Source organism: Ascidia mentula, chromosome 7 (assembly GCF_947561715.1).
Source record: "Ascidia mentula chromosome 7, kaAscMent1.1, whole genome shotgun sequence".
Taxonomy (NCBI): Eukaryota; Metazoa; Chordata; class Ascidiacea; order Phlebobranchia; family Ascidiidae; genus Ascidia; species Ascidia mentula.
This window is the reverse complement of record NC_138572.1, coordinates 7877264-7986106: the sequence shown is the minus strand read 5'-3', so window position 1 is coordinate 7986106 and position 108843 is coordinate 7877264. Positions and strand designations below refer to the sequence as shown.

Sequence of the window (108843 nt, the reverse complement as noted above, 5' to 3'; positions counted from 1 at the left end):
ATACTCAAGGTGAAGAATACATCCTTAATGGTTTTGGTGGAGGCAACTGACCCGCATGAAAGGATAAAATATATGACATTGATTCAGACTTTTGTGTTAGTTGACAGAGTCAAAAGGCGACCTGTTCCTTTTCCAAATGCATTCAAATCGTTTGTCAACAGCTTTTCCATCCAGAGTTACAGCATTGCAGAGGAACCAGTACGAGCTGCGCCCGGCGCGAACGTCTCAGTGTTCATTTGGAAAAAAACTGTCTGTCTTCTTGATGTGGATTACAACGCACACGCCAATAATTCCGTTTATCCAAAAGCAGCATGGGAATGCATTGGCCATGCAACTGACAAGGCATATAAGATAAATTTGCCCGGTGAAATTGACTCTTGTGAGATTAAGAAATATTCGGTGATAATAGCAGGCGAATCAAGACTGGGACAAGACATAAATGTTAAAATGTGGCAGAGTGAAGATGGATTATTTCATTTTATCATGTCTCTCGGCGATAAAAACATAGCGTATGTTACTTTGGCGCTCCGCTGTTAACAACGCTTTGCTGTGTATACATGCTGGTGAAAATCCACGACGTAACTTTGTCTCCGTTAATTTTAATTATTCTTGGCATGCTCATAACCAATCGAGCTGATGATCAGCAAAAAGAAAAGTCATTTCCAGTCATTGGGGATTTGAATTGTGTGTCTGCTTGCTAACAAAAGTGAACGTTTTGTTTTGGTAAACATTTGACATTGTACATGATTTGGTTAACTTTTCTTCGGACTGGTGGATTTTGTTCTGCAACTGGATTTGATTATGCTGCGTCATGTATTTTCAGGCGGTCGTGCCTTATATTTTCTGTAAATGTGATACAATGCGGATATTGATCAGTTTCAATTGTAATCATGGAAAAGTTGCCTGATAATAAATATATCTATGATGGCTGATCCAGGAAAAAGTGGCTGATCCAGCTAGGCTGCAGTGCCTGGGCTGCAAAGCCTGAAAACCTCATGATCGCGATACGTTAGCTGTGATCGCCAAGCAAGGACCTGCGCAGTGGGGCGATCCTGCCTATCATGCCATTGCATGAAATATTACTGCGTTATCTGATACGGTGGTAGAGATCCCCTACGTATATGTGAAGGATGCCTGGCAAGTTGTGCGCTTGCGCACCAGTGTATCTTGGCCACAATATACACCGTGAAACCACTTTGCTCCTGTAGCTCAGTTGGTAGAGCGTTGGGCCTGGTTAGCCCAGGGTCGTGAGTTCAAACCTCACCGGGAGCTTGATTTTTCAAATCTTGCTCCGACTTGAAAAAGTGGTTGATCCAGAGGCTGCATTGCCTGGGGTGCAAAGCCTGAAAACCTCATGATCGCGATACGTTAGCTGTGATCGCCAAGCAAGGACCTGCGCAGTTGGGCGATCCTGCCTATCGTGCCATTGCATGAAATATTACTGCGTATATCTATGATGTTATAACATTTATTAAAATAATTTCTCCCAACAAACTAGCAAACACCACCAGCTAATAACTTTTACTCTCAGTGCAATGTCACGTGATCTTTGTACTGCAATGCATTTGCGTTTCGAAATCTATGTAAAACATGTTTTGTTCGATTTAATATCATCGCTGTGGCAAGACACTATAAACTTCACTAAAACTTACAAATATATTCGCCGACTTGGGATTTTCTTCCACGTGTCTAATAGTGAACGGTTCATTCGGATTTAACCTACAGAGTGGCAGATAGACATTCCAGTAATTATCCAATAGGCCTTTGGCCATGCTTAAGACTTATTGTGTCTGTGTCATCAGGGCCTTTGCCAGTATTGGCAACCACTAATGACTGCATTTGGTAACTACGCAGAATTTTGTACCGATCCACACATGTTAATATTTGTCATGTTTTTTTTTAATATGTCCATTGTCTCTCTCTCTGGTAGTGTTATGTATTGTATCTTACTGAGCAGGTCCTTACTTGGCGATCACAGCTTGTTACTATCAATCATTAACCAAGTGAAAAACAAACTGCCGCGGTGTTCATCAGCATGTTTGCAGTGGACAAGGCAGTTCTGCTGTAAGTTTGAAAACAGTTTAACTTGGCCTAAGTCATGAAAAGCCATTATGGAGGTGGGGTAACAGGATACATAGAGGTCAACAACTTTGGAATCCATCCACTTGGAAACAAACGTAAGATTGTTTGCCTAACTATATTGCAACTATAATGTCACATAATAGCATACTTTGCCTTTAGGTAGATTTGACCCTTTGCCTTGGCTTAAGATGACTGAACTGTGTTGGGCTAATTTGAGCAACCAAATCTTCTGCAAAGTCCACAATCAAACCTTCTTGACAGCAAATAAAACATTTTTTGTTGTACGCCAGGATTTCGAGTTTACTGAAGAAGCCTATAAATACATAAACCAAATAGTAAAACCTGGGGAATGTCAAAGATCTGTTCGCTTTGTTCATACCACTGCCCAAGTTGGCAACACGTCTTCTGTGTATCTATGCGATGTTGTTGACCCGATCAATGGCACAAAGTACATGAGAATGACTATGAAGATGGTATTGGTGAATAGGGCTACTCGAAAACCAATTGATTTCTCAAAAGAAATTAGAGATTTGGTTAACGCCCATCCAACTCTAAACTACTATTTTCCTAAAGAACCGGAAAGGGTGGTACCAGCAGGCGTGCAGTTATTCAACTGGAAACGAAAAGTCGGCACCTTCGATGTTAGCCGCAACAACCACACAAACTATTGCGTGTACACAGTTATGGCCCTTGAATGTATTGGAGAAGGCATCCAGAAGATGCGGCAGTTTCGGTTGCCTGGAAATTATGACGACTGCATGATCAAACATTGCTCTCTGGTGATTGCAAGCGAGTCGGTATTGGGACAAGAGATTACCATCCAAATGTGGCAAAGTGCAGATGAGACCTTTCATTTCGTAATATCGGCTTCTGGAAAGCAAGTTTCGTTTATTTCAATGTCTCTTATACGTTGTTGACGCAGTGAATGTTGACCGAATGTGAATCCAACTGCTGTGGTGTACATAATCATGTTTGCAAGACCAGGTAGACGTAAGTTGAAAAGGTAGGACTAAACTACATCGTTACCTCAAACGCAATGAAAATTTATCATGATCATACAGTCACAGAATCCATGCAGATCAGCAAGCTTGAAAACATAGAAATATTAGCATTTATGCTTAATGATAGCTTGGGAATACAATCCCATATTTTTGATAAAAAACATGAAGATAGTTTAGTTTCAATCATGCGCGACAAATGGAATATTTCATTTTATCATGTCTGCTTCCGGCAAAAACATAGCATTTGCTTCCACGATATTTTTGATAAAAAACATGAAGATAGTTTAATTAATCAGAATTGCTCTTCTGGCACTTAGTTTCCAAAAATCCGCCGGCGCAAAGTGGGAGTGTGGACCCGGCCTTAGAGCACAAAACAGCGCTGATCAAAAATACTTGACTTTATTTGTTTTTCTTGTGTATGTATTTGAAATAAAGTACACACATTTTCATTGTGGTTTTTGCTTGCAAATTTGAAACTTTCAGATTTTGCAAATCCTTTTATTTTTTTGTGGTTGGTTAAGTTTTCATGAATCGGGGAATTTCCCTTTTTGTAACTGGATTTGTTTATGCTGCGTCATGTATTTTTGTTATGGTAGATTATTTTTTATCGTAGTTTTAAAACTTTGTAGCTATAGTTAGAATGTGTAACATTCAGAGTGTGAATTGACAATGCCTGAATTTATTTTTGAGGTTAATTTACCCAATCACAGCATGCCATTCATTCCAATCATAATCATGATCTCAAATAATTATTACTTGCATGTTGCATCTTGCATGATGCATATAACGACAGTTTATAGTCATTTGGCTAAAAACTCTGCAAAACTGCTTTTTTTACAACACACTACACATCACTTGTTATAGACTTTATTTTTTTGCAAAACTGTGTTGATAATTCATTTTCATTTTTATTTAAAATTAATATTTTTTTTACTGAATTGATAAAAACAGAAACAAATATGTAAAGAACCTTGACCATTAACTGGTCTTATCTGGACAAAAATAATTATGACAAGATATGAACCTTACAAGGATGGTGTATTTAGAAAGTGATTAACACATTTATACAGTATATCATTTGTATAGTTCCTTTTGTTAAAGCTTAGAGTTATGGCTGCATGAGTAATGTTTATTCCTAATAGTGTTGAGTTCAAAGTTATGTTTTTAAAAATACTTTATTATTTTATGTGGTGACTAAAACATGGATACAGAGAAAATCTTTATGACTATCAATCATTAACCTATCTAAAACCAAACAAATATTGTGTTCATAACCATGTTTGCCACCAGATGCCCCTGTTAGTTTAAAAACAGTTTAACTAGAGCTCGAAAGCCATGAAAAGCTATTACGGAGGTGGGGTAACAGGATACATAGAGGTCAACAACCTTGGAATTCATCAACTTGGAAACAAACGTAAGATTGCTTGCTTAAATATGCAGCAAATAAGGTCAAATATTGGTTTACTTTGCCTTTTAGGTAGAAATGACCCCTTACCTTGGCTCAAGTTGACTGAGTTGTGTCGAGCTTATTCTACCAATCGAATCTACCACAAAATCCACAAACAAAACTTCTTATCAGCTAACAGAACAGTTTTTGTTGTGTGCCAGGATTTCGAGTTTACTGAAGAAGCCTGTAAATATGTAAACCAGATAGTAAAACCTGGGGATTTTCAAAGACCTCTTCGATTCATTCACACTACTGCCCAAGTTGGGAACACGTCTTCTGTATATCTATGCGATGTTGTTGACCCGATCAATGGCACAAAGTACATGAGAATGACCCTGAAAATGGTGTTGGTGAACATGGCTTCTCGAAAGCCAATTGCTTTTTCGGAAGAAGTAAGAGCCTTTGTCAACGCCCATCCAACTCCAAGCTACTATTTTCCTGGAGAACCGTCAAGGGTCGTACCTAAAGATGTGCTGGTATTCAAATGGAAGAGAACTGTTGACTTGTATTTTGTTGATCGGAACAACCACGCAAACAATAGTTCTTACACAATCATGGCCTTTGAATGCATTGGAGAAGCCATCCAGAAAATGCAGCAATTTCGGTTGCCTGGAAATTTTGACGACTGCATGATCAAACACTGCTCTCTGGTGATTGCAAGCGAGTCGATATTGGGACAAGTGATTACCATCCAAATGTGGCAAAGTGCAGATCAGACATTCCATTTTGTAATGTCGGTTTTGGAAAAGCAAGTTTCATTTATTTCAATGTCTCTTCGTTGTTAGGGTTGTAGCCTAGAGGGCAAACCAGCCATACATAGTTATGATGTTATACATGTATGTACTCTGAAAGTTGCTTGCTTGCCCATACTCTAAACTAAACGAACATTTAAAAGGAAGTCACGATGCTATGCCTTCCATGCAATGCGACCGTTTTGGCATATTCCATCAGACAAATGTTCGAAAAAAAAAATCTTGTCATTACCCAGGAAACGTCGTTTTGTGTTTTTTCTGCAATATAGGGTGAACAATGACAGTTTTCTTGTTTCTATATCAAGTTGATAAATGTGTGGAAATCATGAATTCCTTAAAGCATGCGATTATGCTTTTATGTTTTTGCGTACAAAACTCAATTTATGCAACGTTGTGTAGAAATAAATCGTACGCTAGGTGTATCCATTTTCAACAAGTAGGCCTAGCTAGGTACCTAAAAACTTTCCGATTAACGCAGCAAAACATTAATTGTTGACGAATTCGAAATTCGAAAAACAGACAACGTTCGTGTTCCTTTCTGTGTTCTTAGGAAATGAATCAGGTCACATCAGTGATTAGGCGTAGGCCTATGTTGATAAACGTGCGCTATACGCTCACTTCTGTGTTTTGGCCAATTTTTCTAAGAGCATCGCCATTTAGTATGTTTTAGTTGGCTGCCACGAGTCGTTCAAAAGAATTAAATCACATATTAAGAAATATTTATTAGTTCCGCACAAGAGAGCAGAAATACCTTTCAAATGTATCCTTAGGTGCTGTAGTTTTTTTGTTGCAAAGAGTAGTTGAGTTGCCAAATAATGATAGTGATTAATGGCCAGCAAACGGCCCCATAATCTCTGCATGCTTTAGGCCTATTCGTTCTTCTTTGTGTCGAAGCCATAAATGCCTGACTTTCCAGTCAGATTTCCAGACAATCTTGACTAAGTAGTGGTTAAACGTAGGTAAAAGGACTGTGGTAGAGGCTGGTGTTGGATGAACAGAAAAATTCCAATCAAAGTAATTTTTTAATTGGAAAGTGCGGATGTGTTCTTAGGAAATGAATCAGGTCACAGTGATTCAGCGTATGTTGATAAACGTGGGCTATACGCTCACTTCTGTGTTTTAACCAATTTTTCTAAGAGCATCGCCATTTAGTATGTTTTGGTTGAAAGTCACAAAGTCGTTCAAAATAATTATAGGGCCTAAATCACATATTAAGAAATATTGAATAGTTCCGCTCAAGAGAGCTAAAATACCTTCCAAAGATGTATCCTTAGGTACTGTAGTTTTTTCGTTGCAAAGAGTAGTTGAGTTGCCAAATAATAATAGTGATTATAATGGCCAACGGCCGCGCCATAATCTCTGCACACTTTATTCGTTCTTGTTTTAGTGAAATTTTAGAGTCTGACGACTAACGTCGATTTGTGTTCAACTTCTCCATGTAAGGATCTTCGCATTGGGGCCACTACCACAAATATGAGCAAAAAAAGCTGAGCAATTGCATTTTAAAACCATCATGACGAGTTTGCGCTGCTTGCTATTGGGGATTCCCCTTTGATTTGCAAACTTTTGTCGCGCAAAGCCCGAGCCGTATTTATTGAAGCAATTGTGGCATATGTAGTATAACATAAATGTGATTTTGCATAGTCTTTGAATATCTGATTGCCCCAGAAATGGCATTCACAAGATCTAAAGATGAAAATCATGCATATCTTCAAATTCCAAACATGGGATTGCAAGGACTCAATGGAACAGGTTTTATACAATCACAATTCTAAATTTATTAGGCATAATTTCAAGGCATAGCTTAACACCAGTGACAATAGTGTGTGTTTAAGAGCAGAGTTTTTTTTTTAATAGTATAATAGAAAAATGTTGTGTCTTTATGAAGGGTCATTGTTTGCTTGGATAAAAGGTGTGGAGATGTGCCGCCTCAACGCACTTGGGATTGCCTTCCACAATTCATGCAACGAACCACCAGTCACTGACAATAGAACTATTTTTATTCTCCGTAAGGAGTATGACTTTACCCCAGCTACCATCTCTTACTTGCAGGCAGCAAACAGCAGCAGAAATGTCTTTCTTCCTGTTCGATTTGTTTCTGCTTTCGGCCCAGTAAAAAACACATCAGCTGTGATGAAAGTTGAAACTTATGACATCACCACCAATACTCTTTTAATGACCAACACCACAATGCTTGTGTCAGTTGATCCTCATACAAGAAAGTCCATTCCGTTTCCAAATAAGCTCAAAGCTTTCATTAACAAGAACAGTATTCCATCACATGCATGGATGGAACCCCCACAGCATAGCATTCCTATAAGTGCAAATGTGTTTTCATGGCAAAGAAAACCGACTTGTCTTGAGACTGATCTCAATGGTCATCTCAATCACTCCGCGTTTCTGTTGTTTCCATTAGAATGTCTGGGGGAGGCTTTAGCCCAGGGATTTCCTTTAAAAAATCTGTCAACAGACATAAAGAAAAATATGCTACAAAAATGCACATTAGTTTTGTTGGGTGAAGTAAGAATAACTGATGTTTTGATAGCGAAAATGTGGCAAAAACAGTCTAAGCAATGTTGTTTTATTTTGTATGTGGGTGACAAAAAAGTTGCATGTCTCACTATGCTGTTTTTTGTTTCAGATCAGAATAAAAAAAATATAAAATAGTTTTTACATAACATTCATCAGCGGCATTAGCAACATTAGCTGCATTAGCTGCATTAGCTACATTAGCGGCATTAGCGGCATTAGCGGCATTAGCGACTTTAGCGACATTGTGCATTTTAGAAACACCGGTTTATAGTCATTTTGCTAAAAACTCTGCAAAACTGCTTTTTTTCTACTACACATCACTTGTTATATGGACTTTATTTTTTTTGCAAAACTGTGTTGATAATTCATTTATACATTTTTTTCAAAATTAATATTTTTTTACAGAATTGATACAAAACCCCCAAAAAACATGTAAAGAACCTTGACCATTAAGTGGTCTTACCTGTACAAAAATAATTATGACAAGATATGAACCTTACAAGGATGGTGTATTTAGAAAGTGATTAACACATATAAACAGTATATCATTTGTATAGTTCCTTTTGTTAAAGCTTAGATGTATGGCTACATGAGAAATATATCTTCTTAAATTGTGTTGGGTTCAAAATTATGTTTTTAAAAATGCTTTATTATTTTATGTGGTGACTAAAACATGGATACAGAGAAAATGTTTATGACTATCAATCATTAACCTATCTAAAATCAAACAATTTGAATAAGAAACTGAAGATGCCCATGGGGTGAAATATATATTCCTGATTTATAAGCCAGGCTGATCCTGTATAAAAAGCTACTGCTTTTTTTAGTAAAATCAAACAAATATTGTTTTCATAACCATGTTTACCACCAGATGCCCATGTTAGTTTAAAAACAGTTTAACTAGAGCTTGCCATGAAAAGCTATTACGGAGGTGGGGTAACAGGATACATAGAGGTCAACAACCTTGGAATTCATCGACTTGGAAACAAACGTAAGATTACTTGCTTAAATATGCAGCAAATAAGGTCAAATATTGGTTTACTTTGCCTTTTAGGTAGAAATGACCCCTTACCTTGGCTCAAGTTGACTGAGTTGTGTCGAGCTGATTCTACTAATCGAATCTTCCACAAAATTCACAAACAAAACTTCTTATCAGCTAACAGAACAGTTTTTGTTGTGCGCCAGGATTTTGAGTTTACTGAAGAAGCCTGTAAATATGTAAACCAGATAGTAAAACCTGGGGAATTTCAAAGACCTCTTCGATTCATTCACACTACTGCCCAAGTTGGGAACACGTCTTCTGTGTATCTATGCGATGTTGTTGACCCGATCAATGGCACAAAGTACATGAGAATGACCCTGAAAATGGTGTTGGTGAACATGGCTTCTCGAAAGCCAATTGCTTTTTCGGAAGAAGTAAGAGCCTTCGTCAATGCCCATCCAACTCCAAGCTACTATTTTCCTGGAGAACCGTCAAGGGTCGTACCTAAAGATGTGCTGGTATTCAAAAGGAAGAGAACTGTTGACTTGTATTTTGTTGATCGGAACAACCACGCAAACAATAGTTCTTACACAATCATGGCCTTTGAATGCATTGGAGAAGCCATCCAGAAAATGCAGCAATTTCGGTTGCCTGGAAATTTTGACGACTGCATGATCAAACACTGCTCTCTGGTGATTGCAAGCGAGTCGATATTGGGACAAGTGATTACCATCCAAATGTGGCAAAGTGCAGATCAGACATTCCATTTCGTAATGTCGGTTTTGGAAAAGCAAGTTTCATTTATTTCAATGTCTCTCCGTTGTTAGGGTTGTAGTCCGGAAGGCAAACCAGTCATACATAGTTATGATGTTATACATGTATATACTCTGAAAGTTGCTTGCCTGCCCATACCCTAAACTAAAGGAACATTTAAAAGGAAGTCACGATGCTACGCCTTCCATGCAATGCGACCGTTTTGGCATATTCCATCAGACAAATGTTCGATAAAAATAAGAGTAATCTTTGTCATTACCCAGGAAACGTCGTTTTGTGTTTTTTCTGCAATATAGGGTGAACAATGACAGTTTTCTTGTTTCTATATCAAGTTGATAAATGTGTGGAAATCATGAACCCCTAAATGCATGCGATTATATTTTTGCGTTCAAAAACTTAATTTATGCAACGTTGTGTGGAAATAAATCGTACGCTCGGTGTATCAATTTTAAACAAGTAGGTACATAAAAATTTTCCGATTAACGCAGCAAAACATGAATTGTTGACGAATTCGACATCAGACAACGTTCGTGTTCCTTTCTGTGTTCTTAGGAAGTGAATCAGGTCACAGTGATTCAGCGTATGTTGATAAACGTGGGCTATACGCTCACTTCTGTGTTTTGGCCAATTTTTCTCAGAGCATCGCCATTTACTATGTTTTAGTTGACAGCCACAAGTCGTTCAAAAGAATTATAGGGCCTAAATCACATATTAACAAATATTAATTAGTTCCGCTCAAGAGAGCAGAAATACCTTCCAAAGATGTATCCTTAGGTACTGTAGTTTTTTCGTTGTAAAGAGTAGTTGAGTTGCCGCATAATGATAGTGATTGATGGCCAATAACGGCTGCGCCATAATCTCTGCATGCTTTAGGCCTATTCGTTCTTCTTTGTGTCGAAGCCATAAATGCCTGACTTTCCAGTCAGATTTCCAGACAGTCTTGACTAGGTAGTGGTTAAACATAAGTAAAAGGATTGTGGAAGAGGCTGGCGTTGGATGAACAGAAAAATTCCAATCAAAAGTAGTTGGAAAGTGCGGAGAGAATGTGTTCACTTACTCGATGCTCTCCTATTTTTAATTTTCTGCCAAATTTTGAGACGAACCAATTTCTTTTCTCACAATATCTTCCTTTTAACCCGAATGTATTGTGTCTTATTATCGTGTTGTTCAGATGATATTTTTGCATTGGAAACGTTTTTGTGGGAGACCACATTACTTTTTTCTATTTAAGGCCCGTTTTAGTGAAATTTTGGAGCCTGACGACAAACGTCGATTTGTTTTCAACTTCGCCATGTAAGGATCTTCGCATTGGGGCCACTACCACAAATACGTGCACAAAAAGCTGAGCAATTGCATTTTAAAACCATCATGACGAGTTTGCGCTGCTAGCCATTGGGGATTCCCCTTTGATTTGCAAACTTTTGTCGCGCAAAGCCGAGCCGCATTTATTGAAGCAATTGTGTTATATATAGTATAATATAAATGTGATTTTGCATAGTCTTTGAATATCTGATTGCCCCAGAAATGGCATTCACAAGATCTAAAGATGAAAATCATGCATATCTTCAAATTCCAAACATGGGATTGCAAGGACTCGATGGAACAGGTTTTGTACAGTTATAATTCTAAATTTATTAGGCATAATTTCAAGGCATGGCTTAACACCAGTGACAATAGTGTGTGTTTAAGAGCAGAGTTTTTTTTGTAATAGTATAATAGAAAAATGTTGTGTCTTTATGAAGGGTCATTGTTCGCTTGGATAAAAGGTATGGAGATGTGCCGCTTCAACGCACTTGGGATTGCCTTCCACAATTCATGCAACGAACCACCAGTCACTGACAATAGAACTATTTTTATTCTCCGTAAGGAGTATGACTTTACCCCAGCTACCATCTCTTACTTACATGCAGCAAACAGCAGCAGAAATGTCTATCTTCCTGTTCGTTTTGTTTCCGCTTTCGGCCCAGTAAAAAACACATCAGCTGTGATGAAAGTTGAAACTTATGACATCACCACCAATACTCTTTTAATGACCAACACCACAATGCTTGTGTCAGTTGATCCTCACACAAGAAAGTCCATTCCGTTTCCAAATAAGCTCAAAGCTTTCATTAACAAGAACAGTATTCCATCACATGCATGGATGGAATCCCCACAGCAGAGCATTCCTATAAGTGCAAATGTGTTTTCATGGCAAAGAAAACCGACTTGTCTTGAGACTGATCTTAATGGTCATCTCAATCACTCCGCGTTTCTGTTGTTTCCATTAGAATGTCTGGGGGAGGCTTTAGCCCAGGGATTTCCTTTAAAAAATCTGTCAACAGACATAAAGAAAAATATGCTACAAAAATGCACATTAGTTTTGTTGGGTGAAGTAAGAATAACTGATGTTTTGATAGCGAAAATGTGGCAAAAACAGTCTAGGCAATGTTGTTTTATTTTGTATGTGGGTGACAAAAAAGTTGCATGTCTCACTATGCTGTTTTTTGTTTCAGATCAGAATAAAAAAAATATAAAATAGTTTTTACATAACATTCATCAGCGGCATTAGCAACATTAGCTGCATTAGCTGCATTAGCTACATTAGCGGCATTAGCGACATTGTGCTATTTAGAAACACCGGTTTATAGTCATTTTGCTAAAAACTCTGCAAAACTGCTTTTTTTCTACTACACATCACTTGTTATATGGACTTTATTTTTTTTGCAAAACTGTGTTGATAATTCATTTATACATTTTTTTCAAAATTAATATTTTTTTACAGAATTGATACAAAACCCCCAAAAAACATGTAAAGAACCTTGACCATTAAGTGGTCTTACCTGTACAAAAATAATTATGACAAGATATGAACCTTACAAGGATGGTGTATTTAGAAAGTGATTAACACATATAAACAGTATATCATTTGTATAGTTCCTTTTGTTAAAGCTTAGATGTATGGCTACATGAGAAATGTGTCTTCTTAAATTGTGTTGAGTTCAAAATTATGTTTTTTAAAAATGCTTTATAATATTAAGTGGTGACTGAAACATGAATACAGAGGAAATCTTTATGACTATCAATTATTAACCAATCTAAAATCAAACAACTGTTGTGTTCATAACCATGTTTACCACCAGATCCCATGTTAGTTTAAAAACAGTTTAACTAGAGCTCGAAAGCCATGAAAAGCTATTACGGAGGTGGGGTAACAGGATACATACAGGTCAACAACCTTGGAATTCATCGACTTGGAAACAAACGTAAGATTGCTTGCTTAAATATGCAGCAAATAAGGTCAAATATTGGTTTACTTTGCCTTTTAGGTAGAAATGACCCCTTACCTTGGCTCAAGTTGACTGAGTTGTGTCGAGCTGATTCTACCAATCGAATCTACCACAAAATCCACAAACAAAACTTCTTATCAGCTAACAGAACAGTTTTTGTTGTGCGCCAGGATTTTGAGTTTACTGAAGATGCCTGTAAATATGTAAACCAGATAGTAAAACCTGGGGAATTTCAAAGACCTCTTCGCTTCATTCACACTACTGCCCAAGTTGGGAACACGTCTTCTGTGTATCTATGCGATGTTGTTGACCCGATCAATGGCACAAAGTACATGAGAATGACCCTGAAAATGGTGTTGGTGAACATGGCTTCTCGAAAGCCAATTGCTTTTTCGGAAGAAGTAAGAGCCTTTGTCAATGCCCATCCAACTCTAAGCTACTATTTTCCTGGAGAACCGTCAAGGGTCGTACCTAAAGATGTGCTGGTATTCAAATGGAAGAGAACTGTTGACTTGTATTTTGTTGATCGGAACAACCACGCAAACAATAGTTCTTACACAATCATGGCCTTTGAATGCATTGGAGAAGCCATCCAGAAAATGCAGCAATTTCGGTTGCCTGGAAATTTTGACGACTGCATGATCAAACACTGCTCTCTGGTGATTGCAAGCGAGTCGATATTGGGACAAGTGATTACCATCCAAATGTGGCAAAGTGCAGATCAGACATTCCATTTTGTAATGTCGGTTTTGGAAAAGCAAGTTTCATTTCTTTCAATGTCTCTTCGTTGTTAGGGTTGTAGTCCGGAGGGCAAACCAGTCATACATAGTTATGATGTTATACATGTATATACTCTGAAAGTTGCTTGCCTGCCCATACCCTAAACTAAACGAACATTTAAAAGTCACGATGCTACGCCTTCCATGCAATGCGACCGTTTTGGCATATTCCATCAGAAAAAATGTTCGAAAAAATTTGAGTAATCTTGTCATTACCCAGGAAACGTCGTTTTGCGTTTTTTCTGCAATATAGGGTGAACAATGACAGTTTTCTTGTTTCCATAGCAAGTTGATAAATGTGTGGAAATCATGAACCCCTAAATGCATGCGATTATGTTTTTGCGTTCAAAAACTCAATTTATGCAACGTTGTGTGGAAATAAATCGTACGCTCGGTGTATCAATTTTAAACAAGTAGGTACATAAAAATTTTCCGATTAACGCAGCAAAACATGAATTGTTGACGAATTCGACATCAGACAACGTTCGTGTTCCTTTCTGTGTTCTTAGGAAGTGAATCAGGTCACAGTGATTCAGCGTATGTTGATAAACGTGGGCTATACGCTCACTTCTGTGTTTTGGCCAATTTTTCTCAGAGCATCGCCATTTAGTATGTTTTAGTTGACTGCCACAAAAGTCGTTCAAAAGAATTATAGGGCCTAAATCACATATTAACAAATATTAATTAGTTCCGCTCAAGAGAGCAGAAATACCTTCCAAAGATGTATCCTTAGGTACTGTAGTTTTTTCGTTGTAAAGAGTAGTTGAGTTGCCAAATAATGATAGTGATTGATGGCCAATAACGGCTGCGCCATAATCTCTGCATGCTTTAGGCCTATTCGTTCTTCTTTGTGTCGAAGCCATAAATGCCTGACTTTCCAGTCAGATTTCCAGACAGTCTTGACTAGGTAGTGGTTAAACATAAGTAAAAGGATTGTGGAAGAGGCTGGCGTTGGATGAACAGAAAAATTCCAATCAAAAGTAGTTGGAAAGTGAGGAGAGAATGTGTTCACTTACTCGATGCTCTCCTATTTTTAATTTTCTGCCAAATTTTGAGACGAACCAATTTCTTTTCTCACAATATCTTCCTTTAAACCCGAATGTATTGTGTCTTATTATCGTGTTGTTCAGATGATATTTTTGCATTGGAAACGTTTTTGTGGGAGACCACATTACTTTTTTTCTATTTAAGGCCCGTTTTAGTGAAATTTTAGAGCCTGACGACAAACGTCGATTTGTTTTCAACTTCGCCATGTAAGGATCTTCGCATTGGGGCCACTACCACAAATACGTGCACAAAAAGCTGAGCAATTGCATTTTGAAATCATGACGAGTTTGCGCTGCTTGCCATTGGGGATTCCCCTTTGATTTGCAAACTTTTGTCGCGCAAAGCCGAGCCGCATTTATTGAAGCAATTGTGGTATATATAGTATAATATAAATGTGATTTTGCATAGTCTTTGAATATCTGATTGCCCCAGAAATGGCATTCACAAGATCTAAAGATGAAAATCATGCATATCTTCAAATTCCAAACATGGGATTGCAAGGACTCAATGGAACAGGTTTTGTACAGTTACAATTCTAAATTTATTAGGCATAATTTCAAGGCATGGCTTAACACCAGTGACAATAGTGTGTGTTTAAGAGCAGAGTTTTTTTTTTAATAGTATAATAGAAAAATGTTGTGTCTTTATGAAGGGTCATTGTTTGCTTGGATAAAAGGTATGGAGATGTGCCGCTTCAACGCACTTGGGATTGCCTTCCACAATTCATGCAACGAACCACCAGTCACTGACAATAGAACTATTTTTATTCTCCGTAAGGAGTATGACTTTACCCCAGCTACCATCTCTTACTTGCAGGCAGCAAACAGCAGCAGAAATGTCTTTCTTCCTGTTCGATTTGTTTCTGCTTTCGGCCCAGTAAAAAACACATCAGCTGTGATGAAAGTTGAAACTTATGACAATTCAATTCAATTCAATTCAATTCATTTTATTTCTCGCAAACGTCATCGAATACGCACAACAACTTGCAGCAATCATTTCGACTGGTGACGTGACGAAGGACCGGTGGAACCATTCTTGGTCATATGACCGGCCCTATGGAAGGTACGGGCGTTGCAAAAAGACAAACACATATCGGCAACTGGAAGAAAAACTTTTTATTTTTTTTTCCTTTTATATCAACTAGTTTTATATTTTTTTGTTTTTTTTGAAAAAAAAACAAAACAACAACAACAAAAGATGTGTTACGTATCTATCATTAATAAGCTTGGCAGAACACATTAGACGGTGTGAAGATATATCTAGGCACGTCTGTGGAGTGTGGACTTATGTTGAGGCACGTGATGGCGGCACGTGCTGGCGGCAGGTTTGCGATAATTATTTGATTAATTGGTGTCGTGTCTGATTGAATTATAACATTCCTGGGGGTGTTTACCTCGCCCACGTGTTGTTGTTTAGATTTTTGTCAAGCGATTCGATGAGGAATGCGTGCAGTGCTTTGTGGAATCCGACCAAACTGAACTTTTTTATGTTTTCAGGAATGTTGTTCCAAATTTCTACGCCTTTGTAATTTAAGTTTTTTTTGCCCAATTCCGTTGATGCACGTGGAAGAAAATATTTGAGGTTGGTATGACTTCTGGTTGTGTGGGCATGAACTCTAGCAACTGGTGTGAAATAATTTTTGAAAACTGGTGGCAAACGTTGATTTTTGTACTTGTGTACGAACCTTCCAATTTGTAAATTATGCATTAAGTGAATCGGCAGAATTTTGGTGTTTAAATGTAGTTGCCAGGTGTGGGTGCGAAAAGGACTATTGGTAACTAAGCGCAGTGCCCGATTCTGCATAACCACTAGAGAATGTAGCAGTGATGGACTAGCAAAACCCCATGTTAGAAGACCATATCTTAGGTGAGAGTGTACTAGTGCATGATACACAATTCGAAGTGTGTCTTGGCCTAAGTGGTGCTTGAGCTTGTACATGATAGCGATGGTTTTGGCTATTTTTTTGCAGAGCATGCTGATGTGCGGACCCCATAAAAGTTGGCTATCGAACTCAATGCCAAGATATTTAGCTGTTTCAACTTGTTCAAGTGTGACGCCATTGATTTTCAGGTGAAATGACTTATTGTTTAATTTTTTACATCTGGAGAAGAGCATGAACTTGGTTTTCTGGCAATTAACTGTTAGTTTGTTGGACTGCATCCATGTATTGACCTTGTCAATTTCAATATTGGTATATTTCTCCAAATCCTCTATGTTTTTATGTGACATGATTAGACATGTGTCATCTGCAAATAATGTTGTGTGGAATGTGGAGGCGCAAGGCAAGTCATTGATGTATATAAGGAAGAGGAGGGGTCCTAAAGGCGATCCCTGAGGTACGCCGCAAACCACATTGGAAACATTGGAGTGTGAATTGGCAATTTTTGTATATTGCTGTCGGCCTGTTAGGTAGCTCTTAAGGAAGGTTATAATTTTACCCCGAAAACCATGAAATTCTAGTTTTTGTAGTATGATGTCATGATTGACTGTGTCGAACGCTTTTTGGAGGTCAAGGAATATTGCGCATGTTTTCTGTTGGTGGTCTAACAAATTGGCTATGTGATCATAGATGTGTGCTATGGCTAAGTCGGTTGAATGTCCAGGTCTAAATCCATTTTGAAATTTGGTGAGTAGGTCAAATTTTAGTAAATAGTCCATCATCCTTTTATGTATAATTGTTTCAAATATTTTGGCAAAGATTGGTATTAATGATATTGGTCTGTAATTACTTAAGTTTTCAGAGTCCCCTCCCTTGAATAGTGGTATCACTTTAGATATTTTTAAGCATTTAGGATATGTTGCTGTTTGGATGCAGCGGTTTAGCAATTGGCAAAGGATTGGTGAAATAACTGGTGCTGCTAATTTAACTAGTTTAATGGGAATGTCATGAGGGCCTGTTGATTTATTTATGTCTAATTGTGCAATGGTGTTAAATACTTCGTTTATTTCCACAGTGTGGAAAAAGAAGGATGCTGATGGACTGTTTGTGAGGTAGTCTATTGGTTTTGTGAGAGTTGGAGGAACAAGTAGTGCCATATTTTTCCCAATGTTGGTGAAAAAATTGTTAAATTCACTTGCAATGTGCGTTGGATCTTTAACTGTGCCATTGGGTGTGGTAATTTGTGATATGGGTGTTTTCTTTGTGGCGTTATTTGTGGTTATTTTGTTAATAAGTTTCCAGGTTTGCTTTGGGTTTGCCTTGTTAACATTAAATAAGTTTTTGTAGTGATTTTGCTTGGCTGCTCTTATAACTGATTTTAGTTTATTGGAATATAATTTGAAGTTGGGTGTGAGATTTCCTTTTTGAATGAGTTTCCTATAAAGTTTGTTTTTATGTTTTATAGATTTTAGGATACCCTTGGTGATCCAAGGCTTTGCCTTGCGCCTTCTGTGTTGTAGTGTGTATGGAGCATGCTCTTCTACAGTGTTTTGAAAAATGTGGATGAAGGTTGCAAATTGATCCTGAACATCTGATTCATTCCAAATAATGCCGGCTCTGTTTTCAATCATAAGTAGGAAACTGTCTGTGTCAAATTTGAAATAATTTCTAGTAAGTGTAGGGTATTCCATGATTTGGGGTTCGGACTTGTGAATAATGGCAAAAATAGGCAAGTGGTCTGATATGTTGAATGTAATGAGACCAGGTGTAATAGCATTTGAAAAATTGTTTGTGTAGATATGGTCTATAGTGGATTGTCTCTGTGATGGGGCTGTGTGGGATGCTTTGTCTATTATAATTTTGGTGTTCAGGCTCTCTATCATCAGTTTGTATTCTTGTACATGAGGTGTTTTTCTTGAAATGTCGATGTTAAAGTCACCAAGAATGTAAAAGGTTTTGTTTTTTTTGTTTAAAGTATGGATAGTGTGTTCTAAATGTGAAGCGAAAATTGTTATGTTGTGATCTGGGTGTCGGTAGATTATTCCAATTACCATTGATTTCTGTTTGTTTTTTTGTTTCAGGTCAACTTCAATCCACAAATTTTCGCAACGAGGTATATGAATTTTATACTGGTCGCTTCTACGGTAAACCAGTGGTCTTTTAACATATATGCCCACACCACCAGCATGTGTTGGGGAGTTTTCTCCAAGGAAGTCATATCCATCTAAAGATATGTTGGTTGCTGTGTTTTTTTTAAGTTTTGTTTCGGAGATTCCAATTATATGAGGTAGTACACTGCACGCATTAGCAAAAGCTTCTAGAATAGGTAGATTATGAGGCAAACTTCTTACATTAAAATGAGTCATAACGAAATTTTGTTGGTGTGGTTGTTTGGTTGCAGCATCAAATTCTTGCATACTATAATATTAATGACCAACACTACAATGCTTGTGTCAGTTGATCCTCACACAAGAAAGTCCATTCCGTTTCCAAATAAGCTCAAAGCGTTCATTAACAAGAACAACATTCCATCACATGCATGGATGGAATCCCCACAGCAGAGCATTCCTATAAGTGCAAATGTGTTTTCATGGCAAAGAAAACCGACTTTTCTTGAGACTGATCTTAATGGTCATCTCAATCACTCCGCGTTTCTGTTGTTTCCATTGGAATGTCTGGGGGAGGCTTTAGCCCAGGGATTTCCTTTAAAAAATCTGTCAACAGACATAAAGAAAAATATGCTACAAAAATGTACATTAGTTTTGTTGGGTGAAGTAAGAATAACTGATGTTTTGATAGCGAAAATGTGGCAAAAACAGTCTGAGCAATGTTGTTTTATTTTGTATGTGGGTGAAAAAAAAGTTGCATGTCTCACTATGCTGTTTTTTGTTTCAGATCAGAATGAAAAACTATAAAGTATTTTTTAAATAACATTCATATTCAAGTTTATAAAGTTGCTATGTATTTTGTTGTGTGCTTATTTTGTTTTGACTGTGATTGATCAAACAGTTATAATTTTTCATATATGCAAATCCTTGTTTGAAGGTATAATATAGTTGTAGGGCAAGTGGTGAATGATGCCAGTCTTTTACAGAGATGGGTGCTCTGGCCATGCAAAGGTGGATCATATGGAAATGCATCACCTGGGAAACTTTGGTACTTGCAACATTGTGATGATTTGAAGTTAATGATTTACCGTTTCTCAGTTTGGCATATATGTTTGTACTTGCACAATTGTTTTTGCAGCTGCATACCACCCAAGACTCTGGCTGGCCTACAATGAAATGTGCAATAATAGATTCATCAATTCCATTTTTCTGGAAACATGTGGCGAAGACCTGGTAACTGAAAGCAGGACTGTTTTTATTTTGCGTGTAGACGTTGAATTTACGTCAGATATTTTTGGTTATTTCAATGATGTAATGACCAGCAACACAGAGAAGACTAAACTACCCATAAAATTTTACCATTCATTAACTTCTGCTAAAACCACTTCCATGATACTCACAAACCAAGTAGTTGATGTCAACAAAGGCTTATTACTCATGAAGGCCAATGTTTATGCCGTCATGGTTGATAAGAAGTACAGGAGGCCTGTGCCACTACCGTCCCAACTAAAACCCTATGTGCTACAGCATATGAGTAAAACACACAGCTTAAATGCATTAGAGTGCCAAAAAACTATTCAGGATAAATACCAGTTATTTGTTTGGCAACGCAAGGTGATTTGTTTTGATACTGATTTCAATAGCCACACAAGTAACTTGGGATATTTTTCGATGTCCTTTGAATGCCTGCATGCAGCCTCAAATGCTAACTTTCCATTAAATGTATCTGGATGCCTGAAAGGTACAATGATAAAACAAGGGGGTTATTTGATTATTGGGGAATCGCAACAAGGTGATGTTATTGATTTTCAAATGTGGCAAGACAAAGATAAAGTGTTTCACTTCATATTGTCTGTCAACCAAAAAAATATTGCATTCATTACTTTCAGATTGTTTTCATAATCCTCTAGTTTTGTTGCAACTACCGTTTTTGCACTTCCATCCAAAATACAGTTTGAAATTTACCTTTGTTTTTGCATTATTGTTTATACCATGTTGTACGTTGTGATGCAAAACTTTGTGCAATATTGTTTTTTTTGCACTATTTTGTGAACTACAATGTGTAAATTTATTCAGTACCTGTCAATGTTTCGTCTTTTAATGGGATTTTTGAGTGTTGCAATATATCATGATATCAATCTGTTTTACCCAATGATTTGATATGTATTATATTATTGGATGTATCCTCTGCACTTAAGGTTTTATGTTAGCGTTTCATATGCAATTATTTACCTTGAACTTGAAACTAGCACCACTGAATGGCATATGTACAGTCACTGTATGAAAAAAAACCTCTTTAATGCGTTACAATCCAAGCTTGTGAACTGTGTTATGTAGTATTTGAAATGTTGTTATTAAACTAGAAGTTTCGACAAGAAACATGATACCAACTTAAATATAACCAAGCACCGTCTGGTCTCATTTAACCAACTTAACTGTTGTTTCCAAGTTAAGCCACCACATTAGCTGGTAGCAATATAACGGTAAAGGTGAAAAGGGCCTTATTTTATGCAGTTAACATAATAGGCAGCAACGATATATAAATAAAAAGGGGTAGTAAAAAAAGATTATTGTTTCATCCCGCCGATGTGGATGTTGGAAACAGAAATTTAGGAGGATCGTGATAACCTCCCCCCTCCAAAAAAAAGTAGGTTGATGGAATTCTCATTTCAAAAAAGTTTGGTATTGTTGAACCAATATTTGCATGCATAAGCCCAACAAATAAAACGGGCTGCAAAAAAAACTGTATATAATTGAATACAATCACACGAACATCCGGAAACCTCACCACCCGACACAAAAATTCCATTACGGATTTCTTTCCATTCGTTGGCCCTATGATATTATATTTTAATTTCGTCAATTCAGATATCCCGGTACGTCGACAATATTCAATGAATCAAATTAGCTCAATCTGACCATATAGTCGTCGATTCTTTACCCATTTCCTTGCAAAAAACGTCCGTTCCGAAAGGTTCCGAAGACATCCGAAATCTCAGCTGGTTGATCAAACAATAAAAAGAAAAAATGGCCGTTCGTTCGATCGCTCGCTCTCTCTTTGCCAACAGTTTGGTGACGTACAAAGAACTAGGTGAGCAACCAGCCAGTCAGCTGCGTGGATTCCGTGACCGGCGTTACGCTAGATAACAAAGAGCCTACATTATTGTCCATTACGGTCGTACATTATCGAAATTGTCGTAATGTTCTCGCAGCGATCTCGTTTCTATGAAATGTGCACTGAGACCAGAAACGATGCGCTTAACACAGATACTGTTATACTTTTGCTGTGTCTTTACTTCAGCCTGGCTTGAGCAGTTTCTCAGTTGTGAACTATAAAATTGCTAAATGTCGTACACATATACGCACATTATGCGACTACACTCACTTCATATATAAAGTGTTCATTAAGGACATAAATTAGAATTAAATAGTGTTTATGAAAGCTGTATGTAGTTGTGGCAGAGCAATAAGGCTTTAAGTCTTTCAGAACACTAACAATGTAATGTGGCATGTTAAATATTGAAAGGGACTTGAAAGTATCTTTTGCTTATTAGATCACCAGTTCACAAACATTTCTGGACAACTTTGGGGGCAATGTTTTACAGATACTAGATGTTCTTGTAGTATATATATACTAATTTTGTAATTAATTTGGAAACTTGGAAATATTGTGAAAACATACAACTAAAATTATATCCACTGAGCATTGTGCTCATACTTGAAGGTAAGAGTTTATTGTTGTCGACAGTTTGAAGCCAGTTACGGTTAAGTTGATGTTTTCAGACATATGCAGGATCCTTTGTGGATGAGCAGAGTGTCAATTAGCTGTTGCTTGGATAATGGCAAACTGGGAACCAAATCCAGAGGGTAATTAATGTGAAATGCTGACATGCTGTATGTTAACATGTAACAGATTATCCAAAAGTTTTGTGTTAATCCATTACATACATGCAACAAATTTTAATTGTCAGTTGTACTGTATCAAGTCAAATTGACCAGATGAACATGCATGATATAAGTGTACTACATTGTCAAGATGTTTGATCTCTGATAAATATGTTTAAATTAATTTACTTCGGTAAATGCACATATTACAGCAGTTGGTGGTGAGGAAGGTTTTTCATTTGAGGACAGTGACCGTTTCGACGAGGAGTCCTTGTGTTCATGGATGAGTGAACCTGAAAGTGTGTGCACGAACTGGAGAGGATGGAGAAAACAAAATACTTCTCTTGTTCTCAGCGGCTCAAGTCAAACAGATGGTAAGCATTGCCCACCTTGCTGTTCATATGCATTTGTAATGGATATTTCTCAGATGACTTCCACTTTGTAAAGCTATTTTATGTAGTTATCCTTTGTAGCGCGTGGCAGTTATTTCACATTATTTGTCATTTACCCATTGAGGAAGGAAAATACATTACCCATGTATTTTCCTTCACTTTTCCCTATATACCTTGTCTTTAAATTTGTATTAAGCCTTCTCCTTGGGTGTTTTTGTTTAAATTCTCTTATAATCCTGTAACTAACAGCTTAACGTGTGTATTAAATATAAACTGAAAAGTTACTTCACTTTTTGTTCTTCTCCATTTCCCCCCCTGAGTAACACAATTTAAAAAATGAGGCCAAATACTTCCTGGAAATTCTAAGTAGGCATTATGCTTTAAATCTCACAATGGATTCACCCTTTAGCCCAATAGTATTGTTGAGCAGCTTGGTTTTCCTTTAAGTTAGAACTCAGCAAGATAAATGCAATGATACAGTTTCTTTTTTTTGTGCAATGTAATTTCCCCTGACAGAAAATGGATCTTATTGAATAATGACATCAGAAAGCATCAGAAGTGCTGTAATGTAGCCTTTGTTTGTGTTGCTATAAGGATGTGACATCACACCCTTCCTGTCAAATCTACCTGCAGGCTTGTCAGCTGGAAATGATCAAATATAAATGACTTTGTCAAAGCACGAAAATTGACACCTGCCCTTTAATTCCATAAGCTGATAGGAAAGCTGCCACATCCAACATAATTTTAAAGCGATGCATAAATATATGACCAGGTAGTTAAAAATCCTTGACCTTGACATGGCTTTCTATGCTTTCATGGGTTTACCGGGACTATGCAGATTTTTGTTTCTAACTGAATTCGTTTCCATTTCAGTGGGTCAAGTTACACCGCTTATGGAGTTGTGTGCCCAGTCAGTTGCACTTCACATTCCATTTGAGCAAGTGGAGAAGATGTTTTCTCCAGTTCCAGAAAATGTACAGCTTCGTATTGCCTACTGGAGTTTTCCTGACAACGAGGAAGACATACGGTAATTAATTGTCCCACTCTCAATGGTTCCCTATCCATTTGGGTTGTGGTTCTGCACTCAGTTGTGCCAATATATGCACATACATGCCTGATACCAGGTTTGAAACCAGGCAAAGCCAATTACCAAATGCCAAAGTTCTTTAGGTGTTGGGGATTACGAAGGTCAGGATGTAACTGAATGTGTCACTGTTTTTCAGTAGACACCTTTACATTGTAAACTGACTTGTTGGCCAATATATGTAAAATAAAAAATGCTACTTGTTTGTGAATTATTTTTGTAAGCTGTTTTGTAAGTCATTGTGTTCTGCCTCAATAGGATTGTGATTTATTATAAAAATATCTTTTTTGATCTTAACTACAGACAACAAACGGCATGTGTACATAATTTACATTTCCTGCAACTCCCATGTTTGCGAAATCATGGTGAGTTCCATTTTTTTTCTCAGACTCTATTCCTGTCTTGCAAATGGAAGTCCCGATGAATTTCAAAGAGGGGAACATCTAGTTCGAGCTCGCTGTGTGCGTAATGTCCTTCAAATCGGCTTCCATCTATGTGCCAATGTTACGCCTCCTTCCAACGCCATCAACAAGGTTTGTGGCCAGTGAGGATGTGCCGTTATGGGAAGTGCTGATGGGTTGCCATATTTGCCCACTCGATTTCCACAACTGCATTTGTACATGTTCAAAAGTTCAATGCGCTGTAGTTGAGCAACTCTTGAGGCAACTAGAAAATCTTGTGCCACATTTTGCACACTTTGTATATACAAATTTGTATAAACATTCTATATGCCAACAATATGCAGCTGTACTTTAGTTTTTGTCAAAAGTTTTATTGGTTCCTGATATAATATACTGATATAATATACTCCTGCATTGTTTTGACAGAGCACTTGTTCTGTGGCTGTGACCTTTGATCGATGCAGAATTACCTCATGTAGCTGCAATTGTGGATCCCATGCCAAGTGGTGTGCCCATGTTGTTGCGCTTTGCTTGGTTAGAATACAACAGGTATAGTAATTGTTATCAAGTGATTACCTCTCACCAAATGCCCATGATTAAAGCAGGCAACAATTAATCCGAACTTTCTGAAAAATCATGCTGTTAAAAGCTAATGCAATTGTCTTGAAGGCTTATTTTATGTTAGCTAACCCTTCTCTATGTATATATACATTTAAAATATTATAATGTGTGACAAATATGAATTGAAATTGTTCAAAACCAAGATATATATTTTCAGCCTGTATCCGTTTGCCTTCGAGCTCCAGTGTCTGAATCCCTTTCCAGACTAAGAAGAGAGCAGCTGCAAAAATTTGCCCAGTACTTAATTAGTGAGCTACCCCAGCAGATTTTGCCGACAGCCCAGCGGCTTCTTGACGAGCTTCTGTCATCTCAATCAACAGAGATCAATACGTTGCCCGGTGCCCCAGGTTGGTAAAGCACAAAAGATGTTTTTATCAAAAATACTTACTAAACTCACATGCATTCACTATGAAAGATTTTGAACATTTATATTTAATTAAATTTGTTCTTTTTTGAAGAGTTTTATTGAAACCAAACTTTTCAAAGAGTTTTTTGATCAATTTCTTGTTCCATTGAAAGTGTATCCCCCATTGGGAGTCCCATTCTGATCATCCGAATTGGATTTTTAATTAGGATTTTTGTTAACTTATTTTTTAAACCTTTTGATGTTGCTTAATATTTGCTCTCCTAATTAGCCCCACATTCTTGTTTCACTACAAGAAAATGAAATGTAATTTTTTGTGACATTTTCAAAAAACTATGCAGTTTTATTGATTTTCTTTTATGCCGACAGACCCAACAGCGGGACCAAGCATGTCCGACAGAAGCTTGTGGTATTTGGATGAAAGCGCATTGAATGATAACATTAAGAAGACATTGGTTAAGTTTTGCGGTCCGTCACCAATTGTCTACAGTGATGTAAATTCTCTTTATTTATCATCGACCGAACCACCTGCTGCAGCAGAGTACTCCAGTCTCTTGAGGCCACTTCGGTAAGACGGATGAATGCTGTTTTAAGTATTTTAAGTAATGTTTGGCAGTCGTTACCTTCTAATACTTCTAGTTTCTTTTGTTTGTTCCAACGACTTTCTGTAATATTTTAATAATATGTCGTTCTGGCACAACAGATTATTAAAATATAATATGCCTGACAGCAACAGCAACATGATATTCTGTAAATAAGTGTATATTTCACTGTTCGATGTCTTCAATATTAAAAAGTTTCTTGAAAAAAGAATGGTGAAAAATTTCATGTGTGGCTTAAATTGAGTTCTTCGAAGGTAATTGTTGCCATACAGTAGGTATGCAGTAGGCCTTATTGTTTTATCAACTGTTTTCCATTGCTGGACGCAATGATACTCATAAAAGCAGTTTTAGGCTAACATTTTTTGTTGGCACAGTGGCAGAGAACCGGAGGGAATTTGGAATTTGCTGAGCATTGTGAGGGAAATGTTAAAACGTCGAGATTCTAATGCAGTTCCACTGTTGGATATTGTCACCGAACAATGTCTGACATTCGAACAGGTAAAAATGTAGCATTTCAAAAAAGTTGACAACCACTTTCAGCTGACATTAATAGTGGTAATACTCATTCTGCCTAAGGTAATAACTTGTTAATACCTTGGTTAATGCCATTCCTATGCATCATTTGACACCATTTATGCTTAGTAACAAGAAATGTTGGAATTTTATTAACATACCCAGTATGACTTTAAGTGAATGATTTACCATTATCTATGAAGGGAATAAATATATTGTTGCCTATCCAATGCTGTAACATAAAATCTTGCTTGCATGTATCCTTTTTAAATCTTCTGGCCATATTGTATGCTTGTTGGTTAGTTGTGTAAACCTGTAGTGTTGATTCATAATACTAATATCCTGTTTCGGTGTACAGGGGAATGTCGTAAGTCTAATAGATTATCAACACTTCCAAAGGTTGATGCTAATACCCTGTTTGTTTATGAATGCCCGTTTACCACAAGAAACTTAACGTTTACTGTACACTGGTTTTGTTGTAAGGTTTCAGAAACATCTTCTTGTACTTGTTTTTTAATGATTTCACTCCCATTTAAAGTGTGCTATAAGTCCAACTCCAGACTTAATTGGTAAATTTAGTTTACCATTTGAACATAAGTCAACATGTTACATGTTTATGAGACCAACAAACATTTCCACATTGCTTAGAAACAAGTTTTTCAATTTACCTTTACATTTTTAGTTGAATCCAGACAATCACTGGACCTACGAACATAATCTAATCATATTTTCTGACTACTAGGTGGCAGTGTGGTGGTACAACACTAGGACATCATCTGCGTACTTGCAATGTGGCAGCTGGGGTCATTCCAGTTCACATCGACCTTCGAATAACATTAGCTCCGAAATAGCCCAGCATGCAGCAGCTAGTATGTGCGATGAGGTGAATTGCAAATTTTTTTGTGAAATTGGTTACGTGTTTAAGTGAAATTGAGGGAACACAGATTTCATATTAATGACACGTAAACCCTCTAATACTGATGAAATAGGCCTTTTTATGCTTGGGTACTTCAAACTTCACTGATAAATAGAGGGAAGCACTGATTGATGTTACATTGTTCACAATCAAATCCTTAGTGTCATACAGATGAAATACAATTTTTTTGTGTAAAAAAGCCATAATATTGGAGAGCTGGAAGGTCTCATCAGTGCAGCTGTTAACAGTGGCACTGTGCTAGCTTTTACACTAGCGGTCACACTAATTTCCACTTTGTGGTACCTTTCAGTCAACGTTGATCCGTTGGGTACCCTATACTGAGTACCAAACAACATAAATTTTTTATACTTGTGTAATTTATACCATACTGATAATTTTTTGGTTAACAAAGCTTTGATTGTTGCGTAACAATTTAGATCGTGGGGTTGTGGAGGCTTGTCATACTCGATCCGAACGGCAACAGAAGCAGAAGGAAGAACGAACTTAAATCTCGCCTCCAACATTTCCACGACAAAACCCTGGAAATTATCAAACGTGGAAAGTAAGGATTGAAGTTTAGGTTGCAGTTAAAACAGTGTTTCGCAACAATTTTTGGTTTTCTTCACTACAGTTCATGTAATGTGGACAGTTAGATAATTTTAGTACTAATTCGACGAATTAAGCGAAGTGTCAGTCGTTCTGATATGATTTGCGACAAACTGTTGTGCTTAAATGTAGGTTTAAATATGATTATCCAGTATGCTGGTTGGTCCAACGGCGTTTTCAGACTCCACATCCATGCAGCTATTCCTATTAAAGCAACACCTATTCTTATGCCCTTATTATTCCTTTATACAAGATTGAACTTGCCTTTATAATGCTGTGTGTAAAATCACAAAATGAAACCTATGGAGGGGGGTGTTAATAATTAATACTATACAGTAAAATCACAGCATCGGTACACTGTATATGGTACAAAATTGAGGTAACACGCGAAAAGTTTGCAGCATCCCCGAATATTGCAAATTATACCACGGGAAGCCATGACACCGCGGTTAGGAACCACGGGGTTAAATCTATTGGTAATCCACCCGCTTTTGTACTGTTCCACACACGCAGAAAACCGCCTGGTTTTGTGTATTTTGTGCAATTTAACGGTAGTGCGTGCCCCGCAATAGTCTGGTAAAACGGAAGGTTGTGGGATGTTATAACATTGCGTTGATACCAACCACAATGAGTTCATTTAAACAAGCTTGCATTTTCCCGACATTTACACTGTCCTCACCGCTCACCATACAATAATTTTACACATGAGCAATTTTTGCTTTTTGGAGGGTTTGGACATTTTCTGTTGAAGTGGACAAAATAGCCCATAAAATTTCCCAGACATGGTGCATCAGTCAATAAAGTTCAAAACATGATGATTTTGAATGTAAATATCAGCTTAAAACTACCTACTGTGACACAAGACGCGATTCTTTAAATTGTCTATTTTAACAACGCTCCTCATTAAAGTTTAAGACTTCTGTGCGTTTATTTCCTTAGCAGCCGAAAAAATGAATAAAATTGCGTCACACGCCTGCTGTTTGAAATAGTTCGGCTCCCGGCTGTAAACTGTAGCTGTTGTGGCCAGGAAGGCATTCTGTTTAATTTTCAAACTTGGGATTTTTGTGTTGGACGCCTGTAACCTTTTCCTGTTAAACGCTGTGTGGATCCAAAAGGGGGAGAATGAGGTCGCCCCCCCTCCCCCCCAAACAAATAATATGTTACGGTACTGAAAAAAATGCTGACAAACAGGATGTCTTAAGATTAAAAGAAATGGATTTCTTCTCGTCCAACGTTCGAAATCGCCATTATTGCGTCATAATGAGTTTTGGATATTAACCGACCCCCCCTACAGAAAATTTCTAGACCCGTCCCTGGTTAAACGTAGTTAAGAATTCCGACCCTTGTAACCTCCCTACAGAAAATTTCTGGATCCGTCCCTGGTTAAACGTAGTTAAAATTTCGACCCTTGTGCTTGCCAGGTACAAAGAAAGTCACCTTCTTGCGTTCGCCGGCTTCAAACCAGCTATTGATGCTTGTCTTTTCGACTGGGAAGAAACGGAAATTGTCCTGTGCAGTCATATCATTCGCAAGACGAGGCAGAATAAGACATCGACCAGATCTGGAGGCTCCAGGCTCGGTGATGATGATAGAGACGGCCGGGAAGGCAACCATGTGAGTATATTGTCATACTTTTGTGCTGTTTTTGCGTGAAGATTTTGAAGAATGAACGATTTTGTTGGCATTTAAAGACTTTTGTATTCGGGACACCAGTTACATTCGTGTGCTTTGTGGCCGCTTATTTGCAGCTTACTCAGTTAGTTGATGATGAACAAGTTTTTTGAACCTAATTACATTCGTATATTGGGACAGAGTAACATGAATTTTGAATGAACATGAATTTTGTTGAACCTTAGAGCTGATGTTTGTTACGTCATACATACCCATCTTACGTCACATACCAGATTTGATTTGCACTCAACACAACGTTTTCTCACTGTGTGTCGTCGTGTATACGCAGATCGACATTGGAGCTTGTTTTTACGACGTTGCCGGCTCAGACGGTCGCACAAGCGGCACAGTGAAGAAAAAAGGTCGGCCCTCTCAATCGTACAGACTTGCCTTGTCGCGGAAGCAGGTTGACGCCGGAAGCGCAAGTGATGACTCGTGCATCGAACGTGATATTGAGAATCTTCATTTAGGTTGGTTGTGAGCATCTGCTGGATTCGTTACATTGCTCACATACAGCTTTCTGCATTTGGTCGGGGTTTTTAATCTCTTGGACTACAATGTATTCATTTTTCAAATATGGGTTCGATTTGTTTTAAATTTCGCAAGGCATAAATCATACAACATTCATGTAGACACTTTCAGTTCATGCAATTTCTTCATTGTGATCATATCCCCAGTAGGACCGAAGCATAACGCCCTTGTGGCGACATTGATTTGCATGTACAGAATATCCTGTGAAGTTTTATACGCTATATACAGTAGTCCTCGGTTAATCCGGATTTGAATTCTCAGACAAAGTTTTAATGTTGGTGAAAATCTTGCAGGTAACACAAGGTGGGAAGTGGCCGAATCTCCTCTCGATTTTACATCAGACGACGGATCGTCCGCGTGTTCTCCCGTACAATTTACCCTCTCCTCATCCGATGATAACGAGCAACCAAATGGCGGCAATGCTTCGGCTTTGGGTAAGAAAAATAAAACTTTAGTGCCTGATTTTCTCCAGTGTTGGTCGTAATTCTTAGTTCTAATCATTAACAAAACAAAACGGCATGAAAATGAAAAAAGGTCCGCAGAGCTCACATAGTAAATTTTCATGCAAAAATTGGCCTAAGAGCAAACGAATTACAAAATTCCTTTTCCATTTGCTTCAGTTAACAACAGCGAATTTTCCTCTTCGTCATCCAAACCAACTCCCACAGAAAATCTAAAGTCATCAGCGGGTAAGTGCAAGCATATTGTTTCAGTTTTATCACGTAAAGTTACTTGAATTTTGGTTGAACTGTGCTTCTTAAAACCTTAATTGTTATGCTGCTTGTTTAAGATGTATATCTTAACCAATTACAATACCTATACAACCTTGATGGGCGTTTAGATTACGGTCACTTTAAACCGGAAAATACGGATTTATTTACAGTGTAAACACTGTGCACGGGTCATTACTTGCAACAAGTAAATCTTTAAGTTCGTTGGTCCCGGCAAAATTAAATGCAATTACTTGAGCTGTGAGACAAGTGGTCTGTTTTGAAAGAAAACAGAGTGATTAGAAATGCTTCTTGCATTAGACAAGCGCACAATTACCGGCTTAGGAATAATTGTTTTGTTCCGGGGACTTGAAAGAAAAACAAAGAAAAAAGTTTATACTAAGGTCGATTGTGTTCAGCTTTTATTGGTCTTGTGTTTACTATGTAGATAGCTTTATGTAAATTGGTATTGGCTTAAGGCAAAGCAACTCCACGAATCAAAACACATATTGAACTAAATGGTTTAAAGCTATCTGTATTCTGTTTATAATCAAAGTCAGAATGCTGGTTTGACAACTCTTGTTTTGCTCGCTTGGTCACCTTTCACACCATAAACGTCCCTTCCATAAAATGCCCGTTTTTGTTCTGCTCGAAAAAACTCGACCCCGAAATTTGCGATCTTTTAATCTCGCGAATATTCTCAGCTAACGACAGTAGTGGAGGAGATTTACAACTTGCACGAGCTGTCGCAGCTTCCGGAGAGGACGCAGAACGCAATAAGTACAGACTCGAACTGGACTCATTGTTCACAAGGTAACTATGGCGACCACACAGTGCATTTAACAGCGTCGGAAAGTGGGAAGCGTTATTTTCCTAATGTGGTTACTGAACACGGCACAAAAATTCCAAAAATACACGATAAAAGATATTTTGACACCTGCTTTCCTGTGGTGCTTTGTCAATAGACGAATTGTGTCACATGCTTTTGTACTAAGTTTCAACGGTCGCACTGACATCCATCTGTCTAAGCCCTGGCTACCATTGAGGGTAACGTCTTTAATTCATGTAGCAGGCCTATTTGTATTTGTTGCAAGCACAATGGTTTCTGTTGGCAGAGCGGAGTCTCTGTACACCCACGGTCGATTGAGGGAAGCTTGCGAATTGTCTGTGAAACTTGCCGAAGAATTTCTCAGCCGCCCAGAGGAGTTAATCAAAGAACCGGAATCACTGAAAGTATGTTTGAATACGCATTGCTATAGCCTCAGGGCTGCAACTTGTATACACTAATATTGATATTAATTCCTCAATCCCAGCTAACGAGTAAGGTTTGTTTAAGAGTGGTTTTGCCCTTCGTGTCATTTGACAGTGTTATACCATATTTGTACTGTTGTATTTCAGCATATAAGACAATAACGGTCAGTGAGCTGCAGAAAGCGTACATTGTTTTGACCTTTAAGATCTTAATGATTAGCGCAACCTACAGTTTTCGGTTTACTTCCTGTAACCAAAAATGTGCAACATTGTATAATGATTTGTTGTTTCGTTAAAGTTCGATTTAACATCCTGTACAACATGTTTTCACCTTTACTGGCTGTTCTGTGTGGTGTTCAGTCCAGAAATACCCACCTTCTCAATCTTTGATTTATTTGATTGTAATTTACCATGGATCTGACCCTGGCATTCCCTTTAATCAGTGTACCGGAAACCGCAAGCTTTGGATACGACTGAGCACCTCCTATGCTTGCAAGTCACTCGAGCGAGCTTTATTTCTATGCACTGTGCTTTCCGAACACCCACGTCATCAGATACTCGCTTTCCGTGTAGGCTTGCATGGGCTTGAATTGAAACGACTGTCGGCAAGCAGCAAGGCACTGGAGGTAAGACAGGTTCCATGACTCGGCCACTGTGTATTGTAATGCATTATCCGCTTATACGTAACTCCATTTAGTGAAAATTTTCGAGGAAAAATGATACGTTTTTGAAACGGATGTACGTCGCTCGTTGATCGGTGCGCGAAAAATGCGTGCTTAACTATCCCGGTCCAAAATTTTCTGTTAGTTACAGACATTTCTATGCATTTCTTGTGTTTTTTTACCTATTTTTAAACTCCTGTTACTTTCAGTTTGGCCGGCAGCGACGTTAGTACGCTAAATTCGTCATTCCTGCTTAAAACATAGACCAACTTGCCTTTTTCCAGAAAAAATATAGCTTTTGCACGTATGATGCATAGGGTATAAACCAGTGCCACTCTAAACTGTGTTAGGCGGCGTACCGACAGCGCCTATTTTAAAGGTACCGAGTAACTGCACTTACTTGTGGAAAGAAAAGTCGATTGTGCTGTACATCTAGGAAAGTCACTTCCTTCAAGTTTTGTTGCATAATCACCGTTATGGGGTATAACAAACACATATTACCAAAAAAAGGTGTTTGCTAACTGATGAAAAAATATTTAATGCTCGCGTACCGGCAGTCGGCTGCCCAAGTGTGCCACAGTTTGAATAGTAATACTATAGACAGTATACGCAACACTGTATGAGCGGTGCTGTTGTTAATGCAAACCATATGAGAGTTTCACAAATGCATGCCAGGTCAAACTCTTCTACCAACAAGGAGAATTGGCGACTTTAATGAAACGAATTCCATTGGGAGCAAGAGAAGTCTCCAGGTTGCGAGAAAAGGCCCACGCCCTTGCTTCGGTCGACGCGTCCCAGGAATTCCAACATGTTCTACCTCTGATGCTTGCTACGTTCATTTTCGACGCTTTCTGTCAACCACGTACGTATATCGGCTTATTGTGGAAAGTGAACTGAGTGACAGGGAAGGTGCGACACCCATATCAGTGATGGTCGAGTTATTGCCATGCTATCTCGATTAACTATTTTAGATTGGTAAATTTAGAGCTTTAATTTTCAACTAGACTGCAATTATAACATTCTAGCAGATATTATCCTATTTAACCCTGTTTTATCCAGCACACTGATACCAACCGTTTTTTTCTACCTGGTATAATGGTTAATCGTCTACCCATTGGACAATGCCTCCAATCTGATTTCTGTTCTAGCTCCACCTGGTGGAAGAAATACTGCAAGGCGTGACGTTTCTCTCACAGATCAAGAATTGGGCTTTGCTTCCGCTGTCAATGCTCTTGGATTCAAGGTGGGTCACAATAAAATGAACATACTGAAAAAAAAAACGGTTTGGTTGCCGTCTACAAGTAACACAAATACAAGCAGTAAAGCTGTTTCGTTAACTGAATCGAAATCCAAGTAATTCTTGTAAAAGTTGAGTCAATTGACTTTCATGGTATTATGACCACCCTTTATTACTCCCAAGGTGAATGTCTCCGAGGCAGAACACCCGTTATTATGCGAAGGCACACGGAAGCAAAAAGGCGAACTTGCGATGCAGATGCTGATTTTGTACAAGGACCAACACCACAAGTTGCGAATGGTGAGATGATGTGTTCTTGGGATTTTTAGTCGCACACTTCTGAAGGGTTAAAAAATCCCTTATTTGTTAGGTTAATAAGTGTCGTAAATGAGATATGATCTTGTTGCCGAAATCTGTCATTTTTAGTACTTTTGCTTTGGAAGCAAACCTAAACGTCATAAAACAATCCTAATTTCAATCTGCTTTAAAAAGTTAAATAAGTAGTGATAACCTTATGACATTTAAACCAGTACCATTGAAATCGCTGTTTTCAAAGCATAAAATCATATCAGTCAGTTACGCATATGTTCCACAAAATACTTGGACCCCATCTAAAGCACTAATCCCTACCATTCCTCCAACAGATCCTTCAGAACTTCCTGGACAAGTCGCTTGCCAACAATCTTCGAGCATCTTCTGCCTTTCCTCCTTGCTCCACCACTCCGGTGCGACGTCAAACGTCCGGAACATCCCATCCTGCTTCTTCCTCCAGCGCAAGATCCCTCCTGTCGGATCGTCCTGGATCGAGCGGCATTTCTGGGGTTAGTGAGAGTTTTTACTACATGTGCGTTTGGATTCAAGTCGGCCGTTTTGGATGGTAGAAACATAAGCTTGTGGTCGTGATATAGCTTTTAGAGCAAATGGGAAAAGTCTTTTTTCTTTGTTGGGACTTGAGAGTACGAGTCCTCCATTCCATTCAATTCGATGAAATGTGAAGAAATCATTTCATAAAATTGTTTTTTGTCTGTCATGCATTTTTTTACGAAAAGTTGGTAGGAAAAATGTCAAAATCTTGCATTTCGTATAGCACGGGTTTCCTATTACTTTTACTTTTAGTATGGGATCAATTAACATTTACATTGATTTTTGCAGTCACGTGATCACGACCCTGGCATGTCTGTCGTGGATGAGAGCACAGACGATGACGACAATAGATTGGAAGACCGGAACCATTATAGTAAGTCATTTGACAATAATAGGTCTCCCTAATCTTGTCACAAATTGTTTATTTTCAAAAAATTAAATTATTTTTTATTGATAAGGTGACGCTGACGGTCCCCATGGCGACCAGAAATCGTCGACGTCATGCGATGACGATTATCCCTCGTCATCAACGGTGTGCAGCCCCCCGCGTCGTGACGCAAAGTTGTCATGGAGATCACCCACCGTTCGTCCCAAGCGCAAACAACATTGTGAGTTTGTTTATTGCAAAGTTGGAAGTATTTCATGAACGCTCGTCATGATGCCCATTGTGAAACTTATTTCGGACAAGAGACCCAAACTAGCGAATTTAACGTATTTGGACGTGAAATAAAATAGGTTTTCTTACTTGCTAAGTAAATTGTTGTTCTCTTCAACGTTCTGATTTACAGCAATTTATCCAAAAGCAACTTTTGATATTTTCAATTCAGTGAGTTTTTTAATTAAACTCCAATGTAATTAAAAACTATAAGCGTAAATTTTGTCCGTTCAAATAAATTAATTATTATTTCAAATCAAACCCCTCGTAAATAATTATTTCAAAAATCAATTTCTTCGTAACCTAACCTTGACTTCGAAACTGTTCCAGGTATAGCGAATGTGAACAGTTCGGCGTCTGAAGAAGCAATGCTGAGTGACACGTCACCAAGGCTACGTCGTCGCAACTTAAACGGAGCCACTTCGAGTGCGGTCAGTCTGGCGCTTAACTCCGGACCTGCACAGTCTGGGGGTGCTTGGGGTATACAACGTTATCCGCCCAGTCCAAGCAGCGACAGGTAAGAAACTTGATTAAGACCGGCATTTACATCCAGTTATGACCGCAAAATATAGATATTATTGTTAAGTTTTTTGTTGACGTTTTCGTGGGCAGTATTTCCAACTTAATAATAATTATTTCCAAACATGTTACTACCGTTTTCTTATGCACAGAACTTCTTAACCTTTCATAGAATACAATAAATTGTCGTTAAAACGATGAAATGCACTCCAGGGGATATAACTGCACAAACTACACATCAAGTAAAGTTATGACCATTCAACTTGTATCCACAGCGGTAGCAGCAGCAGCGCCGACTCTCTCGGTACAAGTTCAAGCGACAACAAGCGAAGTCTGGATACAACTCGCATTCCGCAGTCTACAAGATCACCACCAAGGCCAAACCCTCAACCCAACAACTCGATGAACAACGGCAAACCTGGTTACTCTGGTTTTAGAAAGGTACTATCGACTGTCTGGGCATGTTATATCAAACAGTTTAACGTTAAGTGCGTTTGGATTCTTTTTATCTTATATAAGTTATATATCTGACACGTCATCGGTGTTTTTTTTGATAAGCTTTGGCATTTGTATTGCCCACAAAATGTGCGCGATTACACTTGACCTTTGTGTAATGACCTTAGTGTAAGTGATCTTTACTGATTGATACGTCTCCTAAGTATTATCATACGGACAGCTGGGGAACTGTTGTCACACTATGCATTACGCAAAACCCAAACCTCACACTTCAAGTTTAAAAGCTTATGAACATAACTAACGGTTTTATATATCTTTAATACAAACGAACTAGCCAATGCAATAGTTAAGAACTTCATGCTACAGACGTTTCGATTGTAGTATAAAAATTTTTTTTTAACTATTGCAGTGGCTAATTTGTTTGTATTAAAGTTTAAAAGACTTTAAACCAGTAACGGATCAATTTCTAAATACTTTATTAGTGCAAATATATCTACAATACGGTATAGGCATTTGTCAGCCTTCTAAACAATTTAAACCGAGCGTTTTGGTTCATCAGAGTCGTGGCCGGAATTCAGTGACAGTACCAGATATTCCCAACCAGCCTTCAGAGGCAGCGGCTCATTTCTTCTTCGAAGTTGCCAAAAACGTGTTGGTGAAAGCAGGTGGCAACAGCAGCACCTCACTTTTCATGCAGGTAATTTCGATTTAATTCTTGCAACTTCCTTGCGTAACACCGGTTTTTTTTTGTTAAAAGCAAATTTATATGAAGAACGATAGTCTGCCTCAAGGCTTTAAAACAAACGTAAAACGTGTCAAAAACTTAATTTAACTAAATCCCCAACACAGTGAACACTTTACCAGTACTGACATTACTTCGGAATATGCATAAAAAATGCATTTAACGAAAAGTAAATGCAATGGAATTTAGTATTTCAAAACCTGTCATTTAAAAAAATATGTGGTCTTGCAGCAACCTCAGGGAAGTAACCAGTCGGGAGTTCACCGAAACCTGGTGCTCGCCGCGTTTGAGATCGGTCTCTACGCATTGGGATTACATAACTGTGTCTCCCCAAACTGGTTGAGCCGCACCTATTCTTCCCACGTATCATGGATAACAGGTAAGATTTTTTCCAACCATAAAAGTGTCTAGGCATAGTACGACGCATTTACTCCTATGCATTAAAAATGCCCTTTCAAGCTTTCAGGACTGAAATTGTTTTGCTAAGAATAATACTTGAAAAAAATTGCCACAAAGGTTAATCAGGTTTTTTTAACTCAAACAGTTCTGTGTTTCTCCTGTGTTAACACTGTGAGTCGTTCTATAGCTTTGCCATGGCACGTCTGTCCCCACCTTACACAGGTAGTAATTATTAAGCAAGCGACACCGTTATAAACCTTGCACTTTCCAGTGCAGAGTATGTGCGAATGCAGCGAATATATGCAGAGTGGATATTTCAAATACAGAATTATGACAAATCAGCTCCTAACTTTTACATATAAACACTCTCCAGGACAAGCTATGGAGATAGGAAGTGCAGCTCTTCACATTCTCGTCGACTCATGGGAAGGTCACCTGACCCCGCCCGAAACCGCTTCATTGGCTGATCGCGCGTCACGTGGTCGTGACAGCACCACCGTACGCCGGGCTGCGGAGTTGGCGCTTAGTGTTCTTCCTCAAGCAGCGGCACTTAATCCCAACGAGATATCAAGGGCTCTTTTGCAATGCAAGGACCAGGTACGTGGTTTCAAGTGGAGACATTGACGTTTTTGTTAATTTGAGTTGTGGTAAAGTAGAGTAAGAAACTAAGATTTATTGCAGCCTATACGTTATCTTAGGCAAAACCCCAGGCTTATATTAAACCTTATGTGGTATATTTTTGTAAGGGTATAATTTGAAACCATATATAAATAAATGTACAAAGTTGTATTGCATGAAAAAACGGTGTATTTATGAATGAGTTTGGTCCGCCAGTTTACTGACTCCCTTCTCTGTTCAGGGAGCACCCATGCTTGAGAAAGCCTGCCACGCGGTGGAGCAAGCGGGCAGAAGCGGGGGAGTCTACCCTGAGGTGCTTTTCGAAGTTGCAAAGCAGTGGGAATGGATACATCATAAGGTAACACTTTACATACCATCTAAGCTTACATAAGTTACTTACCTTGGTGCTAACTGTTGTAATTGGCGAATCTTCTGATGTTTGTCATTCTTTTTAAACATATTCAGGGTTCGAATTAGCGGTAAAAAAACGTATCGCAAAAACGTTACAACCTAAATTCCAATACTTAAATTTTGCTTCGTACGCGATTGTGCATTGCACTTAAAACCTGCTGTTATAAACTCGTTGACTTAATATTTGTTTTGTCATACATCGCCATCGTTTCATTGACTTGCGCAATAGAGGCTGGACAAAATACGAGGATTGAAAGAAAATAGTAGTTGACATTGCCAATAAACGTTAACAACGTTGTTTGCATCAGCGCTTGTTGCGTGTACGAATGATAGATAAAGGATACGGCGCCTTATAATCTGCTGCGTGTTGCATTGCAATAATCTCATAAACGGGTCGCAACAACCCAAAAACGGTTCGCAATTTGCGAATTTGCGAATTTGCGAATTTGCGAATTTGCGAACTGCTAATTCGAACCCTGATATTTTGATAACAGTACGTGATCCACTCTCTAGTTGGCTTAGTCACGCTTTCTTTGGTTTTGATGTTCCATCACAGTGTTTCTCAACCCCTTTCCTCGTATTTCCCACTACCAGTTTAAACGTTATCTTTATTTCCCAGTTGCATTTAAATTTTGGAAATTGAAGTTTAACTATTGCATTTTACTGCATTGCGTGACCAAATGCTAATAAGCGTACCACACACAGTGTGATACAGAATAGAACATTTCTCTTCCAACTGCTTACAACCCTATGATTTCCCACCGGTTAAGAACCACTGTTGTAACACATTTTTACTTGGCTTCGTGGCCCACGAAAACTGTAGCATGACTCAATGGTAGGGAAATAATGTTTCAAACGTTTGTTAAGTTGTTCTGTTGTTCAGGTTAACGACTCGAATGAGACCGATCCTCCTCCAAGACCAATTGTATCAACAGCTGCAGGTTCCCTACCCACAACCAACGCCATCATTCCAGTATCCACAGGTATGGAATTTACTGTTTATTCACATTATTACGATACGATAGCTCTGATCGCCAAACAAGGACCTGTGCAGCGGGCGATCCTGTCAATCTTGTGAATAATGCTGCGTTGTTATTTACATTAACGTAGGAAAGTAAACATAATGCACAGGGTTTATAATAAGGTTAAAAGTACACACCCGACTGTTTGAGGGTCATAGTCTAAAACGCTAAGGCGAGGGTTTGTATGCATATAAGGCTGGGTTACGCTCTCTTTCTAGCATTCATGTTTCGCAAAAACCTATTGTAAACAGGTTTCAGCCTTTATACGTTTCTAAACAGCAAAACACAAATCGAATTTTACTTACTTATTGCAAAATCAAATTTTCTTGGTTTTTGGAAAATAATGTTACTAATATTTACTGCGCATTTTTGCCGATCTAACTTTTGCACATTCTCGTCAGCTGCGGCAGGAGCTGTCATTCCCACTATTGCACCAGCTGTGTCCACACAATCCATACCCGTATCTGTGAGTGGGATGGTTCTACCTGGTGGGGTGATCACCATACAGGTGAGTGTAGCGTATATAGGTGGAAATGCAAATATTTTAAAACTAGAATTTTGAAAATATAAATTTGTACACAGCTGTTTTATTTGCTTAGTTAACAGTTTGTGTTGTGTGGGCAACATATTGTAAATAAAAATTCCAAAGCTAGGAATCTGGTAATGAGCATGATGTTAATCATCCTATTTAGCTGATTCCCTGCCGTTTACAAGTATTTTCTACCTGAGCAAATGTTTGTGAATTGATTAATTTCCCATTCTGTTGCAAGTGACTCTGACGATTTCCACCTTATTTTTATCATATCCACTATCTCAGAAACTTTCGTTTCAGGCTGAAATCTGTCAGTCTTGTTAAATTAGACAAATATATTTCGCTTTGTTAAAAGCATCATCAGTGTCTATAAAAAAGCAACGGAAGAATTCGGTTAAAAAGCAACATATATAATACATTTTCATAGGTGAATTGGTTTGGGTTAAAATAACACTCATGTCAATACACTGAAAACTGTTGACAATCAGCAAAAAAAAAGAAAAAAATCTACCCATGTAATATTTTACTTTTTTTTCATCCAGGATCCGCGTATGCCTCCAATGCAGTGTCACCCGGCCCCAATATTTCACGGTTTCGCGCCAACCATGCTCGACCCGCAAATCGGAGGCCTTACGCCGGGAATTCCCCCAATGCAGTATGCGGCCGCTGTGCAACTTCACCCAGCCCCCGCCCTTAACCTGGTAAACATTTGCTGGAGATTTTTGTGGAAAGATTTTGTTCTGCTTCTGTTTTTCCTTAGTTGAAGTGAAAAAATGCAAAGGATAATTAGCGGTCTATGGCCTGGCGTTTGGATTGTAGCAGAAAATAAAGTTTTATTAAATTTGCAAGTCCAGTAACCGTTTTGGGTTTTCCCTTTAAAAATGTATTTTTTTCGTGAAACTTGTATCAAAACGAATTGAAGACGCCACAGTAGTTTCGCAAATTAGCAACTTTTTTCACCCTTCTCCTGTTGACGTTATCATTTCCTTTTATACTTTAAAACTTTGTGTGGAATTTTGGAGTTTATCAATTTTTTAAGTTTAAACATTCGTTTTTACTTTTAAAACAGGATTTTTTTACGCTAAACTTATACCATTTCAAATGTATGACCGTATGTAAGCAATTCCCCGAATGAAAATTTAATTTCAAACCCCACGATTACTACTACGTACCTATATATACGTTTCCATGTATTTTAAATAGGTCCCAATGCCGGCATCAAACCTCCACGCTCTGCAGTATCACGCGAGCCGAGCTCCCTTTCTTCCTGACCCCCATCACCATCATCCAAACCCACTTCACCACCAGAGTGCGCCATCCATTCCACCCATGCAGGCCATTAACCTGCAGGCCGCACCTATTTCGACCCAGGTTTGGCGTTATTGCAGTGTTAAATTGAAATTTTGTAAGCAAATGGCCACTATTTCGATCTATAAGGCTACATCAGTGCAGCAGCTCACAGAATTCATATTATTGGCTCTACTTTGTTTGTAAATTAAGTTGAAATGTTTGATTAATTTTTTACGAACACGCGTTTTTCAACGCGTATAAATGTCCAAGATACGTTCCAGTATGGTGGTATGTTTGTGAGGCAAACATGCAATAAAGAGTCTGATAACGGTATTGCCAAATAAATAGTATTTTTTTCCACATTTTGGTAACTTAGCAGGCATTCATTGCACTTTATACCTTTTAAACACAGTTACAAAGCGCCTTCAGAGTTGGTATGTTGGCACTCGACCTGCTGACAAAGAGAACAGAGGACAGACCCAACAATAAATATGCAAGGAATCCACCGTACGCCAACGACGTAAAGTGGATCCTTAAGCTTTCCACAAAACTGGGTAAATTTTCTCTTTCGTTGTAAGCAATGACTTGGGTTTTATTCAATGTAGTGAGACTCATTTGTATCTTATATATAAACAAATGATCCGTGTCGAAAAATGTTCATTGAACTTAGTGCAAATCATATACCTCTTCCCGTAGTCTTTTTTAATAGATTTTTTTCCATAGGAATGCAATATGTGCAGCAGTTTTGCATGGCTGCTGTAGGTGGTGTGTCGTCTCCGTTCGTGTTGCAAGACATTGCAGTGGATACAGCAAAATTCTTATCGGAAAGCAACAACCAGCAAGTAAGACACACTGTATGCGTCCGTCCAGGCTGTGATAATCGTTAAAACTGTGGCATTTCATGATATTTGATAGTTATTTTGAAACCATACATTTGATGTTTTTTGGTATGGTGGAAATAATTGTGTTTCATGCCCAGATATATTGTACAAAGCGAGTTGGACGTTGATACTCCTTTCAAATATGCGAAAAAGTTGCCGCATGATTTCTTAATTTTCAATTCAATTTTGCAGCTGTACCTTCCATGGTCATATTCAGACAAAACCGGGTCATTTATCCAAAATGTCCAAACAACCTTTTATCAAATAAAAAACATATACGAGGGTGTCCTTTCTCTTGTATAAGCCATAAACCCATGTACTAATCACTTACAACTTTGCTTTAAACCCGCTTTCAACTTCGCAGGTGTGTACAAACCTCCGGGCACCCTTCCTTCAACCCATTGTAAGCAAATGCCTTCAGATGTATGTTCATTTCATCCACAACCGACTGTATCATCTCCACCACGCTAGCGACCACGATGAATTCGTCACGTTGGTTCACACAGCTCGAAATGCGTTCTGCATGACACCTGGTGGGATACTGCAGTTTAACGAGGTAGGTTGTGAATGGATTGGCCTCTGTGTTAGCGAAATTGAATTGATATACGTAGTCGATAAGTTAATCACAGCAGTGGTTAAAACGCATTGGTTTTCTGTGCGGTGACCATGATAATAGGAGTATTGTAGCATCGATATTTCTATTTTTTTGGAATAAAACACTAATTCTGTTTTGTTTTGATGAATTTTACCTTTCAGTTTGGAAAGAATTGTCTGTAATAGAAACATGTTTAGGAAATTTTTCATATCCGCATTTTGGCCTAACGTTCGCAGGTGTAGTATATCAGCAATCTCAATTATCTTGTCAGCATGGATGGTTTGGGTGATGTTAAATCCAAAGTTGAATTCAATTTGTAAAAAAGAACACTCAAGTCAAAACGCATGGACAAGGGAATCATCTTAAAAACTTCCAATTGAATTTCACTCTCATCTTGGCAATTATTGCGGTTATCGTCTTCCGAATGTACTGATGTATAACCTAAGCAAATGTGTTCAAACGCAGGTTCTTCAGAGCATCCACCGATCCAAGGCTTGCAAAAAGGATCTATGGCAAAAAATCAATGCTGGATTGAGTGTTTGATTCCCCTTTGCTTGTGATCTCATCAAAGGAGAATTTGAAATAGAAAAACACGCTTTTTATATACGACTCAGGACTTAGACTACTAAAAGCCTCGTAACATTTTTGTGCGTTTACCCGTATTTTTTGTGTATGTATTTTTTTTAACAATGCACACGTCGATTTTACGTTTTCATTCTTTAAAAAAAGTCGGCGCGTAGACGTTTTTTCCATGCAAAAAAAAGCTTGAAAACTTGTGAGAAGCGTTCTCTCTCTTTTCCGCGCACGCGCCTTTTTTCTTTCCACCCTCTCTCGTTATCCTCCCTTCTTCTCGCAGGGTCGGTGACGCTCTCTCGCGCCGTTATCTCATTTTTTTATGTTCGTCACGTTGCTGCGTTAGGCATTGTAGCTTGGAAATATTAGGTTATTGCGAGGAAACGCAAGAGTTGTATTAGGCAACGATTCGCAAATGCTCTATGGTAGAACAATATTGCGGGGCCATGTACGTTAACTATTGCAAACTTGTTTTAATCAACTCTAGACTAAATTGCATACATGATAGAACATATTTGTACCAAACCCTAAAAACTACAAAATATAGAATTAACTGGTCTGTTTTTAGGCGGCCAATAACCGCGTAGACCGTGTTTTGATAAATATTACGGTTGCTGAACCCTATCTCCATGTATGGTGGCTACGTTTTAAACATTCGCCCCTTGTATTAACTAAATACCACCTTATTTAAACGCTGTTTTAAAGCGCAGCAATGTGCCGTCGTCATTCCACAGTGACAAAACGTTATATCCTCGGTAACTTTAGCTATTGTATCTTTTATTCGTCGTTTGCTCAGCTTTAGGCAACTTGGCCATTATATATGCATGTTTCTTTCTGATTGGTCGACTGAAGTCACGTGTTTGTTGACAAGTCTTGTGTTTTGGATTCCTGTTGATTTTTTGTATCCTTCGTGGAGGTGAGCTGGGTAATCAGGAAAATGTGGTTTGGTGGTCGCGCCGCCTTTCGCTGTACATAAAACAAGCAGATTTTCCATCTATAACTATAAAAACAAAACATAAATTGCGTCTACCTCGTACGTCAAGTCTACCTGTCATGCTGTGTTTTGAAACCCACCGACAATTTCCCCATGCAGCGTCTCAAATGGCTGAAACAGTTTGTGGAACGCACAGCTGATGCCGTTGACGTCATCGCAACCGTTATTTTTTTACCACGTTTAGCAGAATTTTTTCGGCTTGGTGTTAACTGTTTATAAAAGGCGTTTGTGTTTAAGGATGTGTAGGTAAATTCTGAACCAGTGTGAGTTTGCAAAGCAAGAATCTTGTCCCTTTCTCGTTGAACGAGTCGCAACTACCAATTTTTAGAAGGTTATGCATACATCTTGTGTACAAATTTTGTGTCTTGATTGTACAGGTTCTTGGTCTTTCTGGGTTTGTTGGAAGGCAGCATTTGTGGCCCAATTTTGGATGAACCATAGATTTGGCTCTGGACCGGCCTATTTTTTCGTTAACAACGTTGTTACATAATAAACATTTGATCTTTGAAACGACTCAGTTTTTTAGCAAATCTGCAATCATTCTTGTTTGTTTCGACAGAATGTGTTTTGCCACCAGTTTAATGGAAGTGCAAAAGTTGTTTACAATTCATTTTTAAGCCTAATTTTTGCCACTTTGCGTATGGCGCTTGTCAGCAGTTCCTCGATTTAATATTTAGATTCTAAAAAAATTGGGGTTCGTGACTTTTGATTAGGAAGTGGTTCCCAAAATTATCAATAAGGCTATGCAACTTTTCCCAACACTGAGGTGAAAGGTGAACCAACATATTAGTGCTAACAAACTGTATTATTAATGCTAATGGTCTTGTTTAGGCTACGTGTCCTGACTTTACGCGACAAATTATGATTCAATCGACTAGTTTTAGTTCATTTAATTTGCGCAGAGGTTACAAAATACGGACCGCAGTTTCGTCACAAACTGTATAAAATATAGGCTATATATAAATCGCCGGGTGCTATTTGTCATAGTACAAAACAGATGATGATCTAAATAAATTGCCCCTATTTCTTGAAGTTTAACAACATTGTAAAGACTGAAGTTGGTGATTTTGTGGAAAAATATTACGACCCGCTTATATGGCAGAGTTTGGCTTCGATCCGTGACTGTGGATAAGGTTGAGTTATAATATAACCTTACGTTTGCTAAACTTACTAATTATTTTTGCATCTACCTATATAATGTGCTGCATCGTCAACTGGTTAGGAACCAATGAGAAATGGTTGTAAAATCATCATACAACATATAGCCTATCAACAATATTCAGATTTATTTGCGCATATGGAAAATTTTGTCACCTTAATCATAAAATATCGTGTTCACCACACAGAAAACTGGTTTAAATAAGCACTCCAAAAACCACATAAAGAATATCTTTTAAAGTTGTGTCGATTTATCCGGAACCCTCGATTGCAGTGGCTCCCGCTTCCACGGCCCTTTCCGTTTCCAAATCGGGAATATCATCAAGGGTGTTGCAGTTCGGAGTGTCACAGCAAAAGTGGCAAATGTGGACCTGCGGGATGACAACAGCTGTGAGTAAAATGTACATGGACTTGACCACCTAAACTGAGCAACCCGGAATTCGCCTCTTGCTTGACCTTTTGTGCTGTGCGCACCCCAAGCTTGGCAGCAATGTGGAAATTAAACAAAGCATCGCCATGTTGCATTTATTTCCAAAGCGCTACACTTTTGTCTGTGCGACAAGGAATGTAATTAGTTTGGGACTTGAAGCTTTAAACTAAATACTGCTGCGTTTACAACTTTTATAGGTGTGTTGTCTTTGCAAGTAGGCTCTTAGCGTTAGGTAAAAGCATTGGGCTGATGTCCAAAACTAACCAAATCGTCCAAAAAATTTACAGTGTGCGCAACAACGTGTGTATTTTCCAACTCGAACGTTGCTTAACTATATCAATGTCTACAAGTACAGGGTTTGGGGTGAATACTTACGCTGTTGCTGTACGCCGTATCTCCGTAGCAGATTTGTTCGTTGTTCTTGGCGTTGTTCTCGCACACACCCCATTCTTTACATCTCTTCACAATGGAAAGAAGGGGTCCGTTCCTCACAATTTTAGTCTGACAACCTTTCTAAAAACAAAAAAAGTACGTTGTAGAAACTGTAAGGTTGTTAACCGACCGCTGCTGGAATTGGGTTCCTTCAATTTAATTAGACTTAAGGAAGTAACAAAAATAGACGTAAATTACGCCATTTGATCGGTTGAATGGCGGACCTAACACCTGTCGTATCGCCGAATTACCACAATGAGTGAATCGGCTATCGCCAATTATGGGCGCCGCCGGATGGGATCGAGATAGAAACGTTAAGGTTAATAACTCGTTGGAAGTTGAACCACCCCATTAATTATAGGTTAGATTGGAATTAATTTTTTTATCCAGGATTTCGAATCCGACGGGTTTGGACATGTTATTATATGTAAGTTTAATGACTTAAATTTCACTGTTTTTTGTAACAATTATTTAGTTTTTAAAATTGTAACAATTATTTAGTTGAAAAATTTTTCTACCTCCATCATCGTGCACCTCTCCGTGGTGAAGTTTCCCCGACCATTAACACTGTACCCAGTGATGCACTGCATTTCTTCGACTGCGGCAGCATCTGCAGAATAACGTTTAATGTATGTGACTGTGTTTCAAGTTGGCAAGAAATTTAGATCGCCGAGAAGATTGTTTGTCTCTTTTCGGTTATAAGAGAAAAAAACAAGTGTCGCGAAACATTTTTACATTGTTCTTGTTGCACATAATGCAGAAAAAAAGCCAGAACGTTTCCTTATTTGAAATATGACAACAAAATACAGATCTAACGTATTTACCTTGCGACCTGACAACAGCGACGAAAAGGAGAAGTCCGAATACGCACATGGATTTCATACTTCTGCAAAAAAAGTAACACCCATGAATTCCCTATAATTCTTTTATGCAGCCTCTTACAAGCTTGGAAGAAAAATACGAAGTCAGTAGAAGGGTATTAGCAAAAAGACAAAATGTACTGTAGCTGGTAAATGATAACGTTGATTGTTAATTAAACAAAAGGTTCAAAAAAAAACAGAAACACTTACGTTTTTTAGGTTTATCCGACGTCTTTCGACTTCTGTGTAGGTTGTCAACTTGATAAGCTTACAAATGCTGTGGTCCTGTCTGACAACCCTGCCTTTTATATTGACTCAGAAGTACCCAGACCAGATAATCAAGTGCCCGTCATTCGGGCGCGCCTGATCGCTACGTTAAAGTATTTCGATTCGGCGTGACCTTTCTCCAGGGCGAGAACGTAACGCCACGTTGCTTATAATTAGTGCTATTTATGTTTGACTTGTAAGGTACGTGTTTATCTTATAGTTCGTCACTCGCACCACGTTGACATAGACAAATCTGACAGGTTCAATTTGTATGTAAGATTTATCAAAATGTATTAATTGTCTGCGACTGGGAAATTAAAAAACATCTATATATGTATTTTTTGGTGTGCTTCTCCTTGGTTAAGTATAAGCAATTCCCGTGCGAAAAAACTACTTGTAGTCGGCACATGCATTAGCCGTTTATTTCAATATGTTTAATTTTTCGTTTATCGTACCAATCTGGGTTCGAATCCCGATCAGGTTTTGTGGTTGGTAAATGGGCCGGACACTTTTGACTGGTGTTTATTCTCATGTGCAGAACTTGTCTACATGACTGTAAGTTACCTTTGTGTAGACAACGCCGCCATACGTCGGTTCCTGAGGCAGTTTCCAAATCGCGTTTCTAATTAATGAAGTGACTAATTATATGTGTTTTGACCGCAAAGCCAATTTTTATTATGCTAATCCTAATCCTGTTTTCATTACTCGGTTGATGTAAAAGTGGATGTTGTTAATTGCCCGCCTTCAACTCATTATTCATCATAAACACAATTGTTTAAGCTTTAAATGATCGGCTGACTCTGTCAAAGGTTAATTAAAACGTTGTTTTTTTGCTTTGTTCCTAATGGACCCCTAAAGAAAGTAGGTTTTCTTATAGCCTTTAGTGTTCGTTCAACAAAAAACAAGAAAGGCGGAATACAACCAACTATTTTATAACTTTTGAATTTCAAACGTTTGCAGTCAAATTCATTCAGTGGTATTTTGTTAATGGGTCAACTGCGTTACCTTACATTTGAACCGTTTCTCCTTTTCCACGGTTTTGCGAAAAAAATGCCCATAATCGTGTAAAATCGATCAAAGTCAATGCATCAACAAAATATTGTTTATTTATTATTGTTGTTGTGATTCGTCACATCAACACGCCAAGCTGTCGTGTCTGGGGTCTGTCTGAGGTTGGATCGCGTAAACTTATCTGGGTCAGACAGGTCCAGTGAAACACGATTTGCTGCAATACCGCCTAAAGCAAAAAAACACGTCTGAGAATAAAGCTTCTTTATTTTATGGAAAGCAATGCTTTAATCCCCAGAGTTTTGTATAAAACAATTTTTTTGGGAACTTGTTTTACGAAAGTGGTCAATTGCACTGTTGCTTAAAATAAGTTGTTTTCCCCTAAATTATTTACGTGGATCTTGTGTGCTTCCCCAAGCTTTCCCGTAGTTCTGATCAGTTGCAGGGACATTTTGCTGCCATACGCAATGGTTCGATGAATGTTGGTAGGTCACATCCAGTATGACCCTTTTCTAAACTTCTGAGTTTTCCTATATATTTCTTTAATTTCGATAATACAATATCTGTTTTGTGTGGATTATTCTTTTACCGCTATTGGATACGGTTTTCCCCGAAACACACCTTATATCGAATTAGATGATTCATGCGCATATAGTTCTACATAGCCGAAGGGTTTAAAACTTCCAACAAACGAACGAGAACCACGTCAAACTACTCCCTTGGAGGTGTTAATTTCCACTCAATTGCCAATCTCACGTCCTGTCGAATTTACCAACCGAACTTGTGGTTTGGGAATCGCTTGGAAGGTCATGTTCGACCGCCGGGCCAAGCCTGCGATTATGTAACCACATGTGCCGGCCCATCCCGGACTTCTTGGTACAATTCTCTCAGAGTCCCAGGTGCTTATACTCCTCCCGGACAGTTCAAAGTGACCTGACTTCATTTCCTCACAAGAAGGTATTGGGAATGATGTGCATAAAAGTGAGTGACGTAATATTACGTGCCACAAGAGTCTCCTTCATTTAGTGCCACAAGTTTGGTGGGTTCAATTGAAATAAGCGTTTAATATGACGTCAACTGACAAGGGATTATAATATGTGCAAAAGTGTCTGAGTTGGACGAAATAATTTTACCTATGGTCGATTGAAGTGTACGTGACGTGTTTTCATCTTTTTGCATTGTTTAATGTTCTTCGGTCAAATACACTTTATATTAAACAAAATATAAATGCCAAAGCTAGTATTCATCCCATTGAGCAGACACAACTGCGTTTCGAACACAACTGCGTTCATCATCAGTGCTAATTCGGAATGAGTTGCAGCAAGGCGTGCGCAGAGGCAGGCAGGCAACACTTTAATTATTTTGAGCAATTCATCGTTAAAGTTCACTTTCACGGTTATGTCATCAACGTTCAAAGAATTCAAACCTTTTGTACATCAGTCATATAGCAGTGGATATACCGAGTGCTAGGGTTGATTACGCGCCTTACAACTTCACAATTTCATGTTAAAAATACCTCGTTCACACAACTGCTGACAAAATAAATACGAACACAGCTGTGGATTCATAATTTCTGTGTAAAATTGTGTGGCAAGTGATCAACAGAAGTAATACAAAGTCACTCTGAATTCAACACACACAATTAACTAATTTTGGGAACTTTATTACGCACAGCACTAACCAAGTTGCTGTACAAAAACCAGGACGAATTGACAAACAATATATACACATTATGTTTACCGACGTACTGTAGTATCCTTGTTGGAATCTAAATAAAAGTAAGTTTCCCCATTTTACAATGTGCAAATAGAAACCTTTACGAATATAACAGCAGAAACAGACCTTCTAGCAGGCAAGAAATACGGACTAACTTTTAAAAAATACCTTTCAACGATAAATATTATCACCGCAGTAAAATTTGCCACCGCCAAAAAACGCACCATTTGGAAGCAAAATGTCCTCGCGAGATGACAAATAATCACAGTTCAAAAAAAACGCATTGCCGCCAGGGACGTCAAATATGCGTCTGCTTGCTTTTTGTCAGCCAAATTTTGCTTATAAATTAGCAGTCGTCAAGTGAAAACTTTTCAATTTTGTCCCTAAGCCAGCCTTCAAAGGATGTCAATGGCGTATAGATTCCAACGTGATTCGGCGTCCCGCATGCTTTGAAACCAAATGACGTCACACCTGTCAGATACCACAGGCCGCTTTGGCGCCTACACGCTAGTGGACCGCCAGAGTCACCCTGCGAAACAAGACAGACTCAATTATCATGTGAATTCAAATCGAAACGTTAATATTTTATTAGATATATGTATCACACTACAGATATTTTGATTTTTGCATTTGTATGATGACTAAGAGGTCTAAATTTGATCAAAATTATTGGTGTAGCAATAATAATCCAACAATAAACCAAGCTCACATTATCGTGGCTTCCATGATAAGATGCTTAATGGGGAATATAGAAAGTGGAATTAGCAAATTAATCTGTTTCGCCAGATGCTACGCTTAACAAACGGATTTATTGTTTTACTACGTTTAATATTTTGTTACAATTTGATGATATATTAATGTTTGACCACAGGAAAATGTTTTCAACCTATCCAACATGTTGATATGTCGTCCACGTATACTTACTGTACAGGAATCAGTCGCTGCTGTAGTCGCATTTCCTGCGCACATGTGGTTCACAGCGTCGAGGCTCGTTAAGTATTCCTCGTCTAGTTGGAGACACTTGTTAAAATCGTAAATAGGAACGTAGGCCTGCTGCAGTTCGACTGGCTGTCGGGCGCCCACGGCTTTTTCTGGGCCTGCAAAAGTGTAGTGATTAAAATTTGCATTTATTCTGCTCAGTCTGTATCGTAAACAACATGATTTAAAGATGAATGTTGGTTGGAATTTGGCTTGTGTTTACGTTTACTGGCAATCGAGACAAAGTGGTATTCAACGTTTTCATGCACATTCCGACACGCTAATGAACGGATGGATGGATACGCTAAAGTTGGCTTAACTTGGGCTGTCTAAACTGGGGGTCGCGCCCCTAGACATTTAGTTGTAATATTTCATTCACCTGCTAGGAGATTTCCAGTCGTTTCATTAAAGCGAATTGTTGCAATAAAATGTCTGAATGTAACTGCCAAGCAAACATGACTGGTCGCCGAAAATTTAAACCAGTTAAAAGGGGTTACGAGCGAAAAGTTCACGAAGCCCTGAGTTACATCATTGCTGATAACAATCACAGGAACTGACATTTAAGATAAAAAAACTCTGATAACTATCAGACATATTGCATTTTGAACCTAAAAAAATAAGCGTAATTTACTTAAACTGTTCGATGTTATTGTTGGTATTTATTGTATGTGTCTATTTTTTTCCCTTCCCAAACAACATACCCATATATCCCCATCCCGTAATGCTGCACTGCTGCCCAACCTGAGGGGTGATCGTCTGCGGGAGACAGATAGGTCGTATTCGCTCTGTAAATATGGCCGCCTTTCGCAGTTTCAGAAGAGACATGTCCGCTGAACAAAAGGACATTGAAGGTTATTGAAAAGAGCCACGCACGCAGCAACAAAACCAACTCATCTAATCAGAGTTTAAATTATCAAATCTCTTGGTAGTTTTATGACCAAAAAGACTCAGTAACAGCTAATTTCAACAACTTCTGTAATAAGTCCAAAGACATCAGGTTTTACCTGTGCTAGTTATCAGTATCGCTTTTTCAAATACAACCTATACCGACTAGCACAAGCGAAATATATATATATATATCATTTGACAACCTTGCGAAACAAATGACTTTAGATTTGTTACGGAAGTTGTTAAACTTAACTAAACAGAGATTTGATGTGATTATTCTCAGTGAGGGCTTCTCATGTATGTTTATCAGGTATAGCGGATGTTTCGATTTTCAAGTTTGCCGTTGGAGTGCGCAAGAGAGCAGTGATACAAAATATTGTCAATAAAATTAATATCATGATGACACGCAAAATGGAAGCGTTCCACATAAAAAAAACTATATCAGGAAGAAACATTCTGTCATTCAAAATGTGGCAACCTCCTGTATGTGTGTACATTCTGTCACCAAATACGCTGTTTTATAGACATTGTTAATAGCCGTCTCTTACCAACAGTGATGTTTGAGTAATCGTAGTCAGGATGGACAAACACTCGTCTTACGAAGTGACGTGTTCCGTCACGATTGAGTTGTTGCATTCCAAGCATGACGCTCCAATGTTCTCCCGGGTCATCGCGGTTTACTCGGTAGACCCTACTAACGAAATGCACGAAATAATAGGCTACGCCTGTACATAAAGATGTAGATGATAGAAGTGGTGATAAGTGTACGATAGGGCACTGATCTACATTGTTGTGAAGATATGATCGCTGGATCGCATTAGAACGCATTTTTGATTCGTTAAATGTTCAACGAGATCCTGTTAATTCTGTTCGTGGTTTAAACCCCTGTGGCCTTTAATTTGTATCAGCATTAGTGTTAATGTGCCAACGCAGGATATAAGTATTGTACTATTGCTAATCCCAGGAGATATGTATTTAACCAAATAACGAATGCATGGAAATTTTTTAAACATAAAGTTGTTTACTTTGACCAACAATAACCTCGTCATTATTATTTACCAAAACTTCTGGAGGCCAACACAATAAGAAAGTTTGTGAAACCCAAAGGCATGGCATGGAGCCCTTTTCTGGACAGTAACTACGCCAATATTCCCTTAACTTACGATTCTTCGGTGCAGTGTCCGGCTGTCAGGACCCACTTCGGAGCTATGAGCGTTGCTCCGCAGAAATGCCTCCAAGTGCAAGATAGACAGCCTCGCACCTGCCAACTCGCTTGCCACGGCCAGCTCGTGATCACAGCGTCCTGCATAATACAAAGGTAAATATTAGGCTCAGTTGGCCAACGCTCGGCTTCGTTTTTGTGTTTATTGAGGGGCACTTTTGCTTTTTGAGTTCGTTGCTTGTGATTTTTTCTTATTCTAATGTGTCTAACAACAAGTGCTGTTTCGGTTAGGTTGGTGCAGCCAAAAGTATACAAATGTTTCTAAAATAAAAAAAAGGAATTCACAAACTACAGAAATGTTAATCAACTGAATTGTTCTTTCAATGACCAAGTTAGTGAAATAAAACAAGCCGTAAATTACCGTTCCACCAAAGATGCGCAAAATGGAAAATTTGGATCTTGTTTGTGCCACTGCTGTTGTCGCTCCGCACTTGAAAGTACTGAACACTGAAGGTGGCGCGATGTGGCAATGACGTAGGAAGCAGGGAACGCGTTCAACCAAGTCGCCTTCACAACCTGATTCGAAATGTTGTATGTTAAACTGGTTTGGTGATAACCCGTTTTGTGATTTTAAAATATTGAAACTTGACCCCTTTTTTCTAATTTTGCGGAATTATTGGAAAGAAAAAAGTTTGTCTCAATACATGCAAAAACCAGTTTTGTATTTAAAGACTTTGAAGAACTCCGTATACTCAATGTCACCATACCTGGCCCTCCATGAGTGCCGTGCCTACATGCTCTCGATCTGGTTCGCTCCCCACCCTCGCCACAAGAGGCGCTACAGCATGAAAATGACGTCCACGTTGTAAGATATGGACATGGCTTGGTCAAAAAATACAACAAATTTGATTTTCGCTGTACTAAAACATGTGATCTAAGCAGTAAAGCCTCTTAAATTTTTCAACTGAAAAAGTTCAAAATTGGTCGTGATTTTGAACAGACGAATTCCAACGAAACCACATATATTTCTTAATGTTACATCCACCTTACTATTTTTTATTCAGTAATAAAACAAACAACAGTTGTTTTTTCGAGCACAGATATTACAGATAACTAAAGTTAAACAAACGTTCAGCTTACATTCAAGCAGGGTATGGTGGATGTTCATGAGTATGGCTACTTACGTGGTAATTGCAGCTTGTGTGGTCAACATTGCTGCCTAGACATGATTCGGTTGGGCAAGTGCGATAACGCACCATGAATCCACCGTCGCACGACCGGGAACAGTCGCTGTATGGGCTCCACTGCCCCCACTCGTGGCAAATCTAAAAGTGTGATATTTAATAAACCAAACCACTATATATACTTTATACATAAAACTGTTTAATTTGTCGGTCAGCTGTGCTTGTATTTTGAATTTTGCTTGAAGGCTATAGATATTTGAACGGTTTTTAATCCTCACACAAAGAGAGGTTTAAACATTGGTCAAACCTTCCCAATCTAATTTTATGTACCTGCGATTTACTGCGGCACGGCATTTTTTCCGCCCGACGACCATCACATCGTCTACGCGTTCGTTGGGAATATGTGAAAAAACGACAGGAGCGAACACGTGTTCTGAAGCCTTCTCCTGTTCCACATGTCTTGGAGCATCCACCCCACGAACTCCAACTAGACCAACAAGGGCTTGTGTAGCAGGGCTGATGTCTCACAAAATGTCCAATACAGGCACCGGTAGAATCTGAACGGAGTCCCATTTACTATAGGCAAACCTTTAGGTTTAGTTAAAACAATAGGAACACTTTGTAAATATACTGTAAAGATATTTAGAAGCCCCAGTCCTATTTCGCTTACTGTGCCCTCGCACGTCAACTTGTGCTGAAATAAACAAGGATTGTACAATGCCTGTGCAATACGTGTGTGTGGGCCGGCCATTTTGAAACAAAACTAAAATGTGTAAGCTGCACAAAGATGGCCACTGTTTCGACTTAAAAGGTCTCATCAGTGCAGCTGGTATGACTTTTAGACGACTTTGCTGACCAAACGGCCAAGCAAAGACTTCCACTTTGTGGTGACTATACAATCACCGTCATCCGTTGGGTACCAAACTAGGTGCAACCTTACGGAGAAAACAAGGTGGAAACACTATGGCCAAGCAAAGCTCAACCAATAGTGCCTTCAGGCCCCGTTTCACAATAATCATAAGATAATCAAAGTGGATCCAATAATGTGCTAAAATGTTTCAATCTAAATTGTTTTAAAAGTCGGCAAAAAATGCAGACACTAAAAGCTCGGATATGTCAAAAAATAACCAGGTATATTATAAAGGCAGTTCTGCATCTGAGTGAAAGATGAATGCACATTACATAATGACTCATCCCTCCACAACTATATTAAACTTGAATGTACATTATCGGATGTCCTAATCCCACTACAAATGTAATAAAATCAAGCAAGCCACTTAGTTTATGTGTTTGTAAACAAGGTGTGTCTGGGGAATTTATGCTTTCTGCGGCAACTTTATTCTTTGTATCATGATGTAACACTCTTGTGCTTCTATTTTTGATATTAATAATGAAAGTAATAACGATTATTTTATGTCTCTGTGGTCAGTCATCTCTTGTCTCTTAAATAGTAACAGAACCAATATGAATCATTCAAACTGATTTAAAATATCTATCATAAATCCACACCAAAAAAGGGCAAGACGAACGAACTTACTCCCATTGCACGTTCTTCTCGAGGAACTGAGTCCTTTCCCGCAATCAACAGAACATGATCCCCAAGTTCCCCAGTCCGACCAACCAATGCACCGAGATGGTGAAAGGCATTTTCCCACTTCCGTTGCTTGCGAAATACCTCCCGGGCAGGGCACTATGTAAATTATTATTTAAGGGTTTGGATGACAAATTAATTTATCTTCGTAAAACAAGTATAGTCCAACTATAATGGATTTGCCAGCTGACGTCTGGATTTCGCGGATATATCCGGAATATGGTGTCAAAAGATGTGCCCGGGAGAAATTGTACAAAGTGGCTAAATGTTCGATATTTTAAGCCGGCATATAAACGTAACATTCGGATTACCATCCGTCGTTGTTGTGGCCAGAAAAAAGTCATCATTGAAACGCCAACAAAAAATATTTCTAATTTTGATGTTCAACATTTATGCGGTAACCCTAAACTAAAATGCGATCGCTATAAAAATAGAAAGAATGAAAAGCAGATAATCGCAGAAATAAACTGTACTGGGCCATGTAAGTTATTATTCTCTTAAACTTACGTTTTTTTGCCACTGGCCTTTTGTGGCCAACAGAAATGTTGCGAAACAATTTCTTCATGTATTGCGTAAAGCGGTTTCAAACGTTACTAGTTTTCCAATTTTAATTAAAGCTATATGTTTTTCGGTATCTTGAGCAACTCATGCAATCAATAAAGGCATCGGTAACGATATTTTGCGTTTAAATATATGGTTTCCCTTCCGGCCCAAGGGCACGTACGATTACCTTTCGTGTTTTGATTGTCGACATCAATGTAAATATCGCCTCGTGAACCTGAAGCCCCTCTGCGGACACAAATTAATTGCATTTTGAATATGAAGCAAACGAAACTTCATCAATCCTTGGAAATCACCTTGTTGCTGTAACACATTCTCTTGCTCTGGTCCGAAACGCGGTAATGCCGCAGGAATTTGAACACTTCGACCACGAGGACCACGCCGACCAGTACGGGCAAATCATAGCAGCTTTGCAGGGTTTTCTTTCTTCGTGATGTCCATTGCAGCCTCTAAAAGTTCCCAATGAGATAATTGCTAACTTTCATGAAAAGACAGTGTTGGGTTAACTACTGTGATTCGTTTTATTCGTGCAGTTCTCTCAAATATTAAAAGTAATTTTTTTTTTTAATATGAGGGTCATAAGCTAAAAAAACCATAATTTGTAAAAGATATCGACTAGCAGTAAGGTGCTTTAAAATACTGGATGAAGAGCGTGTATTTACATGACTTCCAATAAATGTCGTAGGACGGATTAGAAACCAACCCGAACTTTTGCATTCCCTGATTATGGTCTGGTTGTTTTTATTCTAAACGTATCACAGGTGGATTATGAATTTTGGAGAAAAGCCGAACGAATATGCTAAAAATGGAAGATGCAAATTCCCCTGCTTGAGCTGGAATTGTGGCATACCCGGTTTCATCATTAGAGCAATTTCTGCTCCTGAACGTCATTCCCTTTCCGCACGAAACGCTGCAAGGAGCCCAAGGTGCCCACTCTGTCCATCTACGAAATTAAACTATATTTAAAAACTATATTTCATGGAAGTGTCGTAGCCAGCCAAAACTTGTCGCATTTTATCATCTGTTTGTGGCAATGCTGTAAGCATGTGTAGCCACATTACGATACATTGTTTAGCTTTTTAACCCAAAACAAATATGGCAAGCATATTTCACACGTGATACTTACGAGGCATTGACGATAAAGCTTCCACTTCCGCTCAATTCAGAGCAAGGTACTTCGCAGTTTCGAATTTGAGTTAACCCTTCATAAAATGTTTCAAGGACAATTATTCTATCTTCAACATCACACAATAAGTTAGCATGTCACCATAAAATTAAATACTTTGAAATCGCAAAAGGCAGTTTATTTTTAAAAGTTTCAAAAAAAAATTGATTGAAAAAAATTGAAAAATTGAAACAACATACCTAAGCCCTAGTGGTTTGGATTATCGTAAAAAAATGGCGGTAAAAACAAATTACTTGCAACAATACAGCTAAACTGATGTCAGCAATCAGAAAGTAGACATGTGGAACACTGCAGTAAAAATTGTGCAGATACACAAAAATTTGATCAAGAAAGTGGTACCAAGTGTATATTTTTACAAACGTTGATGGACATATGGAGTGAATACAATCTACTCTACATTCAATATGTGAGTGAGTGAGTCTTTCATTTTTTTACTAATTTAATTTGCATTTTTGTGTTTTGAAATTGACATTTTAGTAAGCATTCCTACTTGCAATTGATGCATCAGTTCACTAGAAACGTTGCCTAAAACTATTGCCAAGTTTGTCAAATTTGTTTTATCAATATTTTTTTACACATAGGCCTACTCAAAATGAATTATACATTTCGATTGTAGATTAAATTGCCTAACTTAACACATAATAGTAATATCTGTGAAATTTGTTGTTGTAATTCCACTTACCACTGTTGCAAGTGTGGTTTTCATTTGTGAAACATATAGTTGTTCTATTCTGTTTTCCAATTGCTCCACAAGTTGTTGCTGTACATGCACTCCATTCTTGCCATATTAAATTGTCTGAAGAGCTCTGTTAGACAAAAACAAAACACTTATTATGGTGCCTTTATCTCTTGGATTCTGGATTTCCCAGAATTGTTGAGCAAATGTGTGGAAGTGACATTTGTAAATATCTTTATCATGCTATTGCAATACTTTTTTGTGAAGTATGTGGACAGGGTTGTTCTAGGTAAATTAAGTGTGTTCCATTAAATTTGAAAGGTGCATCACTAAACCATAACTCCAACAATGAGTGAGACTGACCTGGGTTGTTATGATAAAGTTTCAAAAAGCATGTTTTCTCATGTGTAATCTCACTTTTCATTCAGTGGCAAATTTGTAATCTAAAATATTTTTTTCTGACTTTGCTTCATGTTGTGGCCTTGGTATATGTACTCAAAAAACACATTGACTTTTACTCATCCATCTATGTGTAATAATGAGCCTTTGAACAGTCTGAACACGTGTATACATCAATATCAGCGTTTGTTTGCACCCAAACATAACTTATCTTAGCTGATAACACTTCTTCTCAATACGTGGAATTGTAACCCCTCTGGCTGCGTAGTTGCGAAACGGTACTGCCTTTATCAGCGTCCCGTTTTGTTTGAGGCAATATACGACCGGACCGCATCATTCTGAAGCGCTTAAACGTGTATCATATTGCAGAGTATTTACTATATCTGCAATGTTCTTTGCAATTCTTTGCAAGTGTCATAATTACAACGCTAATCGTTGTGTTTGTTTTAATACACGTGGATGGCCGCTGAAGAAAGTTAATGTATTAAAAACACATACTTTCCTGTCTGTGTTGTTTAACTCAATTATGGCAAAAAAAATCATCAAAAATCCATGTTACATCCTTGCAATGGATCCGTTCGCATTTTATGCTATTCTGTATTATTTGTCAAGTCAAAAGTGTAAGTGATAAATAGGTCAGTAAATAATCAGTAAATAGGATTTAATTATTTAATGACTGAGCTTATAATTGATATCCGCAGAATGTGTAAAGGAAAACGGGTCGTTTGGCCAAGGTATATCTGTTTTTGCCCTTAATTCAATAGACTTTAAAGTTTACGTTGCACAGACGAATTCTACTTTACGGTTGCAAATGCGACAGTTGATTATTTTAAAGCGTTTTGACATGCGTTTCGGAACCTGCATCTGCTTACAACGAGTGTTTATGTCCATTAAGTATAGTTATTATTTTTTTCTTGGTGCGGAGGCAGTGTCTGATATTCGTAACCTTTGTTCTTAGTTTTGAACTTTGTCTCGAAAAATTTCACAACAATGCTACAGTGTAGTTTCGATGGAATCTGACTTAAATTTAAATACGAAAAAAGTTGCCTAATCATTCGAAGATTTATGTATAGTTTATGACGTTTTGTTATGTTAGCATTATCAATAAGCGCATGCTAACTTACACTGTTTGTAGTCCTTCCGTTAGTCTCCCGCCGAAGTCTGTACAAAACTTCGCTCTTGGGTGAAGTTTCGGTGTTGCTGCCTTCAGTATAATTAACATTTATTTTTCGTTGTTGTTTGTTTTACGCAAACAACCAGTGCAAAATAGGTTACCTTGTAGCGGCTTTCCGTGCATTGTCCGTTTAGCAAACATAATAATTTTTTCTTTCGCATCTGACTTGATGTTAGATTGAGAAATCTCTGTTTCGTCATCTATCACGAACCCATTTGAAGGAAGCTTCACAAGGTGTGTTTGCGCCACGTTTAACAAAGCAAAGTAAAATGTCCACTTCACAAAAATAGCTGTGCGTCCACGGCAGAAGCCAGAAAACGTATTCATCTTGCACACGGGGTCGGTTAATCCACTAAAAATTAATTCCTACTTTCAAATTACATCTGCAGCGAACAGCTAACAACCTATAATCAGTATTGTGGATACTCAGTTGAACCAAAATTGCTTATATTACTTCCCTTCCAATGATTTGCACATATGTGGACTTTCCGCTCAGTAAATGTCGTCATTCGTTACCGGGAAAGGGCGTCGCCCAAACACATACAGGAGCAAGGTGTGTAACGCTAATGTGCCAAAGTTGCCAAACACTCGTCGACCAAAGTACACGTTTTCATTTATCCGTTCTCGAGACCACCAACTGAACTCTCAACGTGACAAGCATTAATGGATTCTTCAGCTACCGCAGAATATATTACAAACGCTTATGGCACGTTTCTTGCAGTGTGTTTGTTAATACGTGTAACGATTAGCATGTAACAAACAGTGCCGATATGCTTACATGTTTTCCCTGACGACTGCTTTTGTACATATACTTATCACCGCCAGAATTTTTTTTTTTTAGAATTTGCACAGTAATATTTTGTATGTTTGTTGCCATTTCGAAACAATGGTGTAAGTTATTATGTAAAACTCGTAAAGCGGGGGTTTGAATGAGCATCATACAGATCACAACCTGCTGGTGCTTTATCTGTAATTCTATTGACCTTCAAGGGCTAATTTCTTTGTGCTAATTTCCACTCGGATGTAGTTCCCTTTAAGGTTTGCTACGGATCTGTATAAAATTTTGCTGCACAAGTTGTGAGGAAAATTTGCAGCTGAAGCCTCCCATTTACCTCTGTCTGTTTTAAACCTGCATTCAGGTGGATACGCCGTGCAAAACTGCGCAAATGCAAAACCCATTTATTCTGTTCATGCCGATCATAACCTCCACTGACTTCCAAGTACAAACGATCACAAACGACCGTCACATTTAAGGCGAAAATTTCTTCCACACTTTGACTCATCGTCCTTGCACCCCTGCAGGACGCGTGGAAAAGGGCCACGGGCGATCGAAAAAGCTAATAGCCGGCCTTTTATTCTGCTTTTGTGTCATTGGCGAGCGGCTTGCGAAGTGACAAGCAGTTCTGAAAGTCGCCCTTGTTATCGGCTTAGAATCTCGCTGGGCAGCGAGACACATGTCCCGAAAGGCTTGCAGCTCTGCTAATCCCGTTGCTTTTGTTATGGTTGCGGCTTGTAATTCGAGCTCTCCACTGCAAAGGTACTCGCTGAAGGGATTTTAGAAATACCTACACGTGCCGATGGCGTGGCCAAACTGCGCCAAATAAAACGGATTTAAACTTTCAAAGTTGGTTAAGATTTACGCGTGATGAAATTACAAATTTGTAATGCGATTATGTAAGTATCGAAATTATCGCTTATTGATTTTAAACGACGTTTTTCTCGAGATTCCATTTGCCAAATCCCATACTGTGTTTATGAAGAATCGCCGCTTCAACACAAAGTCAAAATAACACTGTTTCAAACAATAAGTCCAAACGTAATCTCAGCAAACCCACACCAACTTCATATAAATATGCCTAAAAAAGCGTTTACAAGTTGATATCGTAGTGTAACGTCACCTGAACAACTCGTTATGTTCTTAGAAACATGACTTGGTGATTTTACAGTTTTTGCTGCGTAATTCAGGTATGTTCTATAGGTGCTGATTACTACATCCCGTTTTACAAAATCTCTTCGTCCAATTCAAAATATTGGTACCACTATGTAGTTTGTATCCTCTCTACCACGGAATTAATCTTTTCAACATCAAAATTCGGCGTCTGCTTTTTATGTGTACATATATTTGCATCTATCACCAAAATAGCAAAAATCCGCCTTTGTCACGTTGATTGAACGCAAACAAGTTGTCACAAAATGGTGCGAATTCGTCGAATCGACTGCCTCTCTTTTTGCATGTTTCGGCAAAACGAAGGCAAATGCGACGTCACTTGCGCCAACTGACTCATTTTAAAGGGTAAAATTTGACGTTATCAGCTAACACGCCAAAACAACTATGCAGCCAGACGTTACAACATACGTCTCGCCTAATGAACCCTGCGTCATACCATAAATTTGGGCACCAATGCAAAATTAGGCGATTCTGTCGGGATAACACTTCACCACTTCCACAACTAACAGCTACCCCTTTCTCACCACGGTAAAGGTTAATAAACACACTTCCTTCAATAATACATTTCCCATTCTTATGATGCCCCGAAATTTAATAAACTTCTGGACAGTGTTTTTGACTGGATTTTCCATATAAAGCCTTGGCAGACGGGCTCAGTTAAATGTTAATATTCCATTGACGTTGCGTCCTTTTGCGTTCGCATCCGTGGCTAAAAATAAATCCGATTGATGGTTTTTGATTGGTGATTAATTATCATTCGATGTATATGAACTTGTCTTGTACATATACCACTTATGAAAGCTCCACTCATAACTGACTTTTACTCACCATGTTTATGACTCAAATGCACGTCGATTACTTAACACGTTCGCAGAAACACTTTAACCAGAGCCTATCGGTACCTGTCATACGGTTTTCACTGATCTACACGCTCCGGAAATTTTACCGTCAATTCCACGTCTGGCTTTCAGCATCAAACGCATCCTTTTCCTACTGCGAAACCTTCACGTTTAGAAGGATGTGCCTTAAGGGTTAATACGCATTCAACTGCGCAGACAAAGCACTTTTAATTTTCGGCGAAATTCCTGTGATGCTGTCTTATATATACACGCTGTGGTTTGATTGCGAACTTGAACCAGACATGCAATCACGCAAAATTTCCGCGAATTCTGATTGGCGTTACAAAAATCGTAGGTGAACTGCGTCAAGTAATCTAATCGCTTGCTTGTTGTTCACTCATTAAATCTATTTTACCGCCGTTAATTATTGCCTATTTTGGCTTGTGACCTGGCACTGGTTTCTTCGGTTTGAGTTACAAACATGACTGGATGCAGATTTAAGCTATGTTTTTATTTTTGTTGCAAACATCCAGCTATCGATTTGTACTTTGGAGTTTGCCCTGTGTGAGGAGCCGTCATGAACCTTGATGGCCTGTTGATAAACCCGTAACACCGTTTGCGAAAAGGTAATTGTGTAATCGACGGGTTTCGTTGCAGCAATAAACAATGGAAAGACATTGACGAAAACGAGTATGTATGCGAAATTGGGCAAAAATGGACACAGAAAAATAAGTTAAGAAACAAAAATGGATTGTGAAGAAGCGACGATACGTTTGCACAAAATTCTGTATAAAAAGAAACAGACACAAAAACTAAAAATCGATTGAGAAAATTGTAAGAGCACCATCACTGTTATACCTCAGTATACGTCGACGCCAAAACCATAGGCTGTGTTTCTCGCCTGGCACTGAAATCATGATTTATGAGTACATGTCGTTTATACGTTTAAGCTCTGCATTGCAACAGTTAAGGTTTTTGCGTCGTCGGTTTGGCACTAGGTGCGCTGATTGGCAATTGCCCGTGCGCACTGATAGGTTTTACCATGCATTTCGACTGACCCTAAAATTTTTAAACATACATGGAATGTGTTCCTAAGGGTGTTTTAACCCACAAAGCATTGGAGCAGAACACAGGCTTTCGCACAAACCCACATGTTTTAGTCAAAAACAAGACGCTAGCAAGCTTCCCTGAGTTTGTTGGTCATAATGTCGCGTATCCACAGCTCGTAGCGAGAAACGGGAACGTAGATGCCCGGTTTATTCTCCTTCGCGCATTCTTGCAGCCCCCACGACGTGACACCGGCGATGTACCATCGTTTGTCGTTTCCCACGCAAACCAGAGGTCCTCCTGAATCGCTCTGCGTAAAGCATGGACAAGGTTTACAAAACTGCGATGAACGGTGCCAAGTAGAGATAGCATGAGCGTATGATGGTGCCGACTCCATGCACCGCAGATATTTGCAAATAATTTAACAAATTTCAGTGAGCTGCATACAGATGGCCACTGTTTCGACCAATAAGGTCTGATCAGTCCAGCTTGGTGTGATTCTTAGACGACTTTGCCGACCAAACGAACAGGCAGAAACGTCCATCGTCTTTGGTGCCAAACAAATGACGGTGATTGAATAGTTACCACAAAGTCTTTGCGTGGCCGTTTGGTCTACAAAGTCGTGTAAGAATCACACCAAGCTGAACTGATCAGACCTTATTGGTCGAAACAGTAGCTATTTGTATGCAGCTCAACTGAAATCATATTATAGGCTCCACTTGCTAATTTAACAAATGCCTTTAATTAATGCCCATTACGTGAAAATATCGGTCTTGATCCAAAACAATTATTAATTACTTTCATTATAGCCTCTAGATTCCCCAACATTCAACTATACCAATTGTAATACTTAAGCTTACCCTGCATGTGTCTACGGAGCTGTTGTTGGCGCCTGCGCACATATGATACTCTGAGCTTATAAATTTCGCCGCTGAGTTGTATATTTTTTTGCATTGGTTGAATTCCAAAATAGGTATTTCGGCTTCGAGGAGAATGTCCGTTTGATTTTGGCTGTTTTCTGCGTAAACAGGAACAAACTGTTGGGTCTGAACGTGGCATGAGTTTAGTAACAAGTTAATTCATTTATTTTCTTCCTTGGACCTCGTGAAGAGGCAATGTTATAAGTAAAATTATTCAGCTGAAAACGTAAAACTATTTATATTCTTTCGGTACGTTTTTACCTGTATGACCCCAACCAGTCACATAGCATGTATCATCGGATGATGGGAGTTGGGTGTAAGGAAGGCATGCAGGCAAAACATTTTTATTCAAACGAGCATCACTTCGAAGCATTATCAGCTCTATGTCATCTGAAACGATATTACGCATCTTAGTAACTGTTTCAATTTGGCATATTGGCTGCAAATGTTCAGAATGTGTGAACTAATCCTTTTAACTCGCTACCATTGTGGGCATACAGTATTTAAATTATAGGCAATATTTTGTATTTTCTGCAAGTACCGGTTACCAATGCACGTTCCCGGCCTGGTGGTTGGGAGCCCCTGGTTTAAGCCAGTAGACCAAAAAAACCCCCATAGCATTACTATCATAAAAAAGATTACCAATTGCAATGCACTACAATGGCAAAGAAGTAAACAATGAAAAGGGTCCCAAAATGGCGCGTATGACAACCATGCGATTTTATGATAAGACATCGATTCGGCCTGGACGCGACATTTTCGTAAAAGGCGTGTTATTATTTACCAAACCACCTCTGGCCGGTCTATGTCATACAGTTTGGCGATTTGCAATTTATGTGTCCTTCTGATCAGTCTACTTACTGACTTCGTAGCTATAATGGTCGTGTACAAAAATCCTTTTGATGCGGATTCTTTGACTTGATTTGTCTCCAAGCCTTTTGATTGAACCAACTAAAACTGTATATTTCGAACTGACATTGTCATGATGTAAATCAGGAAAGCTGCAAAGAGGTTGGAATTGCTTTAGTTTAAACTGTATAGGTTATGTTAAAAAAACGTTTTTTTTTTAATTTTTATATTCAAACGATGCTTGTACAAAAATGCCAGCCTTCGAATTGCCTGTATAGTTTTATTAATTATTTTCTCATGAAGAAAGGTGCAAATTGCTCTTTTTAAGTGGAAAAGTGTTTTGAAAATTGATGATTCTAACACGTAAGTTTATTAGACTTGCTCACGTGTGCATCGTGCAGTGGGCGGCGGACAAAACCCATTTGTCACTGAGTAAAGTTCCAGCGCAAAAATGCCTCCAACTTCCTCTAGAAGTAATGCTGTCGACTGAATAATGCTGTAGACTGACTTGCCACGGCCACGCGCCTTGTTTTGATACCTGAAGAGACATGGATGTTGGCTTTTTTGGTTTTCAATAGTTTGTTCTTTGTGAAACAAATGTTGTTTTTAAAGGTGACAAATTTTTTGTGAAAGAAAGCATGCAAAATCGTACAGTATCAACGAAGCCTTTTCTCCTTACCATTTGTGACGACACACGAAAACTAACAAAATTATCAAAAAATAGTCCTAACATTGAGTGAAGATGCAGAGCATATTGTTTGGCTTGGTAATCGATACCCTACGTTATATCCAATCATATTTATTGGACAGTAATCCAATCTGGATTGTAAGATACCTACATTTCCACCGGCCACGCGCTGTACATTAGCAGTGATACGTCCCAGGAAACTCTTTCGCAGATTTCCGATGGAATACCGTACTCCACAATCATCTGGAATGGCGTTCACCTCTGTCATATTATCACAGCTCTTCAGAACACACTCGATGTCTTCTGTGGCAGAACCAATACATCCTGCAAATATTGCACATGAGCAGTTACATCTTTTGGCAGAAGATTTTGTTTATATTTGTGGAGTTCTTACCATCGTCTCCTGGTTCTCCAAGGAAGCATCTTCTTTGTCTGCTTTTGTATCCTGCTCCGCAAGTTACGCTGCAACAAGTGAAGCCCGTCCACTGCGACCAAAACGGACACCCCTAAACGTGCATTTCTTGACAAGCTTTATGTATTTTTAATCCTAAAACTAATGTAGTTTATACACTTTTTTACCCTTTGGTTCAAATTGAATTGTCAAATGACCTTAAGCGATAGAGGGAATTTCATTTTACACCTATTATGGCGGTAAAACTTACATGATTTTTGCACGATCGTCTTTGACTGTCCGAACCTCTGCAATCTCCTCGCAGACAAGTCCTTTTTCGATTTTTTGTGCCTCCACCACAGGATTTCGAACATTCGCTGTACGCCGACCAAGAACTCCACATCGGTGGACATTCCTGCGTTACAATTTTGGCGACACATGTTTATTTGGAATATACATAACAAATACAGTCCGCAAGGTATTTTGCCCAACAAAGTGTTAATGCACGTTGTACATTGCAGGAAAGATGTCTTGGTAAAGCTCAAAGGCACAGGTTGGAATCCATAAAGATTACAACCAGGTGTAACTAGCTATCTGGCATTATCGACAGTTAGCCTTGAAGAAAACAACGCGTACCGAGTGTTTCATTTCAAATTTTCGGCCTTAAACTTGCAGAAGCAAGTTTAGTGTAGCCAAATACAATTTAATTGTGAAGTGGCTTAAAATGTAGCGCCAAAATTTCGTACCTGTGTGTTACATCTGGATATTTCCAGATCGGTGCCGTTGCACTTGGCGTACCCAGGCATACTATCTGTTGTTCCAAGGCATTCACGCCATCTGCTGTGTGATCCACTTCCGCAAGAAACCGAACAGGCACTGAAAACTGACCATTGGCCCCAACACGGCGGCGCTACGCATTCTTCGTACTTTGTTGATGATCCAGTGCAATTGGCTACCGAAAGGGAATATAAATTTGTAAATGGATTTGACCTCTTGATTGTTATCATCGATGCGCGTTATTTTGTAACAAATTTTGTGGGCAAATATCGGACATGCGGTCTATAAACTGGGTTTTTTTTTTCACTAAAAAATTTCTGTCAAATGACCGAAATGGCAGCAAAAATTTAGGACATTTTCAATTTATTTTAGTCATTTACGGTATAATACTTTGGTTCGCAAAAAAGTAAGCAAATTGAATAATCTACCAACCAATTTCCTTTGGGACATTGTGTCCGAAATGGCTTTTATTTTTTGTGACATTTCTAAAAAAATTGGGTCAATGACAGACAAATGACACAAAAAAAAAACCCAGTCTATAAATAGTTATTTAGATATAAAGCGGCAGAAGAAGTGGTGAAAGAAAGTTAAACAAAGAGATTTACGGAGCAGAATAGTCCGATTGCCACATGTTTGTTTATGTAACAACGCGTTTCCTTTAAATTCACATAAGAACCAAGTATAAAAAAGTACGAAAAGGGCATAACTAATGCCTTGTACAGTAAATCTTATTGGAGACCATTTATTTGAAAGGTTAACTTGCGACATGTTGTTTTTTTGGTGGCATGCGGAGTTTAAACTCTCTGGGCCTCTTATTTGTGGAAAAGAAGAAACTGTTTTTCTTATGCGATCAGGGAAAAAAACGGGCATGGTTATGTTTGACATGCTTGACTACTTTTAGAGCTATCGCCAAAATGGCTCACAACATTTGAGTGACTTCTCTCGCCTGTTTTCAACTTTCTACCTTTGTTTAACGTGCGGTTGCACGTTCTTGATGCATATCGCACTCCGGGGCCACAAGTTGACGAGCATTTCGACCACTGCGACCACCGACTCCAGGAGGACGAGCAAGCTCGCGTCTCGCATTTTCTTATCTCTCTCGAAGCCGAAAGACCCCCTTGGCAATCATCCACACTTGTTATTTCTGCGCATAGATGAAGGGTGAACTTTAATTTCCGCGTGTACTGCGGTCGATGCAATTTTGATATGGAAATGAAGTGCGGATGGTAGTGGGATGTTTTTTGTGTGTATATATATATATTCCACGAACCGCCTGGGGCAGAGTGTTTGATTGTGATCTGTGGTGAATCACAATCCACTATTTTACGTGATAGGTTCCCTGTGTCTATTTTCAAAAACAATTTGGATCCGCGTCTTCAAAAGTCTTGAAGTAAATCACAGTTTCAGTCAATAGATGATAATTATTAAGTGTGTAAGTCGCCGCTGCACTCTGTACCACAATAATATTATCTAGTAAAAATTTTGTTTTTCTGGTAAATAGAGTTCTGTTCATGCTTTGCTACGTTTGTATGTTTTCTGTTCAAACCTTTGTTCCTTACCTTGTACGTAACTGGTTGCCGGTGCCGTCGTCATTGAGAGTTTTTTGTTTGCGGCTGTCGGCGCAAAAATCGTTGACATTGCATAACTTAATTCTTCCAAGGTAACGCTTATGTCCAAAAGTGTTGTAAGTGTCGTACGCTGTTTCTCGTTCTCGCCTGAAAGTATACTGGTATTAACATTCATGTTAAAAACGTCAATTTGCCAACAAGAAACTTCCTCCAGAGCGTTTAAAACCCATTAAAAATGCACGAAGAACTATTATGGCGCAAACAAGCTTGTTAAGTGGAAATTATTACCAGGCAATTTTTTGGAATACTGTTTGAAAAGACTTACTTGTGGATGATTTTTTCTCAGATGCCCTTCGTCTGAAATGAAAAAACGTTACATGAATTATGCGGAGTTGTACTTTACAAGTGTGCGAGATGTAACAAAAAAACAAGCAACTTGTATTGAAACAGTAACAGACCAGTAGGGGGGTTTGCAGTCCATGCGCACTTACCTCGTCAGAATACACAGACGCGATCTCATACAAATTCCAGGCTTTTTCTCACAAGATTCTTCGCATTGGCTCCAGGCGGCCCATTTAGGACAAGCATTTAAAATCGTGCACGGCCTTGTTTCGCTGAACTCGTCATCACAAACTCTGCGACGCAAAATAAGATCGACCTTATGGCTCCATTTATCTTCTACGTTAATTCAGTGTTTGTTTACTATGCTGTTAGGCGTCCTTTGAGCGACACGTGCACAGTCTATATATTAGGTCGCGTTGCATAACTGCCACATTTATTCTTGCTGCAATACGGAAACTATAAAAAGGCGTTTATTCAAAATTATTTTTCGAAAGTGTGCACTTGTTAATTTTGTTTGGCCTTTCACTTTGCCACAGTATTCTCCGACCTGCTGAGTCGCCTTTTTGGGGGTCGCATCTTGCAAGTCAAGTTTTCTAGTATTGCATTGGTAGTTGTTTTTGCGTAACAATGAACAGTAATGATTTTGTTTGGATGAAGTATCTCGACATAAAATTATTGAAACTTTGTAAAATATTTTTTGTTAATTAAAGGGCGGCTTTATAAAAAAAGGTTGGGAGCAGTTGACCTAGCATATATGTCTGTCTGTACTTTAAAACGTGCACTATTTTTGCATTAGTTACGAAATCGTGTTGTTTGTCTTGGCAAAATAATGGCCCATTCATCGTTTAACGTTAAAACAATCATATTATTTGATTCGGAAAACGTAAAACTGCTTCCGGCTTGACAGGCCTATTAACACACGACTACGACGCACGAACAATGCCGTTTCCTGGCATAAACGTCGGGGATGCATGAATAAGCAAGATATCCTTGTAAGTCGCATGACTGTCAAAGCACCAGTCACGATTATGCAACCTACTGTCTATCTTTCTGCCAAATGAGCCGCGCGGCATCCAGGAAAAGGAATCAACACGCTGTTGTTTTATCGTCCGTGCACACGTCGAGGATATACGATTTTAGTTTTTCCGGCCGTCGTCTAGCCTGTACATCTCCCGTCTTGTGTTTATTTAAAGCGATTGCGCTACTGCAAATGGTGCGATTTTATCTGTTTGACAACGTACTTACACCCGCAAGTACCCAAATTTAGTTGTTTTGTGATCAGGCTATAGATAGAAATTTGCTTTTGGCGTCAAAAGGTCTGACTAAACCTGCTTAAGATTCGAGCTCAAAATGGCATCAGGTTCGAAGAGTGTCAAAATAGATGGTGTTGTTTGCCTGTTTGTCACAAGTATAAACGGTGCCCTTACATCTGGTTTGGTGAAATGCTTTCGCACTTGCGGCTCCTCATTTGAACTCCCATTTCACAACTTCCAGAACAAACACTCCATGAGCTCCATTCTTGAAGGGCGTAATTCCTACGCAACACAAGAACATGGTTTATTCTGCATTCGTTTATGCATGGTCTATGTTGCTGTAATCTTGCAAAGGGCATATGTGTTTTACATTGTTCCTATGGTTTTGCAGGAGTTTTATGCCCGTTTGGTCCAATTTTGTAATTAAAACATAGTGATGGGCGTATATTAAACAGTAAACTTCGAATTGAGTTTCGGATGATTTTATACCTAGGAAATCACTTCCTTTGATGGCAATACTTTAAATTTATTTGGCTGTATTTGTACACTAAAAAACTTGGTTTTCCTACCCTGTCGTTTGCCGGATTCCCTGTTCAGTGTTTTGGGAGCAGTTCGAAGGCGTGCACAGACGTTGCTCGCTAAGAGCATCTGCAAAATATCATGAAACATAATTTAGCATAAGCTTTTTTATCTTCTGGCAAACCTCTTTACCTTTGTCGCAAGATTCGTTCAAGCATGTCCGGTTTCTAGTCAGCTCTGTCCATTTACCACAACGGGGGTCACACTCGTCCCAAACTGCCCATTCACTGTACAAACGCGGGCATTCCACGTCCTCGTTGCATTGCCGAAACTCGACCGCTCTTCCATCGCAAATCCCTAACTGCGGTGAAAAAATGTGATTTTGTGACTTGTATCAACATTTAATATGTTCTTTTCTAATTTTGCCCTTTTCTAACGCCACTTGCTGTGCGTGACATAGGTGGAAACTTCACAGTACAAATTGTGGCTTATAGTCGGTCTGTGTTTGTGTTAAGGCAGGATCGCTATAACGCATTACATTTAATTGGGTTTTTCTCAGACAACTGTGCATGTCTTTTAACCCAAGCTTTGCCGGAGAAATGGTTTGCTGACCTTACTCATATGCCAGTTGATTGTTCCAAAAAGTTTGTTTGTTGTTAGGCCTCGCCACAAGTTTCCTAAAAGGCTGTTGGGCAAGTTGCCCGTGGGAACATAACTGCCAAGACGCAGACAAATGCCAACGTCATTCGTTCTTCGTTGTCTGCCATTTTAAATCAACACTAAATGTTTATTACCACGAGACATGTTTGTTTTTTAGTGGTCTGTGCGAACACTGCGGCGAATAAACACTGCTAAAATCGTGCCTAGAGCACCTGTTTTCTGCTTGCTTTGCAGATGTTGATGCTACTTTTTTTTCTGTTGGTGATTTTTTTAGCAATAGATTTTTGATACCTTTAACAACAGACGTTCTTTTTTACGCGTAGTGTAACTTATCCTATGAATGTTCCACTTATGTAAGTTTTTTTGTCTTTTTTATTGCGTTGTTTTTTTCTTGATTTTAATCGATTAGCGGTGATCGCACGACATATCGTATACGATATATACTTAGTAATATACTCACAGACCTTTGGATAAAAAGTTTACATACTTAATTGCATCACAGATCATTTTGGAAACCCACAATGCGCGCAAGTGGGTGCAAAAACTGCCCGTTCTTGTTTGTCAAATTCCATTAAAACCACTCCTTTTCATAAAATTCCAACACTAATCGGATCTAACACGGTTTAACTTCGATTCGTTCAACAAGTTTCCTCGCAAAACCGAAATGGCACGATCATAATCCCAAAAATTCCCAACTCGCAACCTTTAGGTTAATGCTTGAACTCGGGTCGTTCCCATCAGTTTTCCATTAGCACGTGCCTTTAACATTAACACGTGCCGTTGAGGTTAATGTTTGAATTCGGGCCAAAAGGTCGTCAACATTCACATAGGACTGTGGTAGGCGAGTTTATTGTGTTTCTGCTAGAAGGAACGTTTTTGTGGTTTCCGCGATGAAAAGCAAAAAAATTCAATGCCTAAACTCTGTACAAATGATACAAGAAACTCTGTACAAATGATACAAGCACTTATCATCGCTAACAGCTTGAAAGCTGGACGCTTAAACATTGGTCAGAAAGTAAATCTGTGTGCATTTCACCGTAAAAACAACACAAAACCATACCTGGTTACTGGGGGCCACTTGACAAATTCGGGTCCGTTGTTGTGTACCTTCCTCCCCACATGAGCGCGAACAAGTTGAAAATTCGGTCCATTCGCCCCAGTTGGAGACGCAGCTTGCTTTTGGGGGACAAGACATCGTGTCTTGGTTTTTGCCGGCGCATCCGCTGGTCTGTTCATCCCCCAGCATACATGCACTGTTACGGGAATAAGAATGGTGAACATTTTAAGGTCGTTCGGGTTGGGACTCGTTTCAAGGTTTCCTCGTTTTGATTTTTATGTTGAATTTCTGGTGACCAAACTTTCAAGATTATTTATTTTTTTCAAACATTTTTTTTCAAATGTTACATGCTCGCTTCTTTAACATTGTAGGTAAAAACACACCATGACCTCTTAATGTATACCATAAAAAACATTTTGTGTGCTGTACGTTGAATGCGTACAAAACAATATATTCCGAAGCTTGTTGTTTCGCGTAATTACAAAAATATGTTTAATCAGGGGCGCTTTTAATAAAAATTATCGCCAGCGGTACAATTTTAGAAGTGAGCGCTGTAACCTTTACGGAGGAGGCGGCAACCTGCCTGTTTGGCCGCTTCCAAGAACACCGCTTTCCGACCTTCCGGCTGAGCATTTTGTTTGTTCCACCCACTTTTACGCAACCGGTATAATTACAGTAATTACTAGTACAGGTGCAACCTCTCATGATCAAGAGGCAAAAAAAAGTTTGTTTGACGTCACAGGTTGTTGCATAGATCGTGTAATTTGCTTCAACTCCACCTTCCAGAGTGTTTTCTTTAATTAGCCATGACTGGCGCCGTGTAGTTACTTCATGCACAACAACTAATTAGGGATTCAGAATTTTCAGAAATTTAATTAAAATGCCAGGAAGGGTACAATGCTGAGTGATGCACGTGTTTGTGTAATGTTACTTGCCAGGGTTAAACAATGTCGAAAAGCAATAGGGAAATCGCCGTATTGTTATCTAGTCATGGTTTCTGGCATGACGCGTGTTTAAATCCGGCACATCGGTGGCACGACTCATAGGTTAGAAATATCTGAAGATTATTTGCAAATTAATCCAATTGCTTTTTGTGACGGAAACGCACTTTCGCAATTTGTCAGGGAAGTGTCACACGCGGGTCACAGTGTATATGTTGATAACAACGTGACCAATCCCAAAGGATCTCATAACTCCAAATCCTGGAAAGCCTAATTGAATGTGGACGGCGTGAACTGACCAAAGGGTTGAATCTCCTATGGGTTTTATTGTCTTGCTGGCCAAATGTCAACCCGATATGGTCCCAGCAAATCATAAGCGCATATGCATACTAGCCACTGGTCGGGGCAACGTGCACGTATTAGCAAGCTTTGTAATCCACCTCCGCATTTTATTGTTTGAAGATAAAAACGTTTTATGTTGCCACGTTAATACGTTATTAATTTCGACGCAACGTGATTCCCTCGGCTGAATGTTGTTTATCTTTCGAAGAAAATTGCTTATTTATCATGAATCGCTTTGTGCCAACATATAAGGCGGCGTCGTGACCACCGCTAATGTAATAAGTCGGTAGCGTTAAATGCCAAAAGACAAGAAAATTTAGTTGTTTTACCAGGCGGTGTGCAATAAAAACATCAACATGCATGGGTGTGCCTAATATTAACATCAACACTCAACAGTGCTAATCTTCCACGGTACTACCGTTTTTCATCAAAACCGGATAATTTTTTGCCTTGTAACGCTGGCAGTTTACTTTACTTGCGAATTCTTGGCTTCGGATCAAAGTAATAAAATAAAAATATTGAACTTGTTGCCGGAGCTGTTTTGTGGGCGTTTTTCGCGGTTTTCCCGGAAAAAGGCGGTGTTAATCGCCGTACGCGCTCACACCGCCAGCTACCATTATAATAACACGCTGCCATTTGTATGCAAATGGCGGTGAAGTTTGGGGTGGTCTTGACTGGTCTTGAAGGTTGGTAGTCGGACACGTGCATTTTTCATTAAATCTTAATTGATCTCACCTAATTGCTAGATTCCTTGGTTGTTATGTTTGGTGGAACGAATATTGCAAACTAATTTGTTACGTTGTTCGTAAAATGCGCTTAATGTGTTATACGGCGCAATTGCGAACAAATCTGAATTGCTTTTTCCACACCTTTTAGGCAATGCAAAGTTGTTTTTTTTTGGTTTACATGAATTAAACTTTTGTAGTGGTGGTTTGCGTTGCAATCACCACCACCCAGTTTTTTTCATATCACAATCAACCATAGAAAATTGTTATCCGTAAACACAGCCAGCATGCTCACCGTGTCCTGTGCTGTTGTTCTTCGCCACAAGCCTCGCTGCACTTTGTCGTGGTAACCCATGCCGCCCACACAGGACACGGGTTGGTATTGCACACTTCCCATTTTACAGACATACCGCGACATCTTTTGGTGGGGGTTTGGTTTTTGCAGTGTCGCCTTAAGATGCGTGCTCCTGTGCCGCAAGTAGCGCCACACGCATCCATTCCTTGCCATGATGTCCTGTACAAGAAATTGTCACAGTGGCAGTTGCAATATGTTGATATTTACGATTCTATTTCTATCACTTTGGGGAATTAATGTACACCGGTTGTTTGTTTTTTGTCAATGAAATGGTAACGTTAAAACGGTTTTAGCGTTAGTTTACATGTTTTCGTTTCAGCCGAAAAAGACGTGTCACCACCCTTGTTGAATTTGGTTATTAATACCAGGCATAAGTTCAGTTGTTTGTTTTGAATAAGCGTAACTTGCAATAACCACACGTGTAATAAACATCATATGCTATAAAACCACAATGGCAGACATTATACGTGAAATTTATTTAAATGGACGGATGATTTTGACCTCAAAAGTGTCAAAATGTTTGAACAGTTACGGAATAAAAGAGAAGGGTTTAACTTATGTACTTACCACTGCGGACACGGTCTGCTACATCTTCGTAATAAACCTAGTCTGGATGGCAGAAACCTTCTTAATAGCTGCCGTCTGCGCCTCCGTAGAATTGAACCTGTAGGGAATTTGTGAGCGATTTAGTCATAGCAAATTTATATCACGATTTGAAATAGTATTTTGCCATAGAAAATGCTTCGAAAAGGTGTTTGCGGTAATTTTTATTGCATTTTTTTTGTGTCGCGTTTCATCCTTTTCCAGATATTAAATCAAGTAATTTTGTTTAAGTTCCTGAATCAAAACTTCTACGCAAATAATCAATAAACATTAAAAAAAGGAAAAAAGACATAGGCACCGATAAAACCATGTCAAGTTGTTATTCGCCAGCTTAGCCCGGACCACGAGAGTAATTAAACGTGCCGTAGGATTTTATTGAATTTACGCGGTATGTAGCGAAAAACACATGTATTTTGTGCACTTCCTGAAACTGCACCTACGGTGTAATTGCCGGGTCGCCCCATTCCTTCGCCCCATGAAACTTGTGATTTGAGCCGTGTCATGAAAATGGCCATGCGGAACCACCTGGAATTATAGGCGACACAAATCTTTCCAACTAGCCACTGTTCGAATGTTTTAACCTAACTATCCACGTCTGGAATTGCGGGGGGTGCAAAAATGTTCCCAAAGTGCGATTGACGTTAAAATCACTGCTTATCTAAAGTGGGATCTCACATTCGCGAAATTCACCGTTTTGTGAAACACTGTTTACACTGTATGCAATTCCAATGAAGATAGTGTGATTACATTAATTTTGGTGACGTAAACGTGTTGACGCCCTTACGGCAGTAATTGTTAGCGCACAAATATCGTCGCATTTTTCTGCGAACCCGGCATCCAAACTTTGAGCGACTAGGTTTGTTTTCAAAACAAGTAAAATATTTTCCATTGTTTCTGACCCAAATTTAATCAGAAAACAAAATGAATGTGGGACATTTGCATCAATGAGGCGCCTATTTGTATAGTGAACATGAAAGGAGGACCCATAAAACCATTTGCCACACTTGTATGTAATTACAACAGCCAGCCTCCCATTAAAAACACTTCGTTCACCTTTTGCCTCGTTTCAACCGGCAATAAGTAAAAGTTTCCTGAGATATAACGCAATAAGTAAACCTCTTCTGAATGTAAAACGCAGCGAGAAAGCAACATTATCTTGTCGCCAATCCCATTAGCAACATGACATTAGCCGGATTAGCAACACAGGGCGCGCTATTTTCCCATGGTCAGCGGATGCGAATGTCTCCCATGTAATTTCGGAGTTCACTTGCCAAGCTAGGTGTGGTAATTTGTACTATGTCGGTTCTTATTTTTTGATAAGGTTTAACCTCTTGGGCCAATGGGTTGCAGTCCTGAGCGTAAGGTATGACACAAGGACAAACGGGCGGCGATATTGATCTTGACTTAGTAGCGACGATAAACACCTTTTGCGGAGTTAATTATGGACTTCGCGCTACCTCGGTGAAACGGAAACGCCAGAGGTAGACGGAAAGTATGCGGTTGACGCCTACTTTACAGTAAGCAAAGGCAACCACAGCAACCCGTGGCGACGAAGTCCAACATTGCCGCCAAAGGGCCTTGCGCTGTGGTTTTACGGGATCTTAATTGCGCGCCAGTAATGACGAAACTTTAATCCGGTTTTAAAAACGAAAAGACAAACCGGTCGTACGTGCCACATTTCCTCGAATTATGACAAATGGAGTTTACATTTCGTCAGAACACGAATTGTTGTGATTTATGTCAAATTAATGCGTCTACTGGGCTTTTCGTTGTAAGAGATCGTAATGTTTTCAGTTTTTATTTGAGTTCTGGTATCGTTATTTCTCAGTGTTGTTCATTAATCTTTGTCTGAATACATTTGGCCGTTACTTTGTGCACACGATTTTTGCTTGTGAGAGAAAAAAACAGTAAAATTCAATATTTTGTCAATTCTTTTGTTTTTATCATGAGGGTTGTTGGTGTAAGGTCAAAGGTCAATCAAAAACCTAGAATTGCCAAAGGGTGGTTACCTTTCTTTAATCCTTCTGCGAGGATGCTCTTTCCCATCCAATCGTGAATTTCGTTAAGTTTGGCCACCTTCGTTGAATTATAGAGATTTAGTTCCATTGGTCGAGGGATACGCAGTGATTTTGAATTTTCTTCTTTGATTTCAGCTGCGGTGATAGCAGCAATGCACACACTTATGCAAGAAATCACAACGGCAAATTTGCGCATTTTTTGAAATTATTGTTGCACTGAAAGAAAACACATTTGGTTAAGATTAATCGAAACTCAAAACTTTATCTATAGATTCTTATAAGTTAAGTCACATTTTATCTAGATGCAACTTCGGAATTTCTCATTGATAACGTCTGAATGTACACTGTAACTATTTTGTTCACGCCAGTCATAACTATAAACTCCAAGTCCACGATTTTCAGAATAGTCCATATATTTCTTTGACCTGTTTTTATCTAGAATTCGCGCGAAAATTTGTGATTACGCATCACCATCACTGGGAAAACATATTGTCACATTTCGGACCGCTGCGGCGCACGACCGCATATGCACACTTTTGGCAGGAGGACCGACGCTTTATAAGCCACGCACGTTCTGAAGTCGAAGTGACGGTTTTTCGCGCGTTTCTGTCGCAGAGAATAGATAGTTTGGTCGCGGTTTGTCGCTGCGGCGTTCCTCCAATCCCCACACACGCTGTTAAAGATTATGAGGCACGATTTCGGCATGTACGTGGATACGTGTTTTTAACACGAAACTGCTTCAATACATGTGCAATTGTTCTACAAACAGATTCGTTGGAGTAGTGGCTTTTTCGACATGTTTGTTTCGAAACCAACGAGCAGATATAGGCTTCTCAGATGTGAGTGTTTTTGTTTTCGGAGTGAAACATTGTATATTTCTTCAATTTAAATTCCTTATAGCGTCCTGTTTGTCTATGCGCGTCATTTCGGCCGGTAGCATATTATACACAGCTGTTCCACTTGCTTGTATTGGCAAAGCCTGTCTTGTTGAGTATATCTCAAGAGGACAAACGTGCGGTGGACATTTTCAAAAGTGGCGGACGCATCATGAAAATAAGGTGTTTACTATGACTGTGGAGAAGCGATTTTCCCGCGTCCTTTGATTGCACAATGAGCAAATAAGTCGCTTACTTGTGATTCATGTTTTTCTGCATAAATACACCCGGATATGACACCGATGAACGCTGTTTTATTAGACTTCCCGCGCAAAACCGATAAGGGAATAAAATCATCATAAATAGTTTTTTTGGAATGGCGCAATGAAGATGCATTTTGAGGAAATCATTTCAAACGCAGACGTAACAAAAAAGGCAATCCCCATTCTTCTACGTTGTTAATCGAAAACGTTTCACGTTCTCTGCTTGCTGCTTCTCGTTATAGTTTTCTGTGCGTCCACGCAGCGCTAAGTCGACCGTACATGGAAAACCTATCCCTGATCATTAAATATACACATTGCATTACCTTTAAGTGTAGTCGATATTATTTATGTTCATGGCTTGGAAAAAAATCTCAAAAACTGGGTTGTAAAAGATGGCTGAATACGCAAAGATTTACGTTGTTACTTAACTGTTGATATTCATTCTATGGTTAAGAATTGGTTTATGCAAATCCTCCACGATGACTACATTAGTGCATACCGCGTGGAATGTTGCCATTAAATTTGCATGCTGCATTATAAACATTTTCACATGTTCCATGTTGATTGTATAGCCAAGAATGCGAGGGGTCATATCGTGCTCATAAAGCTATTATTTTGGCTGTTGCAATTGAAATGAAGCAATGCTTAATTGAGATTAATGAAGTTTATCCCTATTGAGTCAAATCAACAGTTTCCAATCCACACACAATGGTTGTGTAGTAATCGCATAAAAGGCGATCTCTGGCTTGGCGCAGTTGTTTGGTAAGTTCAGGAAAACCTACATAAATATTCGATAAAATTAGTACGATATGCCGCATGGACCTAAGTAGTTAAATTGGTTTAGTGAGCACAAGTCTTTTTTCTGGCCACCCGGTTTCCCAGCAGAATTCGCAAAATTTTTAAGACCAACGTCGCAACTCACGTTTCCGAGATTTCTCATAACTCGCTTCGGTTGCTTTCTCGACGAGTCTTTTCGTTGTCTGGCCCACACTCAAAGCGTGAATCAATTAAACCATATGCCAAACGTAGTTTGGATGCATATCCGCCACTTAGAGGGCAAACATGCCACTCAAACGATGTTTCGCGGCTTGTTATACGATACATCGTATCAGGCGCGAGGCAGTTACTGCATAGATTTTTCAGGCCTTGTTCTTGGAAAATAGCCAGGTCACACGCAGCGGGCGGCACGCGTCGTACCTCGTCTCACGCCGCCGCAGTTTCAAGTTTCTCCTTGCAACAGGCGGTCATTAACGCAACCGTAGTTTTGGCCTAATGAAAATATTTTAATCGACTCCTGAACTTGGTAATTGGTAGTAACAAATGTGGGCCTGTTTGAACCATAATTGGTCTCGCTATCACGGAATTCGTTGGAAAGTGTTTTTCCATTTCATAAACTTTCGCTTTTCCCGACCAAGTTGCATGCAAGAGACAATATAATTTAAGGTTTCCCTATCTGTTTAACTTGGATCATCATTTAGTACCTAGTTTGCAACCAATACGTTCTAACTAATAAATTACCACATTAGCTACCTGGAATGGAAGATTAGCGGGCGCCATATCCGTTGCTATCAATCGAAGTGATCCGAAAAACGCAAATTGGATCAACATGTATAATCTGAAAATGCATCCGCACTTTCTCTTTGGCGATTGCACTATAATTGTTAAATACAGACAGGTATACCATTATTACACGAAAATTGCAAAATCATGATTCCAAGCCGTTGCCTTTTAGTCTGTCCAATGCTGCTATTATACTTGCACTCCAATATCCATTATTTATACTCAGAAATGTCAGTTACATGTGTCCGCGATTAACTGACGACTTTACCTAGTTCACACGCCTTTGATTTTCACACTCGTTAATTTTAATTGATGCTGTTTCGCCATTGATCGTTACAAGGCATGTGTTACGTCTGAGACATAACAAGTAGGCCTACCTTTTAATTGCTTCGTAAACTTGCGAAAATGTTTGCAGTAACCTAGAGATATTTGCGCAGATGCACAGTTTTTGTCTAAACACGGTGAAACCCCGACGAGTATTTGTGATAAAATCCAAATTGCTTTGTCGTTTGAGATGCCAACCAAAACTATTGGTTATAGATTAGGCTATGCATGTTTTGCCGCGCTCGTAGTATGTATGCTTGCCCAAATTGGATTGCTATTGTTGTGGTTACATACACGTGTGGAAATTCCTTGGCAGTTTTGAACGACATTGAGGTCACTTTTGTGTTTATTTACTTTTTCAAAACATTTCTCGGGAAGATTTCTCTTCTGGGATTTTTCCTCTTTTCTCGTCTTAAAAACAACGCACTAACTTCACATTTTTCACAAGGTTGTCACGATATGACCTAACATCCTTCCGCTTGTTCTCAAAAACATGTCCAAAAGCGCTGACTCTGCGTTTCAGATCTGGGAATTGAATGGTGATTACACACCTGCGGAACCAGTACAGATTTTTTGGACACGTAACGCGTGTTTTTACCAGGCAGTGCCATCTCCATCCGCCAAGGGCCTAATTATCAATCACATTGCTTGTTTTTCTCAGTTTCACTGTTTTGCAACCCGGCGTAAAACACGCTTGTTCAAACCCCTTATTTGTAAAACGTTTGATACGACATTTCTTTCAAAAGCACGTTCAAGGTTTCTTGTTACGAAATGCCTTAAATTGCTGCGGCAATGCATATCTGTCTGCTATAAATATTTGGCGACCACAATGAACATGACGCGTGCAATTTGCAGTTCCTCGGTTGATTGGTTTGAGTTTTGCCCTTGGCTATTCTTATGCTTAAAAGTTGCGCAATACTTTGCGTGTTTCATAAATTTATGGGTTAGGTGTTGATTACGTTCCCGATAATTGTAACTATTCGCTGCAGGCTGTTTGCAGTGATTTTAGCTTCAAGTTTATGTAGGTGTGTATGGTGTACCCTAATATTCGGGGCTTATGCGGCTTTTTTGGGTATATCTGCAACAAAATTCGAGGTTCCGGCCAGCAAAGGCGAAACTTCATCCTCATCACTCAAAACACATTAGGATTTTGACACGTCACAGACGGAAATAACTGCGTAGAATCACCATTCATTTCCCATCCGGTGTTTTTATAGTTGCAATTTCAACGTGTGGCCTGCTACCAGGCTCATATCGAAGTAATCTGTTTTGAACGCAATGTAAACTGCCACTGCCTAAGTACATGCTATAGCTCCGTGAACTAAAATATTTGCAACCTCAAAACGTATGTTCTGCCACACAATTTAACCAAAACGTTTATTGCATTGACCCTTACACTTTCCTTGACAACTTTGATAGATAATTTTACTCTCGCTTATCACATCTGGACGATAAAAACGTCTGGCGTTTTGGCTACACCCCTTCGGGCAGAGATAAGCACGACGAGCAAAGAAGCCACACGACTTGTGGCTTTGATTTTGTGACACGTGATTGCAAAACATCGGAAAAGGCGAGTAAATGTCATTGCATGACCACCACACGTGGCGAAGGGTTGCACATGGATGTGTCTGGGGATTTCACAATTGTTTTCGTTGCAACGTGAAGCACAGTGTCATGAGTATCTTCATACGAAACGTATGTTTATTTACAAACATTACGAAAATATACCTGTTTTACAACAAACAGAATTAGAATCTACTAAAAGAAGTATTTTTTAAAATGATTCATCTGCTTTGTCTGATACGCACAAATGGAGTTTTCTCCATATAGTGCCGTGCGCACAAAAGTACGGAATTTTCGTTTAAAACCTCATTTAGCTGTTTGTTTATCGCCACGATTTGGTCTCAAATGTTGCATCATTAGGCAGCGCAAACGGTTACCCTCTGCCACAGCAAAACTAATAAATTATCTTGCTTATTGTCTTGATTTTCAGCCAAAGAGTTCGTTGTATATTAGGTGGTGTACGCAGAAAATGCGATTGCCCGGATGATATTTAAGACAATGTCCTAATTCGTGTGCCAAGATCACTCCCCTCATTGCCTCCTTCCACGTTAATTAATGTTTTTCGTGTTGAATCATGCCAGTTATATCGAAGGGAGCTACGATAACTTGCGATTTTCTCCAAAACGAGGATTTTTACAATTTTCTAGATGACTTTCATACCCTTATCGGTTTCGTTGCATCAAGCGACTTCCCCGTCATGCTGTTTTATCTATTTCAGACCCGAGTGCCATTTGAAGTTGCGTGACTTTAATTGCAAGATTATCCGATGGTCGCCTTTTGCGTCGTTCTAATTTGCGTCAATTAGTTGGCATTCTGACCAAGCAGCAGTTGGTTTTGAATATGTCATTAACGCCCATTTGTTTGGCTTTATTCGTCTCCTCAGATTATTTACACTTGTACATAGTTTGAATACACGTTCTTAGCTTCACTCGTACCGAAAGCACCACATTTAGATATTCTATTTTTAGTTTTTTTGCCTTAAACGTAAATTGTTTGGCCATTTGACAGGTTTTAGACTCGTGCTAAACATCAAACTGCGAAATTGACCGCTTTTGGCGCAACATTTCCTGTATTGGCCTGGCCCAGTTAGGTGGGGAATTCTTTCGTGATGGGCGATTTCAGAACAAAGAACTTGTTTAATTGAAAAACTAGAGGACTTGCACGCAGCATAACAATATGCAGTTTCCTGGGCGTCGTCATACCAACGACCAATTAGAAGTTGCGAGAAAATGTGTGTTCCATGACCTCAAAATGTACGCCACAAAAATTGCTGACTCATGCGCTACAAAAAGTATTAATATAACCTTTTGTTGGACACACAAAGCAGCTTTTTGAGTGTCTGCATTCTTGCGATGCCTTTTTAGGCAGGGCGTACTTGCAATATTGATAAAAAATAGACACTATTTCCCATCATTCACATCCAAACAGAAAGTCTGTATGTAATTCGTATTATGCGTATTGGAAAGAATGCATCGTTTCTGCAGAAAATCTCTACGCAACAGCAACACAAGCTTCCAATTTATTTACGACGATAAAACGGTACAGGCAGCGCCAAACAGCAATAAACACCTAAATTTGTGCAGTAGTGGAGGTCATAGACAGTGATCGCTGACTTCTTAGCGTTTGCAAACAAGAAACACAAAAACAAAAGCGGACAATGTATATCACAGGATCATTATACAAAACAGTGCTTCACAAAATTGGGTTGCCGTTGTAAAAGTGATAGCTGTTGAAGCCGTAGAATTGGTGCCTCTTCTCCTTGTGTTTGATGGAATGGTGAAACCGCAGGTCGGCTGACTTATCCGCGAACTCGTAATGTCTCACGTTGTCTCTGCATAGACAATTATCCGGTTGTTTGAAAAGTCTCAGTTTGTGTGGCCACGTACATGGAATTTTATTTTTTAAAGTTAATTTAAAATATTATTACCTATTGTTGCTTCGCAATAGTAATACCACCGAGTTTACAGTGTCTTAAGACTACCGTTTTGATTTGGTTTTAAACTACTGACTGTTTATTCAACAAGTTTTAGGCGTAGCTTATTATGAAGGTGTGCCAAGTTCGAGCTTATTTATAAGCGAGACTTCGTAAACTGTGGATTCGATCTTAGATATGATTTACAAACAATTTTGTTCTGCATGCGAGCACACACGTTGTGCATTCGTGCCAAAACGCATGTTCACAGTTTATACTTCCGTTGTTGCAGGTTACATAACCGATACACGGCTGCAGTAAACAACTTTTCAGGTTCTGACTTTGCAAAGAGTTTTCGGCAGTTTAACCACCACAAACTTACCTGTAGTCCGGAGGCTGTTCCGGGAACTCATCACGCAATCGCTTGTGGGCGCCCGACTAAAAACAGTTGCAAGTTAAATCCATATATTGGTATGATCTGTTAAGTCGCTCGACCTTTACAGTTATTAAACATTATGGTCGGCAATTTAATGTGGGGTAGCCTGAGATTGGATCTCGGTGGGTTTGAAATGTGTGGAATTCCAATTAGATTTAGGATATGTGATCGTACTGTAAAGCCTTACCACATAAAAGTTGTGCATTGCACGACCAAATTTAGTCACCAAAATTTCAAAACGAGTAAGATAGGGATATAAAACCTGTCCGGAGTTACGTTGAAATATTGAAACATAGCATAAAGGTATTTGGCTTTGTGGTTTTGATGGAGATTCGTCAAATCACATTCCATTCGATTGGAAATATGTACAACCGCAAAATGGCAATTTCTCAACCAATTTGTCGATGGTTTGAATCGCTTTGGCACGACTACGTCACTGGCCTGGAGCTTTCCGGCACGCGTTCGTTGATTACTCGATGAGGCACCAGACCGCAAGTGAAGCGGTGCCTGGTCCCGAAGCGTCACGACCATGCGTGGTTGATGAAAGATAACCGAAAAAACCTCCAACGAGAGCAAATATGGCTTCTTCAAACGATATTTTTTTTTTACCTTTGGCTCATCGCATTGCTTAACGAGAAAATGTGGCGCAATCGGATTTTTGGGAGCTTTGGTTGCAACTGCACGTGGCGCATTAAGTTATATATAGCTGCATGATTAGACCACCTTGCTCCAGCCATTCTGTATGCTGAGCAGCGCCGTCTGTGGCCGAGGGGTTTCAGGTGTGGGTGACCAGCTGCGTGGACCGAACTGGGCCTTCATGCGCATATCGTAATTCCAATTCCAGTGATCGTGCGATTTCGGCTTTGTCTGGTCATGTGGAAACGCACTTGATGGTCGTAGGGCAGGACCCCGCGGTGATACTTCTAGAAAAGTGTAAAATGCTATTGTTAATTGTGGGTCATTCAATACACCAAACGTCTTATATGTAAGTTTCGAGACTTGTGTTTGCGTATAACTTTAACAATGCACTTGATTTGGCAATCTTTTAAAAAAGACTGACTTTTGTATTCAAAAATGCACACTAGACCTGATGAAGCGAGAGGTACTCGCGAAAGCTAGTGTGCATTTTTTAAAACAAACGTCGGTTTTTTTTAAAAAAGAGTGCCAAGTCAAGAGAATTAAGTTCGTAGACATATAAAGACTGATACGGCACGTTTAATAATTTAACAATGCAGCCATGCGCAAGAGTTTCCAACAATCAGATTCCTAAACTGTGATTCATGGTTAAACACCCGTTGTGCTCGTAGCATCAGTTTAAAACACCCTCTTAAAATCCCATGGTAACCCACGGCATCCGTAAACACGCATATACGATTTGCCAACGCATTCCGTTGCAAAGTAATTGCTCGCAATTACGCAAAAGCCTCCTATTCAAATCACATTCCGACCAAGCCCATTTTGTCCTTCCTGCCTAGCAGTGGATGAAACAATCGCATAGCCGATTTAGGCCTAAAATAGAAGTTAATTCGACGGCTACCAACCTGGATAGACTGACGGCTCCTTCACTGATCTGGGTGGAGAGGGTAGTGGTGTACTAGGACGTGATCCTTTGAAACTAGGACTTGATTTTGCGTTGGATAGCGGTGATGTTGTTGTTTTGAATCTCGAGCCATACTCTGAAGAAGCGACCCGGACGACCTGTAGAAAAAGGGAAAAAATAACTTCTGTACGTGAATTTGGGAAGTCTTAAAAACCGCATTATTACAGAGAGGGGTGGAGCAAAAAGTTTTTGTAATGTGGTGAGGTTTTTATCGGAACGCAGTATATGCCTTTACAAACCATTCTTCCATGCTTAACGTAAACGCGCAGCGGGCTTGTAAATAGAGGAAACTTACATGGAAAATCTAAAATGATGTGTTTAAAATATTTGGGTATACACGTTTTAAAGCATTCACGTCTATGTAGGTTATTATTTTGAATTGCTGCGCCCTGAAGAAGTCTCGCCGGAGGAGAGACAAAACGTCGGTGAAAATAATATCTACGGAACTATTTTGTCGGAAGGACAGATCTTCTAAAATTACAATGCAGTAAAACTACCACTCTATCATTTTTCGCTAAGTTTTTTGTAATTTTACCATTTATCACCTCATTAAAACTTATGCTCTTGCTTGAACCAGTCCTTGGTGGGGAACCGGGCGATTTCAGAATGGACCCGGTGCTTGAGCCTAATCTGGTCGCCGGCTCGCCACTTCTGGATGCCACCAGAGCTCGCTCAGAATTGTGACTCAACGAAAACGGGTTGGTCCTTGTGATGTAGCTCCATAGCACCCCCTGGTGGTTCTGTTCTGGGGGGTCGGTTTTCGGAATATCTCTGTGCCATGAGGTCGGAAATTCCTTGTGACCTTCGAGTTGTCTACATACACACGTTGACAATGTTTACCTTAAACTGTCTTGCAGTGTCACGACTGCTTTTACGTGACTTTTTAGTGTTTGGGCATTTGAATTTAATTTGGATAGTGGCTGGCACTCCTGCGGGGCTCTCTAAATCAGATTTCAACCAACAAATTCCAAACTAATGAAGATACTGTTTGATGTTATCAACGATGCAAAGTAGGTAGATTAATGAATATTGAGAAAGGCGCATTTGAGGTGCTTTGAAGAATGTGAGAAAGTTGCATCTATCGTTTGTAAGTTCTATGTGACTCATAAGTGGATCAAAACGTTGTTATTTGCGGGTTTTCACCGATCAAACACTTCATCCGCTTTCTAGCGAACACCCACTCGTTTTACAATCGATGAAAACTCTTTTTATAATACTAATGTAAAACTCATACCTGTCGTGCAGGTCTGTCAAAGTACCCCGATCGCTTATTTTCTCTGTGGTAAACTTGAGGCCAGTTGTGTAACGTTCATCGGGTTCCGGCGTCTTTCTGGTTTGTAATTCGGTGAGCCGTCCGATGTCATCATGTACCTAGAAATGTCAGCGCCTTATTTTAGGTTTAAAGCAGTCGCTCAAACAGCAACTGTCATCCTGTTTCCAGTGTTTAACTCCCTGCTTTAGGTTCTAACAAGACTACATTTGTTTGCACATTCAGCTAACTTATTGCGTTATTACTGTTGTTAGAGTACAATTATAGACCAAGTTGCATTTTAAAATGCGCCAGGATATGCGCGCGAGCCTTATCTGTGACGTCGGTCTGGTTAGCTCCTTATAATCATGGAGCTACACTAATCGCGTCATTCAAACTGATGATGGCAAAGTTTTTGCCAAAAAAGTCTTCTTTTAAACATGCCAGTGTTAATAGCAATATTGGCCAGTCTCTTTATACGCCAGAGTATGTTCTAATGAAAATTGACACTTAGATGCCAATACCTGTTCGGAGTGTTGATCCAATGCTTTTGGTTGAACTCTTGTACCCATCTGATCCACCTTATTTCTCAAAGCGTTCATGTCGTAACTTGAGCGATATTGCAGCTCTAGTTTTTTCTGTTCGTTTTCATGTTCAATTTCCTGCATTGCGAAAACGTATACTGTCAGTACAACGCAATGGTCATCAGGATTTTTGGTGAATAATCACTCTACCTTGAATTTTCCATCTCGTTCCTCTTGATAGTCCTTCAAGTAATACTTTGTCTCCTCTGGTAACGAGATCTGTTCCTCAATAGTCTTAGGCAGATAATCGTATTCTCCCGATAGCCTTGGGTCAACTTCAGTTGACTTTTTGGATCCGACTGCATCAAGGCCTTTAAATGAAAAGATTCCAGTTTTTATCCGCATTTAACACAAGGTCAAAACCATCTCAACGGCAACAATGCGCTTGTGGCAGGCAACATTTGGTTACATGCAGTCACAAAACGTTTTGTTTGTAAGTTTGGCAAAATTAACTGACCATGAACAGGATGACTTTGTAGTTGCAATGTCTTCCATTGTTCATCAACATCCGGGTCTTCGTCCTCACTTCTCACCATTGCTGATTTTGTTCGCAATTTTGCTGACTCGTCACCCTATAAAGTTATGCTTTGTCATGCTTTGATAAAAGTCAATTTTTTACTGGAGAAAGTTGTAATTCTATTAAAAGTTGGTCGTGGTATTTGTTCCATATAATTTTTTTTATTTAAAAAATGTAAATTAGTGCATCATGGTCCAATTCTCAACACCCAAATAAGCAGGTTTAATAAGCAGAACTAAATTACATCGTTTCTTTCGGCGGCGTGGTCAACCGACATCCTCCCAGTTTTGTACCACTCGTCCTTGCGACGTAACGTCACTGGCGTACTCGGAAGTGACGCATATCCTCGCGAATCCATTACATCCGGGCGATCGGGGGTCGGTTTGTCATCTGGATATCGAATTTTGGCCTCCAGGTGGCGCTTGTTCTGGTACATTCTTGCGTACCGACCTTCCATTGGTCGAGGAGGGATGAACGACGGGGCAGTAGCTGGCATCTTGTAGTACATAGACAAAATGAATAGTTGTTTTGTACAGGAAGCTTCAACTACTGATAAAGCTACCGGTCGAGGGATTAAATCAATTTTTTTTTGGTAAATGCGTTAAACAGTAAATGGCTTTTCATTGAAAGTTCATTTTCTTTACATTTTTTTCCTACTTGTTCAGCTACTCCAGCGATAATAATATTTTTTGAAATCCGTGGAAACATATATGACGTTCGAATGGTTTGTGATCGCCAGGCATTTGCTTGTTTTCAGGCAATAAATTCAACAAACACGGTTTCTCACCATGTCGTCGCTCCTTGTGTCTCTGCCCGTTGATATTTCGTCTACCATTTTCTTGTGATAATCGTCCAAATGAAGGGAATTAGATGGACCATAGCCTTAAGGGAAACACAGGCCTCATTACTCTGCGTTTTATCGGTCAGCTTAGAATTCTTCATGGCGCCGAACGTGGCATATTTCAGTCAAACCAGTTACTTTGTGGTCGAGTAACCACGCCGATCTAACTCCGCACACCATTGAGAAACTCATTTTAGGAAGGTTTAACCCTATAATGTCTCTGGAGACGAAAATTCCCATTGCCTGTCTCTACAGAGACATGACTACGCTAAAGGAATGCGACTTGCCTCGCGGCCACCGCTAAACTTCCTATGACTAGAGGTCTATTCAATTAATGCAGGTGTGTTGTCTTTTAAAAAGCATTCTATTTTAAACTCGCACCAACATGCTGAGCACCAATATATAATAAATACGTTCATTATTGAGGTAAAATTTTGTAGCAACGTTTTTCAGAAAGTTTTAAAAGAGGTATTCTTTCAAGGAAAGCCACCACGTAAATCCATAAAAGTAGGTTTAAATAAACCTATCCACGTCACGGTTGATTACCTGTGAAATTGTAGTCATAGGTTGTTTTCCACTGATCTCTCTCGACATTACGCAACGCGTTTGTTGTTCTCAGTTCCAATCGTTGATCTTCTTCGCGAATTCGGAGATTTGGTCGAATCTGGTATGGTTACAAAGATATTGTGGTGGCAGAAAATCTCTTGTTCTAAACTTTGTGAGTTTTTATTGTGTACGAATGACCGTAAAAAAAACGCTTAAGTTCGTGGAGGTTGGCTGGACAGCGACCGAAACGTTAAATGAAAAATATATGAGGATTCTTCACATAGGGAAAGTGTGTTGACATATTTTTGGAAACCAATGTCGTGGCAAGGGTCTACAGTTTTTTTTAACTATAGAAGTATTTCGTGTTTAAGTTTATAAAAAACAGGTACAAAGATACTTTAAACACCTTTGGCATGTATCTTTCCTTTTTACTTATTTTTCAAAAGACCACCTTACCAGTTTTGGCGTTATTGGGTAGTAAGGCTGTCTACCGCTCTCTGGCGTCTTCATAAGTTGATAGTAGTCGCCTTCGCCTGGCCACGTGAGGGCGTCCTTCTCGCTTTCCTGTGGGTTGTCCTGAAGCTCACGACGAAACGGAGAACCTAATCCAAGTTACAAATAAGTGTTAATTTAAACCAAATACTTCCTACTTCATGCAACGGTTCTGTTTATACCCAGTAATATTTACAACAATGCGAAACAAACCACTTTATAACAAATACAAAACAGAGCCCGACAAAAACAATTATTTCATACTGGTATAATATGCTAGTGGTTTGTAACCATATACTAACAATAACTATAACTGCTATAAGTTTAATAATACCTTTAGACTTGTTGACAATGGTAACGGTGTGGCCACTGGCTGGCGTGTTTGGGTGAAGGGGGTGAGTTGACCGTGACGGGTCTCCAGTATTGGGATCGTCGGGCGTGTTGAATTTTGGAAATACGGCCAATCGCGGTGTGTGTGATGCGTACGGATGTTCGGCGGGAAAAGGAAGGTTAATCTGACGTTTGCTGCAAATACGTCAGAAACTATGCTTCAGCGCAGCTTAGTAAATAAAGCAGTCGCAATGGTGCCACTGCTTGCATGGACATATAGGCGGGTTAAACTATATAGGCCTATATAGATATTCGATAGAAGAATTTAAAACGTTACTACCAATTAAAATAATTTTTATTATTTTTTCAATAGCTGTCCCTTAAAATTAAATTTTTGTCTTGAAACTTTCAAAATTGACGTATCTTTTCATCACAAAAAGTAATGCAAGAAGGTCTCTATAAGGTTATTTACACTTACTTCATTTCCTTGTCAGGAGAAGGTGGCAACACCTGATCGCTTGTTCGCACGTGACTCTTGTTCAACTTTGTCATGTCATAATATTGCTCAACTTTTAGATCACGTGGGTCGCTAGCTCCGCTTCCGTAATGCCTATGACCCTGAAAGAAATGTATGCTGTGTGTTCTTCACGGGCAAAATCATATCTTTGAACTACTAAATAATCTAGTTTCTTTATCTAGAGCTCTTGTCTAGTCTCCCAAGCGCTCTGCCAAGTTTGCTAAATCCCATTACACTGAACGGTTTGTTTAGAAGCAAACATTGTTTATCCTTGTTGCCATACACAAAAAGGTTAATATATTGCTTAATCATGAGCGTCAATTAGGCAATACACTTTTACGAGCAATGTTTACGACCCTTCGACAACGACAGGTTAGAGAGTCGCGCTCGTCTGGCCGATTGTTTGCTTGTCGTTATGTTTCTATAGCTATTTATATAAAAACTTTCAATAGCGGACATTTTTCTCTTATTCATTTCTTAAGGGATTACTTTTTAATTTGAGAATCATTTCGTACCTTTTGAACAACTTCTGGTGGGTAGCCTCTCAGCTTGGTAAATTCAGACGGTAGTTGGACCTTTTGCAGGCCGCCGTACTCTCTAAATCTACCCCATGGCAACAGGGGCTGCTTTTCAAGACCAGCGCGGTACTTTTCGAATCTGTTAAAATGATTATACGTCAATTGGGAGTATTTGATGCTGTAAGATGTCAATATAATCTCCCAAGAAATGCGTGTTTTTTAACGGCTGACGTTTCGTAATCTGTTGTATTGTAAGAGTTCACTATCCGTATTTTAAATTGGACTTGTTCTCTGACATATCAACATATACTTTCTGCAAAAACATTCAGTGTTTAGACGATATAGTTTAACAATACACCACTTTATGCCAGTGCCCACCATAAAGCTTCTCACTACCCATTTAAACGCCCTCCTGTTAGAACCCTTTGTTTTATCAGTCGCCACTCAAATCGAAAATGGGGTCGAAGAGTCAATCGCAATGCAAATAAAACGTTAACTACACCTCATCTATCAAACACTCTTACCTGCTGGGGTTGACCGTGACCCTGTCAAGTTGGAGTGGCGTGAAGAGTTCGTTGGAAGCTAGGTTTTGAGACAGATGGTCGGTTCCAAGAGTTTCGCGGTAGAAGTGGCTCAGGGGCAGTGACGCTTGCACAGCAGTCATGACGCTACAGACCTTGTTATAACACCACGTGTTACTACAAATATACGCTTCTCTGCGTGAGATTTTCCATTGTTATTTTAGCTAATTACTGTCGTCTAAGTTGATTCTTGGTTTTTAAACTGAATTGTTTATTCTATATTCTTATCATAATTATGTTGTAAAAAATTCTTGCGCATATAGAGCTATACTTAAACATGTAATTCCCACTAATGGCTCTCATTGGTGATCGGTCTGGAAGCCGCTTGTCCAATATCTTGTGCAATCACTCATTAAATCTGAGTCAGTCATGACGTCAGTAGGATAAAATCCATTCTTATTGCCGGTAAGCAATTGAACGTGCTTGCGACAAATATTTGCGTTGTTAAAGCTTTCGCCTTTTGTCACGGCGACCACCGTTTGGTCTGATTTTCCAATATTGACTTGTCGCAGATACTACTACCACAACGCTGACCGCATTTTATTTCTGATCAAATTGATTTATTTGGCGTTTTACCCACTATTCATGCTAAAACTATATTCACACTTTCTTTGCGACTGAAGGCTAGGTCATGTTTTTTTTCTGATACTAAACGTATAAAAAGTATAACATTCCGACTATGCATATGACTGATGCGGTTTATGCATGAGGTAAACGCACACCGTGTAAATCAATGCTATGTCCCCAATGTGTACTTTTCTGGCGGTGTACTACACTGAATAGTCCTGGCACGCTACAAAACTTGGACTCGAAATACTGAACTTGGTAAAGAGGTAGATATCACGCTGCGCTAACAAGAGCTTAGAGCGTGTGCCACAGCCTTGACAACAAAATGATGTGTATGTAGGGCCTAGCATTAAGGACCCTTTCCGCCGACTACAATAGTTCAACAGCCTTCTGCCCATTTAAAAGTGGACCCTTCTGTTGATTCTAAATTGTACAGGCGACGTTAAAATCCATTTAAAGGGCGACTAAACAATGCGCTAGTATGGTATGGACAAAGGCCCCCGCCGTCTGTAGAAACAGATACGTCGCCTATGTAGTGATGAATATCAGCGTGTTCGGTTTCAAACCGTCATGCGACAGTTGATTGACAAGTGTTTCGCGAATCGCTAAACACATAAAAGCAAAGAAGGCGCTACTTGATATACACACCCAAGAAAACGTGTTTTGGTCACTTCGACAACACATGTCCAGGGGCTTGGCGCTATGTATGCGGTCCCGCCAAGGCATTAATCTCGCAATTCATTGAGTCAAATACAGAAGTAATAGAATCGTTCACGGCCACTGCATACCATTCAAAAAGAAGAATGTACGCCTGTTCTGAATATGCATTCTTAAGACATTCTTGCGGTTTTGTATCAAATTTTAAAACAGAGCTTAAAACCTCTTTTACTGGTATCTCAAGTTTGCTGTCTGTCAGACACACAAACTTTTTGGGTCTATATCTGCTGCAAAAATAACTTTGTAACTTGTAAACGAAAATTTACCAATTACGCTAAATGATCAATCTTTAGGACAAGTCGTAACATTTTCTTTACCCCTGGCCAACGTCCATATGGCCCTGGATTTAAAGACACGAATTAAACAAATCTAAAATCTGGCCCCGCGAATTCAAACATCAAATTGATACGGTTATTACGATACCATATCGCCTTTGCCGCAACTGAGAATTAATATACCTGCTACAAAACGGTTCTAACGGTCCCCTGTCATCCCGTACAATACTTCATCCTCCTAAATGGGTATCGTCTTTCCGCCAGGTATTTACTGTAAAGCGCGATTTCAAAAGGTCACCCGATTAAATGCCAGGTTCGACAATAAGCCAGTGTTTTGCTATTATACTTTTCCTATTGTTGGGTACACCTCGCGGTCGTATCCATACAGGCCCAACTCTTTCCATACCTACCATAGAAATTGCCGGATCTGTCGAACCGGGTTTTAAAGGTCGATGGAAAACTGCAGAGGTGATGAATAATACTGAAGTTGTTGAAAAGAACTTTTTCCAAGCCACTGCAAACTAACTGAAATTTCAATTTAATAACACAGGTTTGCGCTGTTTTTTTTTAATACTTCGCAAATGCTTTTCTGATAAGATTTTATTTACTGACATCATGCTGCAAAATGTATTTACTTCAGGACCAACCTATTTATCACATTCTTAAAAAAAATCTTACTCTTTTTGAAAAATAGAAACGATGCGTCGACCGGGAGTCGAACCCGGAACTAGTGCTTGGAAGGCACCAATGCTAACCGTTACACCATCGACGCGACGGGTTGTGCTGTGCAATTTCGCCACTATATCGATGTGCGATAGAGCTGTTTTTTTTAGTTTTGAATTTAGATTAGGCATCGCAAAGCAACACACGTTATTTAGCTGCTCCTTATATTTTTTGGTGCATCGTGAAATCGTTTTGTTCGCCGCAAACGAATTCAAGGTTGAATTTGATAGATAGAGGTTGAAATAGATTTGTTGATATATTTATAGTCATTAGGAACATAACTCACGGTTTTGTACATCTTTAATTTGAACAAGATAGCCCATACAATGCTGGAAAACTTCATGCAGACGTTTCGATTGTGTTCTACAATCATTATCAATGCAAATGAAGGCGAACCGGCAAAATGGTACGGTGAAGTTGCAAAGTTATAGAAAAAGGGCGGGGAATTAAATAAGCACAATTGTTAAGATTAGAGCCGAACGGAGTTGCGTATAGTCATTAATATTTGCGTGAAATGGTGCAAAAACGGTTTGGGGGCCCTATAAGAGATTGTAGAATGGGCTTGTTAGGACTAAGTGACGCGACAAAAGTCCCCCACGAATGAGAAGACGAGTTTGGTATCGTTGGAAAGGTTTTTCAATGAGCTTTGCAATGGTGGTGAAATTATTTTTCCCGTTGTGCCTAGAAAAAAAAGTTATGATCGAAAAACTGTTTTTTGGGGGCCGTGGTTATGAACAATATTCGGCCGGTAAACACATAAACTTTGCAATGGTGGTAGAATTGTCTTTCTCGTCGAACTGTAGCCAAAGTTACAAGTAAAAGTCTGATTCTTGTTATGACGGTCATATTTAATATTCAGTCGGTAAACAGATGTACAAGTTAGGTACCGCTCTGAAGGGATTTTAAAGGGCGTCTTTTTGTGTTTTTTGGGGGGTCGTTAATCTGTAGCTAGGGGAATCCTTTTTTTGAAAGAAAAACTGATATTCATGACCCCTAGACCTCCCAGTTTATAATAGCAGTGTAGCACTATAGGCCTATATGCCAAGTGTAAATTTTTTTCTCAAACTCAATAGGCCTAATTGTGCTTTGTATTTGAAGGGTTTATGGGAATAATGTTACTAGAGACTATATATCCAGAAGCCTGTTTGATGAAGTATTGTGGCTTTAATATATATATTGTAGCGTCATTCAGTTCGAATTCCGGCCGTGTGATGTAAATCGGCTTTTTAATCGGAAGGTGCATGTCTTAGACCCTGCTAAGTTTTTCTGTTAATTCTACAAAACAAATATAGCCTATATATAAAATCCAATACAAATGTTACGAACGGATATTGATTTTTTGCAGTTTCGATTTTTCTGCAACTAGTTACATTTAAACAGGAAAAGACCATGAACAGTGACGCAAAAACTGGCAATGTATGAACTTATGATTGATTTTTTCAAATACTACTTTTCAGGAAGCCAACGATAGGGTAAAAAACAAAAATACAGAAAGTTTCGAGGAAAAAAAAACATAATTGTGGTAGAAAAAATTGCCTAAATGGCGAATAATACAGCGTTACGTGCCGTTGGCATACTCTGTGCCATGGAGGCCACGGCAAATTAGCGTAAATTCCTTCACTATGTCCCTGTATTTTCTTTTGCTTTTTACTTCACGAAGCAGTTGCTTGTGAAAAATGTGGCGTTTGGCCATTTCCACTTTTCCGTTGGGTATATTGGGGTCCGATAGAAGTTCGGTCATCCAGACGTTGAAACTCTCGAATGCGGTTTTAGATATACAGAACAAAAGGTCTGAAAAATTGTCCATGCATGTCCTAGGGGCTGCCCCTCCAATTGCTCTCAACGCAACCTCTAGCAGCTCCTTTCCGCATTTTTCAACTGCTCCGGCAACTCTAGGCCTGCTGGGGTAAAGACCAAAGAATTCCAACACGAAATTGCAACCAGCTTTTTCCGATTCAGAGTCCGGCAATCCAATGGTTAAGATGCTGCATTGAAACAGGTTTAACACACTTGGCTTTTCATCTTTTGTAATGTGGTCAAAAAGGTCGGGATGTTTGCGGCAAACTAATGCAAGCAAAAGCATAAAGCCTTGTGCAATGTCGGGATGTTGAATGTGGGCTCTGTTTTCAAATACGTTCAATGAGGTTGTGATGATGGCATGGAGCAGGTCGGAGACAATTCCCAGCTCCTGTGGGTCGGATCCGAAAACCAAGATTATTTGTTGAGCAAGTTCAAGTACAGAGTAGTAAGGGAGTACTTGGTAAACAGTGGACAGCATTTCACACAGTTGCGGCAAAAGAGGTTTGAATGCAGAAACCAGGGTCCGAATAGATTTGTTGTACAAGCTGCACAGTGTCTGAACAATTAGGGCATCTCTGACCCAATGGTTTAAAATTTCTTTAAAAATGGGCATCAGCTGCTCCAGCATTAAGATGACATGTTGGTTGGTATTCAAATCTGCATCAATAATTTCCCCATCTTCGTCTCTTTTTCGTCTGTCCAGTGTTGAAAAGAGGTTTGTCAACAATTCTAGTATTCTGAGGATGCTGTTTTTGTTTGGTGTCGATGGCTCTTCTTTGGACAAAGCATCAAGCTGGTGGATGTGTAGCATAAGCAATTTCTCAACATGTTGAAGGTACTCGTTTTCAGGCATAACAGAAAGGATGTATCCAGCTGATTGCATTAACCATGATTCTTCGTTATTTCTTAATGTACCTTGCATAAAAACATTAGAGATCTGGTCCATTATATTACCTGCATATGGGGCCATGTGCTCAGCACACTCTCTTGTAATTCTTCTCATAGTTAGCACTGCTGATAGCGATAGGTCAGAATTTCCTATGGAAGGAACAACTAACTGCAAAAGCATTTGTAAGTTTTCGGGATGACGACTGAGCCATTCTGTCAATGTTCCTACAGTGTACAACACAGTATCAGCCAGCTGTACAGACACAATTGGAATTCTTGGTAGAATTTCAGACAAGCTTTTGAGGCATGGAATATCTGTGTCAGATTCAGTTAATGTTTCAACAATGGAGTGAATACCAAATAAGCATGTTTCGATACCACGCCAATCCTTTTCCATATCTGTGGCATTTTGGAGACATGTTTGTAGTTGTTCATATATATACAGAAGCACTTGGATACCCAGCATCTCAAGTACATACATTAATGTGTCAGAAATGTCAATGCGATAAATTCTATGTTGCTCTTTTTCATCCGATGACCAATCGTTGTGTGAGTTGTCTTGTGGGTAACTGGCTTTCCTCAATAAAACATTTAGCAAATTGTAAAAATATGGAAGAACATGGGTTCTAATTTGCATATTGTCTTCCGTTGACATGGCCTGGATTTCATCCTGCAAAGTATACCAGAACGTAAAAGAAATGGGGCTCGACGTCTCATCGGTGGGATACTGAAGAGGTACATTGGTACATATCATCACTAACTTAATAATACCAAGGCCTGCTTGCGGATCTGTGCAAGTGTTGACGATGATTCTTGTTTGATTCTCAGCAAGACTACAAATTAGCTTTGTGAGGCCTAATATATTTTCAGTGTCATGCTCTTCGATGGCTTTTTCAAGCATTGGTTGTGTGGAAAGAACAATAGGCAAAATTTTTTTAACTGTTTCTGGGTAGTCCATTAAAATGGGTGAACAAAAGGTATTGAGCATACATTCAATGCTCTTCTCAAACAAGTCTGGTTCTTTAATACACCTTAGCACATCCAAAATAAGATCCTCGCATTCGGTCAAAAGAGTTCCAAGTGATATCCAACTGGAGAGGCAGTTAATAACACGTGGCTTAAGTACTGGAATTGGAAATAGACTTTTCAGCAACTGTGTGATTAGTGAAACACCACTTTTGAGCATATGCATGAGTAATCCTCTTTTATACCTTTCTAAATGGGAAGTTTGGCATTCCTCTGGTAATACTGTGAGAATTTCCAAAAGTGCTATGTATTGGTAGTTGCCTGAAGAGTTACCAGGACTGGAATGCTTTAGCTTCTGTATTATATCAGTCAAAGCAGTGGGCCATATGTTACGTATGGCACAATTAATAGTTAATGAGGCAAAGGCCACGCACAAGCGTGTTAACACTATTTTCTTTTCTGGTATAGTGCAGAAGTGCAATAGCTGCTCATATAGGTGATCTCGCAACACAAAGATATCACTTGCAGGTATATCATTCCATGATCCAGATATTTTACTAACCAATGAGCTGGCACCAAAATACTGGATCTCTGTGGCTTTTCCAGGCTGCAATAACGTCCATGCAAAACTCCATGCTTCTTTTGCCCGCTGCGCTTTGGTCAGCCAATGCTGTGCCACATCCTTGGTACTAAAGGAAGGATCATAGTATAATTGGTACAAAGCCTTTTCCACATTCTCAGCAGAAAATTCAGGCTCTGTCATACTTAACCAGTTGTGAAAATAAGTCTAACAATTCTGAAGACAAAAATAAAAAATGTTTTGACACAATTTGCAAATTAAGGTTGAAATGACACAGAAAAAATAGATGACACGGATGTCAATTTACTTGTGTCTTCTATGCAAGTTTATGGAAAAATGCACTAAAACATAAGAATGACACCTTATAGTATATGCAAAGTTGAGACTGCAACTTTAACACATGGTTTTTGTTCAAAAAATATTATACTTCAGTTACTTCAGTTTCTTCAGTTATAACTACTACATCCTTTGGCTGATCTTCAATTTCAGGCATGTCAGCCGTGGCCATTAGTTCCATGACTTGCATTTTTACCTCTTGTTTTCTACTCTCAGGGAGTGCATTAAGTTTGGGAATGAGGTTTAAACAGAACACAGTGTCATCATCATCTTCATCATGGGTATATTCTACTTTAGCATTCCAAGTGTGTAGAGGGTAGTCACCCTCTATTATTACACTCAATTGTTCGGAATCATCATTATCATCGCTGCTTAAACCATGGTCAGCCATATCACCAAACATATAGTCTCCTTTTAATTCTGTACGTGGAAGTTTCGCTGGTCTTCCACGACGTTTTTGGACAGATATTTGTCTCTTTTTGTTCGAGTCTTGATGTGTGTTGTTTTGAGTTTCATCATGAACCAGTGGCATTGTGACACTTTCCAAAAGCCCTGGTATTTGGTACTTTTTTATCTTTGGGAGTGAGTACATATTGTATATAGACTGTGAAACTGGATGGTTGTGATGTAGGTTGCATGAGAATACATACAGCCTTTCCTTCCAACGATCAGCTTTTAGGAATATATTGACAGGACAATCAAGTCTGTAGGTCTTGGTCTTTTTGCGAATGCCACTGGACTTTGATTTATACACGCCAGCGTGCTTGCACCTATACTTGATATATGCATATTTAAAGGAGTCTGGGTATTTTACTTGGCCTTTTGCAATGACTTTATTGGCTCTCTCAACAGACCGGCTGTCAGCTTTGTAAAACTTGCAAAATGACATCACCTCATACATTTTTAGCCATTTTTCAAAATCATCAAAGTCCTTAAATTCTGTCCCTGTGATGTCCTCTTCCATGTCGACAAGATCCATCTTTTCACCCATGGTTGTTTAAATAGCATAAGGTTGGAAAAGATGTAGAACGATACCGAACATATGCTTGCAACAAAGCACTAAGCTGTGAACTTAATTTAACCTGCAATTAACCTTTATTGACAAAAAATCGTTACAGCAGCAGTATTCAACATTATATTCACTTGCAATAAAGACCATAGAAAACATTTCTATGACTCTGGTTTGCAAAATGTAAAAAAACACTAAAATTCAGCAACAAAGTGCTGCACCACTGCTGTAAAGTGCAGTCAAGGATATTATTTTTCCGTAGAAGGTACAACGGCATGTCATGACCTGTGAGTAATGTTGATATATATGACGAAAAATTCGCCACTTTTTATCATGAAAATTAGTTTCTTTAAATGTAAGAAAATAACCCTAAAATTAATATTTCTCGTATGTTGTTTGCAGGTATATTTTCGAATTTTTGTTTCGGTCTCATGGGATTTTCGAATGCTGCAATGAATAAATGTTTTGCCTTTAAAAAAAAGGAATATATAGCATACCCAGAAACTTTGTTTGTATTATGGAAAGAACCAAAAAGACATGTGGTTTCACTAAATAATAGCCCCGAGTCAGTATCACTTTCATCAATGGTACTGTATATGTGTGTAGGCTACCTTGACGGCATGGTAATGTGGTCAGTTTTTAAAAGTCTGTTGTAATTTCATAGGTCAGGTTTCTTTCATAGGTCAGAGTACAGTTCGAGTACAGATACTTTTGGTGCGAATAAAGTAATAACAAACCTTGGCGCTGCTCTTTTTCGGAAACTTTGCACAATTAAATAACCCACAAGTTAGTTTTCATTTTTTTTTAAATTTTATTGTGTTAATGAGGTGACGCAAAAAGTAGACAAAAAATAATCAAACCAGACATGGCTTATATACAATTGTGCAACAAGCTGGCAGCCATTTTTTGCTTGCTCATCGCGACAAAAAGCTTTGTTAACAGATCATGCCGAATGCAGTTTTAAAGCCCATCTGCTATTTAATACACTAAAACATGTTGAAGTGCATGCGGCAATTTTACGCAATGTATTCAAACATAAACAGGTTTCAGCATGAGGTTTTTAATGTAATGGCCTCTTTGTACTTTTTGCCGATGTTGATCGTATGCTGGTGCTAACGATTGAAGTGCGCAAGGAGTCGTTTTGGCGCGAAATCGCCGATTTCCTGCATTTTAGCGTAATCAACAGAGATTGTAGCCACATATTTCGAACACGGTCTTGGCGGATGCAGTTCATCAAAAATATGAATATCCCCTGAAGCATAAGAAATATTATTGATCGTTGTTACGCCGGTGGTCAACGTATTAAAAAAGAGTATTTTGTCATGAAATGAAATGACGTTAGTTTCTGCCTTTTCTTACACATTGATTGCTGCAGAGTTAGCACTGCGTTGGATTTTTTTTTCCAAACATCATCACAAACTAATGAAACTTTTTTTGTAGCTGTCATAGGCCTACATATCGTTAATTATCATTTGATGTTGTTGTATTGTTTGTAATAGAATTAACCCTTTGTCCTTACATTGTGTTAAAATGTTTACTAATGAAGACTTTTATACACACAGATGTATAGTTTTAGATATCCTACCACAGGATGTATTTAAATTACTACTGTACTTTACTGCTGTTTACCTGAGTGCAGTTGAAGAGGGTGAACAACCAAGCCATAGCCGTTTGATACGGCTCGTTATCTGCAACCAGCATTAGAAAACCGAATACCCATGTGAGGCCCATCATTATTAGCATCATTACAGCTATCATGAAATCTTCCTTTTTGCTTCGCTGCTTTGCAGTTGACTGTATCTGTTCGCGAAACGTATTTAAGTCCACGTGTTAGCAAAAATTTAGGAATTCTAGGAAGCTATAGGTTATTACATCAAAGAACCAAACTGTCTCATTGGTCCACAATTAAATCAACTTCTAGCAAGGTAATGTGGTCACTGTAATTCATTTATTGTAAACGTACCAAATTTTTGCGACAGGTCAACTTGTGCATAACCAATGCGAAAAAGACGACGTTCATTATGGCGAGCACTCCAACAGGAAGCAAGAAACCGAAGTACAGAGAGTAGTCGTGCAACCAACACATGTGCCTGGCCCGGTAAGCAGATTGGAAGAATATGTCACCTATCCCAGAGCAAAACCAGGCGAATAAGGCTTCATTTTTATGTATACTATCTACTCACATCGGGAGTTTTGTCCTAGAGTCATAAGGAGGTATAATACAACAATCACAGTAACATTTATCTTAAGCTAAAATCAATCAGCTTTGTATTTTAGAGCAATATATTTCAATTTTAAGAAAATGCATCCTCAAGATCCTATGGAAAACAATACAAACTTGGGAGTATAAACGTTACCGTGCTTGCGGTATAATTATACTACATTTGGGAATCGTAATGACTGTTGCAACAGAGTGGGTTATGATTTCCAGAATCATTTATTAAGGTATTATGCCTTTCCTTTTTTTTGCAAAATATTGTCACAGATTTACCCAAACAGGAAAAAAAATTACGAACCTGGAACGGAGTTTTGGTTATCAAAGTAGAATATGGCTACACCGGCATTCACAGCTACTATAAGAAATGGGCCCACGTACGAAACCACTGTTGGTATACGGGAAGGCGCCTCGCCCAGTGTAACCTGCAATTAAAATCAGGTTCAGCAAAGCAACCATCAGTGGAATATCCACTGGTTTGTGTGTTTTAGCAATGCGAGTGCAATGTAGTACTCGGTACGCTGGTTGTTGGTTTTTGTTGATACCACCAGAAGTAATATATATATTTTTTTGAATAAAGTTTCATGCAATGGCAGGATCGCCCCAATGCGCAGGTTTTTACTCACAGCTATCATATCGAGATCATTAGGTTTACTGGCATCGCAGCCCAGGCATTGCAGCCTAGCTGTATCAGCCACTTTATCCTTGCAAGTTGGAGCGAGATTTGAAAAATCAAGCTCCGGTGAGGTTTGAACTGACGACCCTGGACAAACCAGGCCCAACGCTCTACCACCAAGGAATTTAGAAATTAGACACTAATATATAATGGGCAAAAATAATTTTGAAATATAAATTTCACACACCTATAACAAAACATATTTTGTTGCCACACACCTTTGCCAAAGCCTTATACATGTTGTAAGCATTAGCAGTCATCCAGAACCAAGCGGCTAACAGAAAGTAATGGAGCAGCGCAGTGCTTGTGTAGCAGATCATCTCCTCTTCAACGCGCGATGCTCCACTCAAAAACACTATGTTAGCGATGAGAAGACACAAGCATATGTTGATCAAAAATTTTGTCGTCACTCGTCGCCTCAACTCCCTGTAAAAAAACTGGTTTGAACCGGTTTGAGGTCGGATGTATGTCGAAAAAAAATCATGTATCTTACGCCACAGCGAGGTAGATGAGCATGGTGAGGCAAAAACCGATTATCGATAGAGAACAACCGATGTAGCTTACGATTCCGAGAATGAAAGCGGACGGCAAGATCCTGGTACTCTGTAAGATAATACTTTTGTATGGCACCGATATTTACAGAACTTTGAAAATCTGAGATTCTGCTTTCTGCAGCTTTGTTAACAACACCCACTGTGACCACTGCTCAGGATAATACTGCTCGAGCGTTTAAAGGTTACGAAACGTTAATTCGACAGGCCACATACCCAGGCCCAAAGAGTATAATGTCAAAGCTTTATGTCAACTTTCCCATTGTTACAATTTCCATGCCTCTATAGAGCTTGGTAACATATTCAAGCAGAATTAAATACGTTTCAAAGAAAAGCGGACTTTACCACGATCATGGAGAAGCTTGCCAGTCGGTAACATTTGCATCTTGGCGGGGAGGTCCCTGGTATCAGCGTACATCCGTTCGGGACCCACTTGCCGTCGCTACGTTGGTAGACACTGCACTGCGTTCGTTTAACCAGAGACTGCATTGGAACGAAAGCGGGAAAATTGAGTATCACTTTATCAGTCATAAGTTACATCCAACTATATCACGCGATATGAAGAAGCTCTTACAATGGTTTAAGTAATGCCGTAACGAGCATGTTGCCCTACTTAGAACTATTTGGTCAAATTAACGTAGCTTGCTTCCTCTGGTATTCTTTTTTACTTTCTTGTGACGATTTTACATTTGACAATTTTGCTCAGATTGGAAAACGTACCTGCAAGCTTCCATTCCCCAGTGGATAATTCCCTTGTGTGTCGGAGGTATTGGAGAAGAGAATATCAAGACCGTTGCTGGTTCTCAACGGATTAAAGCCTCGTATACTGGCAGAAATTACCTGCAATGTACGGAGAAATGTTGCCTACTTATGAAGGTACGTTATTTGTGTAGATAATGTCTATTACATGAACTTGCTCTTTCTGTTTATTTATTATTGTACGTTTTTGCAGCTACGGACAACTTTTTGTGTCAAAAAAGGTGTTTTTGCGTACCAAACTGCATACATTTCTTGAAATACTAGCGGGTGTGGCCAACAAATGAACAAACTACCTCAACATAGCAACAAAAACGCACAAAATTTAAGTAAATTCTAATGGGAAGGCAATCCATGACCCTGCAATCGTCCTACGGATACTTTGGGTGTCGGCAAATCACAGTTGTAAACCACTGAGCTTATCGATTCCTACGTACCATGGGAGGTGTCTCCACCGCAGGGAAAAGAGCAGCAGTATTGTGCAGCACGAACGACGCGCGAACTGGCTTTATTGCAACAACAGGTTGCTCGGGTTCAACTGGAGCAGGTGGATTCGTTGCCACAACTTGAGGTGGATCAGTCTGTACTGGTCCAGGCCGAGCGGCAGTCTGCTGGTTACCTCCCAATGGAGTGGTAGTAGTCGTTGTCGTAGTAGTTGTAGTGGTTGTTGTAGTGGTGGTTGTGGTCTCTGAGTTAATGCTCGACTGTGCCTCGTCCAAGAGTAGGCCCGGCAGGCTGATCACTATGACTGCAGTGGGGACAAAGTTGCGGGCTGTAACTGTACGACCTGGAGAAAATGTTAGGGTGTTGTATGGTTCTTCCGGAGATTCCCTTCTCGGCTCGTTGACCTGAACATAGCAAAATGTATCAATATGAGTATACGCCCTGTTGAAAAACCTTGTCAAAAATATCTGTCTATAATTTGCTGTGTTTTAATTGCCATATAAAACTTGTAAAAAATAAAACTTAACCAATGCGATAGAACGTTTGGGAGTTCAACGATTTAACAAAGCAACGTGGGACCTGTATGGTTTTGGTTCTCGACTCCAGTGTAACAGATTCTGCCTGTGGTGGCAAGTCCACTCGGTTGATGTACTCTTCTAAAACTTTTGCGAGCGAGTTTTTTGTCTGCTCGTTCGTCCTGTTTGGTAAACAATGACCACCGTTAGTTTGTTGCGTATTGAGAGCCGGGTTTAACGCTGGTGAACTTACTGTGTTTCGCCCGTTGTTGTGTCTATTCTTCTGTAATGTGTGTCCAGGTCATCGACTAATGTAAGGACATCGTAGAGAACATTAACGCTTATCTGAAACAACACGTCGTTTATGAGTTCAGGGGCATGACGGAATAATGTGTGATCGCAACATCCTAGTGTAAAGAAAACTATTTTTGCAAAAGCTCAAACAATTTCTCTTGTGTTCAAATTTTTATACGTTTACTATGACTTTTTTTGATACATAAAATTTTGGAAAAATCTTTTTATTATATTTTAAGGCGTCAGTATTTCTATTCAATACGCGGTTTGTCATTGTGATATTGCCTTTTGCGGGTCATTTAAAACAATGGGTTTATAGGCAAGTGGTGTTTCGTAATTAACAACGTCAAAGCATTGACGTAAGCACACACGACAATCGATGCATAATATGGCTTTATTTATAGGCAGTGTATTATGAGTCATAGTTTGATATATCGGCAACTACTCGCAAAATGTCACAGTGCGGTTTATACAACCCACCTCCACTCTTTCAGGGTCGCTTTGCGCAATGTCCAGCAGGGCATTGGTTGTGTTTTCAATGTCTCCCTGGGTCACATTGTTTTCCAGAGTGCTGAGGAGCTTCAGGTTTGCCACAGCTACCGTGGCCTGTTCCGTGGTAATGTTTTCAGAATCCACCTGCGTAATTTCATTTGACTTTTTACCGGTTGTTTTAATTTGAACGATTTCCTGGTTTGCGCAACATAAATATCGCGAGAGGTGCTGCTGGAAATTTGAAGTTTGTTAAGCAATTTAAAAACCCATTGCTTTACCACATATTTTCTCACTTACCGACTGGGTGACGTCACTCAGTGTGATTGTGCATTGTAAAACGTGTGGTGGTGTAAAAAAAGCCAGATTCGGATCATCTTTGTCCCTCACGCAATCGACCGAACCTATTGACCTTCCTGTGAAATGTGACTGAATTAGACATTGCGTGAGACAACTATTGTAAATGTAACTTTTATTACTTTACAATGTGTAGAAACCAACGAAGTTATTTCAGCTACGTCCTGTTAAATTTTTTAAACATGGTTGAACTTTTATTTTACCGTTCTGACAAGTCTCCGATGAAATTGATGTAAGGTCGACTCTGGTTCTGTTAAAAGTAAGCTTGTGCTCCAATTCTGAGGTGTTAAATTCAGTTTCTTCGCAGAAAACTGAAAATAATAGGAAATTATTGCCACTATTTGTAACGAAGTTAAACTTAAATCATAAATCATCAATATTTACCATTTGTCGGCAAAACGACCAGCGTTTCTTGGGTTGTGGTTTCTTCTAAAAAAAAAACAGAACTGGGTCCTTATGAGCTTAGTTTGATCCAGTGGTATACGGCTCTGGTTATTTACAAACGTCGGTTTGTCAAACGATTAATATTTAAATTTAAGCGCAATGACAGTGATAGCTGCTGGGAAGTCACCGTTTAGGGCAGTTTATCACGTGTTACAACAGCACTTGTATTAAAATACATATTACATTGTAGAACTTGAAATAGTTGTAAGACACTTAGATCTCTCACTGAGAAATGTGCTTGGTTTTGGGATCATTGCACTTCTTAAAATGATTTCTGTTGCCAAGGTTATTGCAAAATCGTGGGAATTGTAGGAATTTGTATTTCTTAGGCTATCATCGGTATTTTTATGCAAGTGGATTATATTTACACATGTTCTACGCATATTTACTATGTGTATTTAAACCTCACTTTTGTTGTAAATGTATGTCACATTGTGAGTGTATACACGTACAAGTTAAACAAACCTGCTGTGGCAGTTGATGCAGGAATCGGATTCTTGTTGTCACTAGTAGTTACTTGCACTTCTGTTCCTGGATTTATAGTTGAATGTTGTTTGGTTTCAGTCGTATCGGCTCGGGTAGCGGCGTTAGGAATGCCAGTGGTTGACGTCACAGCTGTCGACGCGGAAGAAGAATATTCTGCATTTGTTGTCGTGACCTTTTCTATGTCCGTATCTGATGCAGTGGTGATTTCAACACTTGTTTCGTCTGGGGCCGTTGATTTATCAGTTGTTACTTTTAAACTGGTTGTAAGATCTGAAAGTGCAGTTGTGTGTGATTCTGTTGTTGTAGCTTCTGGTTCCTGGGTTGTCGCTTCTTTCGTTGTTAGTGTAGTTGTCTCTAACAATGTTGTTTCATCTCGGGCTGTGGATTTATCAGTTGTTACTTTCAAGCTAGTGGAAAGATCTGACAGTGTAGTTGTATGTGTTTCTGTTGTTGTAGCATCAGGTTCTTGGGTTGTAATTGGTATACTTGTTAGTGTAGTTGTCTCTATCGTTGTTGTTTCATGTGGGGTCGTGGATTTATCAGTTGTTACTTTCAAGCCAGTGGTAAGATCTGACAGTGCAGTTGTATGTGTTTCTATTGTTGTAGCATCGGGTTCCTGGGATGTCGCTGGTTTAGTTGTTAGTGTGGTTGTCTCTAACAATGTTGTTTCATCTGGGGCCGTTGATTTGTCAGTTGTTACTTTCAAGCTAGTTGTAGGATCCGAAAGGGCAGTTGTGTGTATTTCAGTTGTTGCAGCTTCTGGTTCCTGCGTTGTTGCTGGTTTAGTTGTGAGTGTAGTTGACTCTAACAGTGTTGTTTCATCTGGGGCGGTTGATTTATCAGTTGTTACTTTCAAGCTAGTTGTAGGATCCGAAAGGGCAGTTGT

At 39.1% G+C, this 108843-nt stretch overlaps 11 protein-coding genes, 1 long non-coding RNA gene and 2 other non-coding genes across 19 annotated transcripts; 7 read left to right on the top strand and 7 right to left on the bottom strand.

The window, feature by feature from the left end:
• The first annotated feature begins 1198 nt into the window (after positions 1-1198).
• On the top strand, positions 1199-1272 carry Trnat-ggu (transfer RNA threonine (anticodon GGU)). Its single transcript has one exon. It is a non-coding gene; the product is annotated as a tRNA-Thr (tRNA).
• Positions 1273-3669: 2397 nt separating this feature from the next.
• Positions 3670-5691, top strand: LOC145908837 (uncharacterized). The gene is made up of 2 exons (XM_082996160.1): positions 3670-4497; positions 4561-5691. The coding sequence occupies exons 1-2, from the start codon at positions 4419-4421 to the stop codon at positions 5313-5315; spliced, it is 834 nt and encodes a 277-aa protein (XP_082852286.1). The 5' UTR covers positions 3670-4418; the 3' UTR covers positions 5316-5691.
• Positions 5692-6858: 1167 nt separating this feature from the next.
• Positions 6859-10002, top strand: LOC145908562 (uncharacterized). Of its 2 annotated transcripts, none has more exons than XM_082995862.1 (3): positions 6859-7034; positions 7171-8805; positions 8869-10002. In XM_082995862.1, exons 2-3 carry the CDS (start codon positions 8727-8729, stop codon positions 9621-9623), a joined length of 834 nt encoding a protein of 277 aa, XP_082851988.1. In that variant the 5' UTR covers positions 6859-7034; positions 7171-8726; the 3' UTR covers positions 9624-10002. Both variants share the same exon structure in this region; 1 of them encodes a protein (XP_082851988.1).
• Positions 10003-10551: 549 nt separating this feature from the next.
• Positions 10552-12723, top strand: LOC145908429 (uncharacterized). Its single transcript, XM_082995708.1, has 2 exons — positions 10552-11176; positions 11313-12723. The coding sequence occupies exons 1-2, from the start codon at positions 11095-11097 to the stop codon at positions 12089-12091; spliced, it is 861 nt and encodes a 286-aa protein (XP_082851834.1). The 5' UTR covers positions 10552-11094; the 3' UTR covers positions 12092-12723.
• Positions 11872-13941, top strand: LOC145908430 (uncharacterized). Its single transcript, XM_082995710.1, has 2 exons — positions 11872-12815; positions 12879-13941. The coding sequence occupies exons 1-2, from the start codon at positions 12737-12739 to the stop codon at positions 13631-13633; spliced, it is 834 nt and encodes a 277-aa protein (XP_082851836.1). The 5' UTR covers positions 11872-12736; the 3' UTR covers positions 13634-13941.
• Positions 13942-15743: 1802 nt separating this feature from the next.
• On the top strand, positions 15744-19114 carry LOC145909076 (uncharacterized). 4 transcript variants are annotated; one of them, XR_014403059.1, is made up of 8 exons: positions 15744-16246; positions 16409-16531; positions 16635-16735; positions 16901-17291; positions 17620-17746; positions 18010-18273; positions 18342-18497; positions 18626-19114. It is a non-coding gene; the product is annotated as an uncharacterized LOC145909076 (long non-coding RNA). The 4 variants fall into 4 exon arrangements; XR_014403058.1 differs by having other exon boundaries at positions 15749-16246; positions 16901-17074; positions 17135-17291; positions 18010-18497; XR_014403060.1 differs by having other exon boundaries at positions 17620-17713; positions 18010-18497.
• A 3141-nt stretch (positions 19115-22255) lies between these two features.
• Positions 22256-45153, top strand: LOC145909075 (zinc finger SWIM domain-containing protein 8-like). The gene is made up of 38 exons (XM_082996396.1): positions 22256-22376; positions 22436-22519; positions 22750-22911; positions 23803-23956; positions 24402-24546; positions 24841-24963; positions 25193-25382; positions 25769-25967; positions 26376-26499; positions 27257-27397; positions 27868-27992; positions 29458-29650; positions 29997-30177; positions 30532-30672; positions 30859-30927; positions 31653-31761; positions 32064-32181; positions 32643-32825; positions 33537-33723; positions 34010-34104; positions 34282-34398; positions 34743-34919; positions 35251-35335; positions 35421-35570; positions 35948-36134; positions 36412-36577; positions 37152-37289; positions 37566-37713; positions 38107-38330; positions 38593-38709; positions 39646-39745; positions 40186-40292; positions 40859-41017; positions 41520-41687; positions 42019-42160; positions 42330-42448; positions 42852-43043; positions 43548-45153. The coding sequence occupies exons 2-38, from the start codon at positions 22492-22494 to the stop codon at positions 43623-43625; spliced, it is 5241 nt and encodes a 1746-aa protein (XP_082852522.1). The 5' UTR covers positions 22256-22376; positions 22436-22491; the 3' UTR covers positions 43626-45153.
• Positions 45154-45922: 769 nt separating this feature from the next.
• Positions 45923-47819, bottom strand: LOC145909054 (uncharacterized). Its single transcript, XM_082996375.1, has 5 exons — positions 47740-47819; positions 47494-47555; positions 47188-47279; positions 46613-46750; positions 45923-46178 (listed from the first exon to the last, which is right to left on the bottom strand). Exons 2-5 carry the CDS (start codon positions 47549-47551, stop codon positions 46059-46061), a joined length of 408 nt encoding a protein of 135 aa, XP_082852501.1. The 5' UTR covers positions 47552-47555; positions 47740-47819; the 3' UTR covers positions 45923-46058.
• Positions 47820-50446: 2627 nt separating this feature from the next.
• LOC145908364 (uncharacterized) lies at positions 50447-60711 on the bottom strand. 2 transcript variants are annotated; one of them, XM_082995627.1, is made up of 17 exons: positions 60421-60711; positions 60270-60349; positions 58753-58876; positions 58011-58086; positions 57735-57827; positions 57181-57333; positions 57054-57112; positions 56270-56422; positions 55063-55289; positions 54733-54873; positions 54316-54430; positions 53970-54124; positions 53550-53689; positions 52935-53080; positions 52200-52328; positions 51445-51617; positions 50447-51049 (listed from the first exon to the last, which is right to left on the bottom strand). In XM_082995627.1, exons 1-17 carry the CDS (start codon positions 60644-60646, stop codon positions 50867-50869), a joined length of 2373 nt encoding a protein of 790 aa, XP_082851753.1. In that variant the 5' UTR covers positions 60647-60711; the 3' UTR covers positions 50447-50866. The 2 variants fall into 2 exon arrangements, with proteins under 2 accessions (XP_082851753.1, XP_082851754.1); XM_082995628.1 differs by having other exon boundaries at positions 52935-53077.
• A 3569-nt stretch (positions 60712-64280) lies between these two features.
• On the bottom strand, positions 64281-78357 carry LOC145909456 (uncharacterized). The gene is made up of 20 exons (XM_082996847.1): positions 78153-78357; positions 76108-76204; positions 75481-75699; positions 73181-73373; positions 71653-71821; positions 71511-71589; positions 71116-71223; positions 69838-69981; positions 69672-69703; positions 69338-69493; positions 68743-68922; positions 67748-67953; positions 67273-67416; positions 67005-67116; positions 66762-66934; positions 66309-66460; positions 65939-66074; positions 65335-65482; positions 65014-65171; positions 64281-64463 (listed from the first exon to the last, which is right to left on the bottom strand). The coding sequence occupies exons 1-20, from the start codon at positions 78355-78357 to the stop codon at positions 64281-64283; spliced, it is 2994 nt and encodes a 997-aa protein (XP_082852973.1).
• Positions 78358-84249: 5892 nt separating this feature from the next.
• LOC145908385 (uncharacterized) lies at positions 84250-92999 on the bottom strand. Its single transcript, XM_082995656.1, has 17 exons — positions 92813-92999; positions 92286-92427; positions 91732-91871; positions 91258-91448; positions 90888-91033; positions 90432-90549; positions 89832-89926; positions 89289-89540; positions 88985-89099; positions 88678-88838; positions 88468-88605; positions 87929-88065; positions 87240-87507; positions 86636-86792; positions 85818-86017; positions 85041-85096; positions 84250-84577 (listed from the first exon to the last, which is right to left on the bottom strand). The coding sequence occupies exons 1-17, from the start codon at positions 92950-92952 to the stop codon at positions 84439-84441; spliced, it is 2595 nt and encodes an 864-aa protein (XP_082851782.1). The 5' UTR covers positions 92953-92999; the 3' UTR covers positions 84250-84438.
• Positions 93000-95128: 2129 nt separating this feature from the next.
• Trnag-ucc (transfer RNA glycine (anticodon UCC)) lies at positions 95129-95200 on the bottom strand. The gene has a single exon. It is a non-coding gene; the product is annotated as a tRNA-Gly (tRNA).
• A 1282-nt stretch (positions 95201-96482) lies between these two features.
• LOC145908118 (importin-13-like) lies at positions 96483-99597 on the bottom strand. Its single transcript, XM_082995309.1, has one exon. The coding sequence runs from the start codon at positions 99566-99568 to the stop codon at positions 96710-96712; it is 2859 nt and encodes a 952-aa protein (XP_082851435.1). The 5' UTR covers positions 99569-99597; the 3' UTR covers positions 96483-96709.
• Positions 99598-99599: 2 nt separating this feature from the next.
• On the bottom strand, positions 99600-100878 carry LOC145908119 (uncharacterized). Its single transcript, XM_082995310.1, has one exon. It carries the CDS (start codon positions 100710-100712, stop codon positions 99807-99809), a length of 906 nt encoding a protein of 301 aa, XP_082851436.1. The 5' UTR covers positions 100713-100878; the 3' UTR covers positions 99600-99806.
• Positions 100879-108843: the final 7965 nt, after the last annotated feature.

What these genes read in the sequence shown, in the direction of transcription:
- LOC145908562 (XM_082995862.1), top strand. Translation starts at nt 8,727, where the DNA reads ATGAAAAGCTATTACGGAGGTGGGGTAACAGGATACATAGAGGTCAAC. An exon ending in TCATCGACTTGGAAACAAAC is followed by an intron (nt 8,806 to 8,868) that starts GTAAGATTACTT and finishes TTTGCCTTTTAG; the next exon opens with GTAGAAATGACCCCTTACCT.
- LOC145908119 (XM_082995310.1), bottom strand. Translation starts at nt 100,712, where the DNA reads ATGGGTGAAAAGATGGATCTTGTCGACATGGAAGAGGACATCACAGGG.
- LOC145909075 (XM_082996396.1), top strand. Translation starts at nt 22,492, where the DNA reads ATGGCAAACTGGGAACCAAATCCAGAGG. An exon ending in CTGGGAACCAAATCCAGAGG is followed by an intron (nt 22,520 to 22,749) that starts GTAATTAATGTG and finishes CACATATTACAG; the next exon opens with CAGTTGGTGGTGAGGAAGGT. An exon ending in CATCATTCCAGTATCCACAG is followed by an intron (nt 39,746 to 40,185) that starts GTATGGAATTTA and finishes CATTCTCGTCAG; the next exon opens with CTGCGGCAGGAGCTGTCATT.
- LOC145908364 (XM_082995627.1), bottom strand. Translation starts at nt 60,646, where the DNA reads ATGAATACGTTTTCTGGCTTCTGCCGTGGACGCACAGCTATTTTTGTG. An exon ending in GAATGTGTTACAGCAACAAG is followed by an intron (nt 57,113 to 57,180) that starts GTGATTTCCAAG and finishes TTGTGTCCGCAG; the next exon opens with AGGGGCTTCAGGTTCACGAG. An exon ending in ACACAAGCTGCAATTACCAC is followed by an intron (nt 54,431 to 54,732) that starts GTAAGTAGCCAT and finishes TTTTTGACCAAG; the next exon opens with CCATGTCCATATCTTACAAC.
- LOC145908385 (XM_082995656.1), bottom strand. Translation starts at nt 92,952, where the DNA reads ATGACTGCTGTGCAAGCGTCACTGCCCCTGAGCCACTTCTACCGCGAA. An exon ending in ACCCAATAACGCCAAAACTG is followed by an intron (nt 90,550 to 90,887) that starts GTAAGGTGGTCT and finishes TAACCATACCAG; the next exon opens with ATTCGACCAAATCTCCGAAT. An exon ending in TGGATCAACACTCCGAACAG is followed by an intron (nt 88,066 to 88,467) that starts GTATTGGCATCT and finishes TGACATTTCTAG; the next exon opens with GTACATGATGACATCGGACG.
- LOC145909456 (XM_082996847.1), bottom strand. Translation starts at nt 78,357, where the DNA reads ATGCGCAAATTTGCCGTTGTGATTTCTTGCATAAGTGTGTGCATTGCT. An exon ending in GGAATCCGGCAAACGACAGG is followed by an intron (nt 71,224 to 71,510) that starts GTAGGAAAACCA and finishes TGTGTTGCGTAG; the next exon opens with GAATTACGCCCTTCAAGAAT. An exon ending in TGGAGAACCAGGAGACGATG is followed by an intron (nt 66,935 to 67,004) that starts GTAAGAACTCCA and finishes CAATATTTGCAG; the next exon opens with GATGTATTGGTTCTGCCACA.
- LOC145908118 (XM_082995309.1), bottom strand. Translation starts at nt 99,568, where the DNA reads ATGACAGAGCCTGAATTTTCTGCTGAGAATGTGGAAAAGGCTTTGTAC.
- LOC145908837 (XM_082996160.1), top strand. Translation starts at nt 4,419, where the DNA reads ATGAAAAGCTATTACGGAGGTGGGGTAACAGGATACATAGAGGTCAAC. An exon ending in TCATCAACTTGGAAACAAAC is followed by an intron (nt 4,498 to 4,560) that starts GTAAGATTGCTT and finishes TTTGCCTTTTAG; the next exon opens with GTAGAAATGACCCCTTACCT.
- LOC145908429 (XM_082995708.1), top strand. Translation starts at nt 11,095, where the DNA reads ATGGCATTCACAAGATCTAAAGATGAAAATCATGCATATCTTCAAATT. An exon ending in GCAAGGACTCGATGGAACAG is followed by an intron (nt 11,177 to 11,312) that starts GTTTTGTACAGT and finishes GTCTTTATGAAG; the next exon opens with GGTCATTGTTCGCTTGGATA.
- LOC145909054 (XM_082996375.1), bottom strand. Translation starts at nt 47,551, where the DNA reads ATGAAATCCATGTGCGTATTCGGACTTCTCCTTTTCGTCGCTGTTGTC. An exon ending in CGCTGTTGTCAGGTCGCAAG is followed by an intron (nt 47,280 to 47,493) that starts GTAAATACGTTA and finishes GTTATTCTGCAG; the next exon opens with ATGCTGCCGCAGTCGAAGAA. An exon ending in ATACGGCGTACAGCAACAGC is followed by an intron (nt 46,179 to 46,612) that starts GTAAGTATTCAC and finishes GTCATCCCGCAG; the next exon opens with GTCCACATTTGCCACTTTTG.
- LOC145908430 (XM_082995710.1), top strand. Translation starts at nt 12,737, where the DNA reads ATGAAAAGCTATTACGGAGGTGGGGTAACAGGATACATACAGGTCAAC. An exon ending in TCATCGACTTGGAAACAAAC is followed by an intron (nt 12,816 to 12,878) that starts GTAAGATTGCTT and finishes TTTGCCTTTTAG; the next exon opens with GTAGAAATGACCCCTTACCT.